Source organism: Stegodyphus dumicola, chromosome 2 (assembly GCF_044657685.1).
Source record: "Stegodyphus dumicola isolate Sdum_Otavi_A_Nest chromosome 2, ASM4465768v1".
Lineage (NCBI taxonomy): Eukaryota > Metazoa > Arthropoda > Arachnida > Araneae > Eresidae > Stegodyphus > Stegodyphus dumicola.
The window spans coordinates 277886973-278027736 of NC_140769.1; the positions used below are offsets into that span (position 1 = coordinate 277886973).

General features: G+C 33.7%; 2 protein-coding genes across 2 annotated transcripts; one reads left to right on the top strand and one right to left on the bottom strand.

Moving 5' to 3' along the window:
- Positions 1 to 2032: 2032 nt before the first annotated feature.
- LOC118205106 (DET1- and DDB1-associated protein 1) lies at positions 2033 to 28881 on the top strand. The gene is made up of 6 exons (XM_085812204.1): positions 2033 to 2314; positions 3158 to 3277; positions 18111 to 18197; positions 20443 to 20494; positions 20797 to 20858; positions 28214 to 28881. The coding sequence occupies exons 1-6, from the start codon at positions 2312 to 2314 to the stop codon at positions 28307 to 28309; spliced, it is 420 nt and encodes a 139-aa protein (XP_085668330.1). The 5' UTR covers positions 2033 to 2311; the 3' UTR covers positions 28310 to 28881.
- A 20342-nt stretch (positions 28882 to 49223) lies between these two features.
- On the bottom strand, positions 49224 to 102079 carry LOC118205108 (chitinase-3-like protein 1). Its single transcript, XM_085812205.1, has 9 exons — positions 101920 to 102079; positions 89797 to 89912; positions 83806 to 84003; positions 82481 to 82737; positions 76058 to 76161; positions 73094 to 73217; positions 60436 to 60621; positions 54956 to 55078; positions 49224 to 52294 (listed from the first exon to the last, which is right to left on the bottom strand). The coding sequence occupies exons 2-9, from the start codon at positions 89891 to 89893 to the stop codon at positions 51686 to 51688; spliced, it is 1698 nt and encodes a 565-aa protein (XP_085668331.1). The 5' UTR covers positions 89894 to 89912; positions 101920 to 102079; the 3' UTR covers positions 49224 to 51685.
- Positions 102080 to 140764: the final 38685 nt, after the last annotated feature.

The window sequence follows — 140764 nt, forward strand, 5'->3', positions numbered from 1 at the left end:
AAAATATTTATTTCTGTTCATTGGATTCTAGTGGCAGTTTAATATGCACAATTTTATCTAGAAGCGGTTTTCTGGCAGGATTCTATTAAGAGTGTTTTGCCAAATTGTCACAGAGGAAAATGAATTTATAATTTTTAATTTTATCTTTAATTTTGAGTTTTTATTTAAAATTTTTATCTTTCATGTTTTTTATAAAATGCATCGTAAATTTGTCACAGTTGATATTTCGATTGAGATTCTTTGAGTGAAGGCAAGACCGAGAATTATCGTTTGTATCTATCAGATAAATCTACAGCGTCAAAATATTCTGATTGATACGAGAATAGACATCTCAGTAGGATTTATTATTAAGTAGGAAATTTCATTGGCCTAAATGAATGGTTAGTAGAGGAGGAAAATGGTCACAGTTTTGATGCGTGACAAATCTAAGACAGTAAGCATCAACCGAAATAAATTGCCATATGTTATAAGAAAAGATGCTAAAGACTCAGCGGCTGCAACCACTAAAAGCACAGCTTCTTTCTCTGCAACGGAGGAACCGACGACAAAATCAGAGATTCCCATGTCGCCAGCAGCTATAGCAGCGCTGAATTCGGAACCACCAGCTATGGTAACTCGCTAAAGTCTCTCTGTCGTTGGTGGGGTGCACATCGAATGAGATACATTCCGATGACCTCAGAGATCACGTGACTTATGTATAGGTTTTTTAAACAAACAATGCAGAGACTGCCTCTTGAATGGCTTGGAGCGAGCTGTGGTGCCGTCTTTTCGTGACGCTTTTCAGTCAGGGGAAGAGGAAGAAGTCTGAAGAAGCGACATTTGGGCTGTACCTGGACTTGAAAGACAGAAAATAAGTCGTCTGCATCCGTACAGCAATCGCTGGATCATGGAGGGCCCCATCACGACAAGCTGAGCCACACTGCCTTTGCTGTCAAGGATTGTTTGTTTCAGAGATCACGTGACTTATGTACAGGTAATGTACACAACCAAGGTCATTCTTCTCTTGCGGAATGTATCTCATTACGTCCCGTGTAGGAGCTCAGCGAATGAAGATAGCAGAGGAGAGATGGTAATGCGGCTCAATCGAGGGAGAAGCGAACGGAGTTTGCTGACATTCTCGATTTGATGTTTGGAGGTAGGCTATTCACAGCTTCTCAGGAAATGACCTGTAATATTTTCTCGAATTCGTGCAAATAAATTCTGGTGATAATATAAATAGTTTTGAATCTAACTTTATGAAGTTATGCTAACCATTACGATACGAATATAGTACAGTCATAGCAAAGATTCTCGGTATAGTTTCGACAACATCATTTTAAAGAAAGGAATAGATGTTTTTTTCAGTGAAATATTGGAAATGTACATCAAGCCGGTACTACACTTCCTACCGTCCAAGAACTGTAGATAAATCTTGCCCCTAAATTATGCCTCTTAGTGCCATAGCAAGGGCTTTGGCACCTTCGCCTAAATATACGTAAATGTTGCTATTTTATTTTATTCTGAAGTTATTTTATATTGTGCATTTGTATTAAACGAAATTTATATCATTACATAATTTTCTACTTTATATATTTTCTGAATATTTATGCATAAACACGTTATTATTAATAGAAATTCATGTGATTTGATTACTGTCAAAGACGTTTCTTGTAGCGCCCTGTTCTGGACGGCGCCCGCTTGTGGCGTAAGCTCGCTTCCGCCGGCCCTGTATAAGGTTGAAGAATTGGTAAATCTAATTTCTTTTGAAACCCCAGGCAATACCATTATGCCGGAAAAATATTGAATTTATCTCTTTTACTCTTCCATCTTTGTTGAATATGCATGATAATTAATAAAACTGATAGTTCTAATGTAGAGTAATAATTTTAATTTATTAAAATTTTTTAAATCATTTAATTCTGATGGTAGTAATTTTAATAATTTTTGATGCCACAAGGAAAACACTTTTGGCCCCTTCAAAGTGGCGCTGCAAGCACTCCCACAATTGTAGTAAAAGTGTCAAACTACGAGAACGTTTATAATCTATGTTTCTTATTAGTATTTGTTGGAAGTAGCACTCCCGAGTAGTCGGAAAGTTTCGTGTCGTAATTACGTTGTTAGGGCAGTGTTAATTTCGTTAACATTTTAATTGAGTTATTTATGTAGTCATTTCTCTTAAAAACTCTTTCATAATATCTTAATGTATAGATTTTTCTTTTATTTTGCAAATATTTAGGGACAAAGTTCATCATTTTGTGTAACTGCGACATTTAATAAAAGTTGGATACGGTGTTGTATGTCTCTACATTCGCATATTTAGGATTGTTTCGAAATGGTAAAATATTTATGAAATTAATATATTATGCAAATCCACGAAATCGTCCGCTGCGTTTGAAAGAGTAGTAAATTATAAGTGAAAGTTTGTTAATTAATGTGTGTAATTTATTAGCGAAAAGTAATATATAATTAGCAGTGTGTATTAGCGAAATGAAGTATGTATAAAAATGACAAATTAATGTAATTTTTGATTTCACGTGCCCTCATTCGTAAATCGTGTATAGGTGTTCAATGTATAAGTAATCTTTTGTCAAGAAACTTTCAGATTGCTATATTGACCCGTATTTCCAATTATTTCGAATTGTTTGATATCCACTAAAGTCTTTGATTGTTTGTTGATCCAATTGCAGTTTAAATTTGGTTGTGTTTTAAAACAGTGTAAACTGCATCTTATTGCCGTATTAGTACTTTTTTACTCTCCATATAATTCTGTGCTGTGAAGAAGTTCGCTTTGCTCTGAGGCTTTTGTAGAAGGGCTATTTGAAATAAGTAATTAGACATTATCATGTTGTTTATAATCGTCTATTATTTCGGTAGGTATTAGCTGTAAATTATCGAGCTCTGCCCAAAATTTTAAACAGTTATTGTTTGTTTATTCAGAACCCTTGAACCTGAAGAATATATTAGAATAGTTCTGTACCTACTGTGGCAATTTGATTATTTTGTTCTAAGTTTTTTGTAACAATTAATATTTTTAGGAACAAAATAGATTCTGTGAATCAAGTTAAATAATAATTTAAAAGCTTCATATTCTTACAAGAATTTAGTTAGTATGTTTCATTGACCTATGTGAATTCTGTGTTACGTATTTAAAAAGTATGATAATTTAATTTAATTGCAGGCTGGAGCTGAAAAATTCTGTAAACTTAGGTTAACTCCAGGTACAAATTCATTAGTACCTTATAGTCAACTTTTAGATTTGCGGTCTGCACAGACACTGAATGAAAGAGCTTCTGCAGAGGTATGTTATCTTTATTAATTTTTTTCACCCATTTATTGTATTTTACTTTTTAGAAAAGTTTTATTAAGAGGTACATTAATTAGCAGATGGACCATATTTTAACAAAATTTTGAGATAAAAGAAGTTGAATTTGTTCTATTTTTAATACGATTCAAAATTTTGTCAGTATTTTTGAAAAAATTGTAAATGACCATGTATTAATTAAGATTTAAAAAGATACTTTGAAACAGTAGGTAAAAATGTGAGGGTGATTTTTTAAATGTCAAATGATTTTCTATGGAAAGAAAGCAGTTTTCATAAAAAAAATTCATAATGAATCTTTAGAATAAATTTGTAAAAACTTTGGTAAACGTATATTATAGGGTACCCCTTGGCGGTTTTTGGTGGTACATGGATGCCAAGTTTGTGCAATTCTTTGACTTATTTTGATTTTTGGCGCAAAAATTGCCGCTACGCAAGCCAAAATAGCAAGCCAGAGAATTGCACAAACTCGGTATCCATGTACACATCAATCTATTTTCATTTAAAAAGAAATCTTCGAATTGCACAAAAATGGCATTGTGCACTCCCTCTATCCATGTACACATTGACCTATTTCCACTTAAAAAAACATCAGAGAATTGCACAAACTACGTTTTACGCACACCCTTGAGTTTGTACATGTACACATTGATATATATTTTCACTTAAAAAGTCAAAGGAGCACCCAATTCTACAGTAGAGGCAAACAAAAAATACATAATCTCAATAAACTATATTTTAAACCAAACAATAAAATAACACACGAAAGGAAAAAGCTGAGTTAATCTTTGGATTATGGTAACTTGGCGATTTTTTGTCGAAAATTTGGCGACCAACCCTGCTACAGCAACCTGCTAGTTTTTGTTTGGACGTCATTTTGTTTTCACGAAGTAAAGGAATTTTTGGTTGATCTTTACATTATGGTAACTTGGCGTTTTTTTGGCGACCAACTCTCCTACAGCAACCCTCTATTTTTTTTTCCTGCCGCCATTTTGTCTTCACGAAGTAAAGACATGTTTCTTTTTTTTTTATCTACTGAACACTTCTTCCAATAATCTACTAGCCGAATTACACTTATGCTAGAAATTTTATCTAAGAAAACTGCTTAATCGTGACAAATATTCACTGCAAAATTGGGAAAAAGTGCACAATACCATACTCCTTACGCGTTTTTCAAAATAACACATACACATAAACCATGTACACGCCGACTTATTTTTACTTAAAAAACATCCCAGAATTGCACAAAAATGGCATTGCGCACACTCTTCACTATATCCTTGTACACTACTTTTTTCTCATAAATTAGAAAAATTTCACGAAAATACATGGCAATTTTCTCAATCTTTAAACCTGGTAAAAAGAACATATATGAAATTACCTGATCGCGAAAAAGTATTTACCCTTTACAAATATGAACATTTCCACATATAAAATAAATAAAATATCCAAAAACTTTTACCTCTAAATCATCTATTACATTATACACGTCACCAACGAATTCATACCGCAAGCATTACAAATACTTAGTATCAAATATTTAAATTATTTCCATGCACGTTTATTTCAACTTAAACGTATACCAAATTCCTACAAGCATAAAATTCACAAAATAACTATCATTTCTTTAAAATATCACTAAACCATGTACACGTCGACTTATTTTTACTTAAAAAAACATCCCAGAATTGCACAAAAATGGCGTTGCGCACACTCTTCACTATATCCATGTACACTGCTTTTTTCTCATAAATTAAAAAAATTTCACGAAAATACATGACAATTTTCTCAATCTTTAAACCCGGTAAAAAGAACATATATGAAATTATATGATCGCGAAAAAGTATTTACCCTTTACAAATATCACCATTTCCACATATAAAATAAATAGAATATCCAAAAACTTTTACCTCTAAATCATCTATTACATTATACACGTCACCAACGAATTCATACCGCAAGCATTACAAATACTTAGTATCAAATATTTAAATTATTTCCATGCACGTTTATTTCAACTTAAACGTATACCAAATTCCTACAAGCATAAAATTCACAAAATAACTATCATTTAATTAAAATATCACTAAACCATGTACACGCCGACTTATTTTTACTTAAAAAACATCCCAAAATTGCACAAAAATGGCATTGCGCACACCCTTCAGTATATCCATGTACACTGCTTTTTTCTCATAAATTAGAAAAATTTCACGAAAATACATGACAATTTTCTCAATCTTTAAAGCCAGTAAAAAGAACATATATGAAATTACCTGATCGCGAAAAAGTAATGAACATTTCCACATATAAAATAAATAAAATATCCAAAAACTTTTACCTCTAAATCATCTATTACATTATACACGTCACCAACGAATTCATACCGCAACCATTACAAATACTTATTGTCAGATATTTAAATTATTTCCATGCACATTTACTTCAACTAAAACGTATACCAAATTCCTACAAACATAAAATTCACAAAATAACTATCATTTAATTAAAATATAATTAAATTCAAAAACACTACTTAAAATATAAATGAGCACATACATTAAATTAATACATAAATACCCATTTCAAATTCACTTTAGTTACGCCCCATGGGATGCAAAAATTCACGAACACTGTTTCACACAACACAGAATAAAGCCAAATACAAAATTTCCAGATTTTTTCCCGATTTCCCCCCTTTTCCGATTAAAGAACCGTAATTCGTCCATTAATATCACATGACATATCCTATGATCTCTCATTTCCCTCACACAAAATAATGCGTAATCGGAACTGAGTACTGCTGAGATTATTACCAAAGTGCCAGGTAGTAACCTTTATCGCCTCCAAAATGTCGCCAAACTACCAGTTACCATATTGTAAAGATCAACCGAATTTTTTTTTTTTTTGCTCAACATTTTTTTCCACCAATCTGCTAGCCGAATTACGCTTATGCTAGAACTTTTAGGGAACAAAAGTGCTTAATCATGACTAAGATTAGGTACAAAATTGGGAAAAAGTGCAGAATTGCCCACTGCTTGCCGCGTTTTTAAGAATTGCACATACACGGTATCATCCGTGTACACGTCAACCTATTTTCACTTTAAAAAAAATCCGGTTAATCTTTGGATTATGGTAACTTGGCGACCAACTCTGCTACAGCAACCCTCTATTTCTTTTTTCGCCGCCATTTTCTCTTCACGAAGTAAAGACATGTTTTTTTTTTTTTTTTTTTCTTTTTATTTACTCAACACTTTTTCCAACAATCTGCTAGCCGAATTACACTTATGCTAGAAATTTTATGGAACAAAACTGCTTAATCATGACAAATATTAACTGCAAAATTGGGAAAAAGTGCAGAATCGCAAACTCCTTGCCGCGTTTTTCAGAATCACACATACACAGTAACCATGTACACGTCGACTTATTTTTACTTAAAAAAAAAATCCCAGAATTGCACAAAAATGGCATTGCTCACACTCTTGACTTTATCCATCTACACTGCTATTTTCTCATAAATTACAAAAATTTGCACGAAAATGTAGGAAAGTTTTGTGAATCTTTAAATTCGGTAAAAAGGACATATATGAAATTACCCGATCGTGAAAAAGTATATACCCTTTCCAAGAATGAATATTTGCACGTATAAAATAAATAAAATATTCAAAAACTTTTACCTCTAAATTATCTATTACCAACGAATTTATAACAAAATATTAAAAATGGTTACAAATACTTAGTGTCAAATATTTAAATTATTTCCATGCACGTTTACTTCCACTGAAACATATACCAAATTGCTACAAACATATAATTCACAAAATAACTATCATTTAATTAAAATATAATTAAACCATGTACAGGTTGACTTATTTTTACTTAAAAAAACATCCCAGAATTGCACAAAAATGGCATTGCACACACTCTTCACTATATCCATGTACACTGCTTTTTTCTCATAAATTAGAAAAATTTCACGAAAACGCATGAAAATTTTGTGAATCTTTAAATTAGGTAAAAAGGATATATATGAAATTACCTGATCACGAAAAAGTATATACCCTTTCCAAGGATGAACATTTGCACATATAAAATAAATAAAATATCCAAAAACTTTTCCCTCTAAATTATCTATTATAAACCTCACCTGCCAATTAATAACGCAAACATTAAAAATCGTTCCAAATACTTAGTGTCAAATACTTAAATTCTTTCCATGCACATTTACTTCTACTCAAACGTATTCCAAAATACTACAAACATATAACTCTCAAAATCATGATCATTAAATTAAAATATAATTAAATTAAAAAACACTACTTAAAATATAAATAAGCACATACATTAAATTAATAAAAATTAGCTTACAATCCTAATTACTTTAAACTAAATCATTGCTAATAACAATTTTCCAATAATACCATATTAATTTATTTACTCCTTACATTTAGAACAATGCATAAAAATGATATCCTCAAATAATTAAAAATACTAACTTACCTAATCTTCTACAGAATCTTGAGTGCATGACGGATCACAAAATGTCCATTTTCACCAGATTTCTTGCACCGGCATTCAAACTTATCTGTAATATCCTTCCTTTCACACAATCTCATTTCATTCCCACATGTTGGACATTCATACTTATCGCAAGTAAGCAATTCTTTTCAATTACACATAAACGTAATAAAAATTTCAGATTTACTTTATATAGGGCCATGGGATCCAAATATTAAACAACACTGTTTCACACAACACAGAATAAAGCTAAATACAAAATTTCCAGATTTCCTCCCTTTTCTGATTAAAGAACTGTAATTCGTCCATTAATGTCACATGACCTATCTCATGATCTCTCATTTCCCTCACACAAAATAATGCGGAATCAGAACTGAGTACTTCTCACATTATTCCCAAAGTCCTAGGTAGTAACCTTTATCGCCTCCAAAATGTCGCCAAACTACCTGTTACCATATTCCAAAGATTAGCCAAAAATCCTAGAATTGCACAAAAATGGCATTGCGCACACTCTTGAGTTTATCCATGTACACTGCTAAAGTCCTAGCTAGTAACCTTTATCGCCTTACCAAAATGTCGCCAAACTACCTGTTACTATATTCCAAGGATTAGCCAAGTTTCTTTACAGCAAATATTATGGCGGCGCATTCCTTTTCTGTGGAAGAGTACTTTTTTTCAGTTTCTGTATGGATGTTCATTGTCTCGTTCATCTTTTTGAGCTAAAATGACACCCATTCCAGAGTCTGAAACATCAATTTGCAAAATAAACTCTTATTGAAATCAGGTGAGTGTGACAGAGGCTTTTGTGGCAGTTTTGCTTCTTGAACTCGCTCTTGTCTGTTTAGTTTCTTTAAAAACTTCTCCTTGACTTGCATCTCAACTCCAGAACTTGGTAATTCATCTAGAGCTTTTAACTGAGAATCGTTTAATTTTGTCAGTTCTTTCTTGTCAAATAGTTTTTGCTCTTTGCGAGATGAACCTTTGTTCTTATCTGCTACTTGCACTCTCATTGACTGTGGCAACTTTTAGTATCCTTTATCATGTTTGTGCCTCTTTGCTAAGTTTTCTGACATGTGCAAAATTCTGAACGTATTTTTTTCTTAGCTTTAGAAGCATTTTCATGAGTTCTTTTATCTGAAGTTCTTTGATCTGCTGTAAACAAACTGTCAAACACATCTTTTCTTTTTGGAGAAGAAGTAACTGGGAAACCTGTATGGGAATACTCACATACACTATCTACAGAAAATGAATCAGCAGGTAAATATGGTGAGTCAACTTCCATATCAATAACTTCAGTTTTCTCATCAGGAGGTGAACGCTTAAATTGTTTGTCTGATTTCTGTGAAGCATTGACAGAGGCTTGACTCTTAGGAGAGTAAGTATTGACCAAATTACCCTGAGTTTTAGCATTATTATTTGTTTGGTTCTGCATCAAAGTTGTGTAGTTCTCCATTTGATCCCTATATTTTTCAGGAATAACAATTCCCTTTCGTTTCCATTTTTATCTAATTTCTTTTTCATCAAGAGCCCGTTCTCCTTTACTTTGAAATCGTTTCTGAAATTTTCACTTTTAGCTTCGCTAAGCAATGAGGCTAGATCTCAGCTTTGATGCTGAGATTCAATTAATTCCTTTGAATTAACATTAATTATTTTCTGAATTTCTTTGTCTTCCTCATCAGCTTGCGGTAATCATCAGTCTCTCCGCTTCGATCTTCTTCTTGAGATCTTTTTACTTGAGATTGTGTCAAAACCACATGTATTTTTTTTAAATTTAAGAATGATTTATCTTTGAACAAATGGGCAGTTTTCTTACCCAATACATATCTGCCGGGATCATTTGTAACAACAGCTGCCTTTGTCTTTATATGATCAAGTTCACAATTAATTTCAACTTCCGCTAATGGTAGACACACTAAATGGTCATTTAAAAGATATTGTACCCAGACATGTTCTCCAGTCAGTTTTGCATTATCTATGTATTTTCGAAAAATAACATCAACAGTGGCTCCTGTGTCTCGAAGAATAGGCATTTCATACCCATTAACTAAACCGTTAATTGTATAATTCTGTAACAAATCATCATTCGAAGATACACAATTTACCTTTTCATTTGCTTTTAAGCGAGAAAACTGACGCTTAAAATGTTCGTATGACCCACGCTCGAAACAACGTGGTCGATATCTTTCGTCACATAAATTTTCTTGGTTTATGTTTTCGAACTGATTCCTTTGTTGATGAACTTTCTTGTAATTTGAATTGTATTTTGCTCTATTTTTTCACAAAATTATCGGAACGAGGTTTAAATGATCCTTTGTTAAATCTCTCACTTTGACTGGGAGAAAATTTTGGTTTATTGTTTTTCTCACATCTTCAAAATTTTCAGTTTTCTTAACCATCTCAGTAGGTGAAATTATGGTTGTCCATTCATCCATAAAATGTTCTTTGAAATCAGGAGAAGTACGCTTTTTAATTTGATCAACCAGCATGAGATCTTTTAGCTGTTCAAAAGTTTTAATGTTTAATCCGTCAAGCCATCCTTCTAAATAATTCTTTAATTCATAGTAGAAATCATACCAAGTACTTTCAGTAGATTTTTGGTGTTTATTAAATAGCTATTTGGTGTTTATTAATTAGCTATTTGCTCCATTTAGCTATTAATAGCTAAATGGCGTGTTTATTAATAGGAAATTATTCCACACTCTATTTAAATGGTTGTAACAGCACAGTTTTTACATATTCATACTTTTTCGTGTCCTCTTCTGGTTCTCTAGCAATAAGCTGAATAATATCGGGAGGCAGCAATGAAATAAGTTGAGTCACTTGATTTTCAGCAGGTATATTCATTATTTTAGCTTGATGCTCAAATAACACCAAAAATAAACTTATTTTATCTTCTTTAGGTTTGAAACGAGGCATGAATTGTGAATTCTGATTTTTAAAGGATGCTCAGGTAACTGTAGTTTCTACCGGCTGTGCTGTTGCAGCCATTGCTTCCAACTGAAGTTTCTATAAATCAAAGGCTCTAATTCGCTCTTCTCTTTCACGCTCTTCTTTTCTTTCTCCTCTTTCGCGTTCTTCTCTTCTTTCTTCTCTTTCCCGTTCTTTTTCTCTTTCATCTCTTTCACGTTCTTTTTCTCTTTCTCTTTCTTTTCTTTTCTTTCTCTTTTGCGTTCTTTTTCTATTTCTTCTCTTTTGCATTCTTTTTCCTCTTTCTTCTCTAATTGCAGCCAGTAGTTCTCGAGTAAACTCCTCATCATAACCGGGACTTTCAGTAATCAGTTTATGCAATTGAGCAATCTCAAATTCAGGTTTCACGGTTAAACCTAACTCTTCTGCTAGTACTTTTAAATCCTGTTTTTTACTTCTAGCTAAGAATGATATGTTAGCACAAGTTACCTTTATTAGGCTTCCTTCTGAAATTGAATCTAAAAGATCGTACTTGTATTAAAAATGTATAAATTCTGGCGAGACTCAAATACAAAATTCACACTAACCAATTGGAAAGAATTATTTAAACAACTTTGTCAGGTTGGCACAAAATAATATAATACTACGTCGGATTGACATTTTAACTCACTATTCACAAGCCTCGTTAGCTATAACTATATAGACACCTTTGACAGTTAGGCAATATAATGGAATTTTACACACGTCAGTTTGACGATTTTACTATCTCCACGCCTGGTTGGCGATAACAAAAACAATTTTTGCAATATACTATCTGTAATACGTCGGGATGACGTTACTATCTACTACACGCCTGGATTGCGAGAACTAAAAAAAAAATCCTTTGCCAATTCTGCAGTATAATCAAATTACACTATGTGAGTTTGACGTTACTACTTATTTTCCACGTGCCTGCTTGGCAACAAATTCAAAAACTCAGCTAGCAGTTCTTTTTTTTATAAATGCCGGGATGGATTACACATATCAATTATCAACATAAAAATTCAATACAAATAACAGTAAAGGCTAAATAATAATTTAAAATAATTTTTTACCACAAATATCAGTTATAAATTACTTCTACTATTTTTAGTATTAGTTAGTTATTTTAGACAGAAACTTTTACTATTTAAATAAAATTCTGAAATGAAATATTAAAATTCAATAAATACTTTTTTATGAAAACCAAAAGTTAATCTTATCTTCGGAGATCAGCAGTATCCTGTTTTTGACAATTTTTTGCTCGTACGCAAGTTATAGAAGCGCAGAAGAAACCTTGGAATGATGTGCTTCAAATCTGGCTTTAAAACGGCAGACTTCTTACATCCATTTCTCCTTGAAATAAACAAACTTGGCAATTGGTATTAGCAAACTTGTTCTAAAAACTTCAGCAAATTTCTGGGATTAGGAGAACAGCACCATCGAAATTGATATTTGCACTCCTAATTCCCAGTATTTCGGTTGAATCTCCAATTAATTAAGACTGTAATGTATTTTGCAGTAATTGACAAAACAGGTAATCTTCTTATTAGAACATAAATTTTATTTCTAGTTCACGGAGATAGATAATTTGAAGAAATTCTTTAGTGGCAAAACTTTCATACTACTCCTAACTGGTAAAAACTTCAGAATTCTAATTTTAAAGCAATTTCTCACGCTGCTGAGCAACGGTAACATAATGCAAATATGGCATTGCCACTTCAACAATAAATATAGTTATTTATTAAATAACAAGATATTTCAATGTCATAATAGAGTTTCCATAAAATTCAACTACTCAGGTTACCATAAATGATACAACAACTTGGCGATAAATGATACAACAACTTGGCGATAAACGAAACAACAATTTGGCGATAAATGAAACAACAACTTTGCGATGATACAATGGGTACCTTAAAGTTAACTCTAACCAAAACTTTTTGTTAAAGCTGTGTAGGTTAGTCTTTACTCTTCGGTTCCTCTTGGTGAATCGTTGATTTTGTGATCGGCGCCACGAAGGATCAGCACCGATCCTTTATGACGGCAACATCGGCACCAATTTCAAGATGGTGCCGACCCTTCCACCCCCTACAGAAAATCAAAACAAGAAATGAAACACTTACACAAACTTGGTGTCCATGTACACATTGGCCTGTTTTAACTTTAAAAAAAATCAGAGAATTGCACAAACTAGGCATTGCTCACTAATTTAACTTAATCCATGTACACATCGACCTATTTTAACTTTAAAAAAAAATCAGAGAATAGTACAAACTAGGCATTGTGCACTAACTTCACTTTCTCCATGTGCACATCGATCTATTTTCACTTATACATAATCAGAAAGCTAAAACAAAGTTAAAACTATCATGTTAAGCAGAAAAATTTTGCTGCTCTGTTAACACACAGACACGAACAAAGAACCAAAAATACATATTTCCTAACATAAAATCATTAAACAACAAATCTTTCAAAAAAAATTAACACATAGACACCAATAAATAAATAAAACGTCAATTTTTTAATATACATTTTCTTCATGTGCATATGTTAATGCCGCCCACCACCATCTCGTCCACCTAAGCAATTCAATTAAATATCTGGTCTTTTCGGCTCATCCGCTGTTAATAGTGGATAAATACGTGTAATATCATCCAAAAAAGCCATAAATCCGTTCCTTCTATTTTCTGTACTCCTTCCAGAATAATATACTCATTTATAACACTAAGCAAACTTTCAGGCATCACCTTCATAAAACATTACACACATGCAATCAAACACAGAACTTCAAAATCTCTGGTCAATAAGAAAGGGTTACTATTACAAAAAATAGCCAAAATTGCAACTTATCACAACACATTTGGCAATATTCGCAATTTTCCCCCAAGACTAGTTTTACCAATATTATCAACATTAGGGTTAGCAAAAAACTTACTTCATGAGCAGGCTTCCAGATGTCATGAACAATCAATACCACTTGGCGATTTTTTTCTGACCGGAACCAAACAGAACCGTACTGTAAATTTCAACCGCTGTGTCTTTCTTTGACGAGCATCCGACATTTCCTCAGTTCTTGCATTAGACAGAAATTAAAATTTCAGATCAGTAGTAGATGTTATGTTCTTAGATGTATCTTTGTTTATAGGTTAGAAATCCTTGTTTCCTTCAAAATATGCTCTTTGGGATCCATATTTCTCTCAGTGGTCATCCAATATTGGAAACATCTCTAAAAGACTTCTTTGGGGATGGACTGTACCAGTCACTCATATTACTGCAGTTTTAGCAGCTTAAATACCAGCCCTTAATTTTTTCATCTAGTGAATATGAGTCCAAGCTAAAGTTTTTGGTACTCTTTCGTTAGAGCAGTGTCAGTTAAAAATGCGCCACTTTTTTTGGCTGCCAATTCTCGCCAAGTATTAAACTATAAAATAATAATAGAGTTCAAAAGACTATAAAAGTTAATGCTGTAAAAAGTATTTTTTAAAAAAATTTCTCAATTCTTAAAGTAAATTTTTCTTTTTAATTTTGTAACTTAGAATATTCTACACATAAATAAAAAATATCAAAATAAAATACAATCTAAAGTGACCACACATCCCGCTTTTTGGAGGACTGTCCCGCGTCCCGCCGGTTTTTAAAAATGTCCTGCTTTTTAGAAAACATCTGCTTTTCTTATTTTAAATATACTGTAAAAATATATTACCTATTATTTATTAATTATTATAGTAAATAAAAATAAATAAAAATGCATAAATAAAAAAACACTTAAAATGGATGCAGAGTAAACTAAATTAGGCGATGTAACGAGTTAATTTTACTCGGTGGTGTTCTATCATTTTCGTTACTTCTCGTCAAGGAATATGTATTGTTAATGGAGGAACAGCTAGCATTAGCTGAAGGGCTATTTGCTTTCCACACCATAAACCATAATCAAAGTTTCAGGTCAATTGATTGTATGTCGCAAATGGTCAAAACATTTTATGACAAAAAATTTGCATGTGCAAGGACAAAAGTTGAAGCAATTATTTGTAATGTTTTTCACTATATTCGTTTTTACAATTGCAGAAAGAATTAAATAAATGCACATTTATATCTGTATATTATGATGGTTCCAAGCACAAAGATTTAAAATTATTTCCCACAATTGTTAGAATAATAGTCATTGGTCGTGATGTGTTGGAAGTGAGTGTAATAGCTAAGACTTCGATGGCTAAAAGCTATGGTAATATGATGAGAAATGGAGCGCTTAATTACAATTAGCAGGCCTGCTCGTGCATTTCCTCTTGGTGCATGTCTGCCTTCAGTAGGTCGATCCCATCGATATGTGACATTGTTGCAGGCTCTGAATGAATTTTGTGGACCAAGCATATGTTCCTGTATGAGTACAATGTCAGGACAGAATTCTTGTAAGAACTTCTTAAGCTCGTAGGCTTTAGGGAGCAATCCATTTGCATTCCATGTAACTAGTGTTAATGATTGACAGTAATTACTCTGATACATTATTTGCAATTTCATTCATGATTTCAAAAAATAAGAAAACTTTGTCCATTGGGTCAGTAAGTTTACTTAACTTAGGCATGTATTTTTTAAACATACTGCTCATAACTGTGATATTTTGCATGCCAAAAATATTATTTAGGTTAGAAATATGCTTAATAAAAGTTACAAATTCAGAAGCTTGACGTTTGTCAGAAACACTAGTCGTAATAATTTTTCTATTATTATTATTTCTGCCATTATTACTATTCATCTGGGTATTAACCTGATTCTTAGGATAATTATTAACATCATTTATTAGATCTCTTACACTAGTATTTTGTGCAGCAGAGGACGATGCAGAGGCCTTTTTTATTGGTTGAAAGTTAGTATGGTCTTGCTGTCTTTTTGTCATTTGGGCATAAGTTAGTCTGCTTCTGATGGAATTGCCTTTTCTGGACACTGCAGGTTTATTTTTCGGAAATTTAATACAATCACGATAAGAAGCTGTATGAGGTCCATTACAGTTGCTGCAGGTAGGCATTTCTATATGTCCTTTAGTCGGGCAGTCCATTGTTTTACGTGGCTGAGAACATTTTACACAGCATGGGGTAAAAAAACAGTTCTTGGAGGAATGGTGCCACCGCTGATAGTTGTAGCATTGTGGCACCTGGTTTTTCGACTTTTACAGAAAACAATAATAAAACCTGAAACTGATATATTTTTTCTGCATTCTCATTTTTAACAACTTCAACCATAAACAGAGGCATGGGTGCTCTGGTTTTGCACTTTGTTAGTTTGTAGAGTCATTTTTTTTGGAGGCCAGAGAGATGAAAAATTAGCAGTCGCCTTCGCCGGGAATCGAACTACGGACCTCTGGTATACCGACCCAGTGTGCTACTGTTACACCACAAAGGCATGCTAGGGAAGTTGGAGAAATACCTTATATACTCCCCTTTTTAAAGGGTGACTAGCATTTTAGGGGACCTAGTCGCCAAATCCTGGGTGCGGAGAATCATCATCCACAACCCTTTTAGCTTGCGCGCCACTTGTAGAGTCATTAGGATTTTTTGAGAGGCCGGAGAGATGAAAAATTAGCAATCTCCTTCGCCTGGAATCGAACCAAGGACCTCTGGAATACCGACCCAGCATGCTACCTTTACACCACGAAGGCACGCTAGGGAAGTGGAAGAAATACTTTATAAGTTGAGTGATTTTTGCAATGGAAAATCCTTTTTCAGTAAGAGCATTAACAATATTTTGCTTGTTGGTGGTAGTTCCGAGTCCTCGTATCACGACCTTAATAGGCCTTTCATATTTAGCATTGATCACATAGTGCTCAATTTTTTTGCTTTGAAATAAGGCACTCAAAGTACAATCCCAGTTAACTCTTCGAGGGGCAGGAAAAGGCAGTTAACTTTTTCAGCAAAATTCTTGTTTTATTTACTATATCAGTTGTTACAATGAAATTGTTTGTGACAATTACACATATTTTGTCCAAGATGCATGGGAAGAAAATGACCACTTCTGGTGGTTAGTGCCTACAGAACACATCCCTACTAATTAGTCTCTATGGTACTCATGGAAACAGTTTTCTTTTTCAAGCAGAGTGCAACTTTGCATGTGCTGCATTCCCACTCTGTTCTTACAGGGTTTTTCTTAATCCTGCAGAGTGCACGTCATTGTGATGTTGTCTTCGTCTAATTTTCTTGAAGACGAATTGCTGCATCAGCTACTGGCTTATGTTTCTTGATTGCTGTCTAGTGAGCTGCAAGATAACTTCAGAAACAGTCAGTCTTGAAAACCACTCGCATGAGTGAGTAAGGCATTCAATAGAAAAGGTGGTTACTAGAGGTAACCACCGCCCTTCAAAGACTTAAATTTCAAAATAAAAAGGAAGGTAATTTTCAGTCAAAATACAAAATTAATGTAGGTAATTAAAAGGTACAGGATCATTAAATAATCAATTTTGATTGAGAAATGAATAAAAGTATATAAAGCAAACATCAGGATTAATTAGAAACTTGGCTTTTTGCTGCTGAAATGAAAATTTGCGCCAAATTTTAAATGTAAATAAATATAAAATTGTATGATTTTTATGAAATTTGATATAACTCTTTCGTTATCTGCACTCCCATTGAAAAGTCACAAACTCATTGCCAACTTTGGAGAGTACTTATTGGCATCCGAGTTTTTTGCAAAGGCAGTGACATTTTTCAGGCACAAAAGACAATGGTTGTTTTCAAGAGGGCAATTGTGAGAATTCCGTGCAATAGCAGTCTAAAATTAAAAAGAAACTAATATTGGTAATAAACCACTTACTTTTTTTGAGAAATTCATGCAAAAAACGATAGAGAATTGCGCTGCGCAAACTCGGCTTTGTGCACTGGTCAAAACAAACATACTTGGAATGTCATAAATACCTTTTGGCAACATTGTGAGTTTCCACATAAGTAATTCGCTGACATGGTGCTTTGCCTATCGAATACTGTTTTTTCACTGCTTTTCAGTAAGGGTACAGATAATCAGAAAGTACAATTTGATATGTGGTATAATTGGCTTTAATTGATCTTTGGAAAGAATAACCATGTGATTCTGGAGAAGTCTAGTTGTCAGAAAACATAGGTTAGTACAGTTCTGTATGCAGATCAAATGTGTGTCCTATATCAAATTTCTTTTGAGATGTGTACATGTTTCACATAATATAAATGACTGTAGTTTGTTATATGGCTAACTATAGTATAAAACTGTCATTTTCTTTCTCTTTCTTTGGTTTAGTATGTGTACCTTAAATAATAGTGTAATTGAAATTAAGTTTTATGTAATTTAAAAAAATTTTTCATGTTTAATCTTGTAACTTCAAGCGTTCTGAAATTTTCTATTTTTTTAGGCGACGGCTGAATTTTTGAGAGAACTACCTTCGTATAATGAGAATAATTTTTCTCGTTTCCAGCCAGATACATCATGTAGAAATTCTGTAAGTGTTTTTTTTTTTTTTTTTCTTTTAAATTTTAGATTATTAAGTTGAAATTAGTTTTAAAGTTATGTGCAGCATTGAATGCTAATGATGTTGATATTGCCTTGCATTGAATGATAATAATATTTTTGATTGAAATTTCTGTGCTGGAAAAACATGAAAAAATATTATCAAAAATAATCAAGTCTCTTGAGAAGTTGATATTAGAGGAGAAGTACAAATTCTTAGTGCTGTGAAAGAATTATTTTAATGCTGTTATTTTAGTGCTTTCTTTGCTTTAAGATGTGTTCCTAGATGAATTTATATCATTGCTTAAGATTTTATTTATTATTGTGAAACTCTAAAAAGCAGTTTGTGTTTGGAGAGATGTGAAAGGTTTTTTTTTAATTTTTATGGTATTGCTGCAAGACTATATAATGGTTAAGGGAGCCGACTGCAATACCAAAGAGCCCGGGTTCGAATGTCGGAGAAACCGTGGTTGTAACTGTCCCTTTTTTAATAGGAGGTAAATGTGGTCCACCTAATAGGTGCCTGCATAATAAAGTGACCACCACTTCTGGCCTTAGTAGTGGCCAAGCCGAAGTTGGCTGAGGGCCTGCCATTGGTTTAAAAAAAAATTCGTGATATGCAGGAGAAAACTAAAAATTCCTTGCAGTCATTCCATTTAGCTGTTGGGAACTATCTCTGAGGTCCAGTGGTGTAACTAGAAATCTTGGGCCCCTATGCAAACATATTTTTTTGGAGTCCCCCTAATTTACAGTATTCAAAAAAAAAAAAAAAAAAAAAAAAAAAAAAAAAAAAACTGAATGCTTTTAGATTTTACGTTATGCCCAAAGGAGCGTTTTTTAACATTTTATGTGTCACCCTTATTTATTAAATATCATGTTCTTTGCACTTAACCCATAAAATTAAATTCAACAGCGATATCGCAAAATATTTAAGATACACCGCCCCATGCGTTGGAGATAATTTTCTTTTTCCTCCTGTTCAGTGCTGCCATTGCTTGCTTTGAAATCATCAAGTTTCTTAATGAAAATTCATTGAAGTTTTACAAAATATGAAATAGATAATAAAACATAAGTGTAACACTGAATTCAGCTGCTTTATCTGCTTGTAAGGGCCTCCTATCTGCGTCTATACATGGCAGGTAGTAGACTCTTTTGCATGCCCTTATTTACGCCACTGACACTGCCACTATTCATTTTTCTTGTTCATGCAGTATTACGAATATCATCATAATTAGATTTGGCAGAAATTGATAATCCGAATTAAATGGAAATTTGATGAGACACTTTAGCTGCACCCACTGATACTGATTAGCCACTGATTAGTAGTATAATGTCAATACATTTAAAGATCAGATTTTAAAACAACTATTTTTCTTAATGTTTCATTCTGGATGGGCAAAAATCAAGAGCAATGGTAATGCAACAGTTAATGCTACAAATGAATTAGTTGTTACCAAAATATTCCAAATTACTAAGGCATGAACACATGAATGAATAGCAAATGTATGTTCGCTCACCTTTTAAGATTTTGAGTGCTTGATTTATCGGGTTTTTACTTCATTGATTATGTCAGTTTGAAGTTTTTTACCTGTTAGGAAAGACATTTTTGAAAGTTTTGATTTGTTTGAAGAAGATTAAATATGCTTATATATTAAAAAATATGAAACCATATACGAAATTATAATACTTTCCAGTATAATAGTATTTATTATAATCTTATCCTCGGTATAGTAGAAGCACCAAAACATCTTGCTTTGAAAACAAATATAACTCTTTTTCAACTAACTATCAAAATGCTGTTGGTTGTGTTTGAAAGAAGAAACTAGGACTAGTCGCGTTATCGCTTAGCAATATTCATAAATACAAAAATAATCACAGAATTTAAAACGATGTACGAGTAGCGATGAATTCAGTTTCAACGACGGAATTTTTCATTTGGTTGCATGGCATGCAACGCTGACCTTATGAGCACAAAAACGCCGAACAATATGAGATGCAACACCAACCTAAAAGGGATTAAACTACAAGATGTGGCATGTTTGAAAAGGCAGTATTGTCTATTTGTCTATTTATCATCTTTATATTGAGGTGTTTGGAGTAAATACATTGGAAACGGTAAACAAAAATTTATTATGTAAAGTAATATTTTCAGTTTCTTTTGATGACTGGTTTACAGTTGCATTTTTTAAGTTTATGTAGATGAAATTTGAAATTCAAATACAAAAATTTTATTGCAGATAAAAAAGTCTTCTGTATATATAGCTACTAAAGATCATCCATCGGAGCAAAGTAAGTTCATTATTTGAAATCTAACTTATATTTTAAGTTTAAAAAAAAAGTCTTGCATTTAGCTTTATGTAAATGATTTGTACAGCTCAAATGCAATATGCGATTACGTGTTTTTCTCGTTTTACATCAAAAATATTCTTGAAAGATTTTTTTTAAAACCTGAATTAAATTTTATTGATCTTGCACAGTCAGTATTCAAGTTGTAATTTCAGCATATAGATCATATCATTAAATAGAACACTAAAAGTTTATTATAAAAGGAAAATTTAAATAAAATAAATGAAGAAATTTCTCTTTTACAGTAATAACAACGGAGAAAACAACCATTCTTCTGAGATATCTCCAACAGCAGTATGAAAAAAAGGTATTTCTTATCAATAATGTGATTTTTGAGCTAAATCTTCATTAAGGATTTCTGCTGTTTTTGATATATGTTCACTCTCATGATGAGTGTTGAACATCATATTTCTCAGCAAAATTTTAAATATGCTGCTCTGATTTATTATAAGTTTAAATGGATAGGAATTACAACAGTTTGTTTAAGAATGTATAACATTTTTCACATTAAGTTATATGAAGAAATTTCTGTCTTCTACAATTAAAATCTTTAAGGTGAAATTAGTAAAAAGAAATTATTCTTTTATAATTTCTCAGTCTGATAAAGTTGCTTATGAATAATTTCAGTTTGGTATTTTTAACAATAAAATTATATTTTCATATATATTCACTTGTGAATTAAGCTGTATTTTTAATTATTTTCTGTAATTTCTCTGATTTGGAAAATTGGCTCGTATAAATGTTTGATTGCACATTTTTACCATTTATGTGCATCAGTAGTAAAAATGTTGCAAATAAAAATGCTACAGGTAACTTAGAAAGCTGTATAAAAGCTTAGCAGAAATTAAAAAAATTATGGAATCAGGATGACATCATACAAAGCACTTCTTTTAGAGTACAGCAGCAGTAAAAAAACCATTAATTATCACAGAAATATATCTATTTTGCATCTAAGATCACAAAAACACAGTTTAATCACTATGATGGAAGCATCTAGTTTAAATTCCTTAATGACTTGAGCTTGGCTTGAATAGCTAGACTTGAGCTTTCCTTGTTTCTTTTAAATTTGTGACTTTTTTCTTTAATAGAAATTTAGTCCTAGTTGATAAATATATTAATTATTTAATGACTCTTGTAATTAATTTCCATTTCTTTGTTGTAATTAATTTCCAATGTCTGGTTGCTACAGAAAAGTCTTGAAAGAGCACGAAAAATTCATTTTCATTATATTTATATTAAAAAAATTTGAATATAAATGTAAGTAATTCTAAGTACTAATTGCATGTACACATCTTTAAAAAATAAGCCAGAAATGCATTTGGGAATTTCGAACAAAATACTCCGAGCCACTGTAAACACTCCGTGGTTTGTTCAAAATTCCCAAATTCGTGAAGAATTAAATATAAAATACATTCATGATGAAATCCTTATCACAGCACATAATTTCTTTTAAAGAATGCAAAATTGAGCCATTGAAGAAATTGTAAACTATGATCTAACAGGTGAAAACACTGTTAAAAGACCTAGAACGATTCATCACAACTCACGCTGATGGTAGTAAATCCGTACATATGTATATAGAATTTGTTTGTTGTTATACTTTTATTTCTCTTGACAAAGCAGGAAATGAACTTTGAGTTTACTGGTAAAGCAGGTTAAGGACTTTATTTATCAGCTATTATTTACTTCTTTTATTTAATCATCATTATCATTCAACATTTGCTATTAGCCAAATCATACCACATGACCTTACTTACGTTCATTTCCCTTTCATTAGCCTGCATGTGACTTCAATCCCAAAAATGAATTTTCAAGATTATTTCTCATTTACGCAAATTATGAAAAGGAAATTTCAACATTAATTGAATTTATTTAAATGACTGAAGTACCTGCAGTTAAATTTCTACAAAATTTTACCTTAAGATTAATGTAACACCAGTTTTGAAAGAAACTTTCCCATTAGCTGGTTCACATTATGTGACCAAGAAATCGCAAGTTTTAACATTTTGCATATCTAAAGACTGTGGAATAATGTGTATATATATGAATTAGGGACTGATTTTCAAGACTTTAAGACTGCAGTGCTCAATTCACTTGCTTTGTGAATTTACGAACTTAGCTTTGGAACTCTTGAACTTTGCCAAGATAACAGTGCCGCCTCCGGGTGTAAGAGGCGATTGCACCATAATTAAAAAACTTACATGATTAGTCTTAGAGCAGTAAACTAAATTGACTAGTAAAAACTCGCAATAGTTGATGCTAGTAGCAAAGTGATGATCCGTATTATTTTCACATGTCTCGCTGCTACATTTTGCATTAAAATATTATGTGATAATATTTTAACATCATAGTGTTTTCCCCTCTCTCTCTCTCTCTCTCTTTTTTTTTTTTTTTTTTTGCTTTATTGTAATTTAGTCTCGCTATTTTGTTTTCAATGTTCATCTTTACAGTGGATACTATCAAACTTCTATATATTTTGAAGTCGAAGTAATACTTTATTGTAGAACAGAACCTTGACGATTGATCATTTCCCTATCTATGTTGTTTGCCATTTTGGGCCCGAAATGAAATCCTGTATAAATCATATTATTTAACTCCCATCCTTCATTCCTAAAACAATTATTTTATGGCATTAATCACTCATAAATCTCATTCCTGACTTGATTGTTTTGAAAAAAAAAAAAAAAAAAGAAATGAAATAAAATACATATTTGTTATTTGGTAGTATAATAGTTAGCAGCACTTGTGATGCTGAGCTTCATGTCTTTGTAATTAGCGTCATTTCTGAATTTTGTTTGGTTAGAGAATTTCTGTATATTTTCATTGGTTTATTCCTGTTAGTTTTCAAAGTTCTTAAGTGACTTGGCAATTTGTCTTTGTAAGGAATGTAAGACAAGATTGAAGATGAAAATAAACAAGAGTAACTGAGCTGGAAACATTTTAAGTTTTGAAAAGTGATATTTTCAGCCCTGGCAAAATTTGACCGTGAAGCAAAGAGCAGTGCTTGACCTTTTGTTAAAAAAAATTAAATAAAATTATAAAAATACTTAGAAAGAAAGAAGTATTATTCATTTACAATATGCTATTTAAATATAATGTGTAACAGTTTGCTGGCTGAATAGTGTTATTTATTTTCTCAATCCCATTAAAACAATGATAGATTGAAGTTCAACTATATATAATCTTAAAATATAGTTCTGCCTTTCTAGGTTTCTTTTTTCCCTGTACTTTAATCCCCTGATTTAAGTAAATTCACAATAATGGAAGGGCCTAAAAGTCATAATATTCAAACTGAAACCTACCAATAAGAAGTAAAAATTTTTATTAAAAATTTAATAAAAAGTTTTATAAAAAAATTTTATGGGATTCCATTGAATCCTCTCTTCCTTTGGAAAATCACTGCATTGCTGTTAATCCAGAATTAGCTGACTAACCATTCTAAATCATTTAACATTACCATTGCACAAGAAAAATCTGAATTCCTCCTTAACGCAGTTGATTCCCAAATATTATGAAATAGTACAAAAACAAATCTTTATGTATTAATTTAATGTCCAATAAAGGAAAAGAATAATAATTAGACATATTTTACTGAAATAAGCATAACTAAAACGTATTTATAAAATAAATATATAAACTAATAGAGAAATGAGAGCACATTATGCTAATGAAGAAACAAAACATCAAAATTCAAAGAGAATGCCAATGATTGCCAGTTTGGTGATATTGCCGAAACAAATTGTATAATTATATTTTATAATTCTGGATTCAAAGAAATTCAGTGATTTTCGTACGGAAGAGGGATTCAATTGAATCTGATCTACCTCCTCTTGACAATATTGAATCAGATTTTAATTGCATTCTTCTGCCTATATATATATATATTGTTATTTTTGTATTTCCTTTCTCTGTACTGGTTTGATAAATATTGGTTGAGTTGTACATATTTATGGGGAAATTTGGATTTTATTGTTAAATTTTTTTTTAAATGTCTTTGTAAACTTAGTTCTAAATTTCTTTCTTTTTGCCTATAATTGATTCATTTTCAGAAGCTTTTGTGCAGAAATGGTATTGAGATAATTTGTTTTAAAATTAAAAAAAAAAAAAAAAAAAAAAAAAAGTGATACTTTTTGTGTATATATATATATCACAAACCTTTATGTTAAAAACATAATTAGTTATGGTATTTTCACTCAATACTCAGCTGAAAATTGATCAGATGTTACATAAAGACCCCCCCCCCAAAGTGAAATTCAATACCAATAAATTTCAAAATATCCTATAAATATACAAAATAAGAATTAAAGAAGTATGAAATTAAAACCTAAAAATTGTAAATACCTAAAAAAATATACTGAGAACAGGAAAACATTTGAAGAGGAATTCAATTAAATCCGATGTGATATTGTCAAGAGGGGGTTACATTAGACTCGATCACAATCACACTTGAAAACTTTTTGCATTTCTGTATTCAGAATTAGCTAATGAAGTGTTCTAAAGCTTTTTAATTATAACAGTTCATCTGAAAACTCTGAAAAACCTCCTAAATTTCTTACTTTTTGTTTACATATATATAATTTATTTACTAATGGAATATTGAATGTATTATCTTCTTGGAAAATAAAGTAGTTAGAACTTTATTGTAATAAATTTACTCATTAATGTATTTGAAATTGTATAATTAAAATATTTTAAAAACTAAAAGTGCAAATGGCAAACTAAGTAATTGTCTCTATAGACCAGAAATTTGTTGACTTTTCAAGGGGAACAAACAAATTTCCGATCAGTTAACAATAATTAATAGATGCGAAAGTGTTTCATCTTTGTGATGATTGATTTTAAAAGTTTCTTTAGTTTGCTGTCATCCGTGGTGTTAATCCAATGATGGGACTTCTTTCTTCTCACACACCATATATATAAAAGAAGTATTAATTAGATTACGAAATATTTACATAAGATTAATATTAATTAAAGTCAATTGGAGAGTACACACCTGCATATTATCGTGTAGTCCTATTAAGATATACGGTGAGTGCATGCCTGCGATAATCGTGTAGTCACCTCCGACGTTGTCCAACCCTAACTAACTCTTCCCTGCGGCAATCAATCGCCAGATGGAGTTGTACAAACTTTTCCCCTCGAATACCAGGGGGAGGGAGGTACCAGACAGTACAGTCTTTTTCTCAAGTAAGAATCAAGACTAAAACCTTTTGTAGGCATTTTAACAATTGCAGCACTTTTGGTATGGGTGCAGCTAAATTTGTTTTTGCTATGCCAGGATCTGAAAATTGCATTGACAAGCTGTAATTGGTAGATTATGTTCAATTTAAAAGTGAATGAAAAAAAGCATTTGTCTTTTATAGCATCTGTTTCATTATCATTTGTGAAGAAATTTATTTCTTTAGGTTTTGTTGAACTAATTTCTTTATGCTGTTGAAATAACATGTGGGATTTACAGTTATCCTTTCTGCCGTGAGCAACTGAGAAGTCTCTGTTGCATAATGTGCACAGAAATTTTCAATGCTAGTGCATGGAAGTTCTGTAGAATATGAATTTTTAAATTTCTAGGGTGATAATTTTAGCATCTTAGTTTGAGGTGGCTTAGTTTACCCCCCCCCCCAAACAAAAGTTGAAATTTGTTCAATGTAATTTTAAAGATAAGTAAAGATTGTAAATTTAATTCAAAAGATAGTAAAAGATTGTCTGGAATATCAAATGAACTGATAATTTGCCAGACTGTGTAAATGATGAACAAAGTTTCTTATGCTTCAAAGAATGACAGAACTTGTCGACACTAAACTAAGTTTTAGAAATCATAAAGAGGGGGAAAGTACTATAGGAAAAATGTACTGTATGTATGGACACAAATTTACTTTTAATTTTATATGCTTTAAGTTTATTTTACTTCAATCCTGCATCTGTAGTGCAGGACGGGTTTAAAAAATTTGTTTTCAATTTTTGCCTCTTTAAGTTTCTTTATATATATATATATACGAGGCATATTCGGAAACTAAGTACCGTTTTGGGGGGGGGGGAAAAATAATTTTTTCGAATCCAATTTTATTTTTACACGAAAATACATGTCTTAAGCTATTTTTCAACATAGTTTCCGCCAATGATCAAACACTTGTCATAGCAACCAATTTTTGTATACCATCGTCAAAGAAACTTCCCGCCAGTTTTGATAACCACGACTCCACAGCATTTTTTGTGTCATCGTCAGATCCAAAGCGCTTGCCACCAAGCTCGCGCTTCATGTGCAGGAACTAGTGATAGTCGGATGGCGCCAAGTCCGGGCTGTATGGCGGGTGATTGAGTGACACCAGCAGTATGGGGCCGAGCATTGTCATGGAGCAACACAATTCCTTTACTGAGCATTCCTCTTCGTTTGTTTTGAATGGCATACCTTAGTTTTGTTAAAGTCTCACAATATCGTGCCGCATTAATGATTTCACCTCTGGGAAGAAATTCAGTAAGCAAAACGCCTTTCCTATCCCAGAAGACAGTGCACATGATTTTTTTGTGATGACATTGTCACTTTGAACTTTTGTTTTTTCGGAGAATGAGTGTGTCTCCACTCCATCGATTGTTGTTTCGATTCTGATGGGAAATGACACACCCAAGTTTCATCACCTGTCACAATTTGGTTTAAAAAGTTTTCTCCTTCATCACTGTACCGCGTGAGAAATGTCAGGGCACTACCAAGTCGCTTTGTTTTGTGAACATCAGTGAGCATTTTTGGAACCCATCGGGAACACAGTTTGCGATTATTCAAGCGATCAGACACAATTGCGAACAAAACAGTACGTGAAATTTGTGGAAACGCCTCTGAAAGAATTGTCATTGTGAAGCGTCTGTTCTCATGAATTGCTTCATCAACTTTCCTTACCAAATCATCGGTGACAACAGAAGGCCAACCACTCCGAGCCTCGGCGTGGACATTTGTTCGACCTGCATTAAACATTCTTACCCACTTTCTCACCATTCCATCACTTATCGCGTATTCACCGTAAACTTCTGTCACTTGACGATAAATTTCGGGCGGTTTAACATTCCTCGCGTTCAAAAATTTAATCACGGCACGAATCTCACAGTCAGCGGGAGAACTAATTGTCGTAAAACAGTTTGAATGTGCACAGCAAACTGAAAACACAACATAGAGCAACCAAAATGGCGACAAGTCAGTGAACAAGAAAGACTAGTGCGCATGTGCGGAATGCCTACCACAGTGCTGCAACGGCTCTAGAATGAAACAGTACTTAGTTTCCGAATACGCTACGTATATATATATTTAAAATGCAATTATTCAAAGTATTTTCTCAATTTATTGGTATTAAATTTCACTTGAGTCTTTGTAAAGTGGGTTCTAAATTTCTTACTTTTTGTCTCTGTCAATATATATATATATATAATTAATAGTAAAACATATATATATTTATACACATACACATAATTAGTAATAAAAACCCTCTGCCTGTATGCAGTTTATTTGGGGTATACAAGAATGTTTTTGTGTGTTTGGAAATTCCGGTACAATGTATAAATTTTATCTATTTATTTATATTTACAGATGATTGAAATAATGCATGGATTACGTAAATACAAATTATATTTTCTTGTGCTGTTTGCTGATATAATCTTTTCTTTTTTACAAAATTTCAGAAGAATTTTTTGAAACGACAAAATGACTATCCAGGGACAAGTGGGGATTTTGATCCAGTACCTCAAAAAAAATCTCGATTGCAAATAGAAGACTAATAGTGAACCCTGCAATTTGCCAAATCTGAAAATCATGAATTTTCCACTTTCATTCTTTTTGTTTTGTTTGTGTATGTGCCTATCAAATTGATATGCACAATCTGCTTTGTTCCTCGTTTGTATATTAAATACTCTATATTTTGTATTAATTAGAGATGTAACTACTACCTATTGCTAAGTGTACCTTAAAATTATTATAAATGTACCGTATCTTTACACTTTGGTTTCCATTTTGATTTTCTTTTTATTTCATTTGTATGGTGCTGATATTTTTACTAGCCAATTTTTGTATATATTCTGTTTTGATGTTTCTTTGGTTGAGCTCATACAGCTAATATTAAAACAAAGTTCTTTATTTCTTACATTTCCAAAGATTTCCATGTAACCATCTGCATGCAGTGTGCTATATTAATGTGTTTAAGCACAAATACTATGCAAATTCATAAGTAAAAATGTGACTGTGGTATTATGCAATAGCAGCAATATGTAAAATCCTTGTTGCTCCCTTTTATATATGTTGGTTTGTAGCATTTGATGGAAAAGATGTGTTGAATAAAAATGAGTCATTCTTCCTTTGTGTCAGTTATTAAGTATTAGTGAAAGTACTCGATGCCAGTGAAGTTAGATCGAGAGTAATGTGTTATTTTACTCATGCCATCATTTGAAAATTTGTATAATAGCATATTGCACATCATAAGGAATATGATGTGTCATTGTAATTCATAAAAAATGCCAAAGAAAAAAGTTATATTCAGTACATGTATCACAACTGACTACGTAATCATAGAATCATATGGTATATATATACCCATATGACATATGAAATTGCATTTGGGCCCGCAAAAATAAAAACAAATACATCATTATTTTGAAGGAAATTTTTTTAAATTATTTTGAAAGATATGGAACGTGCGTAAAAATTTTAATAGAAAAATAAACTGATTCTCTGTAATATCAGCACCAATGGCTGGCCATTGTTGCTGATATATCACTGTTGCCATTGTTGCTGATATCAGCACTGCTGACAAAAAAAAAAAAAAAAAAAAAAAAAAAAAAGAAAGAAAGAAAAGAAAAGAAAGCAAAAATTAGCAGTTTAAGCGTTTTTAATTAATATCTGTGTTTTTTTTTTTTTTTTTTTTTTGGAAAAAAGTGGACGTTGCACTTTTCCAGGACCCAGAAAAGAATTGTAGAATGTTTGGTGGTGATAGCTTTAGAGTGACTGAGTTAGTGACACAGACTTTCTTCTGTATAAATACAGATTATTCTTAATTCTCTGATATTTCTGTCTGCCACTAAAAAAGAAGTGTTTTCAAATTTGAACATTAAATATATTAGGAGGAAAAATATTTAACTCATTTTATACTTTCAGGAGGAACAGCATAAGTTCAAATAAGCTGCGAATTCCTATACGTAATCTAGAAAAAATCAAGTTAGGTTTTCAGCATTGTTTTATTTCCCTGTTTCGTTACTGTAAACACTTCCTCAACATTTCGCCAATCTTGCAGTTGGAAAATTATTAATCAAATTGCTTATACTTATGTTAGTGACTGTTTATTGCAGTAGAACTCCAATTATCCAAATCAATTGGGACCAGACCCCATTCGGATAATCAAATATTTGAGTAATTGAATTTTTTCCGAAAGAAGGGTCTACATACACTTAAATTAATTATTATATATACTGTATATTGAAAAGGGAGAAAAAACTATTTTTAAAGAAAAGAAAGGTTTTAATTAATTAAAATGAAAAGGCAACACTTTTGCATGCATGTTATACTACAGCGTACTGTACAGTACTTATAAATGCTGAAAGTCATTGCTTGCTGAACATCTCAGTCAAAGTAAGCCATTTTACTCTCTTCATCCGCTTGGCAATGAGAAGTTGCATGTGGTCACACTCTTTCTTTTCCAGAGACTTTTCTCTGACCTCAACGCACTTGCTTCCCAAGCTAGTATTGTGATTTTATAAATTATTTCCTGTGGTTTAAATTTAATGTAAATATACTTGGCTGTAATCAAAAATAGAAATCGTGTAAAGTTTTATTTAAATTAAAATTATTTTCTGAATATTTTGAGATGAAATACAAATAAAATAAGTATGAATGGGAAACAAATGATCCGTACCAAAGCCAAAAAGACCAAGCCTCCCCCCCCATTAACATAAAAAAACCACAAATTTCATGTGCCAGATGAAAAGAAACTAAATAACGCTGGACTTATACCAGTGAAATTTAGATCCAATCAGTGTACATTTTGTAGCACAAGGAAGAAACGTCATAGAAGAAGATTTATGTGCGAAACGTGCAATGTGGGTCTATGCATGAACCAAAAATACAAAACATGCTTTGAACAGTGTCACAAAAAATATTTGCTCTTTGAAATTAAAAAAAAAAAAAAAACTGAGTCTTTTTTTATCCTTATTTTACTGAGTTTTTTAATCCATGTAGCCAAACATCCTCATTATGTAGGTACTTATACTTTCAGTGCTATAGAAAAATTACATAAATGTTTATTTTTAAATTTTTTCTGAGGATTTAGTTTGTAAAATAATGTAAAAAAAAAATATATTATGCAATTCTTACATGCATTTTTTTAAAAATTCCTAAATTTCGTCATTTATTGGAAACGCGCACAGAAAAATGCAAGGTTTTTTTTTTTCTTACTACCTAGGTAAGTTTCAAAGTCCTAGACGTGCGGTGGTTTCTTAGTACGACCAACCACCTACAAAACAATGGCAAGAGTAGATTTTTTTAAAATTCATATATTATTTGTCTCTAGGATCATAATATTCAATTTCTAGAGTTTTAGTTAAAAAAATTATAAAAATAATATCCCTTGCGTCAAAGAGTTAAGGTCTTCTTCTTCCTCCATACTTTCTTCTCTCACACTTTCAATAGGCTTATCATCATTTAGAATTTGAAACCCAGGATCTGACGAATCGCACACCATCCATTCTGCTATATCCTCGGCCCTAACTTTTGAACATCCAGGAATTTTCCAAAGAAAGTTTCTTAATTCATCACATGACATGTCATCCTCATTATTTGCTGTCTCTTCCCTTTCCTTTTCTCATTTTCCTTCTCTTCTTCAGTTGATTCTGAAAAATTTTGAAAGCGATTTGGATAATTGGAGTTGTACTGTAATTACCCCCCCCAAAAGGATACTGTTATGAACTGGATTTAAGAGGATTGCAGAAAACTGCAGTTATTTTCAATTGTCAGACATGTACATTGACTCTATTTAGTAAAAATAACTGGTGCAAAATATGTAACTATTTTGATAATTTTTGATTTGTTAATCCTTAATTGGTATATTGACTGTCACATGAATTATATATTGTTCACATGCTGCAATATGAGGGGCTGTTATACAATAATATTATTTAAAAAAATCCTTGCATTCCAGCTGCAAGGTTTTATTTCTGTTTAGCCTATCATATTATCATTTAGCCCATACTAACTATTCCGTAAATCACATACTTTGTATATTTTTTCTGGAATAATTTAGGAAATTATGTTAATTAAATAAGCAGCACTAAGGGACTGAGTATTTATTTCAAAGACAGTAAAATTTTTATTTGAGTATTTCTTATTCTGTACACTTCAGATAGACACTAAAACTGGATTTTGCCACATCAGAAAATTTTGTTTTGTTTTGTTTTGTTTGCATGAACTTTTATAAAATTCTGAGCAAATATAAGCTGATAATAAACATGCAGGTACCCATTAATAAATACTATTATTTCTTCCATTCTAAGACATCCACTTTTTTCTGGCTGAAAACAATGAAAAATAAGTTCTAATAACCATAGTTTTCTAAACTAAGTATTCTGAATTAATTTATCTGAATTATTAATTTAAATAGCTAATTAAATTATTTAATGTCGTTAATTATTATTGTTTGCAGTAACATTATTTAATGTTTTTGTTAATAGTCCAAATTAATTATTTAAAGGTATTTTTAGATAAATTTTATTTTTTTAAATCCAAGGTCTTCTGATGCTGTTCAAATTGAGGAGTGCATCTTAAAATCAAAGAAATGTGGTAAATGAGAGAAACTCATAAATGGAGATTTTTATTTCTATCATTCAGGAACTTAAGAAGCAGCAATTTGAAATTTTGGCAAGTCATCTAACATTACTGAATCATCAGATATTAATTAACAAAAAATTTTTTTAGTTGCTCATCTGCTGCTGTTTAAGAGCTTTTCCCCCATTCATTACACATTTCTGAGAGCTTAGATTCATGTATATGTTTTTTAGAAATCCTTATTATTCAAGGTCAGAAGACCTTTCTTCATAGTATATTTCTGAAGTGTGTGGGGCAGGAATCTTTTTTTTGTTTTTTTTTTTGTTTTGTTTACAGCAGGTGTTTGATAACATACAGATTTTGGCAGAGTTCAAATTTAGATCGGCAATGATTTTAATGAAATAGTCATGCTGGGAAAAAAAAAAAAAAAAAAAAAAATCTGCATAGGATGTCATCTCTTTGTCTACAGCATTGAATTGAAATGTAGACTAATCTGGACTTGAATTTCACTTAATTTAAAGACATTTAAGTATGAATAAAAAATTAAAATTATTCTTACCTTAAAGAGCTTTATATTAAAAATATTTTGACCATTGGAGAATATCAAAGTGTGGTCAACTGATGTAAAATTTTTTTATTCTATTAAATTATTTTTATTTAAAAGTTTTCCTTAGAAAGTCCTCCACAAAGGCATCCCTTCCCTTAGGCAGATAGCCCTCCTTTGCCATAATCACATAGCCAATTTTAACTTAATTGAAGACAATTTAAAAAAAATTCAGATTTTGCATTCAAGAGATTTTAATAAAAAGGGTATGTAGCTGTTGAAATCACAGGGGGATTTTCTTAAATACTTTATCTAGAGTAAAAATGCATTTTGTCTATTTTATTCCATATGGCAATTTAGAATTAAATTATTCTTCTCCTGCCTCGGTAATCCACCTAACTAACCCCTATAAAAAAATGTTTCATGGACTGTCCCCTACTAGTTACACCACTGTTTTCATTCATCTTCCACTACTTTTCAGAGTCCGTCAATCATGATGGATTCACTTAGAAGCTCTTTTCAAGAGAAAAGCACAGTAGTTCATTGATGAAATGTCACGGAACTTTACAGGAATATGCTGAAAAGGTATATATGCAATACCTGTATCGGTCTTCATTTTGTTAAGGAATGCAGTGGTATATGACATATGACTTGTTGCTTTGTCTTGGTGAAGTTTTACTCTTTGAATGTTGTTGGAATAAAAGAAATAGAATTTCTTCTGTAAATATAGGATGCAAAACTTTCTCTTGGTAGTACACTGAGTTGATTTTAACCTTTTTCCTACTTTTCTTATTTTTAATTTACCATTTTAAGAGAATCTTTACGACAATCATAAACCTCTTACCGAAATTTTCTTTGCATTGATGGAACCAGTTTTGTACATTTTTTTCTCTTCGTTTTTAATAATAATTTTTGGTATCGGTCATTTAGATAAACCCACATATAATTAAGAGTAACAATAAATTTCCATTTATCTCTTGCTAAGTAGGTTTTATATAGGGTTCTACATTTTTTTCTGTCTTTTATCCATTGTAGAACGTTTTTGAATTATGGATTAGAAATATTTCTTTTTAGAATATCCTTCAATCCACAGCTTGTTTACATGCGATGTTTTGAAACATTAAAAGTAGCAGACGATATTTCTCATTTCAGACAATACTATTGCGAGAGATATTCGAAAATTTTTGGCTTCTTAATTTTTTTTTTTTTATCGAAATCATTCTTGTGATAATATTCAATAAGTTTCAGCACAGCTTCGTGATTTGAGGGTAGAACTACTGGCTTTCGAAAATCTTTGTCGTTTCTGTTAAAAATTCATGCGTTGATATTTATGATTTTATCTTCATCTAGATAAGTAGCTAGACTTTTAAATCTTTTGTCTTCTTCTTTGAAAGATTCTCGTTGAATCATGTGTACTAATTTTAACTCTGCTTTTGAATTTCGGAAATGAGCTATTCTACTGCACTTTCTTCTTTCCTGCAGAGATAATTATTTCTAAATCTTAAAATCTAACTCTCCAAACGAACTATTTGTAAGTATTTAGAGAAATACTAATTGATCCTGTCACACTGGGTAAAATTTTCAATGCTAGCCAAAGATTTTGTAAATTTTAACTTCTCCTTTTTCTATCATTAACATCTTCATTCAAGTTGCTTTCACAATTTAAAAAGTTAGTAGGTTCAAGTAACCATTGTGGGAGCTTCCACCATCTGAGTGAAAAAAGCTATGTTGCTGTTTAGCACCTAGATGGCAGGTCGGTGAGATTCAGTTCACCAGCTGCACGATTCCATGTGAAAAAAAAAAAAAAAAGTTAGTCTTATTTCTCTTTTGTACTCGATTTTGGAAAACACCTCCATTTTCTCTTCTCTAACTATACATGCGAGTGCAGTAATTAAATTGCTCCAGTAGGTAACATTTTATGCGCTTCGAATTCAATGCTTCAGCTACCTAATTTGTCAATCTTTCACGTGCCAAGGCAGCAAAATGCTCCATACATGGTATTGATACGCCTCTTAAAGGAGCTACCCTAGATTTAGTAGTTAGAATTTAACAGGACTCTGTTCTTCTAATCTAAAAAATATCACAACAAAAAGCATAAGCATCTTTGGCTTTGTATTGTGAAGTCTGTAATATTATTTTCGGGAAAGGCATTAGTGAAGTGGTATACAGTCAAAAGTCGTTAATCCGGACTCGTCGGGACTTCGGCGATTCCGGATTATAGATCATCAGTTTAAATCTGGTAAGATGGCATGCAGAAATTACAAAATTAAAAGTATGAAACCGTAATTTATGAAATAAAGAACAATTATGATAAGGGTATCAAAATTTACAAAAAGAAAAAGCTTAATATTTATTTGTTTACTTTATTAAGCATTTCTTCAATGTAAGTTGCTTCGTTTCATGTGATAATACTTTCTCTTTAATTCTATTGAACAGACATAATTTCTTGTTTAGTTACAAAGTTCCACTGTTCAAGTCCTATAATTGTTGTGTTGAGAATACCGACTAATTTGTCAATCGAAATGTTTTTGTTTTCAATAAGCTCTGGGTCACTTTCCTCACTATCGGAAGCGAATTATAATGACGAGGAACTTGATTTAAATCATATCAAAGACGGAGTACATCGAGATGAAATACTACACTTAGTAAGGAATAATAAGCCAAATAAAATATAAAACATCTGCCCTGCAGATAAGGATAGTGCTGACAGATCAACTTCCAATCCGCGGCGTGAAATTGATAAACAGATTTCGGATTTAAAAACATACTTTCGCTTTGTAGATACAAATTACATATTAGTAAATATATATCGGAAATTCTATTTGACATAATCGAAAGTTCAAGCTTACTTTTATGAAATTGCTCTAACAGTCTACAAAAAATAATAAGCCGGATCCAATTCGAAGATTAAGGAACAACGCAATCTGCAACATTAACTGAATTTTTAGCTTAGCTTATACCTCCGTTACACATTAAACGCGCATGCGCACAAACATATTCGCAGACGTAAAGGTCTTACGCGCACTCTTAAGCGCTCGTGCGCATGCGTGAACGCGACGCATGCACAGAAAGTTTGTAGCTTTGAGGTCCGGATTATAGATCATTCCGGATTATGGGTGTCCGAATTAACGACTTTTGACTGTATTCAGTTGGATCAAAAATTTTATAAGCTACTGATAGCATAACTCCCTTAGTTATCCTCTCAAGGTTTAATTCTTTCATCCAACTCATATTATCATTTCAAAATCTAATCAACCATTCCACATCAGGCCCAAAACAGATGTTTCCCGGCCATGCTGTTTTGTCTCTTGTACATTTCAGTTGTCTGATATCAAAACCGCCTTTTGATATTAGCAGACTGGATTTGGAAGTAAAATCTTTTAAATGAGTGTAACTTTAACACTAGCTACAACATTTTCAATATAGAAACTTTATTGTAGGATTGACTTAAGGGTCAGAATCTTGACTAGTTTCAGTATGATATTCTGTAACAGAGATGCGAATTAAAAAGGTTTCTCTTACTCTTAAAAACAATTCTTGTATGGAGAACTATTTTAAGTTTCTTCTCATCTAAATTTTCCTATCGAAGAAAACACAAGAAGTCTCTATCCTTTTCGCAAACACTTATTTGTAAAAAGGTCTTTCTACTATCTGTTGGGCCCACCAGCGGCCGAGCGGTAAAGTCGCTGAACACTGGTAGTTCGGTCCGAGGTTCGAATCCCGCGAACGGGCTGGCTGCATGGGCACTTTCGTGGTTTTCTCCATGTGTAACGTGTATACGAGCCAGTTTCCCTTAAAAAGGCCTCCACGAAAGGCATCCCTCCCTTTAGGCAGATAGCCCTTGAGGCTTTGCCATAATCACACACACACTACTATCTGTTGTGACGTCAAACTTCTTCACTCTAAATCGCAATAGAATGTCCAGAATTATTTCAATAAGATTACACCGCGTTGCAGACAGTTTCAAGGAAAAGTTGACTAAGGGAAGGGATGCCTTTGTGGAGGACCTTTCTAAGGCAAATTGGCTCGTATACGCGTTACACATGGGGACAACCACCCATGCAGTCAACCTGTTCATGTGATTCAAACCTCGGGCCGAACTACAAGTGTTCAGGGACTTTATCACTCGGCTGCTGGTGGGCCTCACAGAACTGGCAGAAGGGCTTCTAGTCAAGCTTTTAGAAAGTCCTCATCAAAGTATGATTCCATCATTGGATAAAGAACAGTGTCCGTTGTAACTCCCAGTGTTTCAAGAGCTCACAAATAAGTTTCAGTTTGTCGTAGAGGGATGTGAGTGATAATTTTTGTTGGATTGCCACTACCTTGCTTGCTGTGGAACCAAAGACAGTTGCTTGCACTGAAATTGGCTTTCAGGAGCAATATGATCATCTTTCTCAATACGCTCCACTAACTCCAAAGGAATAGCCATTCATTTAAATTACCGCCAAACTGTATGAATTGTAATTTAGGCAAAGTGAACTTTTTCTTTGAACTACTAGTTTCTAAAGGTCCACCAACGGCCGAGCTGGTAGTTCGGTCCGAGGTTCGAATGGACATTTTCGTGGTTACTTTGCCAATTTCATCTGCCAGAAGTTTTAAAACTTCGTTCTTAAGATGTTTTTGCGATAAAAACATCATTTAAACATCTGTTAATGAATGATGGTTAACTTTAGAAAGTCTATAAGCGGACGCCATGTCTAAGATGCAATTCGATAATTGATCGAATTTTCTGCTAATAAACTCCTACTAACTTTATGTTGCTACCTTTGAACACCAGGCTGCACAAAGATTTTTTAAAAATTCATCATTCATCAAAGATTCTCATATAAAAAACCTTTCAATTTTACAGCATAAATTCTTCCAGGCAAATCTGGAGAATCTTGCATTCTAGTACATACAGTGGCTCCCAAAAGTGTTCGTACACTTACGATTTTCATTGAAATAGGGCTATCCATTAATTAAAAGTAAACTTTCTGAATGAGATTTTAATAATAAGATCTATAATCTATTCGTAACAAAATTATATGAAATATTTTTAAAATATAGCGAAACTTTATTTTTAAAAAGTTAATAATAAAAAAATGATAAACATTTTATCTCACAAAAGTCTTCGTACACTGAAATATTTTTGGATAAAATCAAAATTAGAATTATCCTTTGCCGCTTTTTTTAATTTTTGCATTGTGGTGGCATTTAAAAAATCGTTTGCTTTAATTTTTATTGTTTACTTCATAATATTTTATTTATTATTGAAAAATGGGTCGCAGTCGTAAAGAAAATACAAACAGCATTCGAAAATTGATAATTTTTCACCATAGTAGTGGTAAATCAATTCGAAATATCGCTAAATTAGTTAATTTATCTCCTTCTATAGTGCAGTATGTTATAGAACGCTTTAAAGAAGAAAATCGGATTGAAAACAAGGTAAGAAAAGGTCGACCGAGAAAGTTAACTAAACGTGATGAGAGATTTATTATTAGAAAATTTGTGAAAAACCCACGTTTGAGTTCTGCAGAATTTAATTTTTTTAAGTTTCTGCAGAATTTAATGCAAAGTTTTCTACTTCAATTTCACCTTAAGCTGTTTGACGAGTTCTCACAGAAGCTGGATTACATGGCGTTCTGACCGTAAAAAAAATTTTTGTTAGTGAGGAAAACAGATTTGTTAGGCTTTTGTTCGTAAAATCAATGATAAATACACCCGAAGTGTACTGGAATAATGTCCTATTTGCTGAAGAAAGCAACTTTAATATTTTTGGTTCCGATGGTCGAATAACTGTATGGAGAAGAAAAAATGAGGAACTTCATTTTAAGAACTTAATTGGAACAGTTAAGCATGGCGGTGGAGGTATTCTTGTGTGTGTGGGGGGGGGGGCATGACAGCATCAGGACTAGGTAATTTGGTATTTATTGATGGCATAATGAATCATTCTCTTTATTTAAATATTTTAAGAGACAGTTTAAAATTATCAGCCCAAAATTTGGGTATTGGAAACAACTTTATTTTTAATCATGAAAGCGATCCTAAGTATACGGCTCTCAACGTTCGCCTGTAGTGTCTCCATAATTGTCCACAGGTTTTGAAAATACCACCTCAGTCGCCAAATTTAAACCCCATAGAACACATTTGGAAAGAACTGGAGGTTAGAGTACGAAAACACGACATCAAAACGAAAAGCGAACTCAAAATTGCCATGATGGAAGAATAAATAAACATTGATACAGAAATTTAAAAAAAAAAAAAAAAAAAAAAAAAAAAAAAAAAAAAACACTAGTAAAATAATATTCCCAGACGTCTAAAAGCTGTTGTGGATGCTAAAGGATATCCTACTAATGTTAATTTAACGAAAAATGAAAATATTTACTAATATGTCAAGATTTTTTTTGAAGTGTACGAAGACTTTTGTGAGATAAAATGTTTGTCATTTTTTTAATTATTTTTTTAATTATTAATTTCTTAAAAATAAAGTTTCGCTATATTTTAAAAATATTTCATGTAATTTTGTTACGAATATATTATAGATCTTATTATTAAAATCTCATTCAGAAAGTTTACTTTTAATTAATGGATAGAGCCCTATTTCAATGAAAATCATAATTGTACGAACGCTTTTGGGAGCCACTGTAAATTTAAAGAATATTTCTTTTAGAACAACAGTAAACTGAAATTAGTATATATTGTTGTCACTCGCAAATTATATTAATGAAATATCTGTTGTTTTTACGTAAAGTTAACGTACTTATATTAAAATAAATAAATACTTTACAAACAGACGATAACGCCAAATATAGTATTAAATTTGCGTTCTAAGTATTTAAATTATTATAAGTTTTTAAAACGTATCATTGTACAAACCAGCTGAAAAATGCTTATAAAGATTTCTACATGTATTTAAATTGATACAAAGGTATTAGCGCAGCCACCTCAATACAAATCGCCAAATTATGGTAACCATGCGTATACCATTTCTTCTGTTTCAACAAGCAGCACCGCCATTTTCTATGACGGTTGATTTTGCTGTATTAGTAACAACGGTTTTCATAGTAAAATCGGGATATTTTTTGTCCTGAACTCAGTTTTAAAATATACATTTGTGAGATTTGTCTGCAATGGAAGAAAAGACACTACGATTTCTGTTGGAATATGTTATTGAAGAGACATATGGTTAAAGGAACAATTGCCCTGAATTCGTAAGTACTTTTAAATTTTGAATGCTTAAAAAAATATGGAATATTTAAAGTAATGAACTTTTCTTGAAAACTGTAAATTTATTTGACAGGAGTGTAAGAGCCTTTTTTATGTATTAATTAAAGTAATTATTCATTATAATTCCTGATTTTCTGTTAGCTTTAGATTATCGTATAATTTCTTAACACTAGATTTCAATACAATTTCGTTTAATCATCACTGCTGCCATTTTATAAAAATAATTCTCGATTCACATTACATTATTCAGTTTTTGAACTTCTGAGTCAAAGGGTGGGAAATTGTATTTATGAATTATTTTGTAATATCTTAGAATGTTTTTCTTATGTTGTCGTATGTGTGTGTAGTTAAACTTTGTAAAACTTAAGACTTTAAACATGTTAATTTATGAAATACTATTATAACGAGCGCAGAATTACAGACAACAGTAGCTCAGCATTCTAACACTTCTAGTGTCGACGAGGCATGAACCGGGAAGAGTGAAATGAGTTGTGTTATCGCTTTTTCTTTGCGGTAATCTCTGTGTTAGAAGCATCGGGACTTTTCCATTATACACGCGCAATCTTAACAAATATCCTAAAGAAATAGCATGTTTCTTGCGGAGAAGCGAAAAAAATCGCAAATAATCGATAAACAACGTAACTAATTATTTTATGGCGGCCATTCTTTTTTTTTTTTTTTTTTTTTTTTTTTTTTTTTTTTTTTTTTTAAGTTGGCTTGTCTTTTGAAGTTCCTCTTTGGAACGATGCTTCTCTTCTATCTCCCAAATAGCTAAGCAGATGCTAGTATAGCGTATTTTCAACGATGTGGAATTATTCCTTGAGAACGAAAATGTTTCAATCTTCATAATACACTACTGGCCATTAAAATTGTAACACCAGAAAGGAATGATCAGACGAACGTCAAAAGTCACATGAAAGGACGAAGAGGTTGGCATATGCAAATAATTAGTATTTCAGAGCATTTAGACGACACGGGAGGGAGGAACGATATCTGTAGACTGCATAAAAGAAAAATTGCGTAGTGGATTCCTCATTTAGAAAGTGCTTTGTAAGGTTGGAGTTTGCTCATAATATCGTGTTATGCCTCGAATAAGAAGAGGAAATGCTTACCAGTAAGTTCGAAATTCAATAGAGGCAGGATCGTTGCCAGTCGAAATTGTAGATTATCATTCCGTGATATCGCCGGTTGCAATGGTCGAAATCTAACCACTGTCATGCGAATATGGAATCAATGGATTGCCGAGGGTCATACTGAACGGCATGCAGGATCTCAACGCCCTCCCATGATTAACGTTAGAGAGGACAGACATATTGTGAGGTCAGCCCTGCAAAACCGTACGAACACATCACGGAGCATTAGTTAGGAAATGGGCATGCTTGCAGCACGCCCAGTATCAGCTCACAAGGTGCGTCGACGTTTGCAGCAGCGTGGACTATCAGCAGGGTGACCATTACTTCGGCTTCCCTTTACAATGCAGCAGAGAGAGAGAGAGACGGCAACTCGGATGCGCCAGACGGCAAAGCTGGGTACAGGAGTGGCACAATGTCGCCTTTTCAAACGAGTCCCAGTTCTACGTGCATATTTTGATGGCCGTATACGTGTGTGGAGTGTCCGAGAAGACCGCAAGTCTTGTGCTTGCATTCGATATCGGCATAGGGGCCATGCACCTGGTGTGATGGTTTGGGCAGCCATTGGGTACACGACATGCACGTCTCTAGTTCGGATCGATGATAATTTGAACGCAGATGGGTACATTTCCGACATGTTACGTCCAATGGTCATAAGCCATGTCCCAATAAGATAATGCAACACCACATATTGCATGTCGTGTTCTGACCTTCCCAGATGCACAGGGTATTCATTTCTCTGAGACAAAATAATCTGTGATTCGAATTGTGTACTTCTCAGATTATTGCTAAAGTCCTAGCTAGTAACCTTTATCGCCTTACCAAAATGTCGCCAAACTACCTGTTACCATATTCCAAAGATTAGGCGAAATTTGTACCGAAGACGCTTTGGGCCAGGAACGGAGAAAGATAGGAAGACTAGGCCAAATCGTCCAAACAGACGAAAGTCTATTCACCAAGAGGAAAAATAACGCTGGACGTGCTTTCCCGCCACAATGGGTTTTTGGCGAAATTTGCCACGATACAAAGGATACATTCCTTGTTGCCATTCCAAATAGATGCGCAGAGTGTCTGCTAAAATGCATCGAAGACGAACTCGAAGAGCAGGCTGTTTTCATTTCAGAGTGAATCACAAGTTCAACTTCGTGGATCCAGAAACCGGCGTTCATACGCAGACGGTAGAGCGCCTATGGGGGTTCGCAAAAAAAAAAAAAAAAAAAAAAAAAGAAAAGAAAAAAAAAAAAAAAAAAGGAAGAAGCAACATCGCGGTACCGCCAGACAACATTTGCCGTCATATTTGTCGGAATTCGTGTGGAGAAAAAACAGAAAATTGAGCGGAAAAGATTCATTCTACTCGATCATCGAAGCGATGGCTAAGCAGCTTCCGCCAGAAATAAACATTGGCGTTTAAGTAAGTTTTGTCGATAAATGATAATTGGGTACTTTTCCGTTTCGCCGGCGCAAATCTCGCCAAGCAGACTTTATTGGCGACAACATACATTATACACACAAAAAATATTTAAAAAATTTTAGTCCTAAGAATTCTTTTTTTTTGAAGGCATAAACATTTTAATATCGCTTAAAATTTTATAAAAAGCCAATAAATAAAGACAATAAATTTATAAAAAGACATTAATTTAAGAATTTACTATGCTTTCATGGTTCAACATCCTGTTTCGCCGGTTCATATCACGTGACCCCAAGCGATCTCATCTCACGTATACTACTCTACAAAAATATAATGCTCTCAGTAATTATCTACATTAATTTCAAGTTAAATCTTAATTTGGAACACAAGTTTAAATGCAAGAAATACTTCAATTCGTACGAATAGCTTACTCAGAAATTATGTAAAACTGCAGTGCTTTACTTCGCTAATGCATTCTCATTAGAATTGATGAATTTAACCCTTGACTTTAACTTTTCTATATTTTTGGCTTCGGGTAAGCGCTGTGATTGCATCCTAATTGATTTAATTGCCGAAAATGGCTTTAGACTTAAAACTGAACTATCTGAATGAGGTGTAAAAGGTTACCAGCGAGAATATTCCGTTTGGCATCGGTTGTACCATTATTGGCGACTTTATCGCTTGCGCCGGCAAAACGGAAAAGTACCGATAATTGTTTAGTTTATAAAATGTAAATAAAATGTCTGTACTATATTTGGTTAATTACAATTAGTAATTACATTTTTTTTCTTTCCCGTTACGACGATTATCGTACGGGGGAAAAGTACCGGAACATCTATTTGAGTGACTGCACATTCCTTTTACATAGCTTTAAAAGCTGTATCCAGTTTTTAGTACAGTCTTGAATGATAAAAAGTTGCGTTTTGTCTCTGGTACTCTTGCACGCACCAGATAAATTACAGGTATGATTTTCAAAGCATTCACCATATACTTTTGTCTGGAGTAACTCGGATGGTTTCTGATTCGAGGATTTTGTAGTTGCACTTATCACTTTTTATGTAATCTACCATATATGTTGTCATTACAGTGAACTTTTGAGGCAGGGTCATTTGCGGTAGGGGCACTGAAAATAGTGTTGAATTCTTTCGCGCTTTTGTGCTGGTTACTACTAGTTGGTTTCTTCTGATTCGAAAGCTGAGAAATAGTGATATAAAATTCCCTGTTTAGACGCAGTCTTTGTCCGGTTTTTAGGAGCTTTTGTTCTTTATTTCACTTTCAATAGACTCTATGATTTCTTGAGATCCGAATTTTTCAACTGTTCTTTGTGAATTTGTGCATACTCCTATTTGGCATATCACTGGCAATCGTACAAATTTCACGTGATTCTCTTTCATGGCTACACACAGCCCGTGGCAGTAAAAAAGTTTAGCCGCAGTGTTAGCTCTTCCAGAGATATACAAGGTGTTTATAAAGTCCCGGACCCATTTTGATGTTTAATAACTCATAAAATAATAAAGATAGATTAAAATTAATGACATAAATGGTTAGATAGACTGAAAAAGTTTCATGACCCTTGTCAATGAACTTCCACGTGTGCCCCCTTCGTCGCACGGAGAATATCAAGTCGATATTCAATTTCACGCCAGGTACCGGCAAGCATGTCGGCATCCACAGAGGCTATTGCGGTTGTAATTCTGGCATAAATTCTGGAATAAAACATCACATACAAAAGTACTAGAACAAACACATCAAAAATAAACATAACATTGCAATAGTTGCCAAAAACAAAAGAGAGAAAAATGCAATTAATAAGCAGACGATATTTAGAAACGTACAGCTATTTAGAATGGAAAATGAAATTATCTGAAATTAACCACACGCGCAGACGATATTTACAAAAGTAAAGATATTCAAACCTGAAAAGGATAATATATATGAGTTATTCCATTAATAAATGCCATAAGTTTGTTTATATCTTCATTATTTTATGAGTTATTACACATCAAAATGGGTCCGGGACTTTATAAACACCATGTATATTCCATTTCTAAGCTAGGGGATTATAACTGCATGGCGAATCTATCTAGGCTACTTAAGCTTAAAATCCATTGCAGCGATTTATGATCAGATAGAACTGTTAACTTATTCATTTTTCAGTCTGACATGGAAGTTATTCAAGCCTCGCACAACATCAATCTTTTTCCGTTTTGTTTTACAATAATTATTTTTGGCAGCTCGCAGCAAACTGCTAACATATTCCATAGGATGTCCTCCTGAGCTTTCCCTACAGTAACACAGCGCCAAGACTTTAGTTGCTTATTTAATATTTTGCTATCGTAGCTTACATTTGTATTGTTTCTTAGTCATCAAAGCATCTTAGAGTCATCAAAGCATCAAAGCTCTTTTTTAACTGCATAACCTCCAGTGTAAGTTTTTATGTTTTTAAACAATTTAGGTATATCGTTGAAATGCATTATTGAAATCTGGGCAATTAGTTTGTGTCAAGCGTTCTTACTTGCTTAGTTAGTATAGGCTGTCCCCAAATTAACGAAAGATTTGAATTTGGCGCCATTTTTGCATTAAGTTGTTGGCAATCCTGAAAACAGAACAGTTTGAAAGCCGAGAGTTTAGGGTTAGTGAAAATGGAGCGTTCTACGATACAACAACGTGGCTTCATTATTGAACAATATTGTAAAAATAATGAAAGTTTGGCGGCCGCAGTTCGAAAATTTTATACAAAATATGGTAAAAATAGTGTTTTAACCTCTTCAACTATGAAAAGGTTAATTGAAAAATTCGTGGAGACTGGATCAGTTGGAGACGTTAAATACACCGGTCGTCCAAAAACAAGCCGTTCAAATGTCAATATTGAAGCAGTGCACGAGAGTGTTGATGAAAACCCAGGAACATCAATTCAGCGTCATGGACAAGAATTGCAAATTTCAAGAAGCTCTCTACAGCGTATACTCACAAAAGATTTGTGTCTTCATGCTTACAAAATTCAATTAACACAACAACTGAAGCCTAATGACCATGAACAGCGAAGAGAGTTCGTGGAATGGATTATTAATTATCAAAAAGTGGATGTTGTTTTTTCAAGCAAAATAATCCTAAGCGATGAAGCAACCTCGATGGCTTTGTTAATCGCCAAAATTGCGTTGTTTGGGGTTCGGAGAACCCACGTGTGATTAGCGAGAAACAAATTCACCCACAACGTGTCACTGTTTGGTGCGGATTTTGGGCGGGACGCATTGTTGGACCATACATTTTTGAGAATGAGGCTGGTCAAGCAGTAACTGTTAATGGTGCTCGATATCGCGACATGATAACACAGTTCTTTCTGCCAAAATTGGATGATATTGATGTGGCCAATATGTGGCTTCAACAAGACGGTGCCACATGGCATACAGCCAATGAAACAATTCAATTACTGCATGAGACATTTCCTGATCGTGTAATCTCTCGTTTCGGTGATCAGAACTGGCCCCTAGATCATGTGATTTAACACCATTAGATTTCTTCTTATGGAATTATTTGAAGTCAAAGATCTATGTCAACCATCCCACAACCACAAGTGCATTACAAGATGAAATTAAACGCTGTATTAACGAAATTCAGCCACAATTATGCAGAAAGGTCATGAAACATTTCGACGAAATGTGCCAGCAAAGCCGTGGAGGCCATTTGCTCGATGTGTTATTCCATCAATAACCCTATCCTATGTACTTTATGATTCACTTAAAAAATAAATATCTAAAGACTTAAAAACTTTCTTTTATATTGAATTAAAATCTTGCGTTAATTTTGGAACACCCTTTAGTAATGCAAGTTATTGCCGGTGATAATATAAATGCTTAGTGTGGTTTTCTTGAAGCAAACGAAATTTTTTAAATGTCCAACTTTTTAGCTTTGGCTACACTGGAAGAAGAAATGTTTTGAGCCGTACAAATTATTTCAAACAGCTTGGGATATAGTAAACCACGGAATTACGTAGGTTTCATCAAAAAATTTCGGGACTGCAGAAAGAAAATTTTTTAATTTCTCCTTTAAGGATGAAATGTACGGATTCGAAAACTCCAATTCAAATTTTCTGCGAGTGTATAAGAAGCGCATATATAGAAAAAATTTAGGGGATTAATCAATGGTTCACTTGATTCATACGGCGAGCCGCCTACGCTTAACACAAACGATAGCTGAGTTAAAAAAAAGTCTGAAAGCTTTCAGATATATTACCCCCAAAGGGGCGTTTTTTAATGTTTTGTGTTTTACCTTTATTTATTAAATATGATGTTCTTCGCACTTAAACCATAAAATTTAATTCAACAGCAATATCGCAAAATAATTTTAAAAGCGCATATCTTTAGAATTTCCATTGACAGTCTCGCGGGGCTGGAGATAAAAATGTTTATCCCCCCCGAACAGTGTTGCCACTGCTCGGTTTGAAATCGTTGAGTTTCTTTGTCAAAAACGCATAAATGCTGTACAAAATATGAAATAGATAATAAAACAAATTCCAAATTTGGACTTCCAGATGCCTACATTCGGGTGAAGGACTATATTATTCAGAATTGAATGTCTGTAAGTACCGTTATGTGTTCACAGTGCGAGAAACGTACATTTATGCAGCTTCTTCATTATTTAATTTCTTTTAATATAATGCAGGGCGAGAATATTTGGTGGCAGCAATTTGAAAACTAAAACACCATTTATAGCGAACCAACGCAAAATGCCAATGAAAACCATATTTCTATAAAAGTTATTAATTTAAGACTTTTTTAATATACTGACAACAACATAGACGCTGATTTTTGTTGTTTTGACTTCTGAATTAGTATTTGTTCGGCGTGTTATTGTGTCTTAAACATAGAATTATTTTGACATTACATTTAATATTTCATTTAATATTTCATTAATAGCATTTCATTATAAATTTTATTTATATTTCATTATAAATTTTATTTATATTTATAAATATAACTAAAAACCGTAAAATTAATGTGGTATTTGGTCTTAAACTGAAGAAACTAATATATCAGTGTGTGTTTCGATTGAAGTGATTGCAATTTTCAAGGAGTTCACAAGGTTTTCATCTTCAATCTTGAAAATTGTTCATAAATATATGTGAAGATAATCAAGTCAGAAGAAAATCTGGAACCGCCGCTCCACTCAAAGCACATTTCATTTCGCTCCAGCGTGGTGTATGACATTATTGAAAAGCCGATTGCAACAGTAAAACATATTTTCGGCGTGAGGTCTTCTACCTTTTAATTGCACGAAATAGAGTTCTACCGGTATTGTTCTGTTATCGGGACCGGAGTCTTCGCCAAATGTTTTGCTAAAATCGCCAAGAAATTGGTTCACATGAAGTCATCAATGTTTACTTCTAAAGTCGTTACAATGTTAATGTTTTTTAAAGAAAAAGTAAAAGAATGCATTTTTAAAATTGGCAACGAGAATGCAATTTTCAAAGATGGAACTGTCACTTGTGTTTTTATTATTATTTTACTTACCATGGATTTGAAAATTTGGACTTGCTTAATGATGAAATATCTTCCATATAATTTCCTCAGGAACGAGGACTTATTCAGTCTAGGAAAAAAGTGTGCGAAAAACCATAAAATAAATTCTTTTCCTACTTTCTTTGGCAAGTTGTTTAATTTATATTAAAAATTTCTAATTTTACGAATATCTGTTGTATATTTTCCCTTGGATTTTTCTTCAACTTAATCGTATCGTATTTCATTTATCGTAATGTAAATATTATGGCAATTATTTTTATGCGTCGAATTTTTCTCCAGATCGTCAATTTTTGGCTATATCTGAATCCGGTCCTGATAACAGATCAATACCATAATATTGTTACGAAATGCCCCGCCATGATAAAATAGCTTCCCCTCAAGATGGGTTTAGCGTTGCCAAAAATGGCAAAGAAAGGCAGGGTTGCCAGATTTGGCTCGAAATCGCCCATTTGGCGAAAAATGGGCGATATGCCGTGGACGGATGGAAAACATTTTGGTAAGAATTATTCCAGGTTTGGTCCAGAATGTTCTCGAAAGTAGCCCAAAAAGCTATATAAATCCTGCTTGTACGTGGAGTAAGAGTCGATCGCGAGTCTATCAAGTGTCTCGTAGTCTATCAAGTTGATCGTCTAGTCTACTGTCATGTTGGTGCATCTTCGAGTGCATCGCGAGTTGTAGCGTGGAGAGTCTCCAAAGTACGTCGAGTTCCGAGAACGACCGAACCGAGTCGGGAGCTGTACTCTAGTGTTTTGCCGTGAAGCTGTCTTCATCGTTGTAGCCTGAAAGCTGTGTTGCTGATTGTTTCAGCTGTTTGTCGTAGTTTTTCGACGACTGCAAACGTGATTTTGGAACTGTGCTGAGTAATACTGGCTAAAAAATTGCGTTTTGATTCTTTATAAGTATTGTCATCAGTCATTCCATATCCGCGAACCTGTACAGAACGCAGCAATATATTTTGCATAAAAAATTTAAACTATTTCAGACGAGGCTTCGTCGCTAACACGTAGACGGAGCACACGTTTAACATCAAAGCTCTAGTGTCGAAAGGATAAAATTGCTAACACCAAAAAGATACATGGCTTGTTATTCTAATAGGTATTTATTGCAAAACATTCATTGACATTCATAATACAATTGCAGAAATGATAATAAATAAATTTGAACATTCTGTTTTGATAAAAAACAATTATCTAATAGCTATTGTAATATGCCTTTCAACTTCTGATTTAAGAATATAACTTCTTTTACAGATGAAATTTTTTAATACATGATTTTATATACACTTTTCACCGGGGAATATTCACCCAAAAAACATATGAAATGAATAATTATACACACTATTGTAATTTACACAAACAATAAATTACACACTCACATAACGCTCCTTCAAGCAAGTCTAAAACTCACATTTATCGAAGGAGCTTTTTTATCAGAACATTTGAAGTAATAAATATATAAATAAATAAAAACTTTTCATCTTGATCCCTTGTTCAGTTTTTTTTTTTTTTTTTTTTTTTACGTAATTTTCTAAAGCGGATTTTGAAGTATATAAAACTGACAAGAAATTTTAAATCATGTTCTAAATGATTTGGTCAAAGAAACTAATATTAAATTTCAGTATATACCGTGAGTTAATTACTTCGAGTTTAAAATTTAAGAATCATAAGCGAATATAAATTTTTTTTTTTTCGAAGCGAAGTTCAATTTGATGTTTAAGAAGCACAGCGAATATAAATTTCGTGACATCGATGAGTTGACATCTGCATACAAATTGCTCAAAATCGTATTTTTTCTTTTCTTGTACAAGTATTCATTGACTTAGGGTGTAGTTAAAACAACGAAATTATTAGAATATATGAGTCTATAATTGTACATTTTCATTTTATCTAATGATTTTTTTATCACTTTTAATATCTGCTAAACGACCTGTAAGTTCATTGTTTAAATTTCTTTTAGGCTTATTTAAAATTTTTTATATTTATCATAAAAAATCTTTCGAAATCAAGCTATTTATAGTTGTCACTTGATGCAAACCTTAATCAAGTGCAAATTTTCCTTTTCATTAGGTAAAGAAATTTAATCTCAATTGAAATTTGGGAAGAGTGCTTGTTTCAGTCGAAGCGTTTTATCCCCCAAATTTTATGATCTTAGTACTATTTCTGTTAAGTCAATATGCTCATGCATACTGCAAAAAATAATCGGTATTTAAACATAGAACCAAATTATTAACGTTCGTGATTTAAGCAATATGTACTAAAATGTACTCTTATTGTTTAAAAGTTATTCATCAAACATTCATTTAACAGAGAAAGCAAAGCAAATATTTCTTTTAAAGTAGCTTTTAAATCTCTATAAGGTACAACTCTAATATACGCCCTAATTTCACCAAATGTGGCGATATGTGTTCTGCGCTGGTTTTTGGCGCGATTGCGTGTTCTATGGCAACCCTGTTGACGTTGAAAAATCTTTCGCTGGAGCTCGTTGGTTCGCCTCTGTGTCTGAGAAGATGGGAGGGAAAGATAAAATGGTAGTTGTTGAATTGAAGTTCGGCAAAAGGAAATATGATTGTGACTATCCTGTTGAGGGGTAGTGGGTATTTGGAAGTGTGGAAAGAGGGTCTGCGAGATTATTTTTAATGGCAGTGTATGATAGAAGTAGGGATTTGTGATTTTATTTATTTGTGAACCATAGTATAAATTTTCTGGATAGTGTGTCTGGCTGTCATGTAAATACGATAGTGATTACGTGGCAGCATGTTAAGGCGGTATGAAATTTATATTTCTGCTATTCAAAAACGCATTAATTCATGGTAAGTGCATTTTATTTTATCCTTGTTCTTATTTCGTAGAATGTTATGTTCATTGGTTCTTTAGTATGAATTTCTGTCGTTATTGTTGTTTTTTTAAATTGTTTGAAATTTAGTTTATTTTGTTGTTTAGTGTCTAGACTGTACGATTCGTAGATGTTTTTTAAAGTTGAAACAGAACGCTGTGTACATGGTATTATTTGAAATTTATTGTTGTTATGTTATTTTATTAAAGCGAGGAGTGCGTAGATCGTAGATTCCTTCCTTGCCTAAATTGTGCAATTCGTAGAATTTTTTTTAAAGTTTAAACAGGATGCTGTGTACATGGTATTCTTTGAAATTTATAGTTGTTATGTTAATTTATTAAAGCGAGGTCTGCGTAGTTTGTAGATTCGTTCGTTGCCTACATTGTGCAATTCGTAGATGTTTTTTAAGTTAAAACATGTCGCTGTGTACATGGATTCTTGTCAAATATTTTTGGTTAGAAACTTTACGTTTTTGCTATCTAAATTTTTTGTTTTTTTTCGGATTTTTAGCTAAATTGTGTGTTCAAAACGTAGTTTTTGGAGACATTTTGGGCTAAAAGTTCAAAATGTAGACAAAAAATTTAGATAGTAATATGGCAGCGTGAAGTTTCTCGCCAAAAATATCCGGCGAGAAATTTGGCGACTTGAGGGCGCATATCAGAGTAGTTCCCTCTATAATTTTATCTTAAGTTCTTTGTGGTCTTTAATTATTATACAGCTCCAGGGCGGAAGAAGCTGAAAACTTGCACCGTTGCATTTTCGCAACCTTTAACTAGAGAGGGTACATTACATCCTTGAATTTTGTCATCATACACTGTTCCAGGAGGGCAGGAGAATTCATATGGCAAGAAGGAACTACCACTTTCTCCTTGCACGCGCACGCAAGAGTGGAATTTCTGGCAGTCTGCTGGATCTCTGTGAAGACCAGCCTGAGTGCATTTGAAGCTTGGAGCGCTGATGGGATCGTGCTCTGGAGCCTTTGAGGAAGTCCATGCAGCAACAGTTGTTGAAGTGGTAGTAGTAGTAGTTGTCGGTGGTGGACGAGGTGTTGTTGTCGTGGTCGTGGTCGTAGTCGTCGTAGTAGATGTAGTTGTAGGAGCAGAAGGTTTATATGTTGTTGAAGTGCTAGTAGATGCGCTTGGTGGCTGTGTAGCTGGAGCTTTTGGTGGCAAAGGAAGGGCAATCGATGGGTCAGCGAATTCTTCATTTATTGCCGTCAAGAGAGGGTATTTTTTACCGTGACATTTTCCATGGAAGTCGTCCGTTTCAATTGACCACACCATGCCTCCTCCGAGCCGATAGTATTTAGCGTAGTTTACCTAATATGCACAAATGATTTGTTAGATGATAATGCTTATACAAAAATTAAAAATATTTTACTTATTAGCATTCATGACAAGGAAAAAAGATCGATGGGTATTTCGTTCTATCCGTAAACATTGAAATTCTGACTATTCTTGTATATGATATTTCGAAAAAAATAAATAAAATAAAATCTTTAAAAATCCGAAAAGGTATGTAACGTCTGAAGATCTATAGACAGTTTAGAATCTTTGCGCGATTGTGAAAAATTGAATAACTGTTATTGTTATTATTTATTATTCCGCTTGCTTCATCTCTCAATAGGCACTACAGGTCAGTCATGTAATTCTGATTGTTGCACCAGCAACCTTTTTTGGTTGTTTATCTTTTCAACCTTATTATTGATAAACAGATTTAACATTAGTTATTATTTTTGTTTTCTGCTCTAACTTACAATTTTTGGGGTATGGTAGTATAAAATAAGCAAAAAGGGTTAGTTAGTTTAGAGATATTTAAATATATACATGAATGGAGGATTGCTGCCTTTACATTTCATCAGGTGTTTAGACTTGGTTATCTGCTATGATTATGTTTCTCTTAGAATAGACGTACTCTATGATAGTTCTGATGCCCCGCTGTCCGTAGTAATATTGAAAAAGGTCTTTGAAGCTATGAGATCCCTGGAGCTGAGGAAGGAAGGCTCTGATGGGAGAAGTGAGTGGACAGTCTTGGATATAATCTGAGACGTCTGCTGAAGAAGCTGAAGCACAGTAGGCGCATTTGAAGTTTTGATGGCAGAACCTGCTGAGGTACGCGGGAAATCTTCCGTGATTTGTGAAAGCTTGTTGCAGATAGAAATCTGTTTGGAGCCTCTTGGTGGAGAAAACTGGAAAAATGGAGTAGATGTGTCGACCGGTGTTTTCTAAGTCATCCCAGCGAGCTTGCCAGATGGACATGAAGGCGCAGAAGATCTTGTGTTTGGCAGCGACTATGGAGAGTGGGATCTCTGAGTCGATGGAAGGGTGACTTGTGGCTTCTTTAGTTAAAGAGTCGGCCCTTTCGTTACCTTGGGTACTTTGATGACTACACACGAACAACTGGTATAAAATACGAATGCTAGAAGTCTGGGAACGGCAGGCTTAGTTCGGTTTGGAAAGTAACCGGTTAAATTTAAACCATTAAATGACACGCAACAGAAGGTGGCCAGCTTTTGTCTTATAAGCCATATTCTGTTAATCTCTCCAAACGTCTTGAAGATAATTTAATGATACTTTTCGTTTATAAAGATTCTGTGAACGGCACGACTTTTTGGTTCTGCTGGATTAAATTATTTGGTTTAAGTACAGAATAAGAACTCTATCTGCCTTAATTCTATCCTTCCTTTGATCGAAGGTGTTCCGGGGGTGGGGTGGGGGAATGAATCTGCTCATGAGTAACTAAATTTAAAATACATATAGTTCCTAAACTTTTAACCTCTTTAATTTCGTAACTATCTACAGTGGAACCTCGAGATATGAGCACCTCTATATACGAGAAATTCGAGATACGAGGAAAGTATGAACGAAACATTCGTCTCTAAATGTGAGCATTGACTCGAGCAATGAACCAGGATGTTGGTGTGCGTGGCGCTATTTCCCGATCTGGCTCGACTCTGGGAATTCCCTCGTTAGATCACTCGGTGTTCTTTGATCTACGTGTTTGTGCGCTTGTGAGTTAATTGTTGTTTACATTTAACATGAAAATGATTATTTCACGATGCCTGCCAAGAAGACTGTCGCTTCAGATAGTGCTGCAAATAAAAAGAAGAAAGCCATGGGGGCCGTTGAAATTAAGGAAGAAGTCATAGATAAACGTAAGCGTGGTGTAAGAATGACGGAATAGGCGAAGATTTAAGGCCGTTAGACATCGACGATCTGCTCTGTTCTGAAGAAGAAGGAAGAAATTAAACTTGATGTCGCCAAAGGAGTTACCGTTACTTCCAAGCACCATCCAAAACTCCTAAAAGATGTTGGGAAGCTGATGTTGGTGTGAATTGACGAAAAGTAGTTAAAAGGCGATTCGGTGTCGGAAGTTATCAGAAAGGTAAACTGCAGTTATATTCTTTACCAGTGTTATTTATTATAAAAATTGATTTTTATTTTGCTATTTTTTGGGTTGCGGAACGGATTAACTGGATTCCCACTATTTTCAATGGGGAAGTTTGTTTCTAGATACGAGAAATTCGCTATACGAGTTCAATGCTGGAACAAATTAAACTCGTTTCTCGAGGTTCCACTGTATTCGTTATGACAATATTTAGAACATTAAAGGAAATATCTAAAAATAGGGAAATATCATGGAATATCTATCGGGGGGGGATACGCGCAAGCTGGCTGCTCGATGGTTGCCACGTTTGCTAACTTTGGACCAAAAACGTGTCTCAATGAATATTTTCACCATTCTGTTGGCGCAATTCATGCGTAATAAATCGGACTTTTTTCGTCTATTAATCACTGTAGATGAAACCTGGATTCATCACTACCACCCAGAAACAAAAACACAGTCCAAACAGTGAGCTGCAAAGGGAGAATCGGGCTTCAAACAATACCTTCTGCTGGGAAAGTGATGGCAACATTCATATGTATCAGAAAAAATACTCTTTTTAAAAAAAAATTAGTTGTTAACAGAGAAGTACTTACTTTTAATCTTATACTGGCTTCATTGTCGTAGCCTACCCACTGCCTATCTTGGTAAGCGTAGGGTGACATGTAATAGTCATCCCATACGACATTCCATTTTTGGGTCTTTTGCATTTCACATATCTGTAAGTAAATTGAGAAATTAGTTTAAAATATAGAATAAATCACTGTAATAATGTATGAAGAACTGAAAAAAACACACTTTCAATATGGTAATATGATTCTTAAATATGAAGGTTGCTATTTATATTTCTGGCCTTGGCAACAGTAAGTATTGCTGGGCGACCGCAGACGATTCCAATCGAAAGTTTGATATTTTTAACTGTAACTTCTTCAGAAACGTTTTGCCATTACAGCGTTATTTGTGCAGTGAATTGAAAAATTCATCTCGGGCCAAAAATGGAATTGACTCGTGGACACTTTTGTACGATTATTTTTCATAACTTTCGACGTGGATTATCAAGACAACAGTCCTTCGATTAACTTAGTTCTTTATACAGCGAAAACGTACCATCCTACAGAACTTAAAAAAAAAAAATGGTATAACGAATTCAATCGTGGTCGACGTTTGCTCCGGCACGAAATCCGCGAAGATCTTCCAAACTCGGTTGTTGTGCCAGAAAATATCTTTGCTGTGCGTGAAATGATAAAGCAAGATCGTCGTGTGACATACCGTGACACTGACGAATCTTTGGAGATTAGTATGACAAGCATCAATAAGATGAGCATTTGGCCTAAAAAAGATTTGTTCACGTTGGATCCCGCATAATCTGACATACGCTCAAAAGAAGGTTTCTGTAGATTGGTGCAAGGAAATGTTAGGCGTTAAGGGAGCATAAAAGGCTGTGTATAACGTCTACACAAGTGACGAATCATGGATGTATGCATATGACACCGAAACAAAACAGCAGTCGACTGCATAGGTTTTACAAGACGAGGCAAATCCAACAAAAATTGTTCGCCAAAGAAGGACATCGAAGCAAATGGTTGCTGTTTCCTCGGCATTACCGGTCACTTAAGGACACTGGAGTTAGAGCAACGCAGGACGGTCAATTGCGAATGGTACACGATCATTTGTTTGCTTGAAGTCATCGGAGAAATTCAAAAATGCAGCAGAAGAGGCGAATCATTCTTCATCATGACAATGCGAGCTTGCTGCCACACATTGGCTCAAATAAAGGAATTTTCGACTGGCCAAAACATCGAATGGATGGGTCATCCGCCGTACAGCTCCGATTTGGCACCCAATGACTTTTTTTATTCCCGCTTATAAAAAATAAATTACGTGGTAAGCGATTTGCGACACCCGAAGAAGCGGTGGATGCATTCGAAACGCATGTTTTGGAGTTAGCTCAATCGAAGTGGAAAAGTGCTCCCAAAATTGGTTCAAATGCATGTAAAAGTGTATTGATCTTCATAGGAGAATACTTTTAAAAATAACAAAGCCAGTTTAGATCATAAACATTTATTTTTCCATTATTAGGACAGAAATATAAACAGCAACCCTCCTAAATGTCTGATTCCCCGCAATGTTTACCATTTTTCAATTCAAGGTGGTTTCTAGTTTCTATTTCTAAGGGACTTTATATTCTTCTTACAATTTCTTTTATATTTTTACATTTTTGTATATTTTTACAACTTTTTTTTATATTTATATAGCGTTTTCTTGTATTCTAATGAGATATTTCATCATGCAGATTTTATTATTGCATTTTGAAATATTTTGTTTGAACGTTTTAACATATACAGTTATGTTAACAGAGTTAATCTACAGTTATGTTATATAACTAGCTTCAAGAAGATTTGGTATGAATTCCGATGATGAGTTCTTAAATGTACGTGCTGTTATGATATGAAGAACTCATTGATTTTTTATAGTTAATATGATCGCTTTTTGTTGCTTATAAAAGAGAAGGAACAAAGAGTTTTAACCAACTGAAAAATACCGCCTTGTAACAAAAGCTTCGCGCCACTGCAAATAACGTCTGCTCAAACAGTTCCAGTTGGCGTGTTTAATCATACAAACGATTTTTGGCATTTGAAAGGAAGAGACTTGCTTTAGAACATTGTGTTCTGAAATTTGTAAAAAAGTATAGTTATCATTAATTGTAAGGTGTCTGAAATGGAACTACCACGCTACCAAATTAGAACCATCATTTACCTCCAGTTCTGTTGCAAAACGTCAGTTACAGAATGTCACGCAATCATGTGCATAGCTTGAGGTACAGCTTGTATCATATGACACTGTGAAAGTTTGGTACCGAAAATTCAAATCAAGGACTGTGACATTCAAGAAGCAGAGCACTTTGGCCGGAATGATGAAGCCCGCCGGCGCAAACTTGTGGAAGAAGATCAGTATACAACCACTTGAGAGCTAGCTAAGGAATCTGACGTTAGTGCCATGTCACGCTATGCGTCGCATAAGCTTGACGTACAAGTTTAATCGCTGGGTGCCGTATGGGCTGACTCTAGGAGATAAAGGCAGACGTGTTCGGGCCTGCACTAATCTGCTCGAATATCAAAGCAAGGACAAAATTCTGGACCTGATCGTAACTTGTGACAAGGACTATGACATTCAAGAAGCAGACCGCTCTGGTCGGCCTTCTAATATAGGTAGGAGAATTGCCTCCTACCTCTCAGATGAAGCTAAGGCAAAGAATCTCTAAGGAGAAGAATGAAAGCTTCCATAGACGCAATGTAAACCTGTTTCGCCTCTGCGCCGCTGTACCGAAGAGCCACGGCTATGCAGTGAAACACCAGCGCAGGGTGAAATTTAAACAGCGCAGTTCGAGGAGATAGTAAATTTTTTACTTTGAAATAACTCAAGTTTTATTTTCATACATTTCTGGAGTTTTATGAGCAAAAGGATGTTAGTTGGAATTTTGGGCGAATTATACAAATCCTGTCCAATTTTTAATTTGAATTTAAACAGCGAGCCATACGAAGACAAAATTTAAATGAAATAAATTTCTTAATTCTTTTCTTCTGTAAACTTAAAAAGGGGGAAAAACACATGCCATACAAAACGTAATAATTTTTTATGAATCCATAGTTAAAATTTTACAGTGAAATTTTAAAAGCAAAATTTGCAATAACTAACTGAAACAGAAAAAATAATTAAAGACAATTAAAGGCACCCCTAAATAAATTGAAAACACTGAAATACATTATAATTATCCGACAACAACTTTAAAAACAAATTACCATGAAAGCTTTTAGACAATTATTTGGAATGACTATTGTGAAAACCAAGAGCAAAGTTTTCACCCAATACCCAAAACCATTTTACATTAAAGTCTCTAAAAGAATTTCACATAAGTAAAAGCAAATTACCATGAAAGCTTTTAGACAATTATTTGGAATGACTATTGTGAAAACCAAGAGCAAAGTTTTCACCCAATACCCAAAACCATTTTACATTAAAGTCTCTAAAAGAATTTCACATAAGTAAAAGCAAATTACCATGAAAGCTTTTAGACAATTATTTGGAATGACTATTGTGAAAACCAAGAGCAAAGTTTTCACCCAATACCCAAAACCATTTTACATTACATTTAAAAAGTCTTTAAAAGAATTTCACATAACTAACACCAAGTATCTCTGACTACAACAACAAACAACCTTTTCGAACAACGTGGTAAAAGTTTGCTAATACGGCCGACGGCATGCTGCTTTGTTTCCTCCTGATGGTTTTTCGCACATGCGCAGTGAGGTATGGAGGGTGGATAGCTTTGGGATGGTTTGCCCCTTTAAAGTAAGCTTCAGGGATATACATAATGTGTCTCTTCGGTCTGACGGAGCCACATTTGCCTCGGGGAACCTTTACTTCTCCTTAGAGATTCTTTGGCTAAGGAAAAGGCGTGGGAGTCTCTCACTAGTTCAAAACCAGTTATTCCACCAGATTTTCCTCGTTTTGTAGAAGTGGCATTATGTCATCTTTTGACTGGGCACGATTGTCTGAATGCTCATCTTTTTTTAAATTCAACTTAAGGGGACATGTGACATATCAACTGGCAAAATGCAACTATTTGAAGACAAAAGTTATTAGGGTATAACTTTTCTCAAAATAAGCGTATACTCTAGATTCTCTTTTTCATTTAAAATAGACAGGTTGTAGATTATATAAAACACATAAAATATAAATTAAAAGCGTCATATTTTTAAAAACCAGTTGTTTAGTTTCCTTTGACGAATCTTTTGTGACAGTGTGCTAATTTGGTAGACTTTTCTTAAAAAGTACTGCTCTAAGCTTCTTCAAATAATGCATGATGGTTAAAAACATATCATTTAAGAATAACTAGCAGTATATTACTTTTTATTTAAAAAGAAAAAATATTAAAAATAAATTATCAAATGCAAAACTAATTATCATAAATTTTATATTGTCCATTGTTTCAAAGAAATAGTTAAGATAAACAACTGTGGGAAATTTAAACCTACCAGGCTCAACAGTTTCCAAGAAAAGTGTACCGAAAGTTTAAAAAAACACATTTTGGGAAAAAAAAAAACATTTAAACAATAATAATTTATATAAAAAAACATTTTAATATTTTCCTGCACCATAATCATCTTTAATCGAAATTTTCTGCATATAATTGTTTTTGTTTTATTAACTTATACTTCTTTTTTTGCCATTTTAGAAAACTTTCGGTAAGCGAGATGGGCCTCACGAATTCTATCACAATCTATTTTCTCAAAGACTTTACCGTATAAAATCGTGGTTGTATTCCTAATAATTCCGTTACTTTATTGTGGCTTTGTACATCATCATTAAAACATATTATCGCATCTAATAAACCTAATTTTAATGTGATGACATTCACAAAAACGGTTTTTGGAATGCGTGTCCAGATGCAATTATTAACACTTTCATTCGAGTTCTTCCATGAATAAAATTTGGCAGTAGGTTTTTTTTTTTTTTTTTTTGTCAGAGAGACTTCTAAACACGCTTTTAACAGCTAATAAAACAGGTTTTGGCAACGAATTTTTATGAACATACTTTTTATCAGCTGATAGGGCTTTATTGTTGCCACACCAGACATCTGTCCTCCTAAACTGGTGGGCTTGCCAGTGCTTGTTTACATTTTGTAATGAAAGACTTCGGCCTTTTAAAATTTCGAAATATGCATAAATTATGTATCTTTAGAATCGTCTCAGACTACTTTAGTTTTTAGGCTAAAATTGAAAATTTGAAAAGAACAGTCCTTAAGGACTCTTGAGTCTGTACTCTTTATAACTCTGGACAGTCCATGAATAAGGAGCATACTAACGAATGCTCTGCATTATTATCTTTTAATTCGATTGTTCTTAAGTATAGGAAAGCAAGTTCAAGACTAATGGCTTAGTGGCCAAATGTCTGGCATTAGTATCAATAAAAAATTTCTCATTCAGTCTTACGAAACCTGTTGTTAAACAGGTTCTAACCAGTAATTAAACAGGTTAATTACTGTAGTACTGTTTTTATTGACATAAGATCTTACTTCGTTATATCCCAGTGAGCCGGGTTCTCTGGTGTAAGGACCAGCTCGCCCTTTTTGTGGAGCCGATGCGTTGAAACCGTTGTTTTCTGCTCTCTGTAAGGTGAAGGATCGGCCATACAGACCCATACCCAAGACGAGTTTCTCTCTGGGTGCTCCTTTGGATAGCCAGTAATTGATTGAGAAATTCTAGGAAAATAAAGAAAATAGCTTTTGATTTAAATAACTTAATTTATAATAATAATTTATAAATAATATACTTTATAATAATTTATAAATCATATACTTTGTGGGGTTCCAACCTGTTATCTAACAACTAAATGTGTAGGAACCTCGTGAACAGATAAGCAAATACAGTACAAAGTCCGTAATCCGGACTCATTGGGACCTCGCCGATTACGGATTAAGGGTTTTTCCAGATTATAGATAATCAATTTAAATCTGGTAAGATGGCATGCAGAAATTATACAATTAAAAATATGAAACCGTAATTTATGAAATAAAGAGCAATTATGATCCAAAGGGTATCAAAATTTACAAAAAAAAAAAAAAAAAAAAAAAAAAGGCTTAATATTTATTTGTTTATTTTATTAAACATTTCTTTCAATGTAAGTTATTTAAGTTGCTCCGTTTTTTTTTGGGCTAATACTTTCTCCTTAATTCTCTCTTATATAAACAGACATAATTTTTTTTTCAGTTACAAAGTTCCACTTTTCAACTTTTGTAATTGCTGTGTCGAGAATACCGACTAACTTGTCAATCGAAATTTTTTCGTTTTCGATAATCTCTTTGTCACTTTCTTCACTGTCGGAAGCGCGCATGTGTAAATGCTTTACTGGCTTTACGCGTATGCGTAGCGGACGCACGCATTAAACGCGCATGCGTAAGTTTGTGGCTTTGAGGTCCGGATTATAGATCATTCCGGATAATGGACGTCCGGATTACGTACTTTGTACTGTATTCACTTTAGTTCAGAAACAGATATGTATAACTCAAGAGGGGTTAATTACCCTTTATTTCTCAAAATAAGAATTGAACAGTAGGTTCCTTTTTCGCGGCGTACAGCAAAGCCTCCACTTGAGCTTGAACTCAAAGAAATAAAACTTTATTAAAAAGATATAGACGAAGCTATCAAAATTCTAAGTAAATGGCACCTAAATATCAACTACACTAGGGAAGCTATCGAGGATCTGAAATACGAATAGCTTAGAGAGAGTGTAGCCAACAGGCAAACGCGAGCTAGTTAGAAACTCTGGCTGTCTAACGAAGTCGGTGGAATTCCGACTTTAATACCGCTCTTAACTCATTTGCATTAACCGCAATTCTAGAAATACATTCTGGTAGGAAATTGTAAGCTGAAATTAGGAGGGATAGGAAAATAGTTTTAACTAAAGATAACTGTTAAAAACTTAGGATAAACCTTATAACTTTATAATTATTTAGACATAATATACTTTAAAATAATTAAGATATCATATACTTTATAATAATTTAGAAATTTATAGTACTTAGTAACTATAGCACTTTAGAAAGGCTACAAAATCTTGCGAAAATATTTAATGAGTACTTTGTTTTAGATTGCAATATGTAAGCAGACAAAATGGCTAAAGAACTATATTTAAAACCTAAAATTTGAATTGCTTATGTTTGTTATTCACGACTCTAAGGGAATATCTAGTAATTATAAATATTACATTATACAGCATACGTTATAAAACACTCTGTATCATCCTGTCCCTCGTAGAAGCCCATTTCATGAATTTTTCAATCTTCAGGTCCCAACAATGGATTTAATTTAGGCTTATTGGAAAGTGCTATTATAATAGCGGGAATCCAGTATAAACACTGAGTATCTACTCGTATATAAAAGAAACTAGTGTATCAGATAATTAAAAAAACGCTTTTTTTTTTTTTTTTTTAAGTACGTTTTTTTCAAAATCTATGAATCTGTGTATCTGTGAATTATTAGGTTTTTGTGAAGAGAGAAAAAGGAAAAATCAGCAATGCCCGAGGCAGGACTGGATTTTCCGGCTTCCCGATTGCTAACCGGACGTTCACCCAGTCACACCACTAAGGCACGCAGTAAAAAGGGAGGGAATTCTTTACAACTTTTATGCTCTACAGCATATCTTCCTCTTTTTACAAGTATATTTGACGTAAACAAAATTAATCGCGCTGTTTTGAAAATTAGAGCATATGGTTTCTAAAAACCGCGTTTGGACAAACTAGTTTTTGCATATAAGGTATTTCTCCCTCCTCCTTAGCGTGCCTTCGTGGTGCAATGGTCAGCACATTCGGCGCGTATTCGAGAGGTCTGATGTTCGAGTCGCGGCGAGGGTATTGCTCATTTTTTACGTCTCCCGCATTAAAATAACCTAATGACTCTGCAGGTGGCATCCGAACTAAAAGGCGGTGAATGATGATTCTTCACCATCAGGATCTGGCGATTGGGTTCCCTAATCCCCAGTAGCCCTTTAAATACAGTATGTAAGGTATTTCTCAAGCCTTCTTAGCATGCCTTCATGGTGTAATGGTCAGCAGACTCGGCGCGTATTCGAGAGATCCGAGGTTCGAGTCCCTGCAAGGAAATTGTTCATTTTTCCCGTCTGCAACATCAAAACATAATGACTCAATCATAACCTAATGACTCTACAGCATATCTTCCTTTATGTTGATATCCATCTACTATTTACTGCTTTATTTAGATTAGCCTTGAATATAAAAGATCCTTTTCCCGTAAAAAATATTTTATATATGCTGAAAAAATGAATGTTTACATGACTGAGTGTGAAAAGAATAAGCGCTATCGAAAACCATACGAACGATAATCTTCTATATATATATAAAAGGAAGAGAGTATCTGTTTGTGTATGTGTATGTCTTTCGTTCGTGCTGGGCTTAAGCTAATAGACCCAGGCCTACGAAATTTGGTACATAGGCGCATTTAGACAAGAGCCAATGCATCTCAAAGCGAGTTTTTTCAAAATTCAAATGTGTTTTTTTAAATTTTATGTTTTTTGATGAAATCGCATCAAATTGATTATTCTCTCTCATTGCGAGTCTATCAGCAAGAATGGCACGCAGCCATTGTTGCTGATATCTGCACTGTTGCCACTCGGAAAAATGAGGGAGATAATTCTGTGCAGTTTTTAAATTTAATGTTTCTCTTGGATACAGGACGTTTGTCAAAAGAAGGCAACGGGAAGTTGGTTAATTTATCTATGAGGATCATTAATATTTGTATTAAGGGATATTTCAGTTTTTAAATTTAATGTTTGGTGTTCCCTTTGGCACTTTTCCGGTACATTTAAAAGCCAGACGAAGGCTGGTCGCGTAGCGGCTAGTACAACAATAAATAACAAAGGTAATTGATCTATTGAATTAAGAATGGAGATAAGCGATTTTTAAAGAATGTAATCCAGCTAGGATATAGCTTGTGTTTTATGAGTAGTAGACAAACTGAAGTATTCCGATTTTTTTGCTTGCTGCCATATGGGAAAAAATTGGTTTTGGAGATGGGTCGGCTACGGCAGTTGTGTTCATTACCTCAGATAAACCGCAGTGGAAACGGCCTTTTAGTAGTCAAAGGGTAACGATAAGGGTAATGTAGATGATAAGGAGCTTATCAGACATTAGTTGTCGTGGCAGTTTGATGGAGTCACTACTGTAGCTCTAGTTTTACATCGTCAAGTGTACGGGAGATGATGCGATTGATGATAGCAGAAAACATCGCTAGTTTCAGAAGTTCAGGGTATCAGGACTGGTATTCCTCTTTACTTGCTTTGGAAACATGAACTGTCCTGACTCGAAACAGGGAGCTTACTCAAGCTATGTTCAATAATTTGTGAAGTAGACCATACACACAGGAAGGGTATACGAAACCCTTTATTTTTCTATCTTTACAGAGATTTCCGGACTTCGGAATACAGAGACCAACCACTTGTGGTCTGAACGTAAGAATATAAAAATATTAACTAAAACTCTAACTAAACTAATTTTGGATTAATATACAAGTGTGCCTATTTAAGATTGGCCGTTAATTAACAAAAAGCCGTATGTAGTACAGAGAGCTGCTAAAACTACGATACGTTTAAAATTATCAAGAGGATTAAACCTCTGGCCTTGAAGGCAACCAGCAAACGAGTAAAACTACTATGGCCAGCGGCCTGCTTCTAATAACTCCTTCCTCTCTCTTGATTGGCAAAAAGCCACAAGTTAAGTACTTGGCGTTAGCAAGACAAATTTGCATAAATAAGTAAAAGCTTTTAATTCTGGCCGGAAGTAGAAAATAAGAAGTGATAGTAAGGATTTAAAATAAAATAAACGTTAGTAAAACTTAGGATCCTTACAAGGGACTGAGACTTCTGAAAGGATCAACCCCGTTGGTTCCTGAGCAGATTCTGCATCAAGCAATAGCGGTTAAATCTATATCCAACTGCTGTGGAACTAGCGGAAATAGGATCTGTACACAGACCAACAACTTCAAGACGAATGCGCGCACTTAGGTTAATCATAAAATTGAATCAGTAGATTTCACGTTTAGCTCTGTGAAAAGCAACGACAGATGACAACTAGTACTCGTATTACTTTTTTTTTTTTTTCTAGAAATGGTTCATTTTTGGAACGAATGGAAACGGTTCATGAAAACCGGGTTTCTCATCGAAATGTCGAAAGAACTTACTTCAACTACCCACCTCAAAGGAAGAATTACATCCCAAAGCATTAATGGTAAGATATGAAGAGAATAATCCACTGGGAAGTATAACATGTACTGCCAACTGTTGGACAAACTGATCCGTACTTAGTCAGCACTTGCCAGTCGGAAAGCTATTATCTTTCAGCACAATAACACGAGACCTTGTGCTGATTTTAGTTGGCAAAGTTTGTCTCGTACAGTATAATTTCCCAGACCTGGCTTCTGCCCACTACCATATTTTTAGTTGGCAAAGTTTGTCTCGTACAGTATAATTTCCCAGACCTGGCTTCTGCCCACTACGTATTTTTTGATCGGTACAGAATTCCCTGGCCCTTTAGAACTTTGATAATGTGCAAGATCAGAAAACGGCGTCACAAGTATTTTAAAATTTTAAGCAAGTGTAGTTGACCGGTAAGAGTCTAAACCAGTGAGGGTTTGATCTACCGCGAAGCAGATAGCTAAAGTTTATGCTAGATGGCAAGAGTGTTTTTTACCTGAAAAAATGTTTAGAATTTTTGCATCTAAAGTTCCTTAAGCCTAACGGATTCTTTAAAATTTACCCAAAAAAGATTAAAATTTTTATTAACATGCGGAAAACTGATCCCTCTAAAAAAGCGTTCACATTTTTCATGTGCAAAAACTTGAGTCGATGTATCGTATCAGTCTAAGCAACAAATACATACGAATGTCTCATAGCGCTGACTTAATCTACCATGTACATACATAATGAATTTACTGATATACATAAAAAATATAAAATAGTTTATTTCAAGAAAAATATGCATCTTTGCCGTGTAGTGTTCCTTGCCGTTTTTCTATGGTAGAACGTCGAAGAGCCTAGCAAACTATGCAGCGACTTAATCCTGACTTGCAAACAACAAAAGCGTAGACACGAGAAAGATTAAAATACCCTTTTATTCATTCAAATAAGAATAACAATTGGTTCCTTCTCGGGCTTAAATGAAAGCCTCCCCTTGGGCTTTAACTCAGAATAAGAAACAAAAAACTAAACTAAAATTAACTAAACGGGACTTAGCCGAAGCTAGACACAATTATCTAACGTAGTTAGTCCTTGAATTAAAATAGCCGCCGAATATCAATAGGCACGTATAATACGACCGAGCGTAAGTATGACTTATAAAGTATTCCTCCCACTTTTCTGGCGTGCCTTCGTGGCGTAACGGTAGCACACTGGGCCGGTATTCCAGGTGACAGGTGACAGCAGGGCCGGACACCCGGACGGCTTACAATGACTACTCGGGTGCTGTCCGGACCCTGCAACTATCTGTAGCTGAAACTTTAAATAGACATAACTATAGTAATTTACAAATAGACCTGATCATGTAATCACACGATGCGTCAATGTACATAATGCAACACACTAAGATACTGTAAACTCAAAGATAGACACAATACACCAATACACTAATACGTTATACACTAGTATTCTATACACTAATATACTATACACCAGTATACTATACAATAATTCACTAATATACTATACACTAAAAGATAGACACAATACCCGGTGCGCATAAATGCGACACACTAGTATACATTGACACTAATACATAAGTACCATATACACAAAAATACACATAGGTAAGATAATACAATTATTCTATTATACTACTGTAACATACACGTGGATACAATACACTGAGATAGGTAGAAACTTGCGCTAAATTACGATATATAAAAAAGTTAAGTATTGATACACATAGATACTGCGTCTGGGCAGGTATTCCAGAGATCCGTGGTTCGATTCCCGGCGAAGGCGTTGTTAATTTTTCATCTCTCTGGCTTCCAAAAAATCCTAATGTCTCTACAAGTGGCGCTCGAACTAAAAGGGTTGTGGATGATGATCCTCCACCCCCAGAAATTGGCGACTAGGTCCCCTAAAACCCTAGTCGTCCTTTCAAAAAGTGGAGTATATAAGGTATTTCTCCCACTTTCCTAGCGTGCCTTCGTGGTGTAATAGTAGCACGCTGTGCCGGTATTCCAGAGGTCCGTGGTTCGATTCCCGGCGAAGGCGTTGTTAATTTTTCATCTCTCTGGGTTCCAAAAAATCCTAATATCTCTACAAGTGGCACTCGAATAAAAAGGGTTGTGGATGATGACCCTCCACCTCCAGTATTTGGCGACTAGGTCCCCTAAAACCCTAATCGCCCTTTAAAAAAGGGGAGTATATAAGGTATTTCTCCCACTTTCCTAGCGTGCCTTCGTGGTGTAACAGTAGCACGCTGGGCCGGTATTCCAGAGGTCCGTGGTTCGATTCCCGGCGAAGGCGGTTGTTTATTTTTCATCTCTCCTTCCTCCTAAAAAAGTCCTAATGACTCTACAGACTTAGCCAGAAGGGAAACACCCTCCATTAAAGATCCTAGCACTCTCTATCGAAGTAAGCTGAACCTTCCTTAAATACTTCTTCTAACTCGTTTGCATTCAACGTAATTTTAAAAACTCATTCTGGTAGGAAGTTGTAAGTGAAAACAAGAATTGATCGGAAAGATTTTCACAATTAAAATAACTGCTATAAAATTAAAAACAACTTACAGCCGTTTTATGCTAACAGCAATTCTAAAGAAAAAATATTAAATTCACTATCACTCATTATGTGAAACAAATATAACTTAATTTCCTCTATAACTGCGTAAATATGAGCCAGTTTCCCTTAGAAATGTCTCCAAGAAGGCGTTTTTCCGTTTAAACGAAGAGCCCTCGCATGCTTTGTCGTAATCGGCCAAACGAATAATAGATTCCTGCAGAGTTTGCTTTTCTGCAATGGTAGCCAATAGGCAGGGTAGAAAAAATGCTCAAGTTTATTTATCACTACTTTATTCATTAAATGTTTGAAATGTAATACTTTATTCATTTAAATGTTGAAATGTAATACTTCATTCATTTAAATTCATAAATGTTTGAAATGTCTACTTTATTCATTAAATGTTTTCCCCCTGCCTCCATAAAATAAAGAAATGTTAAATTACCAGTAAAGATTATTTTTACTTCTTTGATATATTATTACTAAATTAGTAAGTTAATGCCGTAAAAATGTTCACGGTTTAATTAAAATGTGATAACATCTTCTTAATAAATATGATAAACTCGTGTAATTTCAAGGTGTGACAAGAAATATTTTTGGGAGCAAATATTTCATACTCACACCTCCAGCTCGAAAGGCCATTAATGTCCAACTGGACATGATAGTATATATCATGTATATAGTTTTTGCGTGAATTTCAAAAAACGAAATTGAAGATATAATACCAAAGCAATACGAGTCCGAAAATATTCTCATATTATTGAGAGAAAAGCATGTATTTTTACTTCCTTGTACGAAGTAAAAAGGAAGTATTGTAATCGCGAAAAGTTTCAGGCAGCATATTTCAACGAAAATATCCATTTTGACCGATATCGAATGCAATTTAACGATGTTTTTGCGTGATATCTGTACGTAAGGACAGAATAAAATACTCTTTTCCTTCAAAAAAATTATAAAACTGCTTTAAAATTAATTCTGAAGAGAATTTTTCGTGGCGTCTGTACGAACGTATACGTGCGTACGTACGTATCTCGCATAACTCAAAAACGAGTAGCCTCAGAAAGTTGAAATTTTGTATATAGGACTGCTATAACATGTAGATGTGCACCTCGTATTTTGGTTGCAATCGGCAACACCAAACGTATATAAATATATTTATATATATATATATCCACTCTGTTACCCGGCTCAGTGATCTCAGTTTCTTTACTCTTATATATTTATAAATTGTACATTTTTTGCTTTAAAAATGATTGTATTATGTTGTTTTTATCTTCCGGTTAAGGATTTTATGGCTTTAGTAAATCTGTGTGCAATATTTTTAGAATTATCAACAATTTTAAAGTTGTTTTATTGCCGCTAAGCCTGTTTTTAATGGCGGCCGTTGATGTTTACATTTAAAACTGGAGACTAGTGGATTTGTTGCCAATCTAGAGAAACTTAGCTTCGCAACAACAAAGATAACGCATTCCTTTATTATTGCCAATTAAATCATGCTTAATTCTTTCTGGAATTTTGTCGAGGAAATAAGTGTTTGAGATATACTTCCTAATTTTTAATATAGATATTGTGAGTTTTTATGTATTTTTGCCTTCTCGCGAAGTGAGAACTGAATTAATTAAATGAGAAATACTCAATCGTCTGAAGAAAACTATTTCTTTTTTGTTTTGTTTGCTTAATTTCTTTTATACATCATGCTAGCTTTATTATAGTATTTGAATAGAACATGTGGCAACGATTAGATAATTCTATTCTTTAAATGATATAAATTTTGTGCATTCAATCTAATAAGTTTAAATGAAATATGAACAAAATATATACGTTAATTTTTATATAATTATTGGATTATATAACAGTTAGTTTCCGTTATATAATTATTATATAAGTTAAGTGTTATATAATTATTAATACTGTTAAGTGAATCTAGCGCCAGAGTGTTGCTATGGTAAACAAATACTAGAGTGAAATTTAAAGAATGCATTTATTCTATTGTGGTTTATGCGCTGTCGGCGAAGTAGATTTAATTCAATCTAATAAGTTTAAATGAAATATAAGAAAAAAAAAATGCGTATAATTTAATATTCCAATACAAGGAAGTCATGTGGTGTACACATCAGATTTTTTTTAAGCTGTGTTGTTTGAGAGTGAGAACTAGTGGTACAAATTACCTTGAATAATGAATAATGAAATGAGAGCATATACTGCTTTTTACTAACTGACATAATGTTAAATAAACGTTTCAAACGTTACCGAATAATGTGCACTACCATAATAAATATTTTATAGCTAATGTGGAAAATTCTCAGCAACTGATTTAAAATTAATTCATGTTTTTATATCTTATGTATTTATTAATAAACTATCTTAAAAATATTGAAACCTCTTTGCAGAAAATTGTTTGTGTACTAGTTAAAGTTATTTCTCTTCTCGAATTCCATGTATTAGAACAACGTCAAACTAATATTATTTTTAGCGTACACTCTGAAAAAAAAAGGAGGGGGGAAGGAGTACTATATCTCCCGTTCAACTCGGCCGATGGACGAAATTTAACTTGCATTTTTCATGTCTCGAAAACGCGATTTAGGATATGTATTAGATTTATATATAGCATTGTTCTAGTATAGGCATTTTGACATAAAAGTGGAAATTTTTTGAAATTACATACCGATTTATATTTTTCCATATTTCCCTTCTACGACCTAAATTATGCCAAGATGACAAGTTTCGTAAAAATCGCACGAGTAGAAATAAAAAAATTAGCTTTCAGAATTATTTTAGCTCCTCAATGCTAATTGAATTTGCTACATAATTTTTAAATCTCTTTTTTTTTTTTTTTTTTTTTTTTTTTGTTACTTCCTTGTACAAAGTAAAAAGAAAGTATTGTAATTGCGAAAAGTTTCAGGCAGCATATTTCAACGAAAATATCCATTTTGACTGCAATCGAATGCAATTTAACTATGTTTTTGCGTCATATCTGTACGTAAGGACAGAATAAAATACTCTTTTCCTTCAAAAATATTATAAAATTGCTTTAAAATTAATTCTGAAGAGAATTTTTCGTGGCGTCTGTACGTACGTATCTCTCATAACTCCAAAACGAGTGGTCTCAGAACGTTGAAATTTTGTATATAGGACTGCTATAACATGTAGATGTGCACCTCGTATTTTGGTTGCAATCGGCAGCACCAAACATATATAAATATATTTATATATATGTAAGATAAAAAATATATGAATCAAAATTATAGTTTAAACTATTAATTCTTCCTCTCTATTCTAAAATCGTAATAACTTCTCTGCTTTGCGTCATTTCTAGATCACCCTATGATCGGCGCAGCTCTGATGACGTAATCATTGGGAACAGAAACTGTCCTTGTAAACCAAAACTTTTCTCTTCGCGTGCCTCCATCTTTCATAACTACGCACTTCAGCTTTTGCCCTCTGCTCTGCTAAGATGTAATTTCGTTGGCTTGCTTTCTATCTCAACAATATTAAAAATGTAAATCTTCTGTGGAAAGGCACGACTAGAGTGCCAAGTGATTGTGGCCACAAATATCAATTGGAAATACAAATGGAATTAAAACTGCCAAGTTCTTTAAGTACTACGCAATCAAAATTCTTCTTCAATATGGATCTAAGCACGCATCTACAGTGTTCCGTCTTTTCCTTTGCTTTTATTATTACATATATATCCACTGTATTACCCGGCTCAGTAATCTCAGTTTCTTTACTCTTATATGTTTGTAAATTGTACATTTTTTGCTTTAAAAATGATTGAATTATGTTGTTTTTATCTTCCGGTTAAGGATTTTATGCCTTTAGTAAATCTGTGTGCAATATTTTTAGAATTATCAGCAATTTTAAAGTTGTTTAATTGCCGCTAAGACTGTTTTTAATGGCGGCCATTGATGTTTACATTTGAAACAGGAGACTAGTGGATTCGTTGCCAATCTAGAGAAACTTAGCTTCGCAACAACAAAGATAACGCATTCATTTATTATTGCCAATTGAATCATGCTTAATTATTTCTGGAATATTTTCGAGGAAATAAGCGTTTGAGATTTACTTCGTAATTTTTAATATAGATATTTTGAGTTTTTATGTATTTTTGTCTTCTCGCGAAGTGAGAACTGAATTAATTAAATGAGAAATACTCAATCGTCTGTGAAAAACTGTTTCTGTTTTGTTTTGTTTGCTTAATTTCTTTTATACATAGTTCTAGCTTTATTATAGTATTTGAATAGAACATGTGGCAACGATTAGATGATTCTTTAAATGATATACATTTTGTGCATTCTGAGTTATAATATGAATGAAAGATAATACTGTTAAGTTAACCTAGCGCCAGAGTATCGCTATGGTAAACAAAGTGAATTTTAAAGAATGCATTTATTCTATTGTGGTTTATGCGCTGTCGGCGAAGTAGGTTTAATTCAATCTAATAAGTTTAAATGAAATGCAAGAGAAAATGCATATAATTTAATATTCCGTACAAGGAAGTCATGTGGTGTACACATCAGATTTTTATACATTTTTGTTATGCTGCCTTCTATCATAGTTTGAAATTTAGGTTATATCCAAATAAAATTAGCAGATATTTTCTGATTTATTTAAAAAATTTTATTTCTTAGTAATTTTAATAATTTTTATTTTTTAGTAAATTTAGAAATTTTTGGAAACATTTTTAATTTATAACATATAAAACTTTTACCATCGCCTTAAAGCAGATGTATTTCTAGGTATACCTGCAAAAACGTAAGAGTTTATATTCAAAATTTCCCAAGCTATAAGTTAATTTATGTATTGGCGCGTTTTGAAATTTAGCATATGTCTTGTAGGCTATAATAACGCCAAATGTGGTTTAGGCACTTTGTTAAAATCATTTGCAAGAATGAACGATGTATAATTTTTTTTTTCCGGCCCGTGCACAGTGAAAAAAAAAAAAAAAAAAAGAAGAAGAAAGGAAAATGGGCTATTATAAATTAAGAATTTCGCCAGTTGAATTATTCTTGGCGCAAACTGATAAAAGTGCGCCAAGATAAATTTTGAAATTTTTCTGGAAGTTTCTCACTAAACTTTACAAAATTTAATATTTGAGCATAATTTTAATCGTAGAGTGGAAATATAAAAAAATAGGTATGTCATTTCAGAAAAAATCCGATTTTGTGTCAGAATACTTGTATACTTTGTGAATGTCAGAATACTTTGTGACAGAACAATGGTATATGTAAATATAATTTATATCTTAAATCGTGCTTTCGAAAAGTAAAAAACGCACGGTAAATTTTCATCTATCGGTCCAGTTAAACGGAAGTTACAGAAGCATCCCCCTTTTTTTTTGTGTAGGGTGTACATATTTGAGAGACACTTAGACGGTATAAATGAAAGTCTAATATAAAAAAAGTAAAAAAATGGTTTACCAAATTCAACATTTGATTTTCTTTATTATCATCCGGTCGAGCGTATAGAGGAGCATTGTGTCCTGTAAAGCTTTCCCATCCGCCGTGATAATCGTAGCACATGATATTCACGAAATCCAAGTACCTATAAACATAAGCAGTACGTCTTTAAAGTAATACAAGTTATAATAAAAATAAGGAAAACATTCAAACCGTTCAGAGCTGGAAGTAAAATAGTAAACATATTCTAACAGTTAAAGTAGTAAACATATTTGACAACTAGGAATGTAGAATACAGAAAGTAACATGAATATTTTTTGTTACTTGTGGATTCAAAAACTATACACCACTTTGAACTTTAACTAATTCCCCAGTTTCAACCTTTGTTTCAAGATTATTTCAAATAAAAGTGGTTTCATGCATTTCGAAAGACCAATGGCATGGTATCTCTTTTATTCAGAAGCAAATTATTCAGAGTACATGCAAAATGACATGCGCTGCTGAGGGTGTAAGGATCCTAAGTTTTACTAACGTTTATTTTATTTTAAAACTGTACTATCACTTCTTATTTTATACTTCCGGCCAGAATTAAATGCTTTAACTTGTTTATGCAAATTGTCTTGCTAACGCCAAGTACTTAAGTTGTGGCTTTTTGCCAAGAGAAGGAGAAGGAGTTTTAGGAAGCAAGCCGCTTGCCACTGTAGTTTTACGAGTTTTCACTCGGTTGCTGGTTGCCTTTAAGGCCAGAGGTTTAGCCCTCTTGATATTTGCAGACGTATCGTAGTTTCAGCAGCTCGGCGTACTACATACGTACCTTTTTTAAATAAAGGCCAGTCTTAGTGCTAGGCATTTGTATACTAATTCAAAGTTAGCTTTTAGTTAGCGTTTTAGTTAGCATTTTTTGTATTTTTACGCTCAGACCACAAGCGGTTGGTCTTTGTATTCCGAAGTTAAGAAGTGCCTGTAAAAAAGTATTGAAAATAAAGGGTTTTGTATACTCTTCCTGCTTGTATTGTCTACTTCACACCTTCTTGAACATAGCTTGAGTAAGCTATTCCTATTCAGGATCATTCATGTTTCCAACACAAATCAAGAGAAACACAAGTCCTGACAAGGGAAAAAAAAAAAAAAAAAAAAAAAAAACCACCACTCTACTAACTTAATTTTATTTATAATAACACAAAAAAAAGATGAAAATTACCCATTACTAAAATTTATTAGTGGTTTTTATTACCGTGACAGTTATTTCAACCATCATAGAAAACACGTATCAAATGACAGCCATTATTGCTTTTAGAATATTTGAATTCCAACTATAATCTAAAAGGCTTAAAACGAGAATAATACAATTCGTAAAAATTCATGACTAAGAATTAACCCTTTGACTACGAATTAAAAAAAAAGTTTACCCAGTTTTCTATCCAAGTGAACAAAACATGTCATAAATAAGGTAAATTTAACATTTAAGTTTTTTTTGACATATATATCCCAGCCGTAGTGAATGGTGGAATACATATGTCCCACACGTAGCGATGGACTTACTATATGCACACCTATTATTCTGGAAAACTTATTCTATGAAATAGATTTTATGTCGTATGGTACAGGAAAAGCATTCTTTGCGTAACCCAACATTACACATTGGCCAACTCATATTTGATTTTCCAACTGTGGGAAGATGGATCTCCAAAATTCAGGAGATTCTAAGTATTTTTTGGTACTATTCGGTTTCGAGGGCCGTAAAAAATCGCCAAACTATTGTTGATGCCAATGCTGCCAAAAATAATTGCGGCAACCCTAACGCAAGAAAGGAAGTATAATAGTAAATAACTATGTAAGATTGATGTTTTAATTTAGATGAAAGGTTAATTTCATATAATACTTTTTTTATTATTCTAATTTATATGAAAAAGGCTAAACATGACTGAATGGAAGCATAAGAGTCAATAACTATTTCAGATCATTATTATAATTTATATAAAAATTGCTAAACATAACTGAATGGATGCCTGCATCGCTATTTCGCTACCGACTTATCGCTAAAGCATAATTTCATCTCGTTGGTCGTTCAAACGTAAATTTCTATAACGAATGATGCCTTTTCTTTGAAAATATTCTCGGTAAAGCGCAGAATCGCTCACTTATTTGTTTGCCGCTTTTTACAAGGGTAAAAACAATTGGAATTTTGTCAATTTTCTTTTACTTTTTAAGTGAAAATAGGTCGATGTGTACATAGATAAAGTCAAGGGTGTTCGCAGTGCCATTTTTGTGCAATTCTAGGATTTTTTTTTTAAAGTGAAAATAGGTCGATGTGCACATGTATGTGCAATTCTTAAAAACGCGTCAAGCAGTGGGTGATTCTGCATTTTACCCAAAATTATATTGCCGACTTTTCGTCATGGGCAATTCCCAAATCATTAGATCCATAGGATATCAAAAAAGGATTTAAAATCAAAAAAGGATTTAAAAATTAAACTAGTATTTCAATGGCGTCTTTAAGAAATATAGAACTATATAAACTTGCGCAATCTGAAATCAGCGCGTACGCTAGATTTGGCGCGCTGTTAAATGGGCGCGTTTGCTAGATTTGGCGCTTTTGCGCATACATTTTCGCTGCAATTTTTTACGGTCCTCAAAACGGAATAGTACCGTACTTTTTAACCCAGTAGTAATTTTTAAAATTTTAGTGGGATATATATGTCGCGTTACAAGTCAAACGATTAAATCTTCTTCAAGAATTTATCTTCTTCAAGGCCGTAAATCTTCTAAATGCACCTGTTTTAAGAGAAAGAACTTGAATGAGCGATAGAGGGAGTATCAGATCCTCTTCAGTTGAGCATAAATCAGTCTGAATTTCAATTTAGTATATACTGCTTATTCTGTATTCCAATGTTTTTGATAGAAGACAAATATACTGGTGTAAATTCCTTTTATGAAGGATTTATATAAAAACGCAAAATATTTATACAGCCGTACAGTACTTACTGCGATACTTGTGGAATATCATAAGCTAGGTCTATGGTATGTTTACCGGCAGAGACTGCGGCTGTGAGTAGCAGGTTGTGTGGTTGAAATGCGGCTTTCAGTTCCTGAAAAATAAATAAAAATAATAAAAAATCTGATTTTTAAAAATTTTAAGATTTTATATTGCGTCCAAAGGGACTTTTTTATTTAACGTTTTGCTTGTTTACTTTATTTACTAAATATCATGTTCTTCGCACTTAAACCACAAAATTCAATTCAACAGCAATTCACAAAATAATTTTAAAATACACTCATGTCCATAAATTAAGGATAATTAGGAGTCACGCGGAAATTGAACTCTAAAATAAATATATCACCTGTAAAATCACTACACACGTCTTCAAGAATCATATGCAAATTTCAGGAAGTAACCAGATGACACGGATGGTACGTCACAATGACGAGAGTGCAAGAGAGTGATATATAAGGAATACAGGCAAAGAAGTAAAATTGTTCGCAGGCGCTTTATAAGCATTTCAGTGCAATAACCGAATAGTTATGGCACAAATGACGCATTTGGATGATTTTTTACCTGGTAGAATTATCGGCCGTCTGGAATGTGGGTGTACCCAACTGGAAGTATCAGTATCTTGGAATTGCCCAGAGCGTCATCTCCAGGCTTTGGCAACGATTCCAAGATGATGGTAATGTGAGTAGACGTTACAGCACAGGTCGCCTCGAGTTACAACGCCGAATGAGGACCGGTATTTGGCAATTACTGCCAAAAGAAACAGGCGGAGCACAGCCTCAGATCTGTCTCGTCAGCTCTCTTCAGCCACTCGTACGACAATTTCAAGGCAGATCGTGTACAGACGCTTAGGGCAGATTGGTCTATATGCTCGTAGACCTGTCAGATGCGTTCCACTTACTGCCAATCACTGTCGCCTGCGGTTAGCCTGGAGTAGAGAGCATGCATTGTGGACACCGCAACAGTGGGCTTGTGTGATGTTTTCCGACGAGTACAGGTTTAGCTTGCAGTCTGATTCTCGCCGGACTTTCATATGGAGAGCTTCAGGAACCCGTTACCACCAAGAAAACATCACTGAACGACACCATTACGGTGGTGCAGGAGTGCTCGTTTGGGGTGGAATTATTTTGAGTTCCAGAACTGACCTGCATGTTCAAATTGGAACCATGACAAGCCAAATCTATCGGGACGTCATTCTGGAACAACATGTACTTTTGTTTCGGGGCGCCATGGGCGCGCAATTTGTGTTTATGGATGACAACGACCGTCCTCATCGTGCAAACATCGTAAGCGAATGCCTTCAGTCGGAGGATATCACCCGTATGGACTGGCCAGCATTCTCACCGGTCTTGAATCCAGTAAAGCACGTGTGGGACATGCTTGGGCGACGAGTTGCAGCCCGTCAACCTCCTCCTACATGTCTACCGAAACTTCGGAGAGCATTACTTTTTGAGTGGTGTAATATCCCCCAAGATCAGATCGATAATTTGATACTCAGCATGCCTAGGCGTTGTACGGACTGTATTGCATCGTCTGGGAGACATACAATGTATTAACAATCATACCAACCATGTAATATTGGTATTTTGTAAATAGGGTTTTTTTTTGTAATTTGCTCCAGGGAGAAAAATATCGCCAATTTTTTTAATAATATCAAACATAGAGCATCTTTTTTTGCTCTTTACCTTTTGTTTAATAAATAAGCTTTACAAATAAGTGAAATTTGTTTTGCTTCTAACTCTTCCTTTGCCTGATTTTGCATTATCCTTAATTTATGGACATGAGTGTAGTATATCTTTACCATTTATGATACACAGTCTCGCGCGCTGAAGATAATTTTTTTTTTTCCAAACAATGTTGCCAGTGCTCGCTTTGAAATGTTGAGATTGTTAATCAAAAATTCGTTAAAGTTTTACAAAATGTGAAATAGGTTATAAAACAAATTCCAAATTAGAGCTTCCAGGTGCACGTATTTGGGTGAATAACTTTATTCAAAATTAGATGGCTGTAGGTACTGTTGGTTTATCAGAATGCGAGAAACATACATACATACATTTATGCAGATTTTTCATTGCTTAATTTCTTTAAATGTAATGCAGGGCTCTAACATTTGGTGGCAACAATCTGAAAAGTGATACGCCGTTCACAGTGATTCGACGCAAAATGCTAAAACGAAATTAATAGCCTTTCTGGGCTAACGCCAAAATCACCGAAAGAGTGGCACCAAAAGTAAACTTTCGCCTTCTGTGCACCGAAAAGTCTGTCTTTCTATTCGCTGGTCGAATTGCCTGTTTTTTGTGTATAAACTCTAATTTTAATAGTAAAAATTCTTTTTTTTTTTCAACTGTATTTGGTGTTTTTCTGTATTTTGCAATTTTTAAAGAGGATGCGTTGAGTTATTATGTGTTTCAGCTTTGCCGCGAAATAAGAACTGAATGAATTGAATGAGAAATATATCTCTAATGAAATTTGAGGAACTAAGTTTAAACTAAATGCAGGAAAAAATATATCTCTAATGAAATTTGAGGAACTAAGTTTAAACTAAATGCAGGAAAAAATATATCTCTAATGAAATTCGAGGAAATAAGTTTGAATAAAATGCAGCAAGAAATATATCTCTAATGAAATTCGAGGAAATAAGTTTGAATAAAATGCATCAAGAAATATATCTCTAATGAAGTTCGAGGAAATAAGTTTGAATAAAATGCAGCAAGAAATGTGTATAATTGTTTTTTTAAAGTCTTGATAAATAAACTTCCTTATTGTGATCAATATTTTAAAATTATTAACTGCTGCTTTATAATAAATTTATGCATTTCCTTTAAATTTCATTTTATTGATGCTGGTTCGACCCGTGGTTGATAAAGAATAAGTCTGTACACCGTTTTTCTTCAGGACGCTTTGCCAGTTTTCATTCATCATGATAATTAGTATCTAATTATTTTATTTTATATATTATTGTAGTATTGTAAGACATTTTAATCATTTACGAAATATTAATAAATTATTGCAAATGTGAACCTTTTGAACTGCTTAGTTCCATACATACACTCCAATAAATTTACTGTAAAATTTTCTCTGGGTTCACAGTACTTTCAGAAACTTAGACAAAGAATATAAATCTAATTATAATAATATAAATTTAATTAATTGAAAAACCAATGTATGAAATGTACATGGAGATGCTTGTGTCGATTCATTTACTAGGATTATGTATACATAGCTGTTATCATAAAAGTTTTATGTGTGGTATTAATAAAAAATATATACAGTATTTTTATCACATGAACTATATTTCTTAATCTTATTGAATCACTTAATTAATTAAATTTTCAAACAGTTTTTTGGATTAAAGGCTCTAAAGATGAGAATAAATAACATTAATTAAAAAAAAGTTATATAAACTATATATAAACTTAGTACGGATCATTCATTCTCTCCGCAATGCTTTGCTCATTTTTCTAAATAAATAAAACATATTGTCTTTGAGATAAAGCGCTAAATATAACACATTTAAAGTAACCTCATATTTCTGCGCTTGCGCAACTGAACTGTTATCATGGGGAAAAGCTCGGAATAAGTCTGTATTTAATGTCGAGTCCTCCCATGAGAGGACAGGGACAGGAAAAAGTGGACGGAGCACTAGAATTTCGTCAGTGACTTTTACAGGTGTTGCTCCGCCGCACTACTGTACCCCGCTGGGCATTTGGTTGGCCCGCATCGGATGCTAGCCTACCAAGACATTTACATAGTAATTTTACATTAATACTAGACTTACGTATTGAATATACAATTACAAAGACATAGTATACAATTATTACAAAGAAACTAACCTATTAACAAAAGTTTGATTATGGCAGATTAATATAACATAATTACTTCGAACATACAGGGGTTGGACAAAAATATGGAAACACCTTTAAAAAAACATGTTTCTTTGCTTAATATGGTGTAGGAAACCCGTTGGCATCCAAAACAGCTTGCAGTCTTCTCGGAATGGATAAATACAGTTCCTGTATGTTTGCCAAGGGAATATTATACCATTCTTCCTGCAAAACGGTGGCAAGTTCAGATAACGATGTCGGCGGTGGATAACGAGAACGCACTTTCCGTTCCAATGTACACCACAAAGGTTCGATAATATTCAGGTCTGGTGACTGTGGTGACCAGGGGAGATGGGACAACTCATCCTCGTGCTCAGAAAAACAGTCCTGGACAATGTGAGCTGTGTGAACAGGGGCTTTGTCGTCTTGGAAGACATCATAACCATTGGGGAACAAAGTTTGTAGCATGGGATGAACTTGATCGGCCAAAATGTTCACATAAGTCTTGGCAGTCATGTGCCCTGACACAGTTATCATGGGGCTAGCAGAGAACCACGATATGGCTGCCTAAACCATAACAGAACCCCCGCCATGTTTCACTTTTGGCAACAAGCAGTCTGTATTATAGGCTTGAGATAGCATTCTCCAGACGTAAACTCGGCCAGAAGTGGGAAACAATGTGAAAGAAGACTCGTCAGACCATATTACTCACTTCCACTGCTCTATAGTCCAAGTTTTATGACTTAAACACCACCTTTTCCTGTTACGGACATTAGCATCACTGATGAGTGGCTTCTCAATTGCAGCACGGCCAGCAATTCCCTGTTTATGAAGCTCCCTTCTAATTGTTTTGGTACTCACAGGGTTCGGTAACACAACATTCATTTCAGCAGTAACTTTTGCAGCTGTGGTCTTCTTATTTTTCGTCACAATTGCCCTTAATGATCGTCTGTCACGATCACTCGGGACACACTTTCGTCCGCGCTGTGATTTAGCAGATGATGTTTTTCCGCTTTTCAAATATGCGGAATAAATCTTCGATACAGTACCTCTTGAAACACTAAACACCTCGGCTACCTTGCTTACGGAAGCACCTACCATACGTGCTCCAACAATTTGCCCACGTTCGAAGTCTGTTAACTCTGACATAATGCAATGACAACCTCACATAACAGTACTCCGACAACAACTGAACTGTTTAGCACATTTACGAAGTTGTATAGGTGGCGTCAGTAGTCAAAAATGCCAGCGCCACCTACATATTTCATTAAAATAAATCTTTCTTTTCAGACATGCATTTCACAAGGTGTTTCTATATTTTTGTCCATCCACTGTACATCATACAAACTTTCATTGTACATCGAACATTGTACATTGTACTTCATACAAACAATATATTTATGTTAGTATATCTAATTACATCGAATTACAATAAATATCTTTTTAAGGAACTAATTGGGGAAGAATTTTTTTGTGCATCTTATTGTATTTAGTTGTATTCCTAAGGCGAATTCTTAGTTGAATTACTAAGGCGAATTCTCTTATTAATACATTTCCTTTCATTTTTTAACTTGTTACACACAATTGCATCAGCACTGAAGTCTTACATTATTATTTTTGTAAATTAATGTATCATAAACACAGAAAATATACATTAGAAAATCACATAATATCGAATAGAGTCGTATATTATTTTTTAATTAATGGTTTAATTATTACAAGATTTTTTCCCCTCATCTCCTAATACAGTCCAAATTCTTAATGTAATTATTTTGTAAATACTATTCATACCATATTTAGCCTGTTTCAGACATTTGCAATATTTCTGAAATCTTGCATTATTTTTACAAGTTATGGAATAAGAGGTATTTATTACAGATGTGATAACATCTTGACATATGTCTTCTCTTTTATATGAGAAAAGTTTCTTCATAATCAAGGAAACCTTTTGTTGTAATTGAGGGATCGTTAGCAAGCATTTAATGTACTCAGGCGTAATTTGTGACCTTTATTTGCAGTGTAGCTCTTTTGTGAGCTGGCACTTGAAAATATAGTGCTCTGGGTCTCCCTTTTCCCCACACACGCACTTGTCTGAATCGCTCAAATTTTGTACAAAGTAGTACGTGGGGAAAGGACCATGTCCAGATAAGAAGATGTTGATGAAGAAGTTATAAGAGGTTGAATCATAAGTGGGTTTCTTGTAGAAGTTAAAAAGCCTTCTACCTATTTCTGCATTTTCCCATTCAGCTTGCCATGTCTTTAATGTAATTTTTTTAACATATGTTTAGGGAATGAGACATTGATTGGAGGTAGAGCTGCATTCTTAGCAAGCGCATCTGCCCTTTCATTTCGGGCTTTTCCAGCATGCGCTTTTACAGATTTTATTTTAACCTATGAGAGGACAGTCAGCTTATATCCATGCCTTCTCTGGGACTCGAACCCGAGCTCTTCAGTATCGAGGTCAGCTCCCCAGCCACTATACCGTCTGGGCGGCATGTTTGTAATTTAATAGGCCGTACAAGAAAGTCGTGTGGTGTCCACATCAGATTTTTTTAATTTTAAAGATAAAGAAAAGTATGATGAATTACATACCCTTAGTAAAGCGACGAAATTCTGTTTGTCTTCTGGTTTGCCACCTCTCGTTGCAGGATATTCCCAATCCATATCCAAACCATCGAAATTGTGCTTCAAGAGAAATTCGACAACACTGTCCACGAAGATCTTCCTGGTTCCACTGGAGGCTGCCATGTTAGAATAACGAGTGGAACCTTCATTCCAGCCTCCTATGGCAACAATTGTTTTCAGGCTTGGATTTATCTTCTTCAGGCCCGTAAACCTTTTAAATGCACCTATTTCAGAGAAAGAACTTGAATGAGCGATAGAAGAAGTATCAGATCCTTTTCAGTTGAGCATAATTCAGTTTGAGTTTCAATTTAGTATACGCTGCTAATTCTGTATTATAATTCTTCTGTACTTCATAATGGGCTAACTCGTGATATTAAACGAAACGAAGTCGAATTTACTATGCAATGTACTCTTAATAATAACGCTTCTACTGTTCTCGTTTAGATGGAAGAAAAATTGTGACACAAAATATGTTTCCCAGAAGCGTGTACGTGGAAAGTAGTTTCCCATAAATATTGCAAATAGAAAAGGATTCGTTCAATTATGGGACACATGAAACACTTATGGGGCACATGAAACAATTATGAGACACATGAAACAATTATGGGACACATAAACTTAAATAGTGTAAAAATTGAACAAAATATGCTACCAACAATTTAGCAGGACCAGCAGGAAGAGAGCGGTTTAGAAGTTTGTTGGCGTAATAAAAGATTAATTACTTTAAAACAACTCTTATTTTAACACCAGCAACCTCAACAGAACTATTCCTTACTAATTCGTTAAGGAACCACCACATTTGAGTAACAGAAAATCATGGTTTTGGTGTAGTAAAAAACCATATGTTTTTCTCATCTTTGTTTAGCTACCCTCTGAAAATTTAAACTGGTCTTTGTTTTGGGATAAAATGTTAGATGGAAAAACACATTAATACTGCACTGTATTTAATATTTTGTTATGTTTATAGAAGTAAAAGTATAATTAAAGTGAAGAAATCTTAGGCAGGGCCGACACTAGAACAGATAAAAACTGGTGCGACCGCACAGAAAGGCGGATTTAATAAAGGGAGGAAAAATTTTAAGAATTAATGAAGGAATTGGGCGGAAAATTTTCGGAATTGCAATTGAATTACAAATTGAAGTTTTTATGCACCGATTGACATCGGTTAAGCGCATCTAAAGCAAAAATTTCTTAGCTTATTCCCTGGAATGTAAAACTTACAGTCCCCAGAGGTATTTATTATTGCAGCTAAAGCTTTGCGTTTGAGAAAATAAGTAACAAAATTAATTTACCTTTTCCATAGTTTTCTTCTAAATCATAGTAAGGATCAAGACATCGAATTCTGTTGTCGAAGCCGAGTCCGACGAAACCATAGACCAGATGAGTACATATGAACGGGTCAATGTTTTCTACAGGAAACTTTCCATCTCCAGGCCTGTATACGGCCCAGCTACCGTAGTAGCAGACGACTTTGTATTTGTGCGAATCAGCTAAATGAGTAAAATATTAAAGATATTTAGAAAAAGAACATTTCTGTATTTATATAACTTAAAGCTGTTATGAAAAACAAAAAAACACTTCTTTTATAATATTGAATATTACAAACAAACAGGAGAACGATTTACCGACATAATTTGCAAAGTGTTTAACTAAAGATTAAAATTATCACCAAATTTTAATTCAGTTTAAAAACTTCTCATTTTTTTAAAAATTATTAAAACTTGAAATATGACCTTCTGACATTTCCATTTAAGTTTTACTAAGGAAATGTTTTTTACTAACGAAATTTTTTTTCTCCCATCAATAAAATTCCAACTTCTATACTCAAGGACCCCATTCCGGATATGAATTCCTGGGGTATTTATAGGATTCCTTGCCAGTGTGGTTTAATTTACATTGGCCAAACTAAGAGAGCCTTAAAATTTCGCGTCAAAGAACATGAGGCATATGTTAGAAAAAAGGAAACACAGAGGTCTTCTGTTGCTCAACATTGTTGGTCCGAAAATCACACTTTCAATTTTTCTGCTGCCAAAATTATTCAAAAAACATCTTCCATTGGAGAACTGGATTTTCTAGAGGCATTTCACATTCATAAAAATCTTTCTGTTCTAGTTAACGATCCTAATTCCAATCCAAATTTGCCTTCGGCTTTTAGAGAAATTATGTTTTAGTTCTGGTTTCGCCAACAGATGGCGCCACTTGCTTATTCTTGTCCAGGATTTCTTATCTTATCTAATCATTATTTCCTATCTTGTTCATTTGTGGTTTTGCAGCTGAAGATGATGGTTCGGTAAAACCATCGAAACTAGTCCTGTGAAAATTTTGTAGGTATAACGCTGATTTTTGTTGTTTGACTTCTGAATTAGTATTTATTCGGCGTGTTATTGTGTCTTAACGAAATGTTGTTTTATTTACGGCTTTCCTGTTTGTTTCATTTCGCTCATTGCAGAATTTATGTAGATGTGAGTGTCAAGTAAATTTGACTATAAAGTTATAAGATATTTTCTCCCTCCTTTCTGCATGCCTTCGTGGTGTAACAGTTAGCACACTCGGCTCGTATTCGAGAGGTCCAGATTCGAGTCTCGGCGAGGGCACTGCTCATTTTTCGTGCCTCCTGCTATCAAAATCGTAATGAATCTACAGTGGCGCCCGAACTGAACTCAAAATAGGAGGTGGATGATGATTCTTCACCACCAGGAATTGGCGATTCAGTCCCCTAATCTCCAGTCGCCCTTTAAAGGGGGTGTATATAAGTATTTTCTCCGTTCTTTCTGCATGCTTTCGTGGTGTAAAGGTCTTCGAGAGGTCTAGGTTTATACACTTTTAGGCTGCAAGGATTCTGGTGATGAGAGATATTTTAATAAAAAAAATTAATTTTATACGGCTGTCTACGAAGAAAATTCTAAGCATTAAGTTGTTTCTTATTCCGGTAAATACATTTAGAAAAAAAAAAAAATATCCAGCCATATATACGCTTGATGAGCCATAAAGACAGAAGCCATAAAAGCCATAAAACAAAAGACATTTGTTATGCGAAGCACCGCTATATTTACGGGAAAAATGCCCATCATATATCTATTTTGGAAATTTATATTAGATTCTACTATCTAACTAAATAATGGCACTGACGTTTAGATTTCTTTATGTAGCATTTATTACAGAAAATGTGTGACGGAGACTTTTCATTTTCTGAAATAAAAATCCATTAATAAATTATTACTACCAGATTACCATAGGTTCCATGCTATTTTTTCAATCTAATCTTTCATATAATTCTCTAGTTTTAGATAAAACAAAAGTGGGATCCTTTTCTTACTCCAAATAATTAAAAGATGTTCTGTTATATCTTATATATATACGGCTTAAGTATTTGTCGCCAATAGTTTATTGGTTGCTTGCGTAACTGTGAATTGTTTTATTCCCCGTGCAGTGCAGCGCGTGACGAATATTATGACAAAGCTAGTCTGTTAAGTTCAACCCCAAGTGTCGACTTTTATTGTACACTCCAAGCCGGAGTTCTGTTAAATCTTATTTGTATAATAAAGGGTTAGTTACCCTTCCATCTTGTTGTTTCTTGTCACACGAACTTAAGCGATTATTCGCTAACTAGTTCTTAAGGTTACTCACTTATGACTGCAATTACTACACTGTGGTAAACCTCATAATATTACGAATTCCTATCACGAAAATATCACAATTAAAGGGTCTAAGACTTTTCGCCGTCGCCATTTCACCATGGCCGTTTCGCCGTCGGTATGTCGAGACGTTTCGCCATCAAGACATATTTTCTTTACATGACTGTATTATATCTTCCCATATTAAGGGGACTCATACACCTTAAAACCCATAAGATCTTCGAATATGTGACTGTTGCAAGAATAGGGTTAACTTATTTATTTTAAAAGCAATTACTTTAAACGTTTTACAGCTGACTGGATAATATAGCTGCATTCTGAAATACTAATCAGAAAGTTTGTGTTGCCACAAATATTTTTATAATTTAATCAGCTTTGTGACAAAATTTTTCATCATGTTTCCACCTTGCGCGCACAGTTTAAAACATTCTATTGCATAATTTTATTCCATATTTAATATATAGCATTTATAACATTTGGAAACTACTGTGAACCAAAAATTATAAGAATTTCAAGTTAAATTTTTATTTTTTTTGGAGTTGAGATTATAATATGTATTTTAATAAAAAAAATCTGTAATGTTTTCGTGCATAAAATTTTTTAATATTAAAATATTCATCAGATTTTGGTTCAGTTAGAAGATAGTGCCCGTATAAAGAATTCCATCAAATTTCAAGTCTGTACCACTAGCCATTTTTAAAATAGCATGCACGCAAACAAGGAAACATGACGAAACATTTTGTTCCAAAGCGGATTAAATTACAAAAATATTTGTGGCAACACAAACTTTCTGGTTACCAGTTCCCAAAGCAGCTATATTATGTAGTCAGCTGTAAAAAGTTGAAAATAATTGCTTTTAAAATAAATAAAATATTCCAATTCTTGCAACAGTCACATATTGGAGGATCATGAGGGGTTTAAGGTGTATGAGCCCCCTTAAATTTATTTAGTTTAATAATTCTGCTTACCTTTTGTATACTTGATAAAGCTTGCTTGTAATATATATAGTTGTTTACAAGTATGAGATGTAAAGAAATTGGACACGGTTAGTTTTAAAATTATGTCAGTTTCAAAGAGAACTGAGGCGAAACCTCTGATATAACAGAAGTTATCTTATCGATTTTAAAATTATGCGGGTTCAATATTTACAAGATTCGTCAAAATTTTCTTGAAATTTCAATCGGCTAGTTCAGAGAAATCACTCATACAGGCAGGAAATTCGAATTTTTATGAAATCTGAATGGTAAACGGAATTACTTTGGAATATTATCAGCACATTACTTTCTTAAAATTAATATGTCATGTGTAAATTTAAATGTCATTTGTATCAAAAATATGTCGTTTACATAAAATTTACACAAAATTGTCTTATACATTATTTTATATAAAATGTTTAAAGTAAACGATTATATTAAAGAGAATTATTAAACTAAATCAACTTAATATAAGACGGCAAGATACAATACAGTCGTGTAAAGAAAAATATGTCTTGACGGCGAAGAGTCCCATTTCCCATTTAAAGTACTTGAAACGGGATTTCTACTAAATGCGCATCACTCGCGTAAAATCAAGTAAGCGTTCAATTGAGCTGACATTTTATCCAGGATTACCTGTACTTTACTAAATTATAGGCTAGTATTTTATTGACATATTAACACTTAGCGCTGCGCACGTTTTTGTACCACTGCCTACCAGCAACTCCGGCACATTTTCGCAGCGGAATGCAGCATCCAGAATACCTCTTTCTTGTAAATATTTTACCAAAGAAAGGGATGTGACTATTCTCCTTAACTGACCAATAATCCTGCATATTCGCCAGGGGTTCCGTACCCATATTGATAATATCTCCAATAAAAGCCCAAAAATCATCTTCTTCCACAGCACGCCACGTTTTTAACAAAGAATTACAGTCAAAAGTCGTTAATCCGGACTCGTCGGGACTTCGGCGATTCCGGATTATCGATTTTTCCTGATTATAGATCATCAGTTTAAATCTGGTAAGATGGCATGCAGAAATTATAACATTAAAAATATGAAACCGTAATTTATGAAATAAAGAACAATTATGATCTAAAGGGTATCAAAATTTACAAAAAAAGCTTAATATTTATTTGTTTACTTTATTAAACGTTTCTTTCAATGTGTTTAAGTTGCTTCGTTTTTTATGTGATAATACATTCTCTTTAATTCTTTAAACAGGCATAATTTCTTGTTCAGTTACAAAGTTCCGCTGTTCAAGTCCTATAATTGCTGTATCGAGAATATGGACTAATTTGTCAATTGAAATATTTTCGTTTTCAATAACCTCTGTCACTTTCTTCGCTATCGGAAGCGAATTATAATGACGATGAATTTGATTTAAATCATATCAAAGATGGAGTACATCGAGATGAAATACTAAATTTAATAAGGAATTATAAGCCAAATAAAATAAAAACATCTGTCCTGAAGATAAGGATAGTGCTGACAGATCAACTTCCAATTCATTGCGCGGCGCCGCGGCGTTAAAGATAAACAAAGTTTAGATAAACAAACGTTAAAGTTTAGATAAACAAAGGATATGCCTTTATCCAATTTTTGTAGCAATTCTACTTTTTGTTTAATGAACTTCGAAACATACTTTCGCTTTGTAGATCATTTACATATTAATAAATAAATATCAGAAATTCTTTGACATAATCGAAAGTTCAAGCTTACTTTTATAAAATTGCTCTGACAGTCTGCAAAAAATAATAAGCCGGATCCAATTCGAAGATTAAGGAACAACGCAATCTGCAACATTAACTGAAATAGATAATTAAATAATTTTAGCTTAGCTTATACCGTCCGTTATACATTGAACGCGCACTCGTAAACGTATTTTGCGCACGCGCACAAGCATATTCTCAGCCGTAAAGGCCTTACGCACATGCGTCAACGCGACGCATGCACAGAAAGTTTGAAGCTTTTGAGTTCCGGATTATAGATTATTCCAGATTATGGGTGTCCGAATTAACGACTTTTAACTGTACTAGATATTTCTTTATTTTTTTAGAACATTTTCTGCGTAATTGTTGGTCTCTTTTATAATTTCATTTGCCAGTTCGTTTGTGAAAATAATTTGAAATATTGTGTCGGTTGTACAATATTTGTAGGAATTTGTGGTCTAGTGACCTTTGGCGATACACTAAAATGTATTCTATCCGGAATGTTTAATTCTTCCGTGACATCGCGCCATTAATCTAAGTCTTCGACTCTTCGCTTTCACTTTCAATAACTACCATTCGTCGTCTCTTTGGTAGTATAATTTCGGAACCAGTACTTGAAGTGGCAGAATTATAATCAATATTGTCTTCCACAATATCTTCTAACAATGAAAAATCAAACACATCTTCACTATCACTCAACTCTGTATTCTCATCACAATAATTACTTTTCTCCGTGTTGCTAACCACAAAAATGGGTCAAATAATGTTTCAATCGTAACAGTAGCGAGACTGAGCACGTTTTAACTACAGATAACCATTGCCAACGCCGACGATTCCGTGACATCTTAAGCCTAACCATGCTAAAAACATTGGGCTCCGTAGCGGAGCCTACGCAGCACTAAGGGTTAAATTTGGTTCGAAATGAAAAAAAGCTCTATCCTAAGAATAAAATTTTACTTACTTTTCCCAGGTGTGTAGGAAGTTGGATGTTCGATCACGGGCGACGCTTTAGCTAAGCTCGCGGCAGCTGTCAGTACAACAACGAAGGAGAGGAACATTTTTTCCAGGTCTTTAATGCTAAAAGGTAAAAGTAAAAAATTACTCATGAATTACAGGCCAAGCCACAAATGCATAACAAAAACAACAACAAGAACAAAACAAAACAAAACAACAAAAAAAAAAAAAAAAAAAAAAGGTAAAGTAGATACATACATTCCAAACACTGTCGGTGAAACAACAATATATAAATTTCTGTTTTTTTTCCTAAAATCTTTAAATCTTTAAAATCGTTTACTACAATATAAGGTATTTTCTCCTTCCTTTATGCATGCTTTCGTGGTATAACGATTAGCACACTCGGCGTGTATTCGAGAGGTCCAGGTTCGAGTCCCGTGGAGGGCGTTGCTCATTTTTTTCTGTGTCCTACTTTAAACTAAACTAATGACTCTACAAGCTTTATATTTAATGTTAGTGTTGTGCATATATATTTCAGAAAATTGTTTTATAGGTATTTTTAATTTACCCATGCAGTGAAGTGCCTTTTTCTGGTCATTTCTTTTGTAATAGGTAAGACTGGATAATAAATTAAGGCTAATCTTTGGAATATGGTAACAGGTAGTTTGGCGACATTTTGGTAAGGCGATAAAGGTTACTAGCTAGGACGTTAAGCAGTGTACATGGATATAGTGAAGAGTGTGCGCAATGCCATTTTTGTGCAATTCTGGGATGTTTCTTTAAGTAAAAATAAGTCGACGTGTACATGGTTTAGTGATATTTTAATTAAATGATAGTTATTTTGTGAATTTTATGTTTGTGGGAATTTGGTATACGTTTCAGTTCAAGTAAACGTCTATGGAAATAATTTAAATATTTTACACTAAGTATTTGTAACCATTTGTAATGTTTGCAGTATGAATTCGTTGTTGACGTTTATAATATACTAGATAATTTAGAGGTAAAAGTTTTTGGATATTTTATTTATTTTATACGTGGAAATGTTCATCCTTGGAAAGGGTATGTACTTTTTCGCGATCAGGTAATTTCATATATGTGCTTTTTACCGAGTTTAAAGATTCACAGAATTTTTTTGCATTTTCGTGCAAATTTTTGTAATTTATGAGAAAATAGCAGTGTAGATGGATAAAGTTAAGAGTGTGTGCAATGCATTTTTGTGCAATTCTGGGATGTTTTTTTAAGTAAAAATAAGTCGACGTGTAAATGGTTTATGTGTATGTGTTATTCTGAAAAACGCGCAAGGAGTTTGCGATTCTGCACTTTCTCCCAATTTCGCACCTAATCTTCGTCATGATTAAGCATTTTTGTTCCATAAAAGTTCTAGTATAAGCGTAATTCGGCTAGAAGATTGTTGGAAAAAATGTTAAGTAAAAAAAAAATCTGAAATGTTTCAGATTTTAAATTACGTCCAAAGGGGCGTTTTTTTAACATTTTGTGTGTTACCTTTCTTTATTAAATATCATGTTCCTCGCACTTAAACCATAAGATCCAGTGCAACAGCAATATCGCAAAATAGTTTTAAAACGAGTCTATCTTTAGAATTTCCGATACAGAGACTCACGCGCTGGAGATAAAAATGTTTTTTCTGCACAACGTTGCCATTGCTCGCTTTGAAATCCTTGAGTTTGTTAATCAAAAATTCGTCAAAGTTTTAAAAAATAGGAAATCGATCATAAAACAAATTTCAAATTTCAAATTGGGTCTTCCACATGCTGATATTCGTTGGAGGATTACGTTATTCAAAATTCGATGACTCTATGTACCGTTGTTTTATCACAATACGAGAAATATACATACATTTATGCAGATTTTTCATTATTTAATTTCTTCAAATATAATGCAGGACTCTAACATTTTGTGGCAACAGTTTGAAAAGTGAACCGACAATTATGAGTCCGACGCAAAATGCCAAAACGAAACTAATAGTCCTTCGGGATTCAAATCCCTTTGGACTAAAAACTCGCCTTTACTTCGTGCAAACAAAATGGCGTCCAAAACAAAACTAGCAGGTTGCTGTAACAGGTTTGGTCGCCAAATTGTCGCCAAAAAATCGCCAAGTTACCATAATCCAAAGATTAATCTAAGTTAAATTTGTTTCGATTGAATTTTTTGTGGGATTATTTAATTTTTAAGCTAATGCAATTACTTGCGGAAACCAGTAATAAAGCACTGAGCAACAAGTATGTACTGAGCAAGATACCTCTCCTGCAGTCGTCTTCCGGTAATGCAAATGCCCGTTCGCACATTTTTAGACGACTTTGCTTTGCTATAAAAAAATCTCCTTGCTTGGAAAAAAAAATGCTTTTTAACTTCCACTATATTTTGTGAAAGTGCAGATTATGGTCTGCTGTTTGACAATTTTGTTTTCATGCAAAATGGCGCTTTTACAGAAGCAATGGACGGAAGGCTATGTTTCTGCTCTTCCCGAATAATACTATTTGTATTTAGTTATTAAAAAATCTGTGAAAGCCATGATTTTTCGGTATCTAAAGCAATGATATATAAAATTATCAACAGGAAAGGGGAAAAATGTCAGAGATGGGTTTCAAGGAAAAACACTGTTCAAAATACATATCCAAGAACAAAAAGGAACGTTTCGAATGTTGCAAATCTTATAAGGTATTTCTCCCACTTCCCTAGCGTGCCTTCGTGGTGTAACGGTAGCACGCTGGGCCGGTATTCCAGAGGTCCGTGGTTCGATTCCCGGCGAAGGCGGTCGCAAATTTTTCATCTTTTCTGCTTCCAATCAGCCTAATGACTCTACGGTCTTTGAGATAAAGCGCCAAATATGACACATTTAAAGTAACCTCATATTTCTGCGCTTGCGCAACTGAACTCTTATCATGGGGAAAAGCACGGAATAAGTCTGTATTTAACGTTGCGTCCTCCTATGAGAGGACAGTCAGCTTATATCCACGCTGGTGGTAGCGCGCTGGGCCGTTAATCCAGAGGTCCGTGGTTCGATTCCCGGCGAAGTCGGTTGCATATTTTTTCATCTTTTCTGCTTCTTTTCTGCTTCCAATTAACCTAATGTCTCTACAAGTGGCGCCCGAACTAAAAGGGTTGTGATGATGATTCTCCGCACCCAGGATTTGGCGACTAGGTACCCTAAAACCCTAGTCGCCCTCTAAAAAGGGGAGTATATAAGGTATTTCTCCCACCACTTCCCTAGCGTGAATTCGTGGTGTAACGGTAGCACGCTGGGCCGTTAATCCAGAGGTCCGTGGTTCGATTCCCGGCGAAGGCGGTCGCATATGTTTTCATCTTTTCTGCTTCCAATTAACCTAATGTTTCTGCAAGGTAAGAACTTTAATATTAAAAGAAAATCTTCGAAGTGAAAGGAGAGTTGCATAATCATTAAAATGCTCAGGGTCAACTTGCAAAGAAAGTGATTAATGATGATTTGAATCTTAAAAAATAGAGAAAAACGTAAGGTGCATCGTAGATCTTCACGACATATCGACGAAAGCAGAACGCGCCGCAGAGTGCTCCATGGGAAACAATTATTCGGCCAAAAATGGAAAAATGTTGTCAAAGTAGACGAATCTTGGGTATATTTAAAGGATCGCAATAAAATGAGATCCATTTATTAAGCTCAAAGAGAAGAAAAAAAATCTTAGAGCATGGTTCAAAGAATCTAAAGAAAGTATTTTCAAAGGGATTTATGACTGTTGATGGTTTTTGATATAACGACTAATAAAAATTAAACAGCGTACAAAAAACTGTTAAGGTCCATTCTACATATTATCAGGATCATATTTTATACCCAATTTTCAAATATGAAATACCTTCTCTTTATCCACAGTGTCATCAAGCGGTGGATCTGCATTGGGACAAAGCCAGCAGCCGCAAGTTAAAATCAATTGTTAATTTTGTCAGGGCTTGTATTTCTCTTGCTTTGCTTTGGAAATATGATGTGTCCTGATTAGGAACAGGGAGCTTACTCAAGCTATGTTCAAGGTTTGGGTGTAACAGACGACACAAGCAGGAAGGGTATACGAAACCCTTTATTTTCTATACTTTTACAAGTACTCCCGAACTTCGGGATACAGAGACCAACCACTTGTGGTCTGAACGTAAGAATATAAAACTACTAACTAAATCTCTAACTAAAAGCTAACTTTGAATTAGTATACAAATGCCTAGCACTAAGACTGGCCTTTATTTAAAAGGGTTCATATGTAGTACGCCGAGCAGCTGAAACTACGATAACGTTTTCAAATATCAAGAGGGCTAAATCTCTGGCCTTAAAGGCAACCGGCAACCGAGTGAAAACTCCTAAAACTGCAGTGGCAAGCGGCTTGCTTCGTATAACTCCTTCCTTTCTCGCTTGGCAAAAAGCCACAACTTAAGTACTTGGCGTTAGCAAGACAATTTGCATAAACAAGTTAAAGCATTTAATTCTGGCCGGAAGTAGAAAATAAGAAGTGATAGTACAGTTTTAAAATAAAATAAACGTTGGTGCTACTTTGGTAGACGGTTGCACGGATTTTGGCGAGTTTTTGGCAATTTTTCTTTTGGCGAGTAATACGACTTATGGTAAACTCATTGCTGGATAAGTTATTTATGCTAACCGATACTTTGTTGACATTTTATTTAAAAAAATAATGCGTGTCATTATGCATAAATTCCGTGTTTTAAATATTATTTATGGCTTCTAAATATTAAAAATCAATTTAATTTTGCATTTTTATTTGAAATAAAAATTTTATTCTTTATCATATTTTATGAAATTTTATGCTGTGGATGATGTAATCAGTGACGTCACCTTACTTTAAAAGTAATTAGTTTTAATATCTATAAATTTAATCTAATGTTTTAAACATTATTTATGGCTGTTAAATATTAAAATACAATTTAATTTTGCATTTCTTTTTTAAAATGATTTTATTATGTATGATTATTTAAATAATTTTAATTCTAGGCGTGATGTAATCAGCTCTCTGATTGGTTTTAGAATATTTGTGCATTAATGAGCTGTAATCAGCTCCCTGATAGGTTGCTGAAAATTTGTGCATTACCGCGCCATTTTAAAATTTAATGCATATCTTCGAATTCCTTCAAAAATGTCTCCTTCAAAGATGAATGTTGTTTTTGATAAGTACCAAGAATTTTTGGTTTCGGAATCAAAAAATTGTTCTTTGAGACCTTATTTTCGCCAGCCTGGCTTTCCTAATCAAAGATTTATTTATAAATTCTTACAAGGGTCAGAGGAAATTTATTTTAAATTTTTGAAGGAAACGTCGCTAATTGTTTCTTCAATGAAGTGCGAAAATGTAGATCACAGATGAAGACCGTTAGAAGAGCCGATTCTGAGACGGCCGTATATGATATTGTGGTCATGTTGGAAGAAATAACCGCTGTAACGGTAAGAAAATTATTAGACATTCCTCCTTTTTTACCAACAATAAACTAATTGCTGTCATTTTAGCTCTAGTGTACGAAGCGCTCTTATTTACTTATTTTAAAGTATTTAATTTAAGTAATATTTTAATTCTTTTAAACGTTGGTATGATGGTTTTTAATTCGATATTCAATTTACGTAATATTTTAATCCAATTAAACGTTGGCGCAATGTTTTTATAGTGGTATTTTTATTCTATTTCTATGCTATATGAAAGTAATAATTTAACCTTTCTTTAGTATTTTATACTCGCAGTAAATGTATTTATTCTACATAATATATATATATATATACAGTGGATGGACAAAAATATGGAAACACCTTGTGAAATGCATGTTTGAAAAGAAAGATTGATTTTAATGAAATATGTAGGTCGCGCTGGCGTTTTTGACTACTGACGCCACCTATACAACTTCGTAAATGTGCTAAACAGTTCAGTTGTTGTCGGAGTACTGTTATGTGAGGTTGTCATTGCATTATGTCAGAGTTAACAGACTTCGAACGTGGGCAAATTGTTGGAGCACGTATGGTAGGTGCTTCCGTAAGCAAGGTAGCCGAGGTGTTTAGTGTTTCAAGAGGTACAGTATCGAAGATTTATTCCGCATATTTGAAAAGCGGAAAAACATCATCTGCTAAATCACAGCGCGGACGAAAGTGTGTCCCGAGTGATCGTGACAGACGATCATTAAGGGCAATTGTGACGAAAAATAAGAAGACCACAGCTGCAAAAGTTATTGCTGAAATGAATGTTGTGTTACCGAACCCTGTGAATTCCAAAACAATTAGAAGGGAGCTTCATAAACAGGGAATTGCTGGCCGTGCTGCAATTGAGAAGCCACTCATTAGTGATGCTAATGCCCGTAACAGGAAAAGGTGGTGTTTAAGTCATAAAGCCTGGACTATAGAGCAGTGGAAGCGAGTAATATGGTCTGACGAGTCTTCTTTCACATTGTTTCCCACTTCTGGCCGAGTTTACGTCTGGAGAACGCCATCTCAAGCCTATAATACAGACTGCTTGTTGCCAAGAGTGAAACATGGCGGGGGTTCTGTTATGGTTTGGGCAGCCATATCGTGGTTCTCTGCTAGCCCCATGATAACTGTGTCAGGGCACATGACTGCCAAGACTTATGTGAACATTTTGGCCGATCAAGTTCATCCCATGGTACAAACTTTGTTCCCCGATGGTGATGGTGTCTTCCAAGACGACAAAGCCCCTGTTCACGCAGCTCACATTGTCCAGGAGTGGTTTTCTGAGCACGAGGATGAGTTGTCCTATCTCCCCTGGCCACCACAGTCACCAGACCTGAATATTATCGAACCTTTGTGGTCTACATTGGAACGGAAAGTGCGTTCTCGTTATCCACCGCCAACATCGTTATCTGAACTTGCCGCCGTTTTGCAGGAAGAATGGTATAATATTCCCTTGGCAAACATACAGGAACTGTATTTATACATTCCGAGAAGACTGCAAGCTGTTTTGGATGCCAACGGGTTTCCTACACCATATTAAGCAAAGAAACATGTTTTTTTAAAGGTGTTTCCATATTTTTGTCCAACCCCTGTATATATATATATATATATATTATATTCTATATAACGTATTTTAAAGTATTTAAATTTAATAATATTCTAATTCTTTTAAAAGTTGGATGATGTTTTTTATTTCGATATTCAATTTCAGTAATATTTTAATCTAATTAAACGTTGGCACAATGTTTTTATAGCGGTGTTTTTATTCTCTTCTTTGCTATATGAAAGTAATAATAACCTTATTTTAGTATTTTATACTCATAGCAAATGTATTTATTTACACTTGCCTGCCATCTTAAAAACGACATTTTCAACAAAAAAATTAATCCATTATTTCTAACGATATTTATTTTTGTTTAAGTTTCGAATACTTTACTATGCGTAAAAACAGCGTTTCTCAAGATGGCTGACGTTTGTAGAAATCGCGCCAACAATTGCGCCAACGTAAATCGCCAAAAATCCGTGCAACCGTCTACCAAAGTAGCACCTAAACGTTAGTAAAACTTAAAATCCTTACAATTTTCTGGAAAAAATGGAACAAAAAACATGTCACTCATATCTCTACTAAATCTTTTGATATATCATTCATGAGTTTTTGCGTTTTTGAATTTTTAAAAAGCGAGTTGTACAGACGTCGATCTACAACTCTTCTCGGACTTTATAAAGCTCTTCAAGAGGAATAGGATAAAATACCTCTTCCGTTACTTAAGAAATGCTTTATTATCTTGGAAATTAGTGTTGAAAGATAGTGAAGAACAAGGTTTATCAAACAGAGCATTTAAAACAAAAAACAAATTAGGGGAAAAAAGATCTGAAAGGTTTCAGATTTTAAATTATGTACAAAGAGGCGTTTTTTTTAACATTTTGTGTGTTACATTTATTTATTAAATATCACTTTAACCATAAAATTTAGTTCAACAGCAATATCGCAAAATAGTTTTAAAATGAGCATATCTTTCCGCGCTGAAGATAAAATGTTTACTTTGTACAACGTTGCCATGGCTAGCTTTGAAATCCTTGAGTTTGTGAATCAGAAATTCGTTAAAGTTTTACAAAATACGAAATCGATCATAAAACAAATTCCAAATTTCAAATTTGGGCTTCAACAAGCCCATATTCGCAGTAGGATTACGTCGTTCAAAATTCGATGGCTCTTTGTACCGTTGTTTTATCACAATGCGAGAAACACGCATACATTTATGCAGATTTTTCATTATTTAGTTTCTTCAAATATTATGCAGGACTCTAACATCTGGTGGCAACAGTTTGAAATGGGAAACAGACATTTATAGTGAACCAACGCAAAATCGCAAAAGGAAAACAATAGTCCTTCAGGGACAAAGCCTCTTTGGACTAAAAATGTTTCAAACACGTTTTCTATGAATACAATGAAAATCCTCTAAAAAATGTACGAACAGCCTCTGCGAAACGATTGCAAAATGTAAAAGTAACTAAGCGATTATTGCAATTATTATCATCAGCAAATTATTGAAAGAAAATTACCTTTTTTAACAGAACAAACAAATTATTCAAGAAAATCATCTTATATATTAAGTGAAAAGGTAGAAAATAATATGTATATAAATATGTGTGTGTTCTAAAAACTGTATAGTAATAAATATCTATAACTGCGTCCAAAAGATTACATAACTTAAATATATTAAAAACTTTCTTACAATCTCATTTATAAACTTAATTACACCAATAATTCAGGAGGAAATTTTCATATGTTACTTATTAACTATATGTAGAAATTTTACCGAAGAATTTGAAGTTCAGATAGATGTCCAAAGTTTAAAATACAGAATCACTCTTAAATTGCGTTAATTACTTAATTAAGGCTTATATTAAAATACTCTTGGAACTTGAAAATTAATAAAGTGAGGGCAAATAATTATTAATTTCTTTCATCAAAATTTATAATATATTAAAAAAATCATTAAATACGAAAACAAAATCTGAAAGGTTTCAGATATTATAGTACCCCCAAAAAGGCGTTTTTGTATGTTTCCCTTTATTTATTACTTCCTTGTACGAAGTAAAAAGGAAGTATTGTAATCGCGAAAAGTTTCAGGCAGCATATTTCAACGAAAATATCCATTTTGACCGCTATCGAATGCAATTTAACAATGTTTTTGCGTGATATCTGCACGTAAGGACAGAATAAAATAATCTTTTCCTTCAAAAAAATTATAAAACTGCTTTACAAGGAATTCTGAAGAGAGTTTTTCGTGGCGTCTGTACGAACGTATGTACGTACGTGCGTACGTACGTATCTCGCATAACTCAAAAACGAGTAGCCTCAGAACGTTGAAATTTTGTATATAGGACTGCTATAACATGTAGATGTGCACCTCGTATTTTGGTTGCAATCGTATATAAATATATTTATATATATATCCTCTCTGTTACCCGGCTCAGTGATCTCAGTTTCTTTACTCTTATATGTTTGTAAATTGTACATTTTTTGCTTTAAAAATGATTGTATTATGTTGTTTTTATCTTCTGGTTAAGGTTTTTATGTCTTTAGTAAATCTGTATGCAATATTTTTAGAATTATCAACAATTTTAATGTTTAATTATTAACAATTTTAATGTCAACAATTTTAATGTTGTTTAATTGCCGCTAAGCCTGTTTTTAATGGCGGCCATTGATGTTTACATTTGAAACAGCAGACTAGTGGATTTGTTGCCAATCTAGAAAAACTTAGCTTCGCAACAACAAAGATAACGCATTTATTTATTATTGCCAATTAAATCATGCTTAATTCTTTCTGGAATTTTTTCGAGGAAACAAGTGTTTGAGATTTACTTCGTAATTTTTAATATAAATATTTTGAGTTTTTATGTATTTTTGTTTTCTCGCGAAGTGAGAACTGAATTAATTAAATGAGAAATACTCAATCGTCTGTGAAAAACTGTTTCTTTTTTGTTTTGTTTGCTTAATTTCTTTTATACGTCATTCTAGCTTTATTATAGTATTTGAATAGCAACGATTAGATAATTCTATTCTTTAAATGATATAAATTTTGTGCATTATGAGTTATAATATGAACGAAATATATAAGTTAACTGTTATATAATTATTGGATTATATAACAGTTAACTTAGTTTCCGTTATATAATTATTATATAAGTTATCTGTTATATAATTATTAATACTGTTAAATGCATCTAGCGCCCGAGTGTCGCTATGGTAAACAAATACTAGAGTGAATTTTAAAGAATGCATTTATTCTATTGTGGTTTATGCGCTGTCGGCGAAATAGATTTAATTCAATCCAATAAGTTTAAATGAAATGCAAGAAAAAATGCGTATAATTTAATATTCCGTACGAGGAAGTCATGTGGTGTACACATCAGATTAGTTTTCATACAGTTTTGCTATTGCTACCTTTGAAATCGTTGAGTTTGTTAATCAGAAAATCGTTAAAGTTTTACAAAATATGAAATAGATAATGAAACAAATTCCAAATTCCAAATTCGGGCTTCCAGATGCCCATATTCGGCTGGAAACGTACGTTATTCAAAACTGGTTGGCTCTAGGTACCGTATTTTATCACAATGCGAGAAACATACATACATACATTCATGCAGATTCTTCATTGTTTAATTTCTTTAAATATAACACAGGGCGATAATATTGGGTGGCAACAATTTGAAAAGTGAAAGGGACATTTAAAGTTTTCGACGCAAAATTCCAAAAAGAAATTAATAGCTCTTCTGGGCGAATTGCCACTTTCGTCTAAAAATATTTAAGTGCTAATTAAAGCAATGTAAAATCAAATCCTTTTTTTTAGCGCGCTTAATGATTTTTAATTAAAATTACCAGAAAAGAGAAGAAAAATATTTTAATTCAAATTTAAAATTTTCTTAGTCACTTTGCAACGAAGGATATCAAATTTGCAACTGAAATTAGTATACAAAATGCTATTTTTAGAAAATATTAATGTTCAAACAAACAATGGACTAAAAAGAAAGTTATTATTGTTTGTTATTTAATTTACTTTAGAGGCCGTAAAATTCGAGTCATCTTAGAAAACTTATATTTTAGTAATAAATTCTAAATGAATATCCGAAAATGGCCATGTTTAAATGCTCGCATCAAAAAGATTTTTAAATTCTGAAGGCAAATAATTTGTAACAAATTTATAATATTTTTTTCGAATAGATGAATCGATTTTTTTCTTTTCTTTTTTTAAAAATAATTTTAACTAAATCAAGGGTTTTTATAAATGGTAATTTTTCCTCACAGTATTTCAGCTACGTGTGGAAAAATATGCATTATTCTATCATAATTTAGAATGGCAACGAAGAGCTAATTTCTTTCATTTTCATATTCTAAAATTAAAGTTCTGCAACTTTAAGTACCCGCAGAAAATTTAATAACAACGTAGGAAAGATAATTAATTATTTGAATATCACAAATAACTTGCACTCTTTCTTACACTGCTTATAAAAAATTTTAAAATTTCAAAAAATTTTTTGCACGAATTCTTTTACGAAATTCTAAAACGATACATTTAAATTCTTTATTACAAAACATTTATATGCTTAATAATCGGTTTTATCCAAAATAATATAATACAACCTCAAGTATAGTCATTTAATTTTCGTATTATAAAATAATATCAAAATAGTTTAGAAATTAATAAACCTTGAAATTTGAAGAAAGAAGTCTACCGATTTTTTTTAAATAAGAATTTTAACTAAAACAAAGGTTTATATAAATGATAATTTTACTCCCCACATTATTTCAGATACCTGTGGAAAAATATGCATTATTCTTTTATAACTTAGAATGACAACAAAGAGATAATTGCTTATATTTTTCATATTAAATTAAAAATAATAAAATTAAGGTTCTGCATAATTATTCGAATATCACGTTAAACTCGCAACTCCTTTTTGTACTGCTTATAAAAAAATTTAAAATTTCAAAAAAATTATTTACACGAATTCTTTTACAAAATTTTAAAACGATATATATAAATTCTTTGTACAAAACATTTACGTGCTTAATAATCCGTTTTATCCAAAATAATATATTACAGCTTCAAGTATATATATATTACATTTTCGTATTATAAAGTAATACTAAAATAGTTCAGAAATTAATAAAATCAATGTTCTAACCTTGAAAATTGAAGATGGAAATCCACCGGCTGAAGTTAAAGAGCTATTGGCTAACCGAATGATGATGGAAGATTGTTCTTTTTCGGTAAAAGATCTTTCCGACCACTTCAGGTCGCTGACACTATGGGTTCCTGTCGGGGCCCCCTTTTTCTCTGCGTTTTATAGAAGAACTTATCCCCCTTCGTTCCATTCTACCAATCAGACTACTTTTGAACTCCCTTAATTTGCCTCAGTTTTTTCATCCTTTTTGGCACCTCTCTGACCATGACCGCGAAGTCGCGGTTAACCCGGAAGAAGGAGAATCGTTTGGTGCCCCTCGGGCACAAACGGGTCATCACACAGAAATATTTTCTTTGTTTTAGAACATATTTGTTTATGTATTTTTTAAACCCTTTGAGTTCGCAGTATGTTAGGAGGGAGTTTTTATTCTTGTTGGCGTTTGCTTTTTTTAATAATGGTGTATATTTAAAAGGAGAGATTTAGATCAGAGGTAGACTTTTAAAATGCTCGTTTAGGTAGATAATGACATTTCCTCATTACTCTTTCACATTTAAGAGGCTAATCTTTTTGTGAAGTGTTCTCTATCGGCTGTTGTTAAAAACATTAAAAGCATAATCAACACTTGCTATAACAACCACTGGTTTTAGTGACTATTCCATTATAACGACCGGTGCAAACGCCCGCACTTATGACAGAATACTAAATCACTTTCTCTACAGCAAATCTTCCGTTATAACGTCCTTTCTTGTTATAACGTGGAAGTCGTTATAACGAGCATGAGCATTAAGAGTCATTTAGAAACTTTGAATTTACATTTAAATATTAAGCTACATTGGGTTAAAGCCCATATAGGCTTTAATGGTAATGAGAGGGCCGACAGCCTGGCCAAGAGGCGGTCTCAAATGTCAGTGCAATGGATATTGAAGTAACAGGGTTCGAAGAGAATTGCTATTCGAAGAATGAAAAACTTTTACGTTAACAAATGGAAAATACAGTGGTTCTCTTCACCACTGTATTTCCACAACAAAGGATTTCGTGATTTTAATTAGTTCCACAACAAAGGATTTGTGGAACTAATTAAAATCACGAATAAAATGAAATGTATGAACAATATTGATGTTAATCAGGTTTTAACTGGACATGGTAGGTTTCCGTTCTATTTCAACCGATTTAATCTGCAGGAAAATAAATTATGTGGTGGTTATCAGGTTGATGGTGATGCTAGGCATTTCGTGATTGATTGTAGTTTAACAGCTTCTATTAGACAGATTTTTAACATTACTGATTTTAATGTAAGTGTCATTAATTTTAAAGTTTTTAAATCATATTCTATTGCTCTAATGAAGTTTATCAATGAAAATAGGGCGCTGGTAGGAATCTTCTGTTAAAATTGAATTTTGTATTTATATGGGTTTTAGATATCTGTGGTGTGAATCTATGTTGTGAATTTGTGTTTATGGATTTTTTGTTTGTTTGTTGGTCTGTAATTTTGTGTTAGATGTGCTTACTTATTTTTGATTTAGTATTTTTGTTTGTTGTTTGAGTGTGGCTGGGTTACTGGCTGCCCTCGTTTGTGGAGATACGGGGCCCCTTCTTTTGAGCTATGGCGACACTCGTGTCCAGGTGGGCTGAAGGGAGCCTCCAATACTTACAACGAGCGTGAGCTATGTAAATTGTGTTCATAGAACTTGATGAAGGAGATTCTCTAACCCTTTCGTAAGCCATTTATTTCTCTTTCGAATTTCTCCCGGTTTTTTATGTTTTATTATCAATTAAACAATAGCATTTAAGGAAATATGTTTTATTTTACCGAATGTTTCGTTTACATTTAAATTCTAGGGGTGGGAAGAATACTTTCCACGGGACCTTTTATGGTCATAGAGAAAATTCAATTTAAAGGCGATTATTTGCCGTGAAAATATGAGAAATATGTTGCAATGCACAAGGGTACATCATATTCTGCACACATATAGCGGGTCCTCTTTTCTCCGGCGTTTGTGCTAAATTTCTTACATCGTCCATAGTTGAAAACCATCTTTGGCATATGATTTCCCACACTGGTTAAGTGTACATCATCCGGAACTGCACACCTTTTTGCTTGGAAGCTAGCAGGACGGCCTCTTCGTTTTCTTCAGGAATATTCGTCTATTAGTTGACGAGATAATGCTATATGGAATGTTAGCTGGTCTAAACTTCTGTTTCTTTTGTTAACTTGCCACAGTATAAAACTATTTACGATTCCAAGATCAATAAGAAAATAAAAAATACAATGCCACCATTTTGCAGATCTTCTTCCTATTTGGTATCTTTCTTTTTTTTTTTTTTGGATCGAAACGATCAACCCCTCCCATGATATCGTTATATACAGCAACAGCTTTAGGGCAAAGTACTTCTGTTTTAGTACCATCCATTTTTGTCCGATTTACAGATGTAATAATCGCTGGATTGTGTGCAGTAGTCAACAATGTAACAGCCTTTTTGGTCCATCCACTTTATTGCAGCAACACTTTCCTCAGTTAGGAACATTGATTCCTCTCTTTGTAGTTTGTCATTAGCCTTCAACATTGGTGGAAGATCCTTTGTGTCCCCACAGAAAACAGACCACTTGCAAGTAAACTTTTTGCTAGCGTAAAAGGTGTGAAATAGTTATCATAGGCTATGAGGCGATCTGTCTGTTTCACATCATTCGTTAGTTTAAACCATTACTACCAGAATCTCGTTTCTCATAAAAGTCTCGTCTAGCAGGTCGCTAGAAGTGATACCCCTTAACAGTTTTGCATAAATGTGGCTAAATTTTGTAGATATAGCGCTCAGTTTTCCCTCCTCCAAGGCGTGGGGGGTAGTGGTCTTGTTGACCTTCAAAAAATCCCAAAGAAAAAAGTCAAACGGCGTTAAATCGCATGATGTGGGCGGCCAATTCTGATCACCAAAACGGGAAATTACACAGTCAGGAAATGCCTCATGCAGTTGTAGAGTTCCTTATTTATTCTATTAAGTGAACGATGAGGAAGTTAGCGAACTGTTAAGTGACTTATCGCTGAGTTCAAATAAGTGGTAGACTCAAGAAGGGTGAACTACCCCTTATTTCACTCAAAGTAAGATGAACGTTGTCCCTTGTAGAGAGCTTACAACAAAGCCTCCACTCGGGCTGGAACTCAAAATAAGAAATAAGAACTAAATTAGAGCTAACTAAAAGAGATTTAGCCCAAGCTAAAACAAGTATCTAACGTAGTCGGCCCTTAATTTAAAATAGCCGGCGAATACCAAAAGACACGTCATATACGGCCGAGCTTAATAGCTTCCAGAGAGACTTCGCCCGAAAGCAAACACGCGCTACCCAGAATTCCTAGCTCTCTCTCTCTCTAAGTAAGTTTGTAGAGACGATAGGTATTTTTTGGAAGGAGGCAAGATGAAAAATATCCAACGCCTTCGCTGGGAATCGAACCGCGGACCTCTCAATTACGCGCTGAGTATGCTGACCACTGCACCACAAAAGCACGCTAAGAAGGCGGGAGAAATACCTTATATACACCCCCTTTTAAAGGGCGACTGGGGTTTTTAGGAACCCAATCGCCAGATCTTGTGTGAGAAGACTCATCATCCAACACCCTTTTAGTTCGGGCGCCACTGTAGAGACATTAGCCCTCCCCCCAGGGGTTGACTCAGGCCAATGCCTGGGAAGTACTGGTTAGAATCTGTACCTAGGCAGTCTCAACCACGGGGGCATAATAACAGACTTAACAAAAGCCCTGAGGGCTCTCAGGAGAGAGTAAGGATCGGCAGGGACCGTACTGGTACTGCTTTGTATGCCGTTGCTCTGTGGGGTTGCTACATGGAGATTGATCCAAGGGTGGAGCTGTATTAATCCTGTTTGACACCCTCGAGGTAGTATTAGGTCGCGAGCCGTCTCGTTCACACAATGTTGTAGAGATATTAGGATTTTTTTGAAAGCCAGAGAGAGGAAAAATGAGCATTCGCCTTCGCCGGGAATCGAACCACGGACCTCTGGATTACCGGCCCAGCGATCAGAACCACTACACACGAAGGCACGCTAGGAAGGCGGGAGAATTACCTTATAACGTTATTGGCAATATAAGAGAGCAGACATTGTATAGAATGCAGAAAATCGGGTGTTGAAGTATGAAATGATTAACATTTAACAGATTTCATATGCATTCTACGCATTGCCAAAACATAAGCAGTCAAAATATAAAATATTCCCTCTGACCATGTAATGCCAAAAGATAAACAGTCAAAATAAAAAATATTCCTTTTGACGATGTAATGCCAAAAGATAAACAGTCAAAATATAACATATTCCCTCTAATGATGTTTGACAAACAGTCAAAGTATAAAATATTACCTCTGACGATGCAATGCCAAAAGATAAACAGTCAAAGTACAAAATATTCCCTCTAATGATGTTTGATAAACAGTCAAAATATCAAATATTCCCTCTAATGATGTTTGATAAACAGTCAAGATATAAAATATTCCCTCTAATGATGTTTGATAAACAGTCAAAATATAAAATATTCCCTCTAATGATGTTTGACAAACAGTCAAAATATAAAATATTCCCTATGACGATGCAATGCCAAAAATAAACAGTCAAAGTATAAAATATTTCCTCTAATGATGTTTGATAAACAGTCAAAATATAAAATATTCCCTCTGACGACGTAATGCCAAAAGATAAACCGTCAAAGTATAAAATATTCCCTCTAATGATGTTTGATAAGCAGTCAAAATGTAAAATATTCACTCTAAAGATGTTTGATAAACATTGCCTTCGCCAAGAATCGAACCGCGGACCTCTGGAATACCCGCCCAGTGTGCAGACCACCACACCGCGAAAGCACGTCAAGGAGTTGGAAGAAGAAGGCACGCCAAGAAGGTTATAAGTTGAACTTTCTTTTAATACTATTTCTTTCTCATTCGTGTCCAACGCGATTCTGAAAACTCATTCTGGTAGTGAGTTGTAAGTGGAAACAAGAATTGATAGGAAAGCACTTCCAAATTAAAATAACTGTAATAAAGTTAAAATATACCTTACACAGTAATTGAATTGTTTCTGGAGCTATATGGCATATGGCACTATCTGTTTGAAAGCACATGTCCACATCCCTAACTTGAAGACACAAAAAAAAACCTGAATTATCATGTCGCGATGGCGAGCACCATTAACTTTTATTGCCAGACCAGGCGCATTTTTGAAATAAACTGGTCCGATAATGCCTTTAGCCCCCAAATCCCCACCAAACAGTGACATATTGTTGATGCAATTGCGTCTCAACAATCACTTGTAGATTTGTTTGAATTCCAAGTGCGACAATTTTGTCGCTTAACCAAGCCATCAAGATGAAAATGAGCCTCATCGCTGAAGGTGAATTTGTTCGAAAAAATGGTCGAATGGATTTCCATAATCCATTCAACTTTTTTCTTCGCTGTGCATGGCCAGTAGACCTTGGTTGCTGAGTGAAGATGCAAATCCTTCAAGAGAATATGCTGTAGACAGCTTTTCGAAATGTCCATTTCTTGACTACTCTGCCGAACTGATGTCCCTGGACTCTCGGCAACACCTTCAGGAACTGCTTCGATGTTTAGTGTTGAACGATTTTTTGAAAAAGAGTTTAATATCAATAATTAATCCAGTCTCCCGAAATTTTTTAATTAATATCTTCACAGTTGATGGAGTTAAAGCACTATTTCGATCGTATTTTGCGAAACGTAGCTTCCAAACATTCATTACTTTTAAAGTATTGCTGAACAATGAAAATGCGTAGTTCTTTCGTGTAGCGCTTCATTTTTAATAACCCTGAGTGGTCAAATGTCACCGTTTTTGTTTCGTTGCTAACTCTATAAGGTATCAGGAGTGGGTGTAGCCCAACACACCTAACCAAACAAGTTGGTCAAATGGTCCTAACAGGCCACGCCCATTTCAACAAAGGAAAATAATTGAAGCATAAGATAACTAAATGAAAATAATAACGTGCTAATAATAATTATAAACATAAAAGTGAAGAAAAAGAACAAATACAAACATTTAGACAACAGCAAACACCAAAGACACACACACACGAAAAAAAAAAAAAAAAAAAAGAAAAAAAAGAAAAAAAAGAAAAAGAAAAAATCTGATGTGTACACCACATGAACTCCTTGTACGGAATATTAAATTATACGCATTTTTTCTTGCATTTTATTTAAACGTATTAGATTGAATTAAACCTACTTCGCCGACAGCGCATAAACCACAATAGAATAAATGCATTCTTTAAAATCCACTTTGTTTACCATAGCGACACTCTGGCGTTAGGTTTACTTAACAGTATTATATTTCATTCATATTATAACTCAGAATGCACAAAATGTATATCATTTAAAGAATTATCTAATCGTTGCCACATTTTCTATTCAAATACTATAATAAAGCTAGAACTATGTATCAAAGAAATTAAGCAAACAAAACAAAAAAGAAACAGTTTTTCACAGACGATTGAGTACTTCTCTTTCAATTAATTCAGTTCTCACTTCGCGAGAAGGCAAAAATACATAAAAACTCAAAATATCTATTTTAAAAATTACGAAGTATATCTCAAACGCTTCCAGAAAGAATTAAGCATGATTTAATTGGCAATAATAAATGAATGCGTGATCTTTGTTGTTGCGAAGCTAAGTTTCTCTAGATTGGCAACAAATCCACTAGTCTCCTGTTTCAAATGTAAACATCAATGGCCGCCATTAAAAACAGGCTTAGCGGCAATTAAACAACTTTAAAATTGCTGATAATTCTAAAAGTATTGCACACAGATTTACTAAAGGCATAAAACCCTCAACCGGAAGATAAAAACAACATAATTCAATCATTTTTAAAGCAAAATATGTACTATTTACAAACATATAAGAGTAAAGAAACTAAGATCACTGAGCCGGGTAACATAGTGGATATATATATAAATATATTTATATACGTTTGGTGCGGCCGATTGCAACCAAAATACGAGGTGCACATCTACATGTTATAGCAGTCCTATATACAAAATTTCAACGTTCTGAGGCTACTCGTTTTTGAGTTATGCGAGATACGTACGCAGGCACGTACGTACATACGTTCGTACAGACGCCACGAAAAATTCTCTTCAGAATTAATTTTAAAGCAGTTTTATAATTTTTTTGAAGGAAAAGATTATTTTATTCTGTCCTTACGTACAGATATCACGCAAAAACATCGTTAAATTGCATTAGATAGCGGTCAAATTGGATATTTTCGTTGAAATATGCTGCCTGAAACTTTTCGCGATTACAATACTTCGTTTTTACTTCGTACAAGGAAGTAAAAAGAAAAAAAATATATATATATATATATATATATATATATATACGTGAACAACAAGCACAAACAATGGTAACAAAAAATTAGTAAAATAGACCAAATAGTGATGGAATAAAAAGCAAAAATCATACACCGATTCCCCCTGCCCGGTGCTCACCGTTAATAATTTTCATCACAGATTTATATAATTGTGAAAAATCTGTATACCATAAAAAGGGATTTTCAAACTCAATATTTTTATTGTTTAAGCTATTAAAGTAGGGACAGACCCCGAGGAGGTGCTTATCATCACCAAACAGACCACATGGTTTACATTTATCGTTGTCCTGTATCTTAAACCTAGCGAAGTATCCCGGGAAATGCCCATGTCCGGTCAGAAACAGGTTAACTTCAAAATCATTGAAGATAATATTCCTTTTCTTAGTCAATTAAGTGTTTCAAATAACAACTTTTCCTTTCAGAAGTATTCCACTGTAACTGACATTGCTTAAAATAATACGAATAAATAACTTTGGTTGCTATTTTTTCCCAACTCTAAACATAGGGCGTCCCCGAAACACTCCCTAACGCAACCTCTTTTGTAAGCACATCCGCTCCCTCATTAACGAATATTCCGATATGGGCTTTAACCCAGCCAAATTTAATATTAAAAGATAAGGATAAATACTATAAGGTATTTTCACCCTCCTTTCTGCATGTCTTCGTGGTGTAATGGTAGCACACTCGGCGTGTATTCGAAAGGTCCAGGCTCGAGTCCCGACTAGGGCATTGCTCATTTTTCTCTGCAACACTTTATCTCACAAATGGCGCAAAATTCAAATATTGCGTGAATTTGGAGATCCCCCCTCCAGTCATCATTGTTGGAAAAGAATAAAAGAACCTGTGCAAAATTATAAAAAGCAGTACGAAAGCTCATGTGCGTGGGAAAGTTGATTAATAATTACTCTAGAATTCAGATATTACAACTATTGTACATTTACCGATGATATTCTTAATAAGTTTTTATACATATTACTGACAAATACACAAAACTGGCATTCTATAAAATGTTTCGGCAGTATACAAAAGGCGTGACATTTTGGTACAAAATATGAAATATCTAAAATTATTTTAATATTATTTATACTTTCCCTAGGAACTGTATACAATACCTAGGCATTAGATAGAACGACAAATACTACTTAGGTAAACTATTAAAAGAGACTCAAAGGAAAAAAAAAGCTTTTATTGAAGAGACGTGATGTAAAAATTCATTAGCACTAACGCCTTCTTTAACTGGATAAATATTTACTTTTATATCCCACTAAAATCGCATCATAACGTTTCAGAGCCGATAGTCCTTCTTTAGTAGTCATATTTACCTTTTCCTAATTTCTAGTGCCCACCAGCGGCCGAGCGGTAAAGTCGCTGAACACTGGTAGTTTGGTCCGAGGTTCGAATCCCGCGAACGGGCTGGCTGCATGGGCGTTTTCGTGGTTTTCCCCATGTGTAACGTGTATACGAGCCAGTTTCCCTTAGAAAGTACTCCACGAAGGCATCCCTCCCCTTAGGCAGATAGCCCTGGAGGCTTTGCCATAATCATACACACACACACACACACCTAATTTCTAGTAAGTAATTTTGGTTAGGAAATTACTGTTTTTAGAGCACCGACTCTCACGTTTTAGTCATTTTAAAGTAGAATAGTCGTTGCATGTCAACATGAGATGACCTTTTTCTCGGATAATATACCTTTCTCTACAAATTCAAAATAGCATATTTTGATAGTTTTAAATAAAGAATGAAATGCAAAAGGCGAATTTTCTGTCTTAGGTACGAGCCTTGCACTTTAATGTCTCGTGCATCATTAGAGGGAAATTTTATATCATTCATCATTACAGGGAATATTTTATGTAAGAGTCATCGTTAGAGGGAATATTTTATATTTTGACTATTTATCTTCTGGCATTACATCATCAGAGGGAATATTTTATCTTTTGACATAACATCATTAGAGGGAATATTTTATATTTTGACTGTTTATCAATCATCATTAGAGGGAATATTTTGTATTTTGACTGATCTTTTGGCATTACATCATCAGAGGGAATATTTTATATTTATATTGTTTTTCAAACAACATTAGCGGGAATATTTTATATTTTGGCTGTTTATCTTTCGGAATTACATCATTAGAGGGAATATTTTATATCATTCATCATTACAGGGAATATTTTATGTTAGAGTCATCGTTAGAGGGAATATTTTATATTTTAACTGTTTATCTTCTGGCATTACATCATCAGAGGGAATATTTTATATTTTGACATAACATCATTAGAGGGAATATTTTATATTTTGACTGTTTATCAATCATCATTAGAGGGAATATTTTGTATTTTGACTGATCTTTTGGCATTACATCATCAGAGGGAATATTTTATATTTATATTGTTTTTCAAACAACATTAGCGGGAATATTTTATATTTTGGCTGTTTATCTTTTGGAATTACATCATTAGAGGGAATATTTTATATCATTCATCATTACAGGGAATATTTTATTTTAGAGTCATCGTTAGAGGGAATATTTTATATTTTAACTGTTTATCTTCTGGCATTACATCATCAGAGGGAATATTTTATATTTTGACATAACATCATTAGAGGGAATATTTTATATTTTGACTGTTTATCAAACATCATTAGAGGGAATATTTTGTATTTTGACTGATCTTTTGGCATTACATCATCAGAGGGAATATTTTATATTTTTATTGTTTTTCAAACATTAGAGGGAATATTTTATATTTTGACTGTTTATCTTTTGGAATTACATCATCAGAGGGAATATTTTATGCTTTGATGTTAACATTTTTAGAGGGAATATTTTATATTTTGACTGTTTATCAAACACCATTAGAGGGAATATATTGTACTTTAACTGTTTATCTTTTGGCACTACATCCTCAGAGGGAATATTTTATATTTTGACTGTTTGTCAAACATCATTAGAGGGAATATTTTATATTTTGACTGTATATTAAACATTATTAGAGGAAATATTTTGTATTTTGGCTTTTTATCTTTTAGCATTATATTGTCAGAGGGAATATTGACTTTTAATCAAACATCATTAGAGAGAATATTTTATGTTTTGTCTCTTTCTCAAACATCATTAAAGATATTATTTTTTATTTTGACTGTTTATCTTTTGGCACTACGTCGTCAAAGGGAATATTTTTTATTTTGACATTTTATCTTTTGGCATTACATCGTCAGACGGAATATTTTATAGTTTGACTGTTTATGTTTTGGCAGTGAGTACAATGCATATGAAATCTGTTAAATGTTAATCATTCCATACTTCAACGTCCGATTTTCTGCATTCTATACAATATACTATTCTCTCTTATATTTCCAATAATTTATAAGGTATTTCTCCCGCCTTCCTAGCTGTGGTGTAGTGGTTCTGCACCCTAGGCCGGTATTCAAGAAGTCCGTAGTTCGATTCCCGGCGAAGGCAATTGCTCATTTTTCATCTCTTCGACTTCCAAAAAAATCTTAATGTCTCTGTCAAACTGAAAGGGTGTTGGATAATGATTCTCCTCACCCAGGCTTTGGTGATTGGGTCCCCTAAAACCTCCAGTCTCCCTTTAAAAGGGGGAGTATATAAGGTATTTCTCCCGCCTTCCTAGCGTACCTTCGTGGTGTAGTGGTCAGCCCACTGAGCCGGTATTCAGAGGTCCGTGGTTCGATTCCCGGCGAAGGCGATTCCTTATTTTTCATCTCTTTTTCTTCCAAAAAATCCTAATGTCTCTGCAACATATATGATAATAAAACATCTCTGCTTAGATATAAGTGGTAGACAGTGTGAACTGAGAAAAGTTATATATCAATATAATAATATTATAAAATTAAAATTCTTTTAAAATAAAAGTATTTAAAGTGCATAAAATTATTTGAAAACGTAAAAAGGATTGATTGGATTCAAAAAACGGGGCAAAGGACAAAGACATAAAGGAGGGAAGTAAATTTTTATATCGGATAGATAGATCGATGTTGAAATCTGCTGGAAAGTTCAAGGCCTCGCCGTTACCCGTTTGGATCAAGAAACCAGGTTAATGAAGATAAAGGACAGGGAAATTGATATAGAATAAAGATTATGGTTTAAGTAATGTCGGTTGTTTAATCGGTTTGAAAATTTTAAGGCAAATTGAAATCATTTGCGCTTAATTTTATTATGCCCGCAGATAAAACCAGTTTACAGTTTTTAGAGAGCTTTGGACTACTATTTTTCTTCCTCCTATCCTTATTATTCAAGTTACATTAGTTGATTTTTCTTGGTAAAAATTATTTATTGTCATATGAATATTAAACCTTTACTGCTTTTCTTGGGGAAAAAGAGAGATCGCAAATTAGTGAAGCTTGAGCCTCACAATTGGAAACGAAATAAAAGCGAAAGGTTTGGTTTATGTAATTACGGCAAAGCATCGAGCGCTACCTGCCTAAGTGGAGGGATGCCTTCGTGGAGGGTTTTCTAAAGGAAACTGGCTGGTATACACATTACACATGGAGAAAGCCACAAGAACACACATGCAGCCAGCCCGTTCGCGGAATTCCAGCCTCGGACAGAACTACCAGTGCTTGGGGACTTTACCGTTCAGCGCCAGTGGCCCTCCTAAAAAAATTTAAAAAAGAAAAGAAATCTGAAAGCTTCCAGATTTTATATTACGCCCAAAGTTTTGTTTTCTAACTTTTTTTAAACTTTACTTTGTAAACTTAGGATTAATTGGAAAAGCCGGAGAGATGAAAAATAAGCAAACGCCGTCGCCGGGAATCGAACCACGGACTACCGGCCCAGCGTGCAGAACCACTACACCACGAAGGCATGCTAGGAAAGTGGGAGAAATACCTTTTATAACTTATTAAATAACATATTCTTCGCACTTAAACCTTAAAATTCAATTCAACAGCAATATCCCAAAATATTAAAAAATGCATATCTTTAGAATTTCCGATACGCAAATTCGCGTGCTTGAGATAAAAATGTTATTTCTTTCCCCCATACAGTGTTGCCATTGCTCGCTTTGAAATCATCGAATTTGTTAATAAAAAAATTCTTTAACGTGTAAGACCTATCTCTATTATTCCACATAAACTATATTAGATCCTACAATGAACCTGGCGAATTCTCGTACAGGCGTTTATTAAATACCAGCACAGAAGAAGGGTGCAAAGTAACCCTTTATTAATAATTTAACAGAAAGGCAAGGACTTCGTGCGTTACAAAAACACCGTTCACTTGCGGCGATAACTAAACGTAGACTAGAATACAAGTCAAATCTGAAAAATAAAGAGTGCATGATCACACTTCAATTTACACCTAAGAGGTGGACTCACAGGAATCTAACCGGCGTGATACTAAACTCATAAGGCCAAGAGGTGGTGCGGTGTGGTGTATTTAATTATGGCAAAGCACACTAGGGCTATCTGCCTAAGGGGAGGGATGCCTTTGTGGAGGACTTTCTAAGGAGAACTGGCTCGTATACACTTTAAGGCCAAGAGGAAAGGCCTAGCGTGACCGCGGAATAACAACGAAACGTGCGCTTGGCTAGCGAAACATGCGCTGAATAAACTGAGATAATCACACGTTTAAATAGCACTTCACTTAACTTTAAATTTACATCCTGGCGAGAGAATGTGAGGGGAAGTTGAGAAGTTTAGAACAGGAAAACTTAACATAAATTTGTTATGCAAAATAAGGAAAACCTTACAAATGTTTGACAAAATACTGTTACGAAAAGTACAGGCGCGGTAAGATAGCTTCCCCGCAAAGCAGTTATAGGGTTGCCATAAAATGACAAAGGAAGGCAGGGTTGTCACATTTGGCGATAAACCGCCTATTTGGGCTAGTTTATTTCGTATAGCGGCGAACCAAAGTTTGCTTTATTGTTATTTTGTTTTTTGCGACTGTTGGCTGAGGGGAAGAGTTATCATTCATCTTCAAGACACCCCTACGGAAAATGGGTCAAGGCTCGTTTCTACGGCAACAGACAGCTGCAGACTAACTGGCGAGAGCTTTTCTTATGATAGACAAACTGTACAGTTTATCACTCTGATGTTTAACATCTCGCCCACTAAGTGCAAAGACCTAAAGATTAAAGCAATAAAGCACCGTTTGGTGTAGCAGCTAAACTAAATTTGTTATTCACCAGAAGAAAAATGCCAAAAATGTGAAGTGTTGCAAGGAATGCAACCCCCCCCCGGTAACAGAATACATGAAGTTGCGGATATTAATCGTTTCGTTTTGATTTGATCCCGATTGTGCAACGGGCTGAATTCCTGAACGTTAGTGTTTTAATTTTCCCGATGCATTCCCAACTTTAAAAAAATCTGATGTGCACACCACATGACCTCCTTGTACGGAATATTAAATTATACGAATTTTTTCCCGCATTTTATTTCAACTTATTTCCTCGACTTTCATTAGAGATAGATTTCTCATTCAATTAATTCAGTTTTCACTTTGCGGTTTTTGCGGCAAGGCAAAAATACATAAAAACTCAAAAAATATTTTCATTAAAAATTGAAGGTTAAATAAAAACATAAAACACCAAATACAGTTAAAACAATTAAAAAACAACTTTTGCAATTAAAACTACAGTTTCTACGCAAAAACAACAATTCGGCCAGCGGGCAAGAAGGCAGATTTTTCGGTGCACAAAACTGAAAGTTTCCTTCTTGTCCCATTCGGCGAAATGGCACTGAAGCTGCAGAAACGGACTTGATTCAGTATTCTGCTAAGTTACAAATATAAACAAATAAGGCTGCTATGGTAAAAAAATTAGGCTTAGCCGCACTTAAACAACTTTTAAAGTATTGATAATTCTAATTCTGTTGTATGCAGATTAACTAAAGGCATAAAACCGGAAGATAAGAGTAATACAATTCAATACTTTTTAAAGCAAAAAACAACATATCAGCTATTTAATAACATACAAGAATAAAAAAAAAGCTCACGTAGCCAAGTAACAGTGTGGCCAATTGCAACCAAAAAGGGAGATGCGCAACTACATATGATAGCAATCCTATATGCAAAATTTCAGCGTTCTGAGGCTACTCGTTTTTGAGTTGTGTGAAATACATATATACGTACGTACATACATACGTAGAGACGTCACGAAAAAAATCTCTTCTGAATCCATTTAAAATTAGTTTTATAATTCGTTTTAGCAAACAGAGTCCTTTATTGTGTCTTTACGTACAGATGTCAGCAAAAACACATTTAAATTGCATTCGATAGCGGTCAAAATGGATATTTTCGTTGAAGTATGATACCCGAAAAATTAAATTAGTAAACTCACCATCACGCGGTCAAACTGAAACCATTCAAACATCTTTAACTAGAAAATACTATAAACTTATTCCCTAACTATACAACAGCATTCTGTCCTGGGAAAATCTGAGACTGGAAGATCCCGGATTCGAATCGCAGTCAAATGTTCTTCCTGTTTATTGTATTTTGAATGGAACCAAAATTATCGGAAGAAACTGCTTGAACGCAATTTTAAAGCAGAGTTACATATCTGGATAATACAAATGTTTAACGATTGCGAGAAAACAAAGGGCAGCTTATCAGGACTATTATTTCTTCTAATTGCCTCTGCGAACATAACTGGACTCCTGAGTAGGAACAGGAGTTTACTTAAAACTGTTCGTGCAAGTGTAGAAGATATGACACAGATGGGAAAGGTTTAATTACCCTTTATTTCTCACAGTTTACAGCCATTGCTGCACTTCGGGATACAAAGACCAGTACTTATGTTCTGAAACGTAAAAATAAGACTACAACTAATTTAGTTAAATAAGAACTAAACTCAGAAACTTTACAAAGACTAGTAACGCGAAGATTGGCCTTTTAAAGTAGTGAGCAAAATGCGGGAAACTACACGACGTCTTCAAGTATCAAAGAGAACTAAGTTCTGGCCTCAAAGGCAGACAAGAACTGACTGAAAAGCGCGTGCGAGGTAAGGTAGCGAGAAGTCTGTCTCTCCCTCCCTTCTGACTAAAAGTACTTTAAAAAAAATGGTTTGAAAAATAAATTTCAATCTGCCATTTGCTTAAGAACAAGTAATTTTCAATTTAAAACCTATGTATACTTGTGAATGTTTTTAAGTTTTCATTCTATTCTGGTTTTTATTACAAACTTTCTTTGGTATTTTAATATCCTTCTATTTTTAAAAAATCAAAGCAATTCGGCCAAAAACAAGCAATTCGGCCAGCGGGCAAGAAGACAGATTTTCGGTGCACAAAACTGAAAGTTTCCTTCTTGTCCCATTCGGCGAAATGACACTGAAGTTGCAGAAATGGACTTGATTCACTATTCTGATAAGTTACAAATATAAACAAATAAGGCTACTATGGTAAAAAAAAATTAGGCTTAGCCGCACTTAAACAGCTTTTAAATTATTGATAATTCTAAAATTATTGTATGCAGATTAACTAAAGGCATAAAAACCTTAACCGGAAGATAAGAATAACACAATTCAGTACTTTTTAAACAAAACAAAACAAAAAAAAAAAAAAAAAAACTATCAGCAATTTAATAACATACAAGAATAATAATAAAAAAAAGCTCACGTAGCCAAGTAACAACGTGGCCGATTGCAATCAAAAAGGGAGGTGCGCAACTACATATGATAGCAATCCTCTATACAAAATTTCAACGTTCTTGAGGCTACTCGCTTTTGAGTTATGTGAAATACATATATACGTACGTATATGCATACGTAGAGATGTCAGGAAAAAATCTCTTCTGGATCCATTTTAAATTAGTTTTAGGAAACAGAGTCCTTTATTGTGTCCTTACGTACAGATGTCACCAAAAATATCGCTAAATTGCATTCGATAACGGTCAAAATGGACATTTATTCATCACTTATGCAGGCTTCGTAATGATTTATTCAATATTTTATTCTAATGCTGCTGCTTTAATAAAATATAAATTTAAAATTTTAGCATTTATTTTTTAAACATATATATAATATTGCACATCATATATATGTTATATCATGGATATTAAATGCTTTATGCTAAAAGCCACAACTTAAATACTTACAAGTTTGCAAGCTGAATTTGCATAACCAAATCTGTTCGCGTTTATTCTGGGCGGAAATGGAAAATAAGAGAGGATAGTAAAGTTTTAAAATAAAATAAACGTTAGTAAAACTTAAAATGCTTACAAGCTAACTGCCAAAGGTCCATCCTAGTTTTTTACCGATAATACCCCAATCCGAATGTTTGTAATTCTGCTTTCTCTACAATCAATTGTTCAAGAGAACTTGGGTACCACTACATATTAAGTACAGTAAAACCCCGCATAACGCGGACGATATGTTCCATCAAAGCAGAGCGTAATGCGAAACAGCGCTAAACGAGGCTATCTTAACACGTAAATAATGGGGTTAGGGGAAGATGGATAGAAAATTGGTTAGATATTAAATTTAATAATGTTTTTTTAATAAAAATAAAACCAAACATTTATTTCTTACAAAAATAAAAACAATATAAACGAATATACTCATAAAAACAAAAAAAAAAAAAAAATTCTCAGTCAGTCAGATCATTCAGTCCATTTTCTGGTTGCTTTCTTTTCTTGTTTTTTATTATCACCCATGATAAAAACTAAAGGTCATAATATTTGTCACTGTATTAATCGTTATAGCATTATATAAATTTATACTTACAAAAATGTCAACAAATGTTTCAAATGATAAAAATGCGTCCGTACAGCACCGCACCAAACAAGAAACACATACTGTTTCGGATATGTTATTTGGAAGCAATTTCGGGGAATCCCGGGTTGAAATAAAAGAGCGCTAAACCGAAACAACGCTAAACGAAACAACGTTAAGCAGGGTCTTACTGTACCTCCATTATCCAAATTCACTGTAGTCCCAGCCTACCGTGTTCTTATCCGACTCCAAACTGTGAAAGTCATACCAATTTAATCTTTACACGATTTAAACTTTTTTATTATAATATTCTACATAAAAAAATTTTTAATTCTGAAAGGTTTCAGATTTTTAATTACGTCCAAAGGGGCGTTTTTTTAGCGTTTTGTGTGTTACCGTTATTTATTAAATATCATGTTCTACGTACTCAAACTATAAAATTCAGTTCAACAGTAATATCGTAAATTAATTTTAAAACGAGCATATGTTTAGAATTTCCGATACAGAGTCTCGCGCGCTGGAGATATTTTTTTTTTTTTTTTTCCGTACAGTGTTGCCATGGCTAGCTTTGAAATCGTTTAGTTTTTTTAATCGAAAATCCGTTGAAGCGTTACAAAATATGAAATCGATAATAAAACAAATTTCAAATTCAAATTAGGGCTTCCACATGCCCATATTCTATGGAAGATTAAGTTATTCAAATTTGGGTGGCTCTAGGAAATCGTAGAGTTTGTTACTCAAAAATTCGTTAAAGTTTTACAAAATATGAAATCTATAATAAAACAAATTCCAACTTTCAAATTTGGGCTTCCAGTTCCCCATATTCGCAGTAGTCGGATTACGCCATTCAAAATTGGATGGCTCTAGATACCGTTGTTTTATCACAATGCGAGAAACATACATACTTTTATGCAGATTCTTAATTATTTAATTTCTTTAAATATAAGACAGGGCGATAACATATGGTGGCAACGACTTGAAAAGTACTACAGCCATTTAAAGTTTTCGACGCAAAATGCCAAAACAAAATTAATAGTCCTTCAGCGAAAACTGCCTTTTTGGACTAATAAATATTTGTAATTCTATAATTTGCAATGAATTTTTCAGAAAAGGTATTCATAACTTAACTCACACTTCAGAATTGCTTCATAATGGACACTTTAAACCGAAATATTTTCAAAAGACGTTTCATAAAAATCTTTCATTCGTATAATTGAAGTTCTAATCGCGATATTTAATTCCTAACAATCCTCTCCTCTCCTCCACTGCCCCCCCAAAAAGTCAATGAGAAGTCAAATAGAATTTGAATGCGCTTTTAGAAATAGTCTTTCAAACATGGATAATTCAATGACCCCCGAAAAATCGAGGGGAGATATAAGAGGCCTTCTTAAAGGATGACACATACTGAAAGGGGGCCTTCAGGGGTCTTTTCGCAGTGGGAAAGGGGGCCTCAAAGGCCAAGGTCGAAAGGTAATCTTTAAAGAACACAGGGGGTGTAAATGTATAGGAAGGCTGATTTATATTTTTACAATGTTAAATCCATGTTTTCCTTCTGTAAATTTATAGCTATCACCTTTTTAGCCCAGCGAAAATTGTTGGCATGGATTTGTCAAAGTTTCCCACACAGGTAATAGAGATCTTAGCACATAAATATATATAATGAACATTTAGCATATAAATATTCTTTTACTTCATGAAAATGCATGAATTTTGGATACTCGTTATCTTATATAAATTTGGAAAATTATTGTCAATGTTATTTGTTCAATATAAGACCATATTCAAATTATTTGTATAATACAGTAAGACCCCGCTTAACGCGGAGGATACGTTCCATCGAAGTAGAGCGTAATGCGAAACAGCGCTAAGCGAGGCTATCTTAACATGTAAATAATGGGGTTAGGGGAAGACGGATAAAAAATGGTTAGGCATTAAATTTAATAATGTTTTTTTTTAATAAAAATAAAATCAAACATTTATTTCTTACAAAAATAAAAACAATATAAACGCATATACTTTTAAAAACAAATAAAATTCTCAGTCAGATCATTCAGTCTATTCTGGGTTTCCAATTTTCTGCCTTTTGTCAAGAAGGCATTATGATAGATTGGCTTAATGGCATATTGCGTTCAATTTCGTCGTCAATCCATATAGACAGTCGTTTTTCCATTTCCTCTATCACGTTATTTCTAGAACGGGTAATTCTAGTTGCAAAGCTCGACGTAGTTGCGGTTGCCGATGACGGTATTTTTTCTTTATTCTTAAGAGTTGTCCTTATTGTTGAAGTTGCCAAAATCAATGCAGCGCTAATTTGAGATTGACGTTCACCGGAATCTAAATCTTCTAATCACTTGCATTTGAGTTTCCAGCGAAATGCCTTTTTCTGGTTGCTTTCTTTTCTTGTGTTTTACTCGTATTATCACCCATGATAAAAACTAAAGATCATACATAATATTTGTCACTGTATACACTTAATCTTTATAGTATTATATATCAAATTTAAACTTACAATAATGTCAACAAATGTTGTTTCAAATGATTAAAAAGCAAGAAACACAACTACACTGTTTCGGATATGTTATTCGGAAACCTAGCGCTGCGCACAATTTCGGAGAATCCCCGGGTTGAAATAAAAGAGCGCTAAACCGAAACAGCGCTAAACGAAACAGCGTTAAGCGGGGTCTTACTGTACTCTATTGCAGGGGTTCATAGCCAACGCGGAGGGAAATTTCGTAATTTCGGGAAAGAGGGAAGGAATTCGGTCAGTCTTTTATTTTCCTGTTAAGTATTTAGCTTTAGTTGAGTAATTAGGTTATTTAGAAGCATGAGACATGAAAAATGAGCAATGCCCTCGTCAGAACTCGAACCTGGACCTCTCGAATACGCATCGAGAGTGCTAACCGTTACAGGTACCGAACGCATGCGGAAAGGAGATATACCCTTATAGAAGTCTTCCTATAAGGAGAATAGAAGAGATATAAAAGGAAGACTCCTTATAGAAGTCTTCCTATAAGGAGACCAAACCTTATAGGAAAAGGTTTGGTCATATAGATACATTTACTGGAAAAAATATTAAATTTGAATTTGCCAGGGAATTAATGAATTTTATTAATAATAATTGAGTTGATGTCGGAATTTTGATTTAATATATTTATGTGTTTTCTATTGTAAAGTGTGGTCTGTATCTCGTGTTTTGTCCTCTCCTTTTGTTTTGTTAGTTATTAACTTTTTAGTCCAAAGGGATTTGAATCCCGAAGGACTATTACTTTCGTTTTGGCATTTTGCGTCGGACTCATAAATGTCTGTTCACTTTTCAAACTGTTGCCACAAAATGTTAGAGTCCTGCATTATATTTGAAGAAATTAAATAATGAAAAATCTGCATAAATGTATGTATATTTCTCGTATTGTCATAAAACAACGGTACATAGAGTCATCGAATTTTGAATAACGTAATCCTCCAACGAATATCAGCATGTGGAAGACCCAATTTGAAATTTGAAATTTGTTTTATGATCGATTTCCTATTTTTTAAAACTTTGACGAATTTTTGATTAACAAACTCAAGGATTTCAAAGCGAGCAATGGCAACGTTGTGCAGAAAAAACATTTTTATCTCCAGCGCGTGAGTCTCTGTATCGGAAATTCTAAAGATATGCTCGTTTTAAAACTATTTTGCGATATTGCTGTTGCACTGGATCTTATGGTTTAAGTGCGAGGAACATGATATTTAATAAAGAAAGGTAATACACAAAATGTTAAAAAACTCCCCTTTGGACGTAATTTAAAATCTGAAACATTTCAGATTTTTTTTTTTTTTATTTTATTTTATTTATTTCTATTTATTATTATTTCTTCTCACTCTCCTTTTGTGCCGTTAAGGTCCATTAGGTTATATCCTAATGGCCGTATATTATTATTTTATTTATTTATTTATAAGTGTGTTTAGTTACTCGGAGCCCCCTTAACATTTTGTTGGTTTCCCGGAATTGATTTAACATTAAAATTTACTCTGGTTTTTGAAATTTGAAATTTATTATTTGTTCTTTCTGCCTTTAAATGGGAGCAAGGCTGGGCTACTGGATGTCCTCGTTTGTGGTTTTGATTTGGCGCTCCTCTAAAAAAGTCATTGAATAAAGTCGATTAGGTGGACAGGTGCTGCGCCTCTTTCTGTACCTTATATACTCCCTTTTAAAAGGCTACGGAGGATTAGGCGACCAAATCGCCAAATTCTGGCAGTGAAGAATCATCATCCACCACCTTTTAGTTTGAGCGCCCTGTAGAGTCGCTAGGTTATTTTGAAGCAGGAGTACATGAAAAATTAACACTACCCTCATCGGGAATCCAAACTGAACTTCTCGAATACACGCTGTGCTAAGCGTTACACTACGAAGGCATGCAGAAAGGTGTGGTGTGGTGGTGTATTTAATTATGGCAAAGCACACGAGGGCTATCTGCGTAAGGGGAGGGATGCCTTCGTGGAGAACTTTCTAAGGGAAACTGGCTCGTATACACGTTACACATGGGGAAAACCACGAAAACACCCATGCAGCCAGCCCGTTCGCGGGATTCGAACCTCGGACCGAACTACCAGTGTTCAGCGAATTTTACTGCTCGGCCGCTGGCGGGCCGCATGCAGAAAGGAGAGAGAAAATATACTCCCTCATAAGACCATCTTGTTTGGTTAAGTGGGTCGGACTGCGCCCATTTCTGGTACCTTATATACTCTCGTCTCGGCCCCTCGTCTGTAAACACACCCCACAGTGTACAGTATATGCGATCAATGAGGCCAAATATGTATCTGACATGTGGTATATGTGTATTATTATTTTTTAAGTGTGCTTTATTTGTCATAAGTCTTCAGTGTTAATCAAGTGTATCCCTCCCCCCCTTTTTTTCCACTCTGCGTGTGTGTTTTCTGTACATTTTCATGTTTTTGTGTTTTCGTACATTTAGTACCTAGCTCTGAGCCCCTCACCTGTAAATCCGTCCCACAAGTCTCATACCTGTAATTATGTAATTAGTCAAGCAATGTTAATAAGTCGCCCCTGTTTGGCCATGTAAACTCCTGCACCCTTAATAAGCTCCCGGTGTGGACTCTTGAGGCCACAGGGAGTTGTTGCCATTAGATAGTGGAAGGCGAGGGACACATGCCTGTTTATCTCTGGTAGCCACCAGGCGTCCCCGTCTTCCGTCACCTACCTACCCACCTTATATACTCCCCCTATTTATGTGCAACTGGGTATTAGGGGACCCAATCGCCAAATCCTGGTGGGGAAGAACCATCATTCACCCGCTTTTTAATTCGGGCGCCAGTGTAGAGTCATTAGTTTATTTAGAAGAAAAAGATATGAAAAATGAGCAATGTCCTCACCGGGATTCGAACCTGTACCCCTCGAATACGTGCTAATTGTGCTACTGTTACACCACGAAGGCATGCAGAAAGGTGGGAGAAAATACCTTATAAGCTTACGAATACAAAAATCTGCTTTTATTCAAGTTTGGTATCTATCGACATTTTCTAAACTTTTTCTTATTTAATTTATAAAACACATTAAAAATTCATCTAAATTTAAGTAAATGTATACTTATTTTTCGAATTGTGGAAAGGAGACGGGTGGATGATCGTCTAGAAACGATCAAACGGGTGTGCATGGGGCAAAAAATGTTGTGAATCACTGATCTGTTAAGATTTATTGGTTATGATTGTAGGGGGGGGGTGTAATCGGGAAACTTCCGATTACCGTTAAACTATGAAAAAATTTCGGGGAAAGGAAACAGAGAAAAAGTTTACAAAGAGATTAAACTTACATAAAGATTTCATATCATGCCCAAGTTAAAAACACATAAAATTCGCAATTAAAGCACATAAAATTCAATTCAACAGCAGTATCACAAAATATTTAAAAACAGCAGTTAGAATTTAAGATACACAGTCTCGCGCGCTTTTTTTTTTTTTTTTTTTTTTTTACAGTGTTGCCACTGCTCGCTTTGAAATCGTAGAATTTGTTGATCGAAAATTCGTTAAAGGTTTACAAAATAGGAAATAGATAATAAAATAAATTCTAAATTCAGGCTTTCATGTTCGAGTGGAAGATTACGTTATTCAAAATTGGATTGCTCTAGGTACCCTTGGTTTATCACAGTGCGAGAAAGATACATACATTCATGTAGATTCTTCATTATTTAATTTCTTCAAATATAATGCACGGCTTTAATATTTGGTGGCAACAATTTTAAAAGTGAAAAAAAAAAAAAAAAAAAAAAAAAAAAAGGGCCAGCTGGAGATTTTTTTTTTTTTTTTTTTCCGTGCAGCCTTGCCATTGCTCGCTTTGAAATCGTTGAGTTTGTTAATCAAAATTCGTTAAATTTTTACAAAATTTTAAATAGATAATAAAACAAATTCGAAATTAAATAATTCGGTTTTCCAAGTACTCATGTTCGGTTGGAGGACTACGTTATGCAGAATTTTGATGGCTCTAGGTACCGTTGTTTCTTCACAATGCGAGAAACATCCATGAATTCATGTAGATTCTTCATTATTTAGTTTCTGTAAATACAATAAATACATGACGATAATATTTGGTGGCAACAGTTTGGAAAGTGAATCGACATGAAATGTCGATTTGAAATTAATAGCCCTTTCGGGCTAACGCCCTTTGGGCTAAAAATGAAAATTTAGGAACGCTGGGATCCCGTGTTCCTGTAAAAGAAGCTGCAAATGACAGCTTTTTCTTTTAAACGGATTCAGTAAACTGAATTTCTAGAATAGGTGTGATATTAGATTTTCGAATAAGCAATGCTAAACTTTCGAACACTTTTCACCCTTTTGACTGATACTGTATGTTACACGACGGCTCTTCCGCTTTCGAGCAGGTATGGCAAAGAATGAATAATGAAAAGAATAGTGAATTCTGGGAATCTCAGTTCTTGGGCGACTAGAAATCGGCTACTCTTCATCCGGTTCGAAAACTTATGCAAATGCGCTCAACAACAAACAGGAGAAAAGTAGTGATTAGTATACAGCAGACGATAAGCGAATGAACTTCGAAGTTCAACCTGATTCCTTCAAGGTCACCGGCACGACAAACTAGAGAAAAAGTCATGAAAAAAAATTGTCAAAACATAGATAGCGAACATGAGAAAATGCAGTTTAGCATTTTGATGTTTTCAAGAGCACTGACCTTCGAAACGGCAGTTTAAAATTTTATTTGTGAAAAAAAAAAAAAATTCTTCCGAACTTCACTTTGTATCAGTTGGATAGTATATGAACTTGAATTATTTAAAAAAATATTTGAAATAATCACTGTATTTGAAAAGTGAATTATATTTAACAAACTAGCCGCTACGGAGCCAGCCTTCGTCTGGCTTTTAAATGTACTGTAAAATTACCAAAGAGTACTAAATTACCGAACATTAAAACATTTAACATTATAACATTACTAAAATTACCAAACATTAAATTTAAAAACTGCACATTATTCTGCAAAAACAACTTCACAAAAAAAAAAAAAAAAAAAAAAAAACTGAAAGGTTTCAGATTTTAAATTACGTCCAAAGGGGCGTTTTTTTAACATTTTGTGTGTTACCTTTATTTATTAAATATCATGTTCTTTCCACTTAAACCATAAAATCCAGTTCGATAGCAATATCGCAAAATAGTTTTAAAATGAGCCTATCTTTAGAATTTCCGATCTACAGTCTCGCTCGATGGGGATAATTTTTTTTTTCGTACAGAGTTGCCATTTCTCGCTTTGAAATCGTTAGTTGTTTAATCAAAAATTCGTTGAAGTGTTACAAAATACGAAATCGATAATAAAACAAATTTCAAATTCCAATTAGGGCTTCCACATGCCCATATTCTATGAAAGATTACGTTATTCAAATTTGGATGACTCTAGGTGCCGCTGTTTTATCACAATGCCAGAAATATACATACATTCATGCAGATTCTTCATTATTTAATTTCTTTAAATATAATACAGGGCGATAATATTCGATGGCAACAGTTTGAAAAACAAAAATTTCAATGAAAATGTATTATATATAAAAAATGTACAATGAAATAAGCAGTATCCCTTAACACGAATATTAATTATCCTAATAAATAAATTAACTAACTTCCCATTGCAAATCTTAAGAATTCAAATGGTATAAAGGAAGTTAAGTTTCCTAAAACAAAAATCCTACAAAACTTTTCAATATCTTAAAAACAGTTAAATAAGCAATAAAAAACATAAAAGAAACACACAAAAATTATGAAAAGGAAATTATAATTAATAATATTTTATCTCATATTTTCAAGAGAAAACAGTCAGCAGTGCAGTATACAGAGCATAGCGAGAAAGTCTGTGTGTTTGTTCGCTAATAACTCAGTGACTACTATAGCTATCGTCACCAAACTTTCCACAGTTCTTTTCTGGGTCCTGGAAAAGGTCGACGTCCACTTTTTTACAAAAAAAAAAAAAAAAGTAGCTAAAAAAGATATTAAATCAAAACTCTTACAACGCTAATTTTCGCACTCATTTTTCCGTGTGGCAATAGTGCTGCTTTCAGCAACATTGACAACAGTAATAGTATATCAGCAACATTGGCAGCGTGTCATAGTTGCTGGTATGTTCATTATGCCTGATGCGATTTCAAAAAAAATAAATAAATAAATAAAATAAAATAAATAAATAAATAAAAATTAAAATCTGAAATGTTTCAGATTTTAAATTACGTCCAAAGGGCCGTTTTTTAACATTTTGTGTGTTACCTTTCTTTATTAAATATCATGTTCCTCGCACTTAAACCATAAGATCCAGTGCAACAGCAATATCGCAAAATAGTTTTAAAACGAACATATCTTTAGAATTTCCGATACAGAGACTCACGCGCTGGAGATAAAAATGTTTTTTCTGCACAACGTTGCCATTGCTCGCTTTGAAATCCTTGAGTTTGTTAATCAAAAATTCGTCAAAGTTTTAAAAAATAGGAAATTTTAAATGATAGGAAAATAGAAATCATAAAACAAATTTCAAATTTCAAATTTGGTCTTCCACATGCTCATATTCGTTGGAGGATTACGTTATTCAAAATTCGATGACTCTATGTACCGTTGTTTTATGACAATACGAGAAATATACATACATTTATGCAGATTTTTCATTATTTAATTTCTTCAAATATAATGCAGGACTCTAACATTTTGTGGCAACAGTTTGAAAAGTGAACCGACATTTATGAGTCCGACGCAAAATGCCAAAACGAAACTAATAGTCCTTCGGGATTCAAATCCCTTTGGACCAATAAATAAATAAAATTAAATTAAAAAATTAAAAAAAAAACTCATTGGAACTCTGGGGGAAACCCCTTCGAGGTGCACTGGCTCTTATCTAGATGCACCTATGTACCAAATTTCCTAGCCATGGATCTATTGGATCTATTGGAAGCACGAACGGAAAACACACGTACAGACAGACAGACTCTTCCTTTTTATTATATGTAGAGATAAATCAAATAACTGAAAGAGAATTTCCAATATTCATGGGTTTTAATTAAACTGATTTTCAAAAATTAAAAAATGTCACGAATATAGCGATTTCTTAATTTACGTATGTATGTGTTACGGTGAAACACCTAAATCTGGAGAATGTCGACTTTCACTGGTGAATGTCAACATTCAGATAGTCGCTTGGTGTATCGAGACACCTATTGCGACTCTTTTTTGGAAGAGACACACACACACACACACAGATACTGGTTCATTTGAATCCATCAAGCACAGATCCTATCAGAATAGTTGTCACGCCAAAATCTTAGTATGGATTTCATTCCACTGTTTACATGAATCTTAATTCATTCCTCGACCGTCAGTGCCTGCTAATAACATTCTATTTGTGTTTTGGTCACAAGCCATTTTCTCTATAACGAACAAAGGTATTTAAGAGAGCTGGTGTACTACCTCTTATTCCAGGAAGACAGTCGCCGAGTGCTTTGCCACATTCAAATAATCTAATCTAGCCTAACCTAACCATACTATCAAATCATTTTGCCATATTTTATAAACACTGAAAAATAAGGCAGAAAATATTTTAAACAGCAACATAATGTATATGTTACGGTGAAACACCGAAATCTAGAGAATGTCGACTTTCACCGGTGAATGTCAACATTCACATAGTCGCTTGGTGTATGTCCGAAATATTTTCCAAATACTCTTATTTCTGACTTACACCGGTGAATTTCGACATTCACCATGCACTAATGGTGAATGTTGAACATATAACAATATTATATTTTCTTCTCCATAATTCAGTCGCGAAAAAACGCACTTGAGACTTAAAATGAGAACTTAAGAATATAAGAACTTAAAACACACAGTACATTCAAAATGAGAAAGGAAAATAATAGAAGTTAAAAACTTACTCAATTATGTGATTCGAATCTTATTTACTGCAACAACTTAAACTATTAGGACACTTTGAGGTCCTTGCTTTTACAACTGCATTTATTTGTGAAACACTTCCTTTTGCAATGACAGCACGTACATAAACTCCTCTCTTTTCGACCTCCACCAGAGCATATCTGTGATTGTCGACATACACCGGTGAGAGTCCGAATGTACAAGAATGTAATGCAATATTCGATCTTTCACCAACGCATTTGGTGAATGTTGACATTCTCCGGTGAAAGTCGACATTCTCCAATTTCGGTCTTTCACGGTAACATATGTTCATGAAACTTATGTAAGGTATTTTCTCTTCTTACCGCGTGCCTTCGTGGTGGGATTGGAAGCACGTACAACTGGCAGTCGAGTGTCCGGAGTTCCAATACTGGAGTGGGTATTGCTCATTTTTCATGTTTGCTGTGTTATCAAATCTGATGACTCTGAAAGTAATATATGAAATGATACAAGGACAAGAGTTTTAAAATTAAAACAATTTATTTTTTAAGTTAATACATGGATGAAAATTGTGAACTTGAAAAGTCATTCTCGAGAAGGATTCAGGTCCGGAGACCCGGCTAGCCATTCTATATTTTGCATTTTCTACAATTTACTTGTAGAGACATTAGGATTTTTGAAGTAAGAAAGCGAAAAATAAGCAATGCCCTCGCCGGGCCTCGAACTTGGACCTCTCGAACACCCACCGAGTGTGCTAACTGTTACACCCGGAAGGCATGCAGAAAGAAGGGAGAAAATACCTTATATACTCCTGGTGTGGCCTGTTATTAACCAACTTGTTTGGTTTGGTGGGTCAGGCTGCGACCACTTCTGGTACCTTATATACTCCCCCCTTTTAAAGGGCGACTGGGGATTAAGGGACCCAATCGCCAAATCCTCGTGGTGAAGAATCATCATCCACCACCTTTTAGTTCGGGCGCCATTGTAGAGACATTATGTACTTTTGATGCTGGAAACGAGAAAAATGAGCAATGCCTCCGCCGGGGCTCGAACCTGGACCTTTTGAATACGCGCCGAGTATGCTAATCGTTACACCACGATGACATGCAGAAAGGAGGGAGACCTTTTTTAGTTCGGGCGCCACTGCAGGGACATTAGGTTATTTTTGAAGTAGGTGGCATAAAAAATGAGCAATGCCCTCGCCGGGACTCGAACCTGGATCTCTTGAATACGCGCCGAGTGTGCTAACTGTTACACCACGAAGGCATGCAAAAAGAGGGAGAAAATACCTTATACATTTTTAATTTTTTCATTTAATTTTAAGCTTTCCAAGGCTTCACTTTCAGAACTTTGGGCGGCAACCAATCCCTATCTTTAAATTCATGGTTTGGGAGTTCTAATTTCAATAAAATCTTGTTCCTTTGGTAATAATCTTTTAATCAATACTTCCAGGATTTTATTTTCGTCTTCACCGGCATACAACAGTCAGCAAATTTCAGTCTTCCTTGCAATAAATTCTGCCAGTTCCTCTGCCCTGATCTGAAATCTACTGAAAAGTGCATTTTTTAGCTTTATTATGTACGCGCGGAAGTCATTTTAGCACAGCCTTTTTTTTTAAATTTTCGCATGCATATGCGGGTGTACGGGCTTACAGCTTGTGTAATACACCGATGTAAATGTTACAGGATATGGTGACTAATATTATACACAAAAAATAAGTTTTTCAAAAATATTTTCTGTGCATGGCAAGTAACGCCATATAATATAGTAGACTAGTAGCTAAACACATTCTATATACTGCCGTGAAAAACCATTTTTTTTTTCGAAACATTTTGATATTTTTAGGCTATGAAATTTGTTTATAAATTTTTCACGCTCTCTAATTTCTCAGGTATCCCGCACTATATCTGTTAAAAAGAATGTGGATGTAGTAACTGGAAATGCGTCGGTGAAATCTGTACCCGATCGAGTCAACTGTACCCATTTTACGAGTCGAGTAAGTTAATTCCTTCTATGTGTTAATTTTGGCAAAATACAGAGAAAAAAAAAACCGTACTATTCGGTTTCGAGCGCCTTCAAAAATCGCCAAACTATTGTTGATGCCAATGCTGCCAAAAAGAATTGCGGCAACCCTAATAACTGCGGCAAGAAAGGAAGTATAATAGTAAATAACTATCTAAGATTGATGTTTTAATTTGGATGAAAGGTTAATTTCATATAATACTTTTTTATTATCATAATTTATATAAAAAAGGCTAAACATGACTGAATGGAAGCAAAAGAGTAAATGGCTATTTCAGATCATTATTATAATTTATATAAAAATTGCTAAACATAACTGAATGGATGCCTGCATCGCTATTTCGCTACCGACTTATCGCTAAAGCATAATTTCATCTCGTTGGTTGTTCAAACGTAATTTTCTATAATGAATGATGCCTTTTCTTTGAAAATATTCTCGGTAAAGTGCAGAATCGCCCACTTATTTGTTTGCCGCTTTTTACAAGGGTAAAAACAATTGGATTTTAATTCAGAAGTCAAACAACAAAAATCAGCGTTATATGTACAAAATTTTCACAGGACTAGTTTCGATGGTTTTACCGAACCACCATCTTACGCTGCAAAACCGCAAAATGAATTCTGAATTAGTATTTGTTCGGCGTGTTATTGTGTCTTAATTGGATTTTTGTCAATTTTCTTTTACTTTTTAAGTGAAAATAGGTCGATGTGTACATAGATAAAGTGAAGGGTGTGCGCAGTGCCATTTTTGTGCAATTCTAGGATTTTTTTTTTTAAAGCGAAAATAGGTCGATGTGCACATGTATGTGCAATTCTTAAAAACGCGTCAAGCAGTGGATGATTCTGCACTTTACCCAAAATTCTATTGCAGACTTTTCGTCATGGGCAATTCCCAAATCGTTAAACCCATAGGATATCAAAAAATGATTTAAAATTGAAAAAGGATTTAAAAATTAAACTAGTATTTCAATGGCGTGTTTAAGAAATATATAACTGTATGAACTTGCGCAATCTGAAATCAGCGCGTACGCGAGATTTGGCGGGCTGTTAAATGGGTGCGTTTGGTAGATTTGGCGCTTTTGCGCATATATTTTCGCTGCAATTTTTTTACGGCCTTCAAAACAGAATAGTACCAAAAAAACTTTCAGATTTTTAAATTACGTCCAAAAGGGCGTTGTTTTAACATTGTGTCTGTTACCTTTACTTATCAAATATCATGTTCTTCGCACTTAAACCATAAAATTCAGTTCGAGAGCAATATCGCAAAATAATTTTAAAATGAGCCTATCTTTAGAATTTCCGGTACACAGGCTCGTGCGCTGGAGATAAAAATATTTTTTCTGTACAACGTTGCCATGGCTCGCTTTGAAATCCTTGAGTTTGTTAATCAAAAATTCGTTAAAATTTTACAAAATATGAAATCAATAATAAAACAAATTTCAAATTTCAAATTTGGGTTTCCAGATGCTCATATTCGCAGGAGAATGACGTCATTCAAAATTGGATGGCTCTACGTACCATTGTTTTATCACAATGCGAGAAACATAGATACAGTTATGCTGATTCTTCATTATTTAATTTCTTTAAACAGGGCGATAATATTAGGTGGCAGCAATTTGAAAAGGGAAACAACGCTTGTAAGTGAATCGACGCAAAATGGCAAACCGAAGAAAATGAGCAAATTGTCCCTTTGGACTAGAAACAATCACTCCGGAAAAGATACTTCATTCTTATTATAAACCTTTCAGTGACAAATTTCCTTTTGTCATTTTAAATTATATCAGTTAACTCAAATTGTTTAAAGAAGTTGCGAATTTTCAGCGTAAATGATATTTTTAGCCTAAAGGGGAATTAGGCCCAAAGAGCTCATCTTTCAGACTGTTGCCACCAAATATTGTAAACATTGAAATAAACTAAATAAAATGTTTCTAGCATTGTTAAAAAAACAACAGTACATACAGCCATAAAATTTCGAATAATGTAGTCCTCTAACCAAACATGGGCACTTGGAAGCCCGAATTTTAAATTTCCAGTTTGTTTTAATATCTATTTCAAATTTTGTAAAGCTTTAACGCATTTTTGATTAACAACCTCAAAGATTTCAAAGCGAGCAATGGCAACGTTGTACAGAAAAAACATTTTTATCTCTAGCGCGTGAGATTATGTATCGGAAATTCTAAAGATATTGCTCAATTTAGAATTATTTTGCAATATTGCTCTTGAACTGAATTTTAAGTGCGAAGAACGTGATATTTAATAAATAAAGGTAACACATAAAACGTTAAAAAAAAGTCCATTTTGGACGTAATATAAAATTTGAAAGCTTTTAATTTTTTTATTATTATTAATTCAATAGGATAATTACGTACTACTTAATTAATCAACTATAATTTATGGAAAGACCTAGAATTTATGTTGCAACCTAACACGTGACTTTATTTTTGATTAATTAGAGGTTAAAAGTTTCCTGATGATTTTCATATTGTTTATTGCTGTTGCCGGAACACACATTAAAATGCAATGCATGTTATGTGTAGTTATAACCAGGAAACTAATAAAAACTGGTTCTTATGGTACCCGAAATGACAAGCAGCATGTTTTGGTATTTTTATTCATTAATTTTCAAATGTATAATGGTAATAACGGACGCTTAAACAGAAAAAAAATATTCAAAAATAGTAAAAACACTTTTAAATTTTAAAGTTTTATTTTATGGGTAGACAGATGTTTCCTATGAAGACTGTAGTGAAAGTATATTTCCAGGTAAACCTTCAACAAAGACAAAAACTTTGCCAAAAGTTTAGTTGTGTTAAAATGTATCATGATCTAATGGTATTTAATTTTGATAGAAATGTGTGAAAAGCGCATTTTATTAATAAATTAGAGAAATGCAACTCGTAAATTAAAAAAAAAAAAAAGCACTTAATTTATTCAAAGAATTTAATGTTAGTACACACACGCGCTTCAAAAAGAAATAAAAAAATCATTAAAAAAAAAAAAAAATCTTAAAGGTTTCAGATTTTACATTACTTCCAAAGGAGCGTTTTTTAATGTTTTATGTGTTATCTTTACTTATCAAATATCATGTTCTTCGCACTTAAACCATAAAATTCAATTCAACAGCAATATCACGAAATATTTAAAAAACATATCTTTAGAATTTTTGATACACAGTCCCGCGTGCTGGAGACGATTCCCCCCCTCCTCTGTACAGTGTTGCCATCGCTTGTTTTGGAATCGGTCAAAAATTATTTAATGTTTGACAAAATATGAAATAGATAATAAAAAATTCCAAATTTGGGTTTCCGGATGCCCATATTCCAAAGGAGGATTACGTTATTCAAACCTTTTTTACTTCCTTGTACAAAGTAAAAAGGAAGTAGTGTAATCGCGAAAAGTTTCAGGCAGCATATTTCAACGTAAATATCCATTTTGACCGCTTTCTATTGCAATTTAACAATGTTTTTGCGTGATATCTGTACGTAAGGACAGGATAAAATACTTTTTTCCTTCAAAAAAAAAAAAAAATTATAAAACTGCTTTAAAATTAATTCTGAAGAGAATTTTTCGTGGCGTCTGTACGTACGTACGTATCTCGCATAACTCAAAAACGAGTAGCCTCAGAACGTTGAAGTTTTGTATATAGGACTGCTATAACATGTTAGATGTGCACCTCGTATTTTGGTTGCAATCGGCCGCACCAAACGTATATAAATATATTTATATATATATACACTCTATTACCCGGCTCAGTAATCTCAGTTTCTTTACTCTTATAGTTTGTAAATTGTACATTTTTTTTTTCTTTAAAAATGATTGAATTATATTGTTTTTATCTTCCGGTTAAGGATTTTATGCCTTTAGTAAATCTGTGTGCAATATTTTTAGAATTATCAGCAATTTTAAAGTTGTTTAATTGCCGCTAAGCCTGTTTTTAATGGCGGCCATTGATATTTACATTTGAAACAGGAGACTAGTGGATTTGTTGCCAATCTAGAGAAACTTAGCTTCGCAACAACAAAGATAACGCATTCATTTATTATTGCCAATTAAATCATGCTTAATTCTTTCTGGAATTTTTTCGAGGAAATAAGCGTTTGAGATTTACTTCGTAATTTTTAATACAGATATTTTGAGTTTTTATGTATTTTTGCCTTCTCGCGAAGTAAGAACTGAATTAATTAAATGAGAAATACTCAATCGTCTGTGAAAAACTGTTTCTTTTTTGTTTTATTTGCTTAATTTCTTTTATACATACTAGTTCTAGCTTTATTATAGTATTTGAATAGAACATGTGGCAACGATTAGATAATTCTTTAAATGATATACATTTTGTGCATTCTGAGTTATAATATGAATGAAATATAATACTGTTATCAGGTTCAATGTTTCTTCTAACCTTCTTCGGAAACATACAATGACCTGACTAGAACAGAGAGCTTACTAAAGCTATGTTCACTAATTGTAGTAAGTAGACAGGATACAGACGAAGGGTATACAAAACCCTTTATTTTTTTCTTTATATACAATGACTTCCGTACTTCGGAATACAATGACCCTCCACTCGGGGTCTAACTTAAAAGATATCAAAATAAAACTAAACTCTAATTTAACTTTAGAATAAGATTGGCCTTATAATAACAGGAAGCGTATGTAGCACAGAGACTGTGAACACTACAATACGTTTAATTTATCAAGAGGATTAAAACCTCTGGCCTGGAAGGCAAAGTAGCAACTGCGTAACTTCTAAGGTAAGCGGCCTGCTTCGAACTCACGGCTTCCTCTCTTCTGCTTGGCAAAAAGGCCACACTTAAATACTTGGCGTTCGCCAGACAACTTTGCATAAACTCCTTCACGCTTATAATTCTGGCCGGAAGTAGAAAATAAGAAGTGATAGTAAAGATTTAAAATAAAATAAACGTTAGTAAAACTTAAGATCCTTACACTGTTAAGTAAACCTAGCGCCAGAGTGTCGCTATGTTAAACAAAGTGAATGTTAAAGAATGCATTTATTCTATTGTAGTTTATGTACTGTCGACGAAGTAGGTTTAATTCAATCTAATAAGTTTAAATAAAATGCAAGAAAAAATGCGTATAATTTAATATTCCGTACAAGGAAGTCATGTGTTGTACACATATTTTTTTAACGTTTTGTGTGTCTCTAGGTACCTTTGTTTTTTTCAACAGTGTGAGAAACATACGTACATTCATGCAGATTCTTCATTATTTAATTTCTTTAAATATAATGCAGGGCTCTAATATTTGGTGGCAACAGTTTGAAAAGTGAACTGACATTTATAGTGAACCGACGCAAAATGCCAAAACGAAACTATGCAAATCAATCCAATCTTCTCAATCTACTTTAAATTTGACAACTACTAAGTCACTTTCAGTGATGTTGTTATTCCGTGGTCTTCCTTTTGGATTTCGATGAATTTACTGTAACGTATGGTTCGGTGTCAAAATAAATAAAACATCTACTAAGTAAATCATAAGATTTTTATATTCTACGCATCAAATGAGCTTTTCATTTCTACCAAAGGACCAGTTCTTATATGCAGTAAAACATTCACGAAGCATAGCACATCTTCTCTCATGCTTCACAGATGGGATGTGTTAGTTTTGGATTTCATCTAGAATGTGAAATTCGTCTGGCATAATATAAGTTGTCACTTCCATGGCTTCACTTATGTTTCTATGTAACTCCTTCAAAATTGATGGATATCAGTTTTTAAGAAAGGGTGCTATTGTAGAGGACTTTACAAGGGAAATTGATTCCTTCTCACGTTACATATGGAAAAAGTCATAAAAATGCTCACGTGATCTCGTCCGTTTCTACAAGATAATATTCTCAGTGTTCAGTAATTTTATCCGCTCGGTCTCAAATGATAATTTTGTGAAAAGCTGTAGCGATATTAGGTATTTTTTAAAGCAGAAATGATGGAAAATGAGCAATACAATCGCCGGGACACGAACCACGAACCTCTCGAATACACACCAAGCGTGCTGATCACTACACTGCGAAGGGAAGCTAAGAAGGCGGGAGAAATACCTTATATACTCCCCCATTTAAAGGGCGACTGTGGATTAGGAGACAAAATCGCCAAATCCCGGTGACAGAGAATCATCATCCACCACCGTTATAGTTCGGGCGCCATTGTAGACACATTAGGTTATTTCCAAGCAGGAGTGATGAAAAATGAGCAATACCCTCATCGGAACTCGAATCAAGGACCTCTCGAATATGCGTCGAGCGTGCTGACCACTACACCACGAAGGCATGCTAAGAAGGCAGGAGCAATACCTTATAAAGCAACTAGTATCATATTCCAGCCGTCCATTTCAAATGTTTTTTAGTTTGTAATTTTCCCGTTCTTTATTTTTTTTCAAAGTACTCGATTATCGATGTCCATAAAGCCCTGGATCATAAGCTTCTTCGTAGTACATACACAAAGACTGTAATGCCATTTAACTTCCTTTTTTACTTCCTTGTACGAAGTAAATGAAGAATTGTAATCACGAAAAATTCCCGGTTTCATATTACAACGAAAATATCCATTTTGATCGCTTCGAATGCAGTTTAAGGATGTTTTGGCGTGACATCTGTACGTAAGGACAGAATAAAGGACTCTTTTTTCCCCTCCAAATGAATTATAAAACTGATTTAAAATTGATTCAGAAGAGATTTTTTCATGGCTTCTGTACCTACGTACGTACGTATGTATGTATCGCGCATAACTCAAAAACGAGTAGCCTCAGAACGTGGAAATTTTGTACATCGAACTGCTATAACATGCAGTGGTGCACCTCCCTTTTTGGTTGCAATCGGCCTCACCAAAGGTATATAAATATACATACAGATGTATATCCACTCTGTTACTCGGTTCCGTGAGCTCAGTTTTTATTCTTATATGTTGGTAAATTGTGCATTTCTTGCTTTAAAAAATGATTGAATTATGTTGTTCTTATCTTCCGGTTAAGGTTTTATGCCTTTAGTTAATCTGCATGCAATAGTTGTAGAATTATCAACAATTTAAAAGCTGTTTAAGTGCGGGTAAGCCTATTTTTTTTTCAGCCATAGCAGCCGTATTTGATTACATTTGGAAGAATAGTGAATTAAGTCAGTTTCCGCACCTTCAGTGCCTTTTTGCCGATTGGTACCAAAACGAAACTTTCCGTTTCATGCACTGAAACACTGCCTGCTGGCCGAATTGTTTGTTTTTGCGTAGAAACTGTAATTTTATTTGTAATTTTTTTAAAATTGTTTTAACTCTATTTGGTGTTTTATGTTTTTCTATATTTTTCAGTTTTTAATGAAGATACTTTAGTGAAGACTTTTTTTTTTTCTTTTTTAATGTATACTTCGCCTTGCAGCGACGGGCGAACTGAATTAAGGGGTATCAGCAACCCCTATACCGACAATATTAAATTAGCTATTTTCGATGTACCTTTTCTCAAAATTTGCTGTAGATACACACTTCAAATTTTTTGTGTAATTAAAGTATACCTATCTTATTATACTGAAATGAACTTTTGAAACAGTTTGAATTTTAGAGTAATTTACAGAATATTTTGTTAGGCATAGTAAATTTTAGCAATTTTCTCAGACAAAAAATTAAAAAAATTTTTTTTTTCTAAGTTTATTACAAAAAGCTCATTCCAGTAAATATTAGGAAACCTAATAAATAAGCCGTAAAAATTTTAGATGCCTGTGAGCAGTAGTTCCTAAGAAAAGTAACACCGAGTATAAAAAAATCACGTTGGAGATAAATACGTTTTTATGTAAAATTCCTCATTGATCAAAGCAGAAGATGACAAATTAAAACTAGATTTTTTTTTACAGTTCTAATTTTCATAGAGATTAAAGAATGGTATTTTTAGAAAGATAAAAGTGTAGAGAATTTGAAAATGCAAAAATCCGAAATCATAATTTTTTGAAGATTTTCGGGTTCCAACACCCCTTTAGAGGGTTTAATACCTCTTTCTCGTGTCGATTTTTAATAAAAGATGGCGCTACGAACGTTGAGCGATAAAGAGTCAAATCTGTAAGACTACCTACAGCCTGGTTACTATGGCAACAATGCTTCCCTTCCTCTGTACTCGTTTGGCGGGAAAGTGAAGTAAGCCATAAAACACTTAAACACATCCCCTCAGTTGAACAAAAGACCCGCTGTCATTTCTTCCGTCTGTGACTCAGACTGCAGGGTATGTTCTGAGCAGGAATAGAACTTTTCCACTTTTGTAGTAGAACACCTTAATTGAACGAGAAATCTAATGAAATTCGAGGAAATAAGTTTAACTGAAATGCGTAAAAAAAAAAAAAAAACGCGTATAATTTAATATTCCGTACAAAGAAATCATATGGTGTACACATGAGATTTTTTTTTTAATACTGACAGTTAATTTCGTCTTTTATCTCTATTAGCCGATCCTTTCTCATACAAATCTATCCATTCTATGAGCTTTTTCCACCATATCTCGAAATACAGTGTCTCAAAAAAGTGATGGGACATTTGTGCTTTACAAAAAGAAACTGCAATAAAATAAATTTAAAAAAAAATGTAAAATTTTTTGTGGGTGTGTTTCATACTTAAATTTAGTAATAATTATTACATAACATACATTTTCTCAAAATATTAAAATATTAATTTAATAAAAATACAGTTCTTTAGAACGGAACAGAAAATGGATCACTTAAGTGATGGGATACTACGTACTATGCAACAAAAATCGTCTGAAGTAAGCAATAAAAATATCTTTTGGGGTATTTATTTTTACTCAAAAGCAATTGCCAATAATTTATAAAATCGTCTGCAGTATTTCTCTCCAGTTTGGTTTGGAAATTTTGTGTTTTTTAGCTCAGTGCAGCCATGAATGCTAAACGAAAAGAATCTTTGCCTGAAATTCGAAAATTAGTTATTAATTTGCATATTGAAAATATATAAATATAAAATCTATTAGAGAAACTACTGAAACAGTTAACTTCAGTCATTCAACAGTTTTCAATATCATTAAACGATATAAAAAGAATCATATGATTCAGGATAAAAGAAGACCTGGCCGACCATCAAAGCTATCCAATGGAATAAAGCGAATTATCGTTCGAAATATTTAAAAAAAAAATCCAAGAATGAGTGCTCCTAAAGTTGCTGCTGATTTACAAGCATTATATGGAGTAATTGGTAATCCTGAGACTATTAGAAGAGTAATTCGATCTACTGGATATCACGGTAGAGCAGCGAGGAAAAAATTCTTCGTAAGTGAAAAGAATAGAAAACTCAGACTGGCTTTCGCAAAATCCAACATAAATAAGAATTCTGATTACTGGAATGAAGTTATATTTCCTGATGAGAGTAAATTTAATATATTTGGTTCTGACGGTAGAATCTTG

Excerpts from the sequence above, each read along its gene's own strand:
- LOC118205106 (XM_085812204.1), top strand. Across the intron at positions 3,278-18,110 it reads ATGAAAGAGCTTCTGCAGAG|GCGACGGCTGAATTTTTGAG; the intron begins GTATGTTATCTT and ends CTATTTTTTTAG. Across the intron at positions 20,859-28,213 it reads AACAGCAGTATGAAAAAAAG|AAGAATTTTTTGAAACGACA; the intron begins GTATTTCTTATC and ends ACAAAATTTCAG.
- LOC118205108 (XM_085812205.1), bottom strand. The coding sequence starts at position 89,893 with ATGTTCCTCTCCTTCGTTGTTGTACTGACAGCTGCCGCGAGCTTAGCT. Across the intron at positions 76,162-82,480 it reads ATTTCGTCGCTTTACTAAGG|GAACTGAAAGCCGCATTTCA; the intron begins GTATGTAATTCA and ends TTTATTTTTCAG. Across the intron at positions 52,295-54,955 it reads AAGCCAGTATAAGATTAAAA|GTAAACTACGCTAAATACTA; the intron begins GTAAGTACTTCT and ends TGTGCATATTAG.